Genomic DNA, 144,179 nt, shown 5'->3' with positions numbered 1-144,179 from the left:
ACAAATATGATAAAAGTATGAAATATTTGATATGATGTACAGTATTTCCTATTCAACAAACTGTATGAATAAGGCTTTAAATTACTTATATTTTTTCTAAATATTGTATAATAAATATATAAAATGACTAACTATAAGAGTTCACCTTCCTTATAACTGTAAAATACATATTTGTATATTTAGTGTTAGAGAAAATGTGCATATTTTCTAAAGGTCTCTCTTGTTCAAAACTTCTGCCCCCATTGCTGTGAATGTCTCACAGATCTCTAGCTTGGCTTCTTGAACTCGTTAGGAACTTGCCTTTCATCTCATATTAATTTTGTCCATCTATGACAAACAGAAAGTGTTTTTTGTTTAAAATCTATTAATTATTTTAGATTACTGGCTATAAATTGATCTCTGAATGTGCTACAGCGATGAAACCACTCTCTTGCTGCGTTACGATGTAAAGGTTCCAGGCATATGCGTTGTTGGTGGCTGTGACATAGGGTTCAGCCAGGAGTTGATGGACAGTCAGAAGAGCGAATGAAATGGTAGGAGGGACATCCCAGCTTCAAGTGGTGTCACATTTCACATCCTGCTTCACACAGGCAGAAGAGACATACTCCTGTGTCTGTGAATCAGGGCTACCGCTCAATGCAAGCCATTTCGATCTATGGTGTCCACATATCGATTTATAAGCGAAAATGTCAGTCAGAGCCGGTACCAGAACCACGCAGGTCCCCAAAACAGGGGTCTTTACATCTACATCCTGTGTTGTGTGCTTCTTCCATTTTTTTGTTTGTTGTACTTTTACCCCTTTTTCTCCCCAATTTCGTGGTATCCAATTGGTAGTTATAGTCTTGTCCCATCGCTGCAACTACCCTATGGACTCGGGAGAGGTGAAGGTCGAGAGCCATGCGTCCTCCGAAACACAACCCTGCCAAGCCGCACTGCTTCTTGACACACTGCTCGCTTAACCCGGAAGCCAGCTGCACCAATGTGTCGGAGGAAACACAGTCCAGCTAGCGAACGAGTCAGCTTGCAGGCGCCCAGGCCCGCCACAAGGAGTCGCTAGAGCGCAATGGGCCAAGGAAATCCCGGCCGGCCAAACCGTCCCCTAACCCGGACAACGCTTGGTCAATTGTGCGCCACCTCATGGGTCTCCCGGTCACGGCCGGCTGTGACACAATGTGCTTGTTCTTTTAACAGGTACAGCAGGAATGTCTACCAATGGCATGCCCATCTTTTTGTGAGAAATTACACTGGTCACTCAAAACATTTATAAAGTATTCATAAAGTATAAATAGCACTCACTTTAGATTAGGGACTGCAAAAATACTTTTTTTGCAGTCCCTTATTAATGTGGGAGTAATGATTAATAAATGGTGAACACACAATTTATAAATGCCTTATGAATGGTTTATTATGGACCCTTAAAATAAGTTAATTAATGAAAAACACATATATTAGAAGAAAATCACTGAATAAATGCCTTATAGATGACCATTGGCTTATATAATACCTTATAACAGACTAACTACATATTTCAAATTAGTACATTTTAAGTGTTCCCCCCTACCTACTTTAGATAAGTGTTTCAATATTAGACTGCATATATTTAAATAGAAGAAAACGGAGAGAGAGAAGGAGAGAGAGAGACTGCCAGTTCCTTAATGTTCTGGCAGTAGCCAATAGCTACATTAATGAAACTGGCAGTCTCTCTCCCTCACTCTCCGTTTTCTTCTATTGAATTCAATATAACTTATGTGTTTGTCAAAGAACGATGCCGGGACTAGTTTATGTGGATGCGGTTAGATTTCCAACGTTGTGCTTCGTTTGACAGTGCCGCGCGCGTATGCGTATCTTTCTGGCAAGAAGTGACCGGCTTTTCAGCGAATGGAATAGGCGGAAGATTGGCAGGACTTTCCAGCTTTCAGCGCAGTGGCTATGTAATGTAATCCGACACCAGAGTCACTTGTTACTACAGCTCATAAACTCACTCGCTGGGCAGAAGAGGCTGAGATTCAGAAGCGAATAAACTTTGATAAAACAATTAAAATACTCAGACAGTCCACAAATTGACCTTTATTATTTTATGATGACTTGTGTTTAGTAAAAAGCACTGTAAAAATGTCTAGTAGATGGCTATTGCCTTACCAATTTATTATAAAAGCCAATCTAACGATTTGTTACGCTATATTACAAGTAGCCTAGTGTCTAAATGTTCCAGCGAACCCCCCTACCCTAATTAGCCCACTATAGTAGGTATGAAATATATGTCATACAATATACAGCCAAAATATTAGGCATAACTGGCAGTAGTAGGCTACATGATCTGTGTCAGTGTGGGTGAGTGGGTCTGTCTCTGTTTTCTTCCTACCTCGACTGCACCACAGCAGATTACTGTCATTTCTCACAGACACTGACACAGCACTCGGACCAGCAGAACTAGAACTTTTAGCAAATAAGTCAGTTAATTTCACAAATTTAGCAGCGTTGGCCTCAAGAGCACTTTTTTGGTCTCACGAAATTTTTGCCACCACCCTTTCAGAAAACCAGGCTGGTCCATCTTGGTAGGGGAGCCCTCCGTTGCCCACTGGACAGCCAAAGGCTCAATATGGATGATTATGACAACAGAGAAATAGCGCAAAAGCCATTAAATAAACAGGCTCATGGGCCACAGGCCATGTCCATTATACATTTACATATAATTATTTTAGCCTACCCTAATAAAAGATGGTCCGGCCCTTCTGGGATTTGCCAGAATTGCCAGACGGCCAATTTGCCCATGTGTATATTCTTTGTATTGTTTCTCGGCACAGGAGGTTGGTGGCACCTTAATTGGGGAGGACAGGCTTGTGGTAATGGCTGGAGCGGAATAGGTGGAATAGAATCAAATACATCAAACACAAAGTTTGATGCCATTTCATTTGCTCCGTTCCAGCCATTATTATGAGCCGTCCTCCCCTCAGCAGCCTCCACTGTTTCTCTGATATAGTGATTTTATATATATTTATATTTAATGTATATTCATATTTCGTATATTCATTACTAACTGGATCACCTTACATTCAACAGACCTCTACAAACCTTTATCAAATTTCAATGCTACCCCTGAACAATATTGTCACGCCCTGGCTCTGGGGACACTGTTATGTTGAGCCAGGGTGTGTAGATCTATGTATTTCATTTCTATGTTGGCCAGTGTGGTTCTCAATCAGAGGCAACGAGTGTCAGCTGTGGCTGGTTGTCTCTGATTGGGAACCACATTTATACAGGCTGTTTGCCCACAGTGGTTGTGGGATCTTGTTGGTGTTGGTTTGTGTTTGACCATTGACTGTCACGTTATCGTTTTGTTGTTTTTGATCTTGTGATCATTATATAAATAAATATGTTCGCATTCAAACGCTGCGCCTTGGTCCTCCTCTCTTCCCGACGATCGTGACAAATATGAAACACGGAACCTCTATGGGAGCTGCTAAGTAATGATGCAGGGGAGAGGAGCCATGCTGAAGTGCCAAAATACTGATCAGAGCAGAACAGCCTAACTTGGGTTCAGGAGTAAAAAGTTGCTTAACAATTCACATAATAAGTTGCATGGACTCACTTTGTGTGCAATAATAGTGTTTAACATGATTTTTGAATGACTACCTCATCTCTGTACCCCACACATACAATTATCTGTAAGGTCCCTCAGTTGAGCAGTGAATTTCAAACACAGATTCAACCACAAAGACCAGGGAGGTTTTGGTAGATCTGAAGAATAAAAGCAGGCATTGAATATCCCTTTGAGCATGGTGAAGTTAGTAATTACAGTTTGGATGGTCCCTACAAAGATGCAGGTGTCCTTCCTAACTCAGTTGTTGGAGAGGAGAAAACTGCTCAGGGATTTCGCCATGAGGCAAATGGTGACTTTAAAACAGTTACAGAGTTTAATAATGGCTGTGATAGGCCCCGTGTAGCTCAGTTGGTAGAGCATGGCGTTTGCAACACCAAGTCACTCTGGATAAGAGCATCTGTTAAATGACTAAAATGTAATAGGAGCAAACTGAGGCTGAATCAACAACATTGTAGTTACTCCACAATACTGACCTAATTGACAGAGTGAAAAGAAGGAAGCCTGTACAGAATACAAATATTCCAAAACATGCATCAAGGCCCTAAAGTAAAACTGCAACAAAAGAAATGGCAAAGAAATAACATTTATGTCCTGAATACAAAGTGTTGTGGCAAATCCAACACAACACATCACTGAGTACCACTCTTCATATTTACAAGCATGGTCCCCTGTAGCTCAGTTGGTAGAGCATGGCGCTTGCAATGCCAGGGTTGTGGGTTCGTTTCCCACGGGGGGCCAGTATGAAAAATGTATGCACTCCCTAACTGTAAGTCGCTCGGGATAAAAATGACTAAAATGTAATGGTGGTGGCTGCATCATGTTATGGGTATGTTTGTCATCGGCAAGTACTAGGGAGTGTTTTATGGTAAAAAATAAATGAAATAGAGCTAAGCACAGGCAAAATCCTAGAGGAAAACATGGTTCAGTCTGCTTTCCAACAGACACTGGGAGACAAATTCACCTTTCAGCATGACAATAACCTAAAGCACAAGGCAACACTGGAGTTGCTTACCAAAATGACATAGAATGTTCCTGAGTGGCCTCATTACAGCTTTGACTTAAATCAGCTTGAAAATCTACGGCAACACTTGAAAATGGCTGTCTAGCAATGATCAACAACCAACTTGACAGAGCTTGAAGAATTTTTAAAAGAATAATGAGTGCAAAGCTCTTAAAGACTTCCCCAGAAAGACACACAGCTGTCATCGCTACCAAATGTGATTCTAACATGTATTGACTCAGGGGGTTGAATACTTATCTAATTAAGTGGGTTTTTTTTAAGTATTTTTTTATTTTTTACAAATGTTATTATTTTTCTTCCACTTTGACATTACAGTGTCACGAATGTCAGTGTAATGCGGTGGAAGAAGTCAGGCGCAGGACACAGAACTCGAAGAAATGTACTTTACTAAACGAAGTAAAGAACACAGAAAACCTCCACACAGGGAGGAACAAACCCGCTCACCAACGACACACGTAACAACAAACAATAACACACAAATTCCAAATGAGAGACAGGGGTAAATATAGGGAATACAATCAAACATAATGGGGAACAGGTGTAAACAATAAAGACTAAACTAGACAAACACCGAAACATCGATCGGCAGCAGCTAGTACTCCGGGGACGACGAACGCCGAAGCCTGCCCGAGCAAGGAGGAGGAGCAGCCTCGGGTCATGCTCCAACAGTCTACCCAGCACCCGACGTACCAGGGACACATGCTTGCTTCGTGTAGCGGAGTATATTAGAATGTCATCAATATACACCACTACACCCTGTCCATGCAAATCCCGGAAAATCTCGTCCACAAATGATTGGAAGACTGAAGGAGCATTCATTAAGCCGTATGGCATGACGAGGTACTCATAGTGACCCGAGGTGGTACTGAATGCTGTCTTCCACTCATCTCCTTCCCTAATGCGCACCAGGTTGTAAGCGCTCCTGAGATCCAGTTTTGTGAAGAATCGCGCCCCGTGTAATGACTCCATCATACTAGCAATCAGAGGGAGAGGATAGCTGTATTCAATTGTAATCTGATTGAGACCACGGTAATCAATACACGGGCGTAAACCCCCATCCTTCTTCTTCACAAAAAAGAAACTCGAGGACGCAGGGGAAGTGGACGGCCGTATGTATCCCTGTCTCAGAGATTCGGTGACGTATGTCTCCATAGCTGCCGTCTCCTCCTGAGACAGAGGATACACACCTACCTGGAGGTCTATCGCACAATCCCCCTGTCGATGAGGTGGTAATTGAGTCGCCTTCTTTTTACAGAAGGCGAGTGCCAAATCGGCATACTCAGGAGGAATGTGCATTGTGGGAATTTGGTTCGGACTTTCCACCGTCGTTGCCCCTACGGAAACACCTACACACCGCCCGACACACTGATCAGACCATCCCTTGAGAGCCCTCTGTTGCCATGAAATGTTGGGGTCATGAGATGTTAACCAGGGAAGCCCCAACACCACGGGAAACGCAGGAGAGTCAATCAAATACAACTGTATAATCTCCTCATGGCCCTTCTGCGTCTTCATCTTAAGTGGCGCTGTGACCTCCCTAATCAATCCCGACCCCAAAGGGCGGCTATCTAAGGCATGGATGGGGAAGGGCACATCAACTTGTACAATAGGGATCCCTAACTTATATGTGAACCGGCGATCGATAAAATTCCCAGCTGCGCCTGAATCTACTAGCGCCTTATGCTGGGAGTGAGAAGAAACCTCGGGAAACACAACTTTAATACACATATGTACAACAGAGAGCTCTGGGTGAGTTGGGTGCTTACTCACCTGGAATGACTCATCAGTGCGTTGCCTACTGCCTCGATTCCTAGGAGACCCTCCCCAGCACCGAACCGCAATGTGTCCTCTGCGGCCACAGTTGGTGCAGGGGACGGCCTCTCTCCTGGTCTCTCTCTTAGTCTCTCTAGCACCAGCACCCCCAAGCTCCATAGGGCTCGGCTCGGAAGTGCTGGGGGATGGAATGGACGGCCCCAACTCCGGACGGCCGCGGGTAGCCAACAGGGTATCTAGGCAAATCGACATGTCCACCAGCTGATCGAAACTTAGGTTGGTGTCCCTGCAGGCCAACTCTCGACAAACGTCCTCCCTTAGGCTGCACCTGTAGTGGTCGATGAGGGCCCTCTCATTCCATCCCGCATTGGCAGCCAGAGTCCGGAAGTCCAGTGCGAATTCCTGCACGCTCCTCTTCCCCTGTCTGAGGTGGAACAGACGCTCACCCGTCGCCTTCCCCTCTGGGGGATGATCGAACACCGCCCTGAAGCGGCGGGTGAACTCCGCATAGTTTACTGTAGCGGCGTCTATTCCCCCCCACTCGGTGTTGGCCCACTCCAGTGCCTTGCCGGACAGACAGGAGATGAGGGCGGACACGCTCTCGTATCCCGAGGGCGCCGGGTGGATGGTTGCCAGGTAGAGTTCCACTTGGAGCAGGAAACCCTGACACCCGGCCGCGGTGCCATCATAAGCCCTCGGGAGCGAGAGCCGAATCCCACTGGACTCCAGAGGTGAAGCGATGGGTATGGCTGATGGTGGTGGTATCGTTGGAGGAGGTGTGGGCAAACATCCTCTTTCCCATCGCCTCAAAGTGTTCATCACCCCTTCCATGGCGGTGCCAAGATCCTGGATCATAGCCGCCTGTTGTAAAACGCGCTCCTCCAGTGATCCCGTTGGCACCGCCGCTCCTGCTGACTCCATGTCGTGGTGTGTTATTCTGTCACGAATGTCAGTGTAATGCGGTGGAAGAAGTCAGGCGCAGGACACAGAACTCTAAGAAACGTACTTTACTAAACGAAGTAAAGAACACAGAAAACCTCCACACAGGGAGGAACAAACCTGCTCACCAACGACACATGTAACAACAAACAATAACACACAAATTCCAAATGAGAGACAGGGGTAAATATAGGGAATACAATCAAACATAATGGGGAACAGGTGTAAACAATAAAGACTAAACTAGACAAACACCGAAACATCGATCGGCAGTAGCTAGTACTCCGGGGACGACGAACGCCGAAGCCTGCCCGAGCAAGGAGGAGGAGCAGCCTCGTCTGAATCCGTGACATACAGAGTATCTTGTGTAGATCGTTGACACAAAATGACAATTAAATCAATTTTAATCCCACTTTGTAACACAACAAAATGTGGAAAAATAAAGGGCCGGAGGTCGGTGGCCCCCAAAGCAAAACTGCCCTCATGTCAGGCAGCTCCTAGACAGAGCTTGATACAGATGTAGTGACGATGGCCTTTTATTTAGCCTAGCCGTGGCAGAGCAGGAAAATAGCCATATTATCAGACTGTAGCAGTCACAATTTATGATATAATGAGGCAAGTCATGCAAACAACGACAGATCATAAGTGTGGACATGCAGAATGTTGTAAAGGCCTTTCCCCCCATGAAAAATGTATATAAAATGTGCTGTATTCATGTTTAAGGGTGATACTGTGTATGTTAGATTGTGACTGGTATCAGGCTAACATCTACTATAGGCAATAATGTAGTGGTAAAACAATAGGTGGGTAAACTCTGATCGCCGGTCATGGTGAAGAAAGTAACGCATTTGTCTGCAAAAGGTGGATAAACTGTTGGGCAACAAAAAAGGTGAGTAAACTGTGTTTACTTGCATTTACCCTCCACTACACCACTGACTGTAGGACTGATAAAGACTGTTATTTTCTATATTCTTGAGACTGTAACATGGTTTCCCCCTATATTTCAAACACGTGTAATTCACATTTTCAGAGATGTCTTCTACTCTGGAATTCATTCCTCCACAGTTCTTAGCTAATTGGCCTAATTACTTCATTAATTAGAAGGTGTCAAATTGAAGTCCTGTCAAACCAGCCACAGTGGGTGTGTATGAAATAGCCTATAGTTAAATAGCCATAGTGAATTATGGACATCAGCGGGAAAAGACCTTGACAAACTCTGAAATGCATCCAATTAAATCTGTAATTGGATCACTTAATTGACAGCTACATTACATATGAGAATGTGACCTTGTGACCTCAGACTTAGAATTTGACCTCCTTTATCTGCAGTGTTTGACAAGGTGAAACAGTTTGATTAAAGTCAATTTGTCTTTCTCCTTTACAGGTAATCATGCTCAAGCGGATTAAATTCATCAAGCATGACTACTGAGGTAAGTACATGTTCAATTGCAAGCACTTCATGTCAGTTCATAAATGAAGTGTAGTGACCATTATGGCTCTATGATCTCATGACAGGGAGTCCATCTTGAAGCCACAGTTAACACGCTGTGCCGAGGTCCTTGGAAACATTTTGGACAGAGAAAATGGTTCATATAGATTTTGACGATCAGAAACATCTGATCCTTCATAGAACACATAAACAAACCCAATTGTTGAGTCGCTGATCCTCTGGTTCCATAGATTACTTTCTATGAGGTAAATTTGGGAGAACTATCCATTTAAATAATCCATTTTATTTTGTATCCACTGAATGTTTTTCCCAGGACTACACAAGATGCCACTGAGCATCACAAGTAGACCTTGTAGTTTATATATATATATTTTTATTTGAATTACACTGAGACCTCTATTTTCTCACTAACAGGTCTGCCACCAGGCACACCAGCAGCAACCATCCTGTATCAGTTCCTTTCCTTCTGAGGCAGCTTCCTACACAGTCCTGGTGGGGGACTGACAGTCAGCCTTCCGCCCAGAAATTTCTGGGAGCAGGGCCAACTTTTCCTCCCTGGATCGACTCCATGGTAACGGTTCTGTTTCTTATCCGAGCTCTGCCTCAGGTCATGAAGATAAGTATGTATTCCATCCATGAATCATGGATCCCATGTGGATCACATGTGATCATTTTGTAATGACAATTATTACTTTTATGGACATATTTACATAACAGATTGTTTGGGCAATTACCATAAACCAGGTTTTTAGTTTAGCATGTTTACATGGTAAAAAGTATAATCTGATATGCCTAAATGTTCTTAGATTACAGTTGGATTACATGTTGGAAAAAAATCCCATGTGTATCCCAAATATCTTAACCCAAATGTACCACTAGATGGCACTGTTTACACTTTCTGCTTATACACCGGCTGGTTATCAGAATAACTCTGGATAATGCAAAGCAGAGGCCCCTGCTGGAAAGAGACAACATTACCTTTATATTACTTATTTTGCCCCTGAAAAGAAATTCAACAACTACTTTCTAAGTAAGAACTGGGATTGAAATCACAGAAGATCACTCACACAAACGCATGTGCATTGTGCACACACTTCAAGAAACACTTCAAGGCACTTTCAAACATTTTCTAGGGCTGATAGGTCAAACCATCATCAACTTTTATGGTACAGTATAGGCTACCTATTGTTGAAAGTTCAATATGGGGGGTAACATCAATTAAATTATGGACATATTCTCTAAAGAAATAGTGAGCAGATTATCAGGGCTATTACATTTTAATAACATTCTGTTAATTGAAATCCCGAAAATGACCTTCTGGAGCAAAAGGGAAAAAGCCAGCATGTCTAATAAATATCCCTGGGGTACATATACACTAGTACTTACACAGGGATTCAATCAGTGGGCTCAGATTAAAAAGGGAGCAACACATTTTTAATTGGGGCATTGTTCCCTGATATTATATCAGAACAATACTATTTTGTCGATGAAATAACACATCACTAAGGTACTGTAAAGGAGATGGCTTCTAAATGTTATTCTATATTAGGTCAAGGTCATAAGTTATCAATGGATATTATGAGAAGTTATTGAAAACAAACATATGTTATTTAATGGGCAATTATAATGCTGAATATTCAAGCCAGTTACACCAAGCACAACACACTGTAGTGGTCTGAGTCTTTCAAAAGTTCAATATTTCTAAGCCAGTTCATTTTGTGACTTGCTTCTTTGAACTGAGTACAGTATAGGCTATTGTTCACCTTCATGCTGACAACTGTTTAAAGTCCTCAGGACAGAGTGATTAATTATTTGTAAAATAATATTTCACATCAATCAAATGCATTTACTGCACTTTGACTGAATAAAGTTTGGCACAAAAGTTCAAACATTTCTGCTTTCCACCCTTTTTCATCTTTCCTTGCCTCTAGCTCCGAGAAAGAATGAAGCTCTTCATTAAGTATTCTTAAAATCAAGGATACATGAATATGACAGAATGTATTATAATGAGAGGCCATGTATTTTATCAAATCAAATGTCACATATGAGCCATAAAAGGATGTCACATAACAGTTGAGAATGTTATAATGTATTATACATTCACTATTGAATGTACATTTTAATGTATGTGCATATTTCTACAGGGCTAAATTAGTGTACCGGTCTAAATTAGGGTAAAATCTATGAGTTTAAGGGTTAAATCATCTCAGAAATTATGTGGTGCATCAAATATTATAATGTATTATTGTTTAACTTTCAATGATGATCAATGAATCAATAAACTTAATATACTGTATCATAGACTACTACTGAAGACAAGTAAAAGTCAACTAAATTCGTTTTATGCACATGCGAAAACACATGGCTGGAATCCTTGTCAGTAAATGGATCAAGATAATTTTGCTTAGCATTATCAAGTGGTCCTAAATTGCACGGCTGGTGTCAGTTAAATTCCATTCCATTAAATTAAAGATCCAATTCATTATATTTCTATAGGCCTATAAGAATTGATCAAGTACGCTATTTCACTGAATTACGCTATCATTTATTTCCAGAACTGACCGAAATTAAAATGCAATGGACCAAAACCCTATTTTGTTGCTTTAGCCTGGTAGTTGCTGCAACCATGGTCCCCCAAAAAGCAGGGGGAAAGACTGGAGTGGAGTTGACTGGAGAAACCCAAACTGGCTCAGTTTCAAACGCCTATTCAGATGGGATTTATCCACGCCAGGGCGATCAGGGGGATGAACCAGTAATTAAACCCCAAAAGCAATCATCCCCTTAGCCTTTTCAACGTCTTGTCACTGGTCAAAGATACTTTGCACATAAAGGAAAGTGCGGACAGTGAGACAGTTTAGAGCAATAATCTAGGCCCCTCAAACTCAAACCTGGACCTCGAAACCAGTTCCACTGCATCATCAATGACTTATTTAGACCTGGGACACCAGGTGTGTGCAATTAATTATCAGGTAGAACAGAAAACCAGCAAGCTCCGGACCTCTTAGGGTAAGAGTTGAGTACCTCTGATCTAGGCTGTGAGTAGATAACCAGCACGTCCTAAACTAGTTTTACGTCTATTTCTCCAATAAATTACACGTTTATGGACAAATACACATTGAAATGACAGGTAGCCTGTAAGCCTATAGCTACATTAAAATGACATTCTTGACAACAATTCTTGACAACAAGCAGTTTAGATTTGTAACGGATTTATTTTACCGTTATTCACGATTAATTTCCCTGGGATATGACAATATGTAATGTAACATCGTCAAAAACCAAAACGTGCACCCAGGGGGGCCCTAGGACCGAGTTTGGGAAACCCTGGTCAACTGAATAAAATGTGTCGGAAGATTTAGTCATTAGGCCTTTACAGTACGTTAAATAGATGTACATAATCTAACCTAAAGGAAAACACTATGAAAGTTGGATATGTCCTCGCCAGAAAAACCTTTTCAGAGTTGAGACCAGTGTGCCGCACAGTTTTCACCAACAGCTTTCCAGACTAAATAGGAAGTAGTCAGTAGCCTAACCCTTATCCGCATCCTCGGGGACCCCCTTAGTGTTTTCTCCCTCCGTTTGTTTTTCAAAGGCCAACAGGAAGCAGCAGGATCCCGTATGACCCCTGCATTGTTACAGAGCAGATATCACAGCCATTCAATGGAGCACATCTGTGTGCTGCTGATCTGGGGCTATGATCTGTGAGCTGCAGCCAACGCTATAGCGTTCATTCACAAATCCCTCTGACCCTCTAGCGTATAACCCTTTCTGAAGGGAAGATAAACCAAGTAGAAGATACATTTACCCGAATATTTTGGCTGGGCTAGGAGAGCTAGGATGGGAGTAACGGAAATGGGCATCAGGTAGGCCTAATAAAAATGGCTGGAGATGATTCAGTTAAAACAGGCTAGACTAGAATTATTGGACTCATTAGGCAATATTTTTCCAACTGTTTAGGCTATGTCATGATGCAGATTTTTTTTGATTGAGTTGAATAATTACATTTAATAATAATAGGCTATACAGAAAAGTGTTTTAGGAAAAGGTGCATATAGGTTGGTTGAACTGCGATGTTTTAAATATGAGCAATTCATTATAATTTAGACAAAAATACGAGTTGGCCTAAGACCAACTCCGTAAAGGGACGGATTGAACATTTGCAATCAATAGCCTACGCCTATTTCAAGGGCTAGTATTCACGTCTATGCACATTCGTTCATCTTTGAACTTCAGTTGCAATATTAGGTTATATAAGACAAGGTTATGCATGCAATTCCTAAATGCAATGACATTATTATAAGCTAACTAAATTACACAATAAAAGAATAGTCACCATTTCAGTAGGCTATCGAATCTGCATGAGCTTAATGTAAAATAAACATTACACCCTTGTTGTGGTTTATTAATTAGCTAAAGTTACTGCTCAAACGTGAGGTAAGTATTTTGACTTTTGACTGTAAATCCTCTGGAATGCGGATAAATAAAATACAGGCTCAACAAAACCCATCTGACATCTGCTTGGACCTCTGACAACTTCAAGCTGTCTTTTCGATTACAGGCTCCAACTTCACCAATGAGTTCTGGTAAATTTGCAAATACGCATTGCAGAACAGCGTAAATCATTTCAAATAACGTCAACACGTCTGCGGCAGTTTCAATTGGACCATGGCTGCAGTATTGCAAAAAAAAGTTTTTCAGCCATATGGAATTGGAATATCAACGTTTGCTTCGTCACATGTAGCCTATACGCACACCTCACTGCCCATGATAAAAGCAAAGCATGTTGTCCTTTAAGTGCTATAGGCATATTAATGTTGCATTTAATGTTTGGTGCAGGTGCACTTTGTTTTAGACCTTAACAATCAATATGACATCAATATGATATGCAAAAATAGGCACAATAACCTGTATCACGACAAAAATACCCTAAACAAAACGAATCACAAATGTATTGAGACACTAGGTCTACAAAAACAATAGGCCTATATTTTGCTGAATTCAATTTTTTTTGGGGGGGGATATAAATTATTCAAAAACCTTTTATCAGTTAATACAGCAGTATAACGCAAGGGTTTGACCATATTTCATAATAAACACATTATTTTTCTCCATCTGTTTTTGCTAGATCTATATGCAAAGGTTTTGTATTCCTGATGTATATATAACCCCGTAACCTCTACATCCATCTATTAGGACAATGACAAAGGGAAAGGGAAAATAGATCAGCTCAATCCAACTCAATATTCTCAAACAAAAGCCAGTTTTGGACATTTAATATTTTATAAGGAGCAGTCCAAAACATGGATTTTCTTATTAGTTGGGCTTACAATCACTCCCATCAAAACATGACAGCCTCAGGTCATCATTATCAATAGGCTATTCTCGTGCATTATTTTTGTACAGTAATCTTTTGCGAATCGTTGATAACATTTGGAGTAACTTCTGTCTTCTACACCCCCAACTATAGGCCAACATTAAACACAAAATAATGACTTCAGGCATACGGCCTATCACAACAATAGGCTACATCGAGATTTTTTTGGTGATGCCATAGGCAATGGCTATCAAAAATAGAAAATAACGATGTGCTCAATATGGCTGTACTACTATAACCTACTGCACACCTATAGTGCACCAATCTTGGAGCGCAAGATGCGCGCGTGTTGAACGGAGTTCATTTCGCTCAGCAATATGACGAAATGACTCACTTCGATTGTAGGCATATACGACAGTCAGAAAGGATATAGGCCCAGTGCGACTTTTGCAAATAATCATAAGATACAGTTATTTGGCCATAAAGGATTTTGGCTTGTCTTTAAAAAATTATAACAGACATTGCTGAAACAAAATGTGCATCCCACTTAAGAGAGAACGCATATGCCTATGTGGGCTAGCCTAAGCTATGCTACTCAGTAAAATATCTCTCCACAAACCATGAATGAGCATTTATGAGTATTCATTAGCCTATTGGCTGCATTTTACCGAAAGACTGGGCCTGAGGACATCACCCATAGGCTTAGGCCACTGAGAGAAGACTAGTCTTCTATTCTTCACTGCAACATGTGAAATCACAGCAGTTTGTTGCATCGCCAATATTTAAAGCGCCACTGTCCTTTTTAAGCGCAACCATATTTTGGTTCATGAATGGACTAAAGACCAAACAGATAGTCAGCATTCACTAGGGCAACAATCTTTAAGTAGAATTGCAGCCAATCAGTTACATTTTATGATAAAAACTACAGACTACATTACCCATGACCTATAGTGGTTAGTTCCTAATATTGGATAACCAGAGACCAACGACGGATGACTATTATGCACCATCTTTGATTAGGCAACTTTGACACAATAGGCGAATATGAAATTGCATTCCCATATAATTTGACTAAAAGGACTACTTCAAGTGCAATAGCCGAATAAACGAGGAGCCTAGCAAGTGAACCACCCATCGTGTGCCCCTAGCCGGGAAACATCATTGGGAACTTATTCGGTAATGTTGGGGACTGCTAAAGCATTTAGTGAGTGCTGGCTCATCCCTATATGTTTGGTAATCGTCGCCATTAATATGATGCAACTATTTTAAATTCGAAAAACATAGGCCTATTTGAGGTTTCACCCCCCTCCCCCATTTGGGGATACCCCTTTTCATGGGCATGCCTAGCGCGCATTGAACCGAGAAACCAACGAAATGTGGTGATTTCTCTATAGCCTTACTTTGGTTTTGATTATTTAAAAAACTACCTGGGATGGCTCACTGAATCGGAAATAGTGTCCTACTTGTTTATGGTTTTTTAATACTACAGCTTTGGGAATTGGGTGATGAGTAGAGGTGCTGTCAAGTGTAGAGTCATCGGTCATGTGATAACATTTCAGGAACTCTATTGGTCCAAGGAACGTGTCTTGGATAGCGGACTGCAACGTCACTGGGAGACTCGTAGCCTATTAAAAATAAGAACCAAAATCCATAGTGAAAGTATTTCAGGAGCAGTTAGCGCCTCTTTATCTACTCGTAGTTTAGTAGTTGAAGCATTAATATTGGATTGGTTCTGAAAGGGAACCACTACAACTCAGCGTTCTATAGGCTATGGTAGGCTACTTTCTCAACAAATATATCAATCATAGCCAGGCGGAGAAATACATTTTAAAGTATGTTTTTTCTTTGTGAAAAAGGCAAGAGGCGGATTTTCAGTACTCCCAAAACTAGATACTGAAAAAAACTGAAATCGTTTTTATTCCCTATTCCGTTTTATTGAAAAACGTAGTGGACGAGGAATAATCTAGAACCCTCATTAATCTATATATATATATACTTTTGTGTGGGAGAGCGAGAAAGGTGCAAGAATTGGACATTGAGTATTTCACTATGGAAGAAAATTATAATGGCAATAGAGAGCATCAAGATTCGGGCGAAGAGTCCAACAGAGCTATTCTTCCTCTTCTCCAAGCACCTGGGAACCAGCAACCGCACCGGACCACCAACTTTTATATTGATAATATTTTACGACCAGACTTTGGACGGAGGAAAGATGGGACTTTTCATTATGATGAGAATCCCCTCAATGGACGAGAGAATAGTCCTGTCCTTCCCCAAAAATCTGGGCATTTAGGTGGGACGGTGTCAGGGGAAGGAACTTCGAATTCTCGTTCAGTCAGTGAGCCCAAAAAAGCAGATATTGTTGCAGATACGCTTCTCAAGCCCGGAGGAGAAATTGGAGATCAGTGCCTGAGCTCCGACTCGGAAAGTTCTCAAGCCAATTCTGCACCTTCGTCGAAACCTATGCTCTGGCCAGCCTGGGTGTATTGTACAAGATATTCGGACCGACCATCATCAGGTAAAGTCTAGTATTTTTCGTGCCTTAGTATTTAGTAAGAATATGAATACCATTAGACATTGGATCGCTTGAGCGCAATATAAACTGACTCAGTGAACTAAATACGTCGAAATATTAACCTGAAACCACATCCTGCAGGCACATAATACAAACATTTAAAGTATCCCTTTGTGTAGCCTATTTTCAATGCTTTGTCCTGAACTTTTGGGAAATGTATAAAATAATATTTGAAAAAAAAAAATGCTTGCCAAATAGTGAATAATATTCCGAATGTATCCATAACTACAGAAGACCTCGATTACCCTAGGATATATATTAGGCTACTACAAGTCAATGTTATTTTTACTGTTAGCCTATTATAAGTCTATTATCACCATACAAATATTTGGCTAGTAATGCAATTATTATCAAGCTGACAATTCCAGTTGAATTATAAAGAGAGAAAAAAAGAAAAGGAAGAAGATAAAATAGAAGTAAATACTTTTTGGATAAAAAAAGGTTCTAAGTATTAAAAATATCGAAGTAGTAAAGTTTGTAAGTAACTTTTAAAGCAGTATTGAAACGTTTACGCCATTGTTCCTCAGTAGTCTTTGGAAAAATGTATAATTAGCATTTTTGTTTACAATGGGGCGAGGCAAAAAGTGTATTTCGTCCACATGCAATATGAGATTCGTGCAATCAGACTTTTAGAGTGCAAAGTTTGGAGGAAAAAACTGGACAGATATTAGGAATAAAAACGTGTGTCGCTACTTTTTACTTCTCTCCTCTGATATATTTAGCCTGTAGTTTTCATAATATTCTCAAACTATTCTCATATTAGGATATTAGGTCTAGGCCTAGCATAAACGCTTACTGCTGCAGGTTGTGATTATTAATGTCAATCTTCCATTATGGCCTATAGCCAAATGTTTGTTTTATTTGTATTTTTTTCTTCATATAATGTCGAAGTAAATAGCCTACACTTCAGAAGTGTATCAAAGTAACAATTATAGAAGTTGGGCATTTTAATTTAATTTCTAGTTAACATCGTTTAAACTTAGTACATTGTTATATTGGACTATCCATTCAGCTTTAGAAGCACTAACATAAAGTTAATAGTGATAATATCCCATTGTCGTATAACATGTAGTCTATAGGCCCTATATTATGCATAATGGAATGAATACATTAACTTCTCCGAACAATTCAAAGATAGTAGCCTAACAAAATAAAGTTTCATTAGGCTACTAAACAAAAAACGTTCCCACTGTGTTTTATGTTGGTATTAATAGGCGTGCATGTCACGACATAAAAGGAATAAAAACCTTCATTCCAGAAAACCGATGGTATTTTGCAGTACGAAAAAAATATGATATGATGGGCCAATTGATTATAATAATATTCAAACGCTATATTGTGAAGCCAATAAACGTGTAGCTGCGAATTGATCTCTTATTTGATGTAGAACTAGCCTACTCAAAAACAGCTGAGTTTCAATAAATGTTTACGATATTCATTACACATTTATGAAAATGCAAGCTTATAAATTTAGTTCCTATGGTAACAGTGAGAAAGGGGCGCCTACACTGCCTCCCTCTAACTCCACCCCAATCAACACCATCATCGTCTACTATGCACACAAAACCCCGCACCCTTTTAGAATAGGCTACTCTAAATTCTAATACAATTCAGGCCTATAGCTTATTGTGACTATATTGGAACTTTGGCTAATATTAAAACCAACACAATACTTATTCTACTAGCCTGCTACTAAAGGCCCATAGGACCTACTAGGCCTACTGCTACCCTACTACTAGGCCCATTCTTGCATGTTACTAGGTTCTGATGATCATCATATTAATTAGTCTGGCATTAGTGAACAAGTTATTGAGGACGTTGAAGGTCTACTTTTTTTTTGTTTCAAAGTCTGATCATTGAATGTATTCTAATCTACAGGGCCAAGATCTCGAAAACCAAAGAAGTCGACCACCGCCACGACAACAACGACGATGACACCAAGCAAGGATGACAAGCGTCCGAGAACGGCCTTCACAGCAGAACAGCTCCAGAGACTAAAAACGGAGTTTCAGACTAATCGGTACCTGACCGAACAGAGAAGACAAAGTCTGGCACAAGAACTCGGCCTCAACGAATCTCAAATTAAAATCTGGTTTCAAAACAAGAGGGCCAAAATAAAGAAGGCTACCGGAAATAAAAACTCTTTAGCCTTGCACCTAATGGCACAGGGACTTTACAATCATGCCACATCATCTAAGGATGAAAAATCAGACAGCGATTGAAGAAAAATATACAATGCAATAAATAACTTTAAAGGGCCAGTGTACATAATACCAGCAAATATTTAAACATGAATGAGACAGGATTTTGCTATATTCAGCCTATATACAGTATATAGGGGCTAAACCATTTTGTGTTATAACACTTTGCCATTTACTCCCTGGAACTTTAGAATGCTTCATCATCATTAAAGTGTTTTTTTTGTTTAGTTTTTTTATTGGTAGGCCTACTTGACTTTGTGGACACATTTAACCGAAATAATGCTGAAGTCCAAAGATTTTTTTCTGCTGCATTTTGCAAACTGTGAATTTAAATAGCCTAAATTGTGTTCATCTATGATTTTACATTTTTTATCACACTGTTTCGTTGTATTTTTATGTTTATGTTGAAAATATGTTTTCTGAGGGTTCCTTTGTTTTGTTTAAAAATACAGCCTTTCTGAGTTGATATGGAGGGAACCATACGCATTGAATTATGCATTTTTATATTCGAATTAAAGTTCTGCCTTAACTAGGCTATAGTTATCTCGTGAGCATTACATATTAATTATTTCATCAAAATAATTCAGCTTTGGGTAGGCCTAGACTACATGTAGGCTATTGATATGAGACTGAGATTTGATCAAAATAACTAATATATTCAATAGGCCTATAAGTTATAGAAATGAGTTGAGGCATAAAAGTAATGTAGCCTAACTTAACTTTCACTAAAAGGACCTCTGTTGAAATAGATAGCATATGGTAAGAAAAACAAAACAGTATTTTATAAACCTAAATATTTGTCTGGTATGCAAGCGCATAACACCAACTTTCTTGCAAGTCTTCCATTGGTTAACAATTTTATGATGCACCCCTAAGTTCAAGTCATGTGCGCTTAGCTCCTATCCAAGGGGTTTTAAAATTGGGAGGAGTTGTGGATGTCAACAATTGGAAATGAACGGATATCCATTTGAAATGACCATGGAAATGAAACCGTTTTGGGTCAGTTCCACTACCAACAAAATCCAATTTAACCCCGGCTCAAATCAGGATTTCAGTGCCAAGTGAGGCCTACGGACTATATGTCTTCATTTCAATCATTATAATCTCATGAAAAACTTCAGGGATGAAGTAACGTCAATGGGCGGCATATATTAGGTTTACTTCACAAATAATGTAGGCTATAGGTGCGGTAAAGAGGTCAATCGAACTCGACCAAAACACTGGAATTGCCATGAAAATGCGTGGGGGGAAGGGCCGTGGGGGAAAGATCCCGAGTCTCCTCATTTCCCCCCAGCAAAATTAGCCCACATTTAGGCTATTGTTTATATGTGTATTTCACACTATGTTGAGGTAAAACTCGGGAGTATAATGCTTGTATGGATGTCAACCCCAACACATGTTCATGTCATCGTTACCAATCAATTACATTACAGTTAAAAACGAATTTGACTACCACCACCGATTTCTGTACGCTATCTATGCTAACCAGTTTATACGAACAGGAGTTAGCATTTAGAAGTCACTTCTTCTAAACATGAAACTTCTACATGTTATGCAGCGAAAACAGCCAAATATATCAAAATCGGACTTAAGTAACCACATTGTGGGCCTGTTACAATACATGATGGATTTAAAGAATATCCACTTTGTTAGATCAGATTTGTTGAATGTGCGCCAATCTGATCAATGGAGCGTCTGCGTTCCATTGAATCCTTTACCGCATCTAGCTATATCAAATAGTCCATGCGTTCCATAGTACGAAATACATTTTATTATTTGCAAATAACATAGCATTCATATTTATAAACAATACTCATAGTCTAAGTGGTCATGTTTCTCGAAAAGAGGTTCTGGAATGTTTACATAACTTATTTATCTTGCAATACCTTCTTTTTGTGAATGAAACGTTTAGAGGCCTTTGCATGAAAGCTGCAATCTGTCACCTGTATATCATGTGAGACAAAAGTTGCTGTATCCATACCAAATTGTGGTCTTATGATGTGAATGATCTTTCATTGTCAATCTTAAAAGTGTGTGTAAATTAAAATCCAAACATAAAACACACTTTGCCTTAAAAGTTCTGTAAATGAACTTTTCTATGAGTACTGTGCTACAAAGAAATAACACATTACATGTTTATCAGGAATGGGCTATTGCCATTACAGATGGTATACAACGTGAATTTACAACATAATGTTGAAACATGTCTAAAGAAGGACAAGGTTTTTTTTTTTCTCCAGTATTCTTTGATATGAGACAAATGGAAATAATTTGTATCATAACTGTAGTTAACCATAAGCAAATAAACCACAAGAATACTATCACAATTTTAAATCCTTTATTTTATATTGTGCTTATAAACAATAAACAACATCAATAATCAATAATCAGTGCTCTAAAAATACAGGCTGACTAATAACCTGTTAATTCAGAAACACCCACTCTGGGAATCATTGCTGAGGCATAACTGTGATATGGCCAAGCCACATGTGTGTTGAAACAAGGTAATAACAATTTGCATAACAATTACTGGCCTGTCTTGAAGGTTAATGAGACCACAAGGAGAATTTCATCCTGCTAAACAGTACAGAACAAAATGTGGGCAATAGTGCAACTTCAAAATATTGTCCTCTAATAGGCAGTTGGTGAGTTTATGGAATACACTATGATGCAAGTTCATTTCCTTGATACAAGGCCTGCCCCATGCCTCTTTCTGGATGGGCGAGCTCTCAATAGACATATGTGGACTTGTTTTCTCATACAGAGTAAACTACATTGTGTAATTGGCTATTTGCAGGTGGTCCTCAGCTAAATAAACCTAAAGAAGAATACATTATTTAATGCATTAAAATGGTGATACTTTATTTTAGTCTGCAATTAAAGTGGTGTTTACATAGACATTACATAGGGGGCCAATATGAAAAATGTATGCACTCACTAATTGGAAGTCGCTCTGGATAAGAGCATCTGCTAAATGACTAAAATGTAAAATGTAAAATGCAAATGCTAGTAATGGCCTACTGTAATAGGCCTACTTGCAGAGTTCAATTACTTTAAAAAAGTTTCATTGTTCAAAATGAACTATGACCAGAATTCAATCGAACATGGTATATAGAGAAAGTATCTTGTGCCAGGAAAAGCATTTTCCCCCAATGACAATAGAAAAGATGACTGTTGGTTTCACCAGGCAAACAGTCTAAAATGTATTTACTAAATGCAAACTACTACTGAAATGTTGACCACAAAAAAAGTTACATATGAACTTCCACCAACGTGCACCATGATGTTATACACAGTCTAAGTGATATGCAGCATAGTATACCTCATTTTAGTTTAACAATTGAGTAGTGGTCGGGTGACCACTCCACAAGCCATAGCGAAGTCAAAATACAGGTTTCCATTTCTCAAGTCAACAGTGCACTATGCTGAATGTAAGTCACCTATACTTAGTCATGAATAGAGTTTAGGAGCCTAACATGAAGACCCAGCATCTCAAAAGCAAAATGTAGTAAAGTTGTACACATTATTTCTGTATCCCAGAAATTGATTAAATGTGCAAGAACTCTAAGGATCTCAAAGTGTTGTAGGAATCCCATGACAGCAATTTCACTCAGTATTTCACTCAGTTGCTATAAATAACATTTACCTTGAAATAATTTGCTCTGTCAAACATATCCACAACAGATAAAAGTGGGAATTAAAAGCTTATGGAAACATTAAAACTAGTAGGTTCAATAGAATACATATCCTCATTAATGAACCTTTTGAGACTTTTCTGCATTGTTTGGAAACAGATAAGTTAATAACCCAGAATGTTGAGAGCTATCCCATCACCAGTTTCTGCCTGTAACGGAGTCTCTTATCAACAACATCAATTTCCTCTCACATACATCAACCAAGTAAGGTTGACCAAATCCAGATCACAATGACACCTCTTCAATATGATCATAATACAGTATACTCATGTTAATTTCAAAACTGCCATACATAACCAATCAATTCAAACGCAATCAAATATGGCTGAACTTCAGTCACCAATACAGGTTACAACATTCTGCGGTCTCAGTATTACCTGATGCTCTTAAACATGTATAGAAAGCCACAAAAAAAACTGAAAAGGATCCAAACACAAAAGGGAGAGTTATCTGTGCGGACCATTTGCAGCATTGACCTGCTCCTCAATGCCACAGAACCTCATCTGCATTTCTATTCTTGCCCAGCTTGTATGTGGAAGTAACGCCCAACGGTCACTGACTTGATGAGCTCTCTGGGTTGAGAAAAGCTGGTGCCTCTCAGACGCTGAGCTGAGCAACTCGGTTGGTTCCTCAATGGAGTCTGTGGCTGGGAGACACAGATGAAGGTCAAAGCCCTCGGTCACAGCTGCAGGTGGCTCATTTCCTTTAACCCATCCATCACTTCTTCTACACATCGGAATTCAAAATGTCCCTAAAAAGGAATCTCATAAAAGTATGTACATTTCACAAAAGAAAAAGTCCATCCTCAATAAGCTTGTACCTCAACTCTCGATAACAGTGATGCATATCTTTTGAGCACCCCAAAAATATGAGGGGGCACAAATTACGCTAGCCCCTCCCCACCCCGGTCCTCACCCCAGTCCATAAAAATTGGAGAATTTAGCAATAAAAAAAATACCTGAAACAGATTTTTCCTGCAATCTAGAGCCATAATCATTCTGCTTAATTCTACAGATGTAGATGTTTGATCACTCTTTTGGTTGCAGAGAATTTTCCTGCACAGCAGTAAATGCAAAATTGTAGTGTATTTGAAGTTTAAAAAGGCTTCTAAAGTTTGTAATTTCCACTTCAAAAATGTCAGAATTGATTATGAAAAATGCATTAACCCCTACAAAAAAATGTCCATTAATTATAATCCACATAATTCACATTTCCTGTTACTGCCGGATTATTTTCCTGCTGTAGCAAACTGGCTCAAATTAAGATATGTCAAAAAGGTGTATTTTTCTGTATCCTCCTGACTGGTGGTTCAATTTCTTTGTAGAATTAAATATGCTTCTCTGCAAAAATGTGGGTAAAATATTGAAAGGAATGTGAGTCTTATTCAGTACATTTAGATATTGCTTGCTTTTCTAAAGTCTACCAACCTTGCCAGCAGGTATGCCAGCTAAGATAGTTAGACAAGCTAGCTATTCTAACTTGATTGATAGCCTGAAATGGCTTCTTGGTAGCTAGTTATGAGTTTGGGAACCTAGATGTTTTAGCTAAAGCCAACTTCATAAAATTGCTAGGTGGCTAGTAGTATTACAGAGAATAATTTGATTGCATTTTTCTCCCCAACAGGACAAATCTGAGGGGGCACGTGCCCCTGTGCCCCCTATTGGCATGACGCCTCTGTTTTTGAGCATTAAGAACACAAGTGGTCAAATCATTTCTGAATGAGATGGTCTTCTTGGACTATTGAAATTACATTTGAGAAATTGTTTATCATATAGTCCTTATTACCTGTGTGAGGGTTGCATTTCCTCAGAGAAACCCCCTCCAGGAGTCCACTCAGCATATTGCAAAGGAACTAACGTGTAGGAAATTTGCATTTAGTGGTCAAGTTTGTCCTGCCACTTTGAGCCCCTTGCCAACAGCACCTTGGTAACCCTTGATCTGTCATGAGGTTAAGCTCAAGCGCTATACATCCAGAGACCGCTAAACACACACAAAGAAAAACGGACACTTTCTTAAACCAGAATAAACTCCCAAAACACAATTTCTAGGAAATTGCAACAAGTTGAAGACTTTTGTTTTGGGAGATTGGGAACCTATATGCGCTAGCTAAAGCCAACTTCATAAAAGTGCTAGGTGGCTAGTAGTCTTAGAGAGAATACTTTTTCGAATTATTTTTTTCCTTTAACAGGACAAATCTGAGGGGGCACGTGCCCCTGTGCCTCCTATGGGCATGACGTTTCTGCTTTTGAGCATCAAGTACACAACAAGTAGTGTAGTCACGAGACTTTAAAAAAGGTCCACAGACAAAGAAATTAGTTATCATGAATTCACAAATCCCGTGCCATAAAATTTTGCCTCTTCCAATTGGCAGAGGCAAAGTGGTCTCAAAAAGAAAATACATATCAGAAAAGTATTAGATGCCTCGTGTGGCTCTCAAAACAAAACAAAAAGACCCATCCTGTCCCTTCCCCCACAGAGTTATTCATTCATAGTTTTTAAATGCTTCCTAGTCAAACTTGAATATGGAATGAAGAGCTAGGGCTTTGTGGCGGAAATATAATTAAGCTGGTGAAAGATGTATATGGTGAAGAATGGGGATGACATCAGGCCAATTTCACACTTGGCACTTGGATGGCCGGGCCCAAGCTAGGCTCTTGCCACGCAACACAGATCAAAGCACACTGCCACTCCCAAAAAGGCAAAAGAGGACTTAAGTATGCTAATCTCCAGGACAAATATATTTTAATCTTGTTAGAATACAAGTTAATGCCGCAGCTCAGTGACTGAACTTTATAGAGACGAAGGGAAATATTCACTTTCCCAACATTTCTGAATGAGATGGTCTTCCTGGACCATTAAAATTACATTTGAGAAATTGTACAAATAGTTTATCATATAGTCCTCATTACCTGGTGTGAGAGTTGCATTTCATCTGAGAAACCCCCTCAAGGAGCCCACTCAGAATACTGCAAAGGAACTAACATGCGTAAAAATGAGCATTTAGTGGTCCAGTTTGTCCTGCCACTTTGAGCCCCTTGCCAACAGCACCTTGGTAACCCTTGATCTGTCATGAAGTTAAGCTCAAGCCCTAGACATCCAGAGCCAGCTATACACACAAAGAAAAGCTGACACTTTCTTAAACCAGAATAAACTCCCAACACACCATTTCTAGTTGAAGACTTTTGTTTTGAAATAACTGGAAGTTCAGTATGGGGAAAATGCTGTAATTCCTGATGGTAATGAAAATGATATATTGTATCCTGTTTGTATTCAACTTGTCTGGTTCATAGGGTTTCATTTCAGTCACAGTGAAAATGTGTTGCATACAAAGCTTGACCCATGCATTGTTCTTTGTTCCTTAGCCAAAGGAGGTTTGAAATGTTTTTTTGAAAACTGACCCAAATATTTCCACAAAGTGTAGATACATTTTGTGTAAAACTGTCCAAAAACAATAAATAATTTCCCCCAAAATGAAAATATTTAGATCATAAACCCCCCAAAAAACTTGTGATTATTTGTCATTATTCGATGAAGTTGTGAGGGTCATTATATGAAAATGGAACAACATTGTCCATGAAGTTTTGCATTTTCCTGGCATATATAGCACAAAGAAATCTCATCTGGAGGAAGTGTTCAATCTGTAGGTGAATTTACAACCTGTGTGCTCTGAGATATGAGTGTTATCACAATTTGGATGATCATTTACTTGATTTAGGAACTTACAGACTCGTGTTATAGGGAGGTGGTCATATCAGGCCAATGTATAACTATCAAGGCTCTCATGTAGGTTTTTTCCCCCCACTGCAAACATTTTGTAACATTGCAAATTCACAGATAGAGGGAGATCCCTTTGGATACATGTTTCACATGTTCTGATCTAGAGCTGGGCAATATGGACAAAAATCCATCCATGAATTGCCTGAATTGATACAATAACAATAAATAGAATGATATGTTTATAACATTGTGCACCAGTTTATTTGTAACATTATTCTCTAAACTACTACTATTAGTTTGATTGTTGTAGGCATCAATTGTCCCACTAACAATCACCCATATTAGCAAACTTATTTCATTTCAAAACTTCACATTTCTCTAGTATAGGCTACTTATCGTAATGAATGATAAATCAGCAAAATGCCTGCGATAAGTGATTGTATGGTCGGTGTCGATAATTTTCGGTTTATCGTCCCAGGTCTATTCTGATCTATATCCTTAAAAATGGGTCATAACATCAAACGTATAGTTCAAACAAAGAAATACAAAAAAATACATCTAAAAATAAGATCAATCAACAGGGGTATTGTTGAAAAATAGTTGGATAAATTGTCATAACATTTGACATACTTCCCCATATTTCAGAGCACATAAAGGTTTAAAATGGAGATGACGGGACGTAAGGGGATTGCTCATTTCAAAATCAAGAATCAACTCCCTCCTCCAGGATACACGGTGCAATCAAATGCAACCTGCCATGCGGAAATCAACTATCTACAACGGTTGAATTCTGGACCAAGAACAGGTCTGTATAATCAACACATTTGGAATTCTATGACATTACAAACAACTCTTAAACTGATCAGCTGATGAAGGTGAAAGCAAAAAGAGGCAACATTGCTGATCCAGCTCATCTTGACATTGTCTGTAGGACGCCACGCCATCATTTTTGACATGGCTGCCTCCTCAGTCTCTCAAAGCTGAGTACAGCACATTCAAACTTTGCTTTTTATTTTTTACACCCATCTTATCATTATTTTAAGTGCCACTTCTTCCTCCTGCATGACACAGCATCAAGCTGGAAGTTAGGCCTACTAGGACTACCTAAAGAAACACACCTGACTTTCTATCTCATGATACAATTCCGTGTATCATTATTCCAGCATCTCAATTCAAAATAGAAAACTTTATTTAAAAGAATGCAACTTCATTGATACAATATCCTTTAAGCATTATATCTTCATTTGAAATATATCTCTAAACTGGTCCGATCACCCGCAGCAGAGACGCATGTAAAACTATAGTTCGTCACTCTGGAATTTGGTGCCTTTACAGTGATCTGAAAATGAAATATTGACAAAAATTAGTCCGCCATCTTCTCAGATGGCCTGCTGAAAATAACTATCAATATTTGCAGACATCCAGTAAGTGACACACAATTTACTACAATGACACTTGCAGAAAAACAAATTACATCATATTGACAAACATACGAGATAGGAGCGGTGGTTTCTATTCAGAAATTCTAAATAACTCATACTTCCATAGCACATTCAAACTATCGGCCTACGACCGATCTTGTTTAACAAAAATTACTATTTTGCTAATCTAATAGAGTATCAGTGTCATACAAGTCCACAACATCATCCTCCGAGACTCTATACCGGTTAAAAAACAAACTGTTAAAAATATCCTGTCTTCTGCTCAGAAATAGTACTTTGCCTGTTACGCTGCTCTGTTTCAGAACCCTCACTTAACAGGGTTGAAACAAAATGGCGGATCAAAGACGACAGTTACGTAAGGGGGAAATCATGACACTACAAATAGAGCTGTAATAAATGGTAGTTGTCTGGATGTATCCATTTTCATATTCTGTTTTAGGATGCATAATAAACAAAAGTGATCATGTTTGTATTCCCTGGTAGGTACACACGGTACTCATCTAAACATGTTTGTATTCCCTGGTAGGTACACACGGTACTCATCTAAACATGTTTGTATTCCCTGGTAGGTACACACGGTACTCATCTAAACATGTTTGTATTCCCTGGTAGGTACACACGGTACTCATCTAAACATGTTTGTATTCCCTGGTAGGTACACACGGTACTCATCTAAACATGTTTGGGGTAGCGCCATAAAAAAACTGCGATATTAAAATGTTACGATAACCAAATTGAGTATTTGCATGGCATCTGTACTCTATCCTTTACAAAGATACAGATACTATTTTATGAACAAATAATCACTGCAAGTCATTTAAATAAATTCATATAAAAAAGCTTATCAAAACCCAATGGTGTTATACATTTGGGTAATGATGTGAGTAATAACATAGTTCTAGTTAGTATCTATGCAGTAAGGGGAAAACAGGAGGCCTGGTGAGTGAGAAACAACAAAATGTCTGAAACCGTACCTGATACTTCATTGCATAACTTGTCAACCACATGGTCTGTCTCTTTGGCAAAAAGAGAGATGATATCATCTTCAAATTCCTCCACAATGCTTTCACACTGTAACAGAAGACAGGGGATAGGTTACCACACAACAGACCGCACCACCAGGTCCTCCGCACATGAGAGGTTCACAAGCATGTAGTTTCACACAATAATGGGCACGGAAGTGAGTGAGACTGCCATTTGTCCTCTCGCCATGCTGTTCAGCCATCTTGGATGACTCATGTAACATAGATAGGCAACACGATTCCAAGGTGGCGATTCCACACACGCATCTTTGCGCATCATAAGATTTCTTGCATGTGGTGCCTAACTTGATCTTAAATATGTGCAAATTTACATGCAAGACCTTAAGATAATTGTAAAGGAACAAAGGAAAATACGTTATCGTCTGCATTTTGGGTTAAAATAATGTACAGCCCTGGCACGTATCCAGACTGAAAAACTTCAACACTGAATGTTACACTGTAATAACTGTAAAAATATATATAATTATAATAATGACAATTAAAAATGCAAGCTCTAATACACATATTTCCAGATTTCTTGTTCTCATTTCAATTGTGTCTTTCTATATTACAGACTATGGTGCATGCAATATACCTTAACAAAAAAGGTCATAAGTAAAGTGGAAAAACTATATCAATGTACGGTTTAAAGTTACGGCCACAATTATCAAGAATGTAACTGGATTTTCAGATAATAATAGCTGTGATATCAACAACCAAGGCATTACATTGAATTCTGTGCTTTCAAAATTAAATTGGGTTAACCGAGGTGAAGCTTCAACATAAGAAGCAGTTTCCCTCTGCAACCAATATCTCTATTCACTTTTGAAAGACTTTAAGTATATGGACATGCAGAACATAGGAAATAACTTAGCTACTTCACATACTAATCTGAATGTTGAAGTATGAAAGCATGACCTATAGCATAACTGAAAAAATATATATATACATTAATATGTGAGTAAATTAATCAATTATTGCCAAACTAACCGCAAATTTTAGGGCATTGGATCCCTCTGGGCCATCAAACTTGAAATTATTAAAATCAGGAAAATCCCCGGCATCAGAACTTCTTGGAGCAAATCTTTTGTATTGCTTTTTCTTGGTGTCTGGGTCCACATGAAGAGCATAGTCACTCATGCTACCACAAACTCCATCCAGAAGCTCACTCAAGTTGGTCTCAGATCTAGCAAGAGGGACCTGGTGGATAAAAAGACACAAAAGTAGAAGGAAAAAATAAATAAATCAGGTTTTATATAAATTAAACTTAATTGAGTCCAGTTCTATGACGTTGCTTAGGATCCGTCTGGGTCATGTTGGTGACCCCTAACTACTATTCCTATCACACAAACAACCCTTACTTCCCCTATGATGGAACTATGACTTTTAACCTGTAGAAGTATACCCCTTCCCCTTGGAAACAGGACAAAACATGCAATAGTGTCTAGACAGGTCAAGGTGCACTATGCTCCCGCCCCCATGGCCTCCCCGGAAGGAGAGAGGGGAAAGGGTGACTGGGAGCAGTGAAAGGGCCGGGGAGGGGGGCTGAGTTAAGGAGCAGGGGGAGGCCTAAACAGCAGCCAAGTGCAGGGTAAACAGTTCAGTCTCATCCTTTGGTCTCTTTTGGTGGTTCATCTCCTCCACCCTCCAATGATCAAAGCAGGAAGTTCTCCTTGTCAATCCTGGTCAAAAGATGCTGGGCAAGGGGAAGGGGGGCATATTGCCGATGAACTGGATTTTGTGCAATGTAGATATATCCCTGACCCTATTGTCCCCTTTCAGCCTCAGTATGGACCCTTCCGGACCCACTGATTACATTACAGAAGCATTTCCCCCTCCTCCTTTATATTTATATCTGACTCTTAGTGACACAAAGGGGCTTCCGTGGCTCACCGCCATCTGCTCACAAAAAAGATAAAAAGGTCTCAGGGAACTGCCTGAACCCTGCCACATATTTCTCTCCTTTTTCAATGTAAGGGGCAGGAAGCTAATTGAATGTACAGAGAGATAAATAGTTAACATTGAGGATGGTCTATCAAAGAAAACAAAGGTTTGACGACTTCAACATTAACGTTGAACTGTTAACTAATAAGTTATTGCAAAACAAAAAACAAACAAAGTGGAATATCAAATGTGCACTGCATTCAACCATTACAGCAATTATTTGTCCAAAAATGCAAACATGCAATTTTGCTATTCTTAATTTCTATATATATATATATATATATATATATATATATATATATATATATTTTTTTACACCATTGGTCTATTTTATGAACATGTATGACGAGATCTTGACTTAGTTGGTAAGAAACATCTACCTTAAATGTAAAAAAATATATATAAAAAAATTAAAATAGAACAAAACGTCCAGCATTAAAAAGCCCAACCTCAAGCAGAATCCTTATCAAGCAATCCTGAAAATGTTGTGGAATTAAATTCCTTCCTTACCAGTCTGAGGGGTTTGAAAGGGACCCGTCAATCACATATTTCCTGAAGAATGAGGAGGGGACTAGGCAGGCCTGGCAGAGAAAAGGCTTCTCAGGGATGCTATTCTCCATTGAATTCCCATTGGAAAAACATCCATTATCGTAACACTGAGGAAAGGGGCTTTCAATTTCTTGTGAGAATAATAGGGACCAATGAAAACACAAATAAATAAAAACTAGAACCTATTAAATGCCACTATTTACAACAATGTGTAATGTTACTATAGTCTTCAGAAAAGCGATTGCCACAGTATGTACACTACCGTTCAAAAGTTTGGGGTCACTTAGAAATGTCCTTGTTTTCGAAAGAAAAGCAATTTTTTTGTCCATTAAAATAACATCCAATTGATCAGAAATACAGTGTAGACATTGTTAAATGTTGTAAATGGCTATTGTAGCTGGAAACGGCTGATTTTTTTATGGAATATCTACATAGGTGTACAGAGGCCCATTATCAGCAACCATCAGTCCTGTGTTCCAATGGCACATTGTGTTTGCTAATCCAAGTTTATCATTTTAAAAGGCTAATTGATCATTAGAAAACCCTTTTGCAATTATGTTAGCACAGCTGAAAACTGTTGTGCTGATTAAAGAAGCAATAAAACTGGCCTTCTTTAGACTAGTTGAGTATCTGGAGCATCAGCAATTGTGGGTTCAATTACAGGATCAAAATGTCCAGAAACAAATAACTTTCTTCTGAAACTCATCAGTCTATTCTTGTTCTGAGAAATGAAGGCTATTCCATGCGAGAAATTGCCAAGAAACTGAAGATCTCGTACAACGCTGTGTACTACTCCCTGTGTAAGGACATGAGGGATACAATTGTAGACCTGCACAAGGCTGGGATGGGCTACAGGTCAATAGGCAAGCAGCTTGGTGAGAAGGCAACAACTGTTGGCGCAATTATTAGAAAATGGAAGAAGTTCAAGATGACGGTCAATCACCCTCGGTCTGGGGCTCCATGCAAGATCTCACCTCGTGGGGCATCAATGATCATGAGGAAGGTGAGGGATCAGCCCAGAACTACACGGCAGGACCTGGTCAATGACCTGAAGAGAGCTGGGACCACAGTCTCAAAGAAAACCATTAGTAACACACTACGCCGTCATGGATTAAAATCCTGCAGCGCACACAAGGTCCCCCTGCTCAAGCCAGCGCATGTCCAGGCCTGTCTGAAGTTTGCCAATGACCATCTGGATGATCCAGAGGAGGAATGGGAGGTCATGTGGTCTAATGAGACAAAAATAGAGCTTTTTGGTCTAAACTCCACTCGGCGTGTTTGGAGGAAGAAGGATGCGTACAACCCCAAGAACAACATCCCAACCGTGAAGCATGGAGGTGGAAACATCATTCTTTGGGGATGCTTTTCTGCAAAGGGGACAGGACGACTGCACCATATTGAGGGGAGGTGTACCTATGATAAAAATTACAGACCTCTACATGCTTTGTAAGTAGGAAAACCTGCAAAATCAGCAGTGTATCAAATACTTGTTCTCCCCACTGTAGATATTCCTTTTTTTTTTTTTTTAATCAGCCATTTCCAGCTACAATAGCCATTTACAACATTAACAATGTCTACACTGTATTTCTGATCAATTTGATGTTATTTTAATGAACAAAAAAATTGCTTTTCTTTCGAAAACAAGGACATTTCTAAGTGATCCCAAACTTTTGAACGGTAGCATACCTTTATCATGACAATCTAGAAATGTAATTTAATTAAGAGTGACAGCAATGTTTTTCCATGGTCCAACCAGAATCATTAAAAGCTATTCATTGAGAATGAATACATTTAATAAAAACTCTATATATTTACAGAAAAAGGTAAGACAATAACTTCCATCAACTTATTAAGTTCAATGTCTTTGGCTTAATGATTCATTGTTGTAGTTTTAACATTGTGGTGTGAACCTTGCCTTCAGGGAGCCCCACTGGTTGCTGGAGAGCAAAGGAGATTTAAGACCAGCTAATCTCCTATGATGGAATCTAAGCTTGGACACCCCTCCCTCCTTGATTCAGACAGGGTCAAATGCCGGTGGGGTGGGGGAGGGTTTCTTGGATTTATGCTCAGAAGTCAAAACAAGCCATTGATTAGTGCAACAGGTAGGCCTACACTTCCATAGGGTAGTTGGTACAGAAGTTGATCAGCCATCACTGTCTGTTGGCCGTTTCACTTAAACGGCCAATCAGCAATTGAAACAATAACAAAGTGTTTTCCCCGCCTCTGTTTAAGTAAAAAGCTGAGGGATGGGGCTGGAGAAATGTAATCACTCAAATTCATAGACAAAGCTATGGATGCACGACCTGACCATCCATGATATCAAAATTATAGTTAACCATGTTGAGGATAAAGTGTTTGTTTAAATTTACTTTGTTTCTAAACATTGGAGTAAAACAAGCTTTTATTTGGGGTTCTGATAAGTTACGCCAGTTCAACTAAGCTCATGAGGCATTTTTATGTTATATTTTTCAAGAATCAAAATGGGTACATATCATTAATTTATAAGTCCAAAAATGGATGTAGCAACTGCTGATTGCCCCTTAAAGGTCAGTGTGCTTACTGTTCAGAGCACAGTAATACCAAACGACTTAAGTCAATACTTAACTCTTCTCTTGCGAAAATTCATTTTGATTCAGTAATTATCGTTGAGCTATATCATTGCATTCATACGCTCTCTGTGGTCCTCTGTAGCTCAGCTGGTAGAGCACGGCGCTTGTAACGCCAAGGTAGTGGGTTCGATCCCCGGGACCACCCATACACAAAAAAAAAATTATGCACGCATGACTGTAAGTCGCTTTGGATAAAAGCGTCTGCTAAATGGCATATTATATTATTATTATTACTCTCTCTCTACTAACAACAACAGGGGTAATGCTGAGGCACACCCCCACAACTTGAGGGCAAAAGGAATGGAATATGAACAAGACTCACAGGGGTATAGGAACTGTAATTAGCATTTATTTTCAAACTAATCCTCTTTTAGAAAACACTTAATGAGAGTCTGTGAATATGACATACACAGCTGATCCATAGATTGAGCATAATGAACAGGAAGGAATGAGACAATCTGATGTCCAAAATTATTCTCATGTGTCAAGAGAAGATCAAGACAACTCAAATGTTTAATACCTTGCCTATGGAATGTTTGATTACATTCAAACCAATATGGAATGAGAGAACTGGAGTTGTCATATTAGAAAATATCATAATCCCTTTTACTTGAAAGTTAACTTGAAATGGCTACGGGGGAGATGAAAACATAAATCAGCCTAGCTAAATAAACACCACGTTATTAGATATCAATTACCACCAAAAGGGGATTAACCCCTGAGATCAATAGGTGAGCTGACCAGCTAATGACAGTCCCTGGACACTAGGGATATGTCACGAACACTACAAGGCCTGACCTCTTCACATTACAACAATGCTTGGTTAGGAAAAGAGGAAAATACAGTTGTTTGAATTTCCCCTACGTTCCAGAGAATTAACCAATAAGCAAGCTTCTGATTTAGGAAATGTAGGTGAAACACTGTAATAAAGCAGTTACCAATGCTTACAACGACACAAACTGAAATTATATTACATCCTGATCTTACTTTTCTTATTTTCTTCAGCCGGGATATTTCACAATACACTCAATTCCATTTCTCAAGGTACGAGATCCAGGAAATCGAGCCTCGTACTTACCAGACTGATTACCGATGCGCAGCGAACATTCATGTAAGCTCACGAGATCAGGTTGCTTGCGAGGCTACAGGAAACCAGGAACTACTTTAAAACCACTAGGCCTAGCCTATGTTTTGTCAAGTATTTTAAGTATAAATATGCATCTATCCAATCTCTAAATTCAGAAAATATTATATTTCCAGGAAGTTCAATCAATAGCCGTATGTGTACCATGAGATGTTTCACTTCAGTGGAGTGCACTTTGGAAACAAGCTTTTACTGAGGTAGCTACCTTTCTATCAGTCAGGCTCCCATCAGGGTTGAGTTTGAACGCTCCCACATGGATGGTCTTCTTTGGATCAATCTGACTGATTGAATAATTGAGCTCATCAACAATAGCCCTGCATGCTAAAAGAAACAGATATTAGGTTAGTACAATATAGGTTAGGGATATATAGATCCATAGTATGCCCATAGGTAAAGAAAAGTAAAACTGCAATAAAATTAGTTAAAATGAAATAAGCTTGACAGACTGATGATTAACAGAATGACAGCAATATTGAGATACTACAGGGTGTACACTATAAAACACAATAAAATAAGGAATTATGTTTACAGAACTGTTGATAAGAAAACAGTATATAGATCAAAATATGATAACATGAAAACATTTTTTTACTAAAATGTTACTTTTACATTTAACAAAAGTCTTAATACTCACATAAGCATCAAAGGAAATGCAAAAACATGACTAGAGCCATGCAATACTATTTTGTATACTGAAATCACCTCATATGTCCACATTCCACACTCTCGATTCAGCTATCCATTACATTTTTTCAAGACCATTACAATTATTAAGTGTTACGATCAAGCAAAGCTCAATTCAATGAGTATATATGAAAACTGCCATACAAAAAGTGTAAAGCCTCATCTTTTTACAAGGTCCAAATAAAATGTATATAAATTATATCAACACCAAAGTAAATTAACCTATTAACCCTGAGAATTATACGTTAGATAGCATCCAGCCACTCTTTAATTCCAAATGGAGTCTTTGGTCGTTGTGTTTTTTTTTAAATCAGACCTACAAAATGGGGGTAATGCTTCACTGAAAATTGTACAGTATTCTCATGCCAGATGTCAGACTGTATGCCTGGAGGGCTTCTAACAGCTCATAAAATGTCATTGATGCTATGATGCACAGTAGGCTACACTAATGGCGTACTGTGCTGAGAGTTTGCATTGGTAGCTTGACAAGTGTTACATGGTCATGCAAGGATGACTCCAAGGTTTGGTAAGACTGTAGTGTTGGTGTCGCTGTAGAGTTCAAAGAAAGAAAATGGCAATATGATGAGCTGCCTTTCACCAAGTTTAATTTGGCTTTGTAAAACAAAATTATTAAAACTATGTAATAGCTGAAAAAGTTCAATTATGAAAGTTTTCCATAGTGCTCCTTTTTTATTTTTAGATAAAGAACATTGTAATTTGTCTCTGTCCTTCGTACCCTTTTGAAATTCAACATAAATATTTTCAAACTGCACAAAAAACACTTCAAAATAGTTTTACAAATAAAATGATTGTCCAGAATTGTACGGGAAAATTGTGTTTAGCAAAGGTAAAAAACTAAACGGTTGATAATCAAGAAAACCATCAAATCTAGAATAGGAAAATGCTGCCTTGGCAGGTCAAATGATATGAAACGAGATTACAAGACATTCGTTTGATTGAGGCAACTTTCACAAAAGTTTATATTTTATGACAATACTTGTTCACTATGCAAATCTATACTCTGCATTGGCTATAAACAAGTACTGCATTTCATGTACATCCTGAAAACCCCATATCTAATAGGTAGAAAAGGACTAAGTGGACAGATAAACATCCCAATTTACCTGAACAATACAGCACCTTGTCTTTTTTCCCTTCAGTCGTTTCGATTAAGATACTCATTGCCATCAAGGCAACTTTTATAATCCATGCTGCCATATTCGTAGCCTGAGGGAAAGAGACATGTGTCAAGCAGGCAAGCAAAGCCAATTCATTATACGAATACAAAAAAGGTATTTGCCATTCATCGCCTCCCACTATATAACAAGTAATATTCGGAAAATCAGGTTGGGAGGCAAATTACTGTAAATGTTGGATTACTAATTTATTTTTATTTATTTTTTAACAAATGTGTCTAGACATTTTTAAAAAAAGAATGTGTTGCGCTCCAAGAAGTTACACTCCATCTGTGAAGGGGTATAATGGTACAGAGATAGAGTGTAACTGGGTTTAACTTGGGCCACAAAACTGACTGCCTCTCCACAAGTGTGTCAGGGGTTGGCCACAAGTTGTGTCATGTTTAGACAAAATATTCAAAACAGAACTTAGTCTACAACTTCAAGCTGGTAAAAAGTAGGCTATTGAAAAACAGTGGCACCTGCAGAGAGTTGCCATGGATGTAAACAAACACTGAATATCAAATCAAATGTTATTTGTCACATGCGCCGAATACAACAGGTGTAGACATTACCGTGAAATGCTTACTTACAAGCCCTTAACCAAAAATGCAGTTAAGAAAATAGAGTTAAGAAAATATTTCAAATAAATAAATAAATAACACAATAAAATAACAATAATGAGGCTATACACAGGGGGTACCAGCAGTGTAAAAACAAATGGAGGATGTTGTCCTGGCACCACACTGCCAGGTCTCTGACCTCCTCCCTATAGGCGGTCTCATCGTTGTCGGTGATCAGGCCTACCACCGTTGTGTCGTCAGCAAACTTAATGATGGTGTTGGAGTCGTGCTTGGCCACTCAGTCGTGGGTGAACAGGGTGTACAGGAGGGGACTAAGCATGCACCCCTGAGGGGCCCCCATGTTGAGGATCAGGGTGGCAGATGTGTTGTTGCCTACCCTTACCACCTGGGGGCGGCCCGTCAGGAAGTCCAGGATCCAGTTGCAGAGGAATGGTGTTGAAGACTGAGCTGTAGTCAATGAACAGCATTATCACATAGGTGTTCCTTTTGTCCAGGTGGGAAAGGGCAGTGTGGAGTGCGATTGGGATTGCGTCATCTGTGGATCTGTTGGGGTGGTATGCGAATTGGAGTGGGTCTAGGGTTTCCGGGATGATGGTGTTGATGTGAGCCATGACCAGCCTTTCAAAGCACTTCATGGCTACCGACGTGAGTGCTACGGGGCGGTAGTCGTCATTTATGCAGGTTACCTTAGCTTTCTTGGGCACAGGGACTATGGTGGTCTGCTTGAAACATGTAGGTATTACAGACTCGGTCAGGGACAGGTTGAAAATGTCAGTTTAGACACTTGCCAGTTGGTCCGCGCATGCTCTGTGTACACGTCCTGGTAATCCATCTGGCCCCCGCGGCCTTGTGAATGTTGACCTGTTTAAAAGGTCTTGCTCACATCGGCTACGGACACATCTGCTGCAATAGCCCATCCGTTACAAAGACCAACGAGTTGTGCGTTCCCAGATACCGTTCTGCCCACAACTGTTGTACTGCGCCGTTATTTGCCTGAATGTGGCCCACCTGTTAGCTTGCACGATTCTTGACATTCTCCTTTGACCTCTCATCAACAAGCTGTTTTCGCCCACAGGATTGCCGCTGACTGCATGTGTTTTGTATGTCGCACCATTCTCGGTAAACCTTAGACACTGTCAAGCATGAAAAGCCCTGGAGGCCAGCCGTTTCTGAGATACTGGAACCAGCGCACCTGGCACAGACGATCATACCAAGCTCAAAGTCGCTTAGGTCCTTCGTTTTGCCCATTCTAACATTTATTCAAACAGTAACTGAATGCCCCGATGCCTGTCTGCCTGCTTTATACAGTGGGGAGAACAAGTATTTGATACACTGCCGATTTTGCATGTTTTCCTACTTACAAAGCATGTAGAGGTCTGTAAGTTTTATCATAGGTACACTTCAACTGTGAGAGACGGAATCTAAAACAAAAATCCAGAAAATCACATTGTATGATTTTTAAGTAATTAATTTGCATTTTATTGCATGACATAAGTATTTGATACATCAGAAAAGCAGAACTTAATATTTCGTACAGAAACCTTTGTTTGCAATTACAGAGATCATACGTTTCCTGTAGGTCTTGACCAGGTTTGCACACACTGCAGCAGGGATTTTGGCCCACTCCTCCATACAGACCTTCTCCAGATCCTTCAGGTTTCGGGGCTGTCGCTGGGCAATACAGACTTTCAGCTCCCTCCAAAGATTTTCTATTGGGTTCAGGTCTGGAGACTGGCTAGGCCACTCCAGGACCTTGAGATGCTTCTTACGGAGCCACTCCTTAGTTGCCCTGGCTGTGTGTTTCGGGTCGTTGTCATGCTGGAAGACCCAGCCACGACCCATCTTCAATGATCTTACTGAGGGAAGGAGGTTGTTGCCCAAGATCTTGCGATACATGGCCCCATCCTTCCTCCCCTCAATACGGTGCAGTCATCCTGTCCCCTTTGCAGAAAAGCATCCCCAAAGAATGATGTTTCCACCTCCATGCGTCACAGTTGGGATGGTGTTCTTGGGGTTGTACTCATCCTTCTTCTTCCTCCAAGCACGGCGAGTGGAGTTTAGACCAAAAAGCTATATTTCTGTCTCATCAGACCACATGACCTTTTCCCATTCCTCCTCTGGATCATCCAGATGGTCATTGTCAAACTTCAGACGGGCCTGGACATGCGCTGGCTTGAGCAGGGGGACCTTGCGTGCGCTGCAGGATTTTAATCCATGACGACGTAGTGGTTTTCTTTGAGACTGTGGTCCCAGCTCTCTTCAGGTCATTGACCAGGTCCTGCCGTGTAGTTCTGGGCTGATCCCTCACCTTCCTCATGATCATTGATGCCCCACGAGATGAGATCTTGCATGGAGCCCCAGACAGAGGGTGATTGACCGTCATCTTGAACTTCTTCAATTTTCTAATAATTGCGCCAACAGTTGTTGCCTTCTCACCAAGCTGCTTGCCTATTATCCTGTAGCCCATCCCAGCCTTGTGCAGGTCTACAATTTTATCCCTGATGTCCTTACACAGCTCTCTGGTCTTGGCCATTGTGGAGAGGTTGGAGTCTGTTTGATTGAGTGTGTGGACAGGTGTCTTTTATACAGGTAACGAGTTCAAACAGGTGCAGTTAATACAGGTAATGAGTGGAGAACAGGAGGGCTTCTTAAAGAAAAACTAACAGATCTGTGAGAGCCGGAATTCTTACTGGTTGGTAGGTGATCAAATACTTATGTCATGAAATAAAATGCAAATTAATTACTTAAAAATCATACAATGTGATTTTCTGGATTTTTGTTTTAGATTCCGTCTCTCACAGTTGAAGTGTACCTATGATAAAAATTACAGACCTCTACATGCTTTGTAAGTAGGAAAACCTGCAAAATCGGCAGTGTATCAAATACTTGTTCTCCCCACTGTATAGCAAGCCACAGCCATGTGACTCACTGTCTGTAGGAGCGAACCATTTCCGTGAACGGTGTGGTGTACCTAATAAAGTGTATATTCAGCCTGACATTCATGTGAGCATTACAATATGATTACAACCCAAAAGTAATATGAAATGCACTCATAACTTAGCTATGACAACAATATACTTAGACTACTTTGCGTTTGCGTTTGTCTGGGCTTGCCAGCCAGCAGACCTGCACAAAACATTGCACCCTGGGAGTTGAAATGCACTCTGGGAATTGTAGTATGCTGTGTAAATTCCACTGTATTTCTATGCCGATGTGTAGACTATTGCAATATAGAACCTTCAGAAATTAGCTTAAGTGTTTTTTGTTTGTTTTGTGACTAAACTATTCATTTAATATATTAAATTATTTAGCTGTATTGAATAATGAATCATAGGTCTAATGAATGTTATTTGACCCAATATTATGGCCATAGGTTAGCAAATTAAACCTGATATGTATCAAATTACATTTTGAAACAGTTTAGATGTAATTGTAAAATGATTTTGACTGCTCTGAGTCTCAGATATGGTTTTGCATAGGGGAAATCGAAGATATTCTTTAGTGTATATATATATATATTTTTTTAATAAATTGAATATTACATATTCTATTTGTTATTTTAGTTCTACCAGTTATCAACATGTTGTTCAATGTAATAAATAAAAAAATGAAGCCCAGTGGTTATTCTGTGACTTTAGGTAATCCGCTTTCTTTTTCTTTGCAGTGGTATCGTTTTGGTATTGAGTATCGTTTTGGCGAGTATCCTTTCGGTATCGAGTATCGTGATACTAAACCTGGTATCAGTATTGAAGTAAAAATTCTGGTATTGTGACAACACTACTCTCCGCCACATGGCAAAATGTGTAGAATTGTAGCAAACTTGCTTTAAACCTGCAACAATTTTTTGCCCGCACTACAAATGGCTATATCGGTCTGCTAAAACAGGACTAGTAAAGGCCCAGTGCACTAATGTAGTGGGAAAAAAATATTAGCACTTTTTAAACCCCTAAGGTCGATGTCCACACCCCAGCGGAAATCAAATTAGCATAATTTTAAAAATCCCCATAAAAATCTGTCAGTTTAAGCAATTTTTTTATTGGATCCGTCTCAATCCACCACATCCGCCTACGTAACACTTCTGCATCTGCGGTGAAAGGTGACAGAGCTAAAGTGGTGTTTGTCAGACCAAAAATCGGTCTTCTCCCAAAATCGTCTGTAGTGTCCGAACGGTTTGGCCTACAAACTACTATGACCAATGTTCCCTCAAATTTTTTTCACCACTAAGCAAATTTCAGGTCTGCTGAGCGCAAACTTGAACGTTGTGAAAATTCTGTGCATCTTCCAGCGCGCGTTTACTGTGAACACTGAGACTGTACCCGTTTTAAGTTACAGTTTTAACAGTGGCCAAGTAGGCTATTTTATCATAATGTAGGCCTACCAGAGTGGCCTACCATCATAAACAGCCAATGTGTGGTGTTCAATGTAGACCTACATTCCATGGGACTTTTGAAAAAATAACATGCAGGGCTTGACATTAACCTGTCTATCCACTTGTCCTTAAGACAAGGAGGTGACTGAAAAGGTTGTTGTGTTGTTTGATGCAAGAAACCACTTAACAAAATAAAATGCATTATTATTCACATACCATTATTACAGAGAATCAGACAAATTATGCTACCCTCTGGCTATTGGCTACTTGGCTTATTCAAGCCTGTCTCAAAATACAACACTGCCCCTTTAAGAAAAGAAAAAAAGCACTTTAACTGACTTGATTTAACTGACTTGATGCCACACCGGTCTGTGTAAAGTACGGACTGAGTAGTGCATCTCAATGCAATAGAATCATACTCTGTGTTCTGCCTACAACAAAATCTCTTGCATAGTTCGTTTTGTTTCGGTATGTTGCATTTAAAGTGGCTAATATTGCGTTGATTCGATCACAATTGCCACAGTAAAGGGAGACGTTGATAGTGTTAACAGGGAAAACTCTATAACAGTTGTCATCAACCTTTTCTGAGTTAAGATCACTTCGAGTCAAAATGCAAGCCGAGATCCACTGCTCAGATTTTTTTTTTTTTACATTACTTAAAAAACGTAAGACTATGCAACATTAACCACTTAAAAACAGTACTGTAGCAATGAGGTTTGTGCAGTAAGCTATAGGCCCAATACATTATCACCACATTTTGACTTTGCTTGAATTGCCCTGCTAATGCATTGTTGTTCTGCCATTTTTTTAAATTATATTTCAAAACTTGAGGTAGGCTGTATGATCACACCAGTAATAGATCTGTTGTTGTATTACTTGTGAAGCACAGCTGAGTGAGCATACATTTCAATAATTTGCTTTTTATTTTACTGGGTTGATGGTGCCTGCATCTGATGGTCAGTCTCAGTGGAGGGAGAGAGCAGCAGACTGAGGGTCCGCCTCTCAACATCCCTCCACTCTCCCTTTCCTCCACTGACACTGACCAAAAAGGGACACAGTCTTCCAGCTGATGGTGAAACTCGAGTCGCACTGCATTATTTCTGCCTCATGCACAAATTAATGTTGTTACTCCTATGAACAGAGAAAGTGAAATATTCCTCGATATTAAAAAAGACCCAAGCCGCTAATAATAATAAGAACGCAAGCCTATAAATACACTTTCATTACTGCTGTAGCGCTGAGTGGAAATAGGAAGAACGCGCATTTTATGGCTTATAATAGTGTTGAATACAAAGTATTGACAGAACTGAGTCAGAACTTAAACATGAACTCACTCATAAAAACAGCAGCTCTTCGCTGTATTCATTGACAGTCTCTCTCTAGCTATGGTTTTAAACGTTTTGAAATCTCAAAGTATCAACTTTGCCGTAGCTTTCTTTTATGCCTGCTACGTTACTGCAGACAAGGTAATCTGAGCCATCCGATTGGCCAGCGGAAGGCCTACAGTGCACTTGATTTGCTCTCCGGGCCCGCTTGGAAGGCAGAGTTTGTACCTTCAGACAAATGAAATGGTTGAAAATGGCAACAGTTGCCTACCCGGCTGCATCGCCAACAGCCCGAGACGAATAAAAAAAAATAGGAACACAAGGCTTTATAGTTGGGTTTTTTACAGAAATGTTTGGCAATCGACTAGGAAGGCCTTGGAGATCGACCAGTTGGTGACCACTGCTCTAGAAAGTTGAGTGAAGTTCAATCTCGTGCTTCTCTCTGTGGGCTAATATTTATTCTGCGCGGCAGTCTTGGGGCTACTGCACGCCCGCACAAGTGCGCAGCTTAGAGGGAACATTGATTATGACCCCTCTATGGAAAGATGAGACCCTCACGAACATAACAGTCTTCTCTTTTTGCGGTACAGCCGATCTGCCAACTTCTGTCTGTAGCGTCCGAACAGTTTGGGCTACACACTAATATGATCCATCTGTGTAAAGGTGATTCTCATGAACACGTATGTCAAAACATGGGTTTCTATGGGCTAACAGCAGTAAGGCCAAATAACATTTTTCATCAAATAAATTTTTTATATACACTACCGTTCAAAAGTTTGGGGTCACTTAGAAAATGTCCTTGTTTTTGAAAGAAAAGCAATTTCTTTGTCCATTAAAATAACATCAAATTGATCAGAAATACAGTGTAGACATTAATGTTGTAAATGGCTATTGTAGCTGGAAACGGCCGATTTTTTATGGAATATCTACATAGGTGTACAGAGGCCCATTATCAGCAACCATCAGTCCTATGTTCCAATGGCACGTTGTGTTTGCTAATCCAAGTTTATCATTTTAAAAGGCTAATTGATTATTAGAAAACCCTTTTGCAATTATGTTAGCACAGCTGCAAACTGTTGTGCTGATTAAAGAAGCAATAAAACTGGCCTTCTTTAGACTAGTTGAGTATCTGGAGCATCAGCAATTGTGGGTTTGATTACAGGATCAAAATCGCCAGGAACAAATAACTTTCTTATGAAACTCGTCAGTCTATTCTTGTTCTGAGAAATGAAGGCTTTTCCATGCAAGAAATGACCAAGAAACTGAAGATCTCGTACAACGCTGTGTACTACTCCCTTCACAGAACAGCGCAAACGGGCTCTAACCAGAATAGAAAGAGGAGTGGGAGGCCCCGTTGCACAACTGAGCAAGAGGACGAATACATTAGTGTCTAGTTTGAGAAACAGACGCCTCACAGGTCCTCAACTGGCAGCTTCATTAAATAGTACCCGCAAAACACCAGTCTCAACGTCAACAATGAAGAGGCGACTCTTATATCTCTCAGATATAGGACACACGCTTCAGAACAAACTTCGTTTTGATTTTTTTTTGGGGGGGGGACTATCTGTTGCTCCATGTAGTGAATCTGTTATTCAATGCATTTGTATGGGCTAATAGCAGTAAAGGCAAAAATATTTTTCATCAAATATTTTTTGGGGGATACTTCAAGGGGTCTTCAAATTCCAAATCAAATAGCAAAATGATCCTTGGTATGACCTTCTTAAAACAATTCCATATAGCTTAGTAGTAACCCCCTGGCTTAGACAGGGTTTAGACACTTATGGGTTCCAAGTTGAATGCACCAATTTGTAAGTCACTCTGGATAAGAGCGTCTGCTAAATGACTAAAATGTGCTGCAGCACCCTCAGCACCCCTACTTCCCGCGGCTGTGTATAACTGCAGGAAAGAAACATTTTTCAATTCAGCTGTCAAGAAGGGTGCCACTAAATAGTTTTGCTCATGGAGAAAGCAAGGTAGCGGTCGAAAGAGGCGATTGTGGCAGGAGAAACGCTATAGTCGCCTACTTGTTTGTATTGGTTGACTAGGCCCATTAGTTAAATCTATAGCCTCTTGTTAAAATGCATTGCAAAAAAAAAGGTTTAACAGATAAGATACAAAGCACTGTAAATTGGATGTATCACTGTATTCGTTTTTTTGTTAAATTAGGATCTCCATTAGCCAATGCCATGGCGACAGTTTGTCTTACTGGGGTCCAGTCAGCGCTTTGAAAGCGTCAAAATACGAAGCCTGCGTTGAATGCAGCATAGAGAGCCAACAAAGTTGTCGGGCAGCCTTTTTTCATGTAGCCTACGCAGGGTAAAAACATTATGAAGACAGAGCAAATGCTACCCTGACATTTTCTAACAATTCCATCAGTCAAGTAGCATAATAGGCTACTGGCTTGAAATAGATATTTGGCTAGACGTGAACTTACCTGTTTAAGTGAGAATGAAGAACAACTTTTCAGCAAGGTAGGCTATAGCGGTGAAGTCGGACTTCAGACGCGTGGGACAACGTTGTGGATTCTGATTGAACATAAAACAAACGGATAAAGTGAAGTTCGTGTTTTAATTTTCACCTGTTTTGAATGAAACATGATCATCTACATTAGCCTACTGTCAGTGGACAGTGTCAATTTACATGCTTGTTCCAGGCGTTGCCACGTTCAACCAGGAAACAACAATGACAGCTGAGTGAGCCAATGGTATTGTGTTAACTCAGCACATTATAGCCAATGATGAACGCTGCCTCGAGAATGAACACGCTGAGAACACCGGCGTGGAGTTGCTCTGAGGTGCGTTCCAGATCGACAAACAATCACATGCTTTTGAGCTAACTTTAAATTAATGCTTGTTCATGAGTGAGTCGTATGCTAGTGATGCGCGGGTTGACTCATAAACTGCAGTCCCCGCGGCTATCTGGCGTTAGTCATGAACCTAAACTTTAGGGCCTAACTGTATGCGCGCCAAATAGCCTAAACGACATGCCAATGGCAAAATAACGGGCAGAAAAAGTTAATGTCAATCCAAGGAGGCAAAAAGGACAATCTGAGTTTAATTCAATAAGAAAAAAGCTGCGAAAGGAGATTTGAAAATAAAGAGAAGGTAGGGCCAGAAAAGTAATGTTTAGGAAAGATTTGGTGAATTTGTAAAGGAGGATGATAGCAGTGATTGCTATGTAATGTGTGATGATTGTGAGAAGCTATACACATTCGACAGTCATAAGATGGGGACTTCATATAGGCCTAAGGCATGTCAAGGGAACTGTAGCCTACTGTCCAGATGGGTTAAATGGAAACTGAAATCTGGACACTGACTGTCATGTCTAACACCTCTCACATAGCCTTAAATAACTCCTGCAGAATTAAACATTTCTTTCAGTAAAATTATACACCAAATGTAGGCACAATTTTGACTCGGGAACAGGAGTGGAGAAATATGATTTATTTATTTCAGCATCTTGAGAGAATGGGAATGCATAGTTAGATTCCATCTGTAGTGGTGCTATCTTTATCAGCATCATAAAAGCTGATAGCTTTTCAACCACATAAAATATGCATCCAAGCTGAACTGAAATCTTATCAGAAACATGTTGGGTAGTTTTCACAGCATTCTATTTCCTTACAACAGGTCAAACTGATGTCATTTGGAAATGTTGCACATAAAATCTTTCCCGTTTTTTTGTTGTTGAGTTTTTGCATTTTCTCCCCGGTCCCTAAACGTCTTTGCTTCACAAAAGATGACAGAGAACTTTACCTATGTGAACTAGATTGAAGCATTCATTCTATACATTTATGACATTATTCTGGTAAGCAAGGGTTTATTTAGTCTTCCAGGGCAACATATAATGACATAAGAGAAGCTGCATGTAGGTCTACCTAATTATAGACAAGTTGACTAACAAATAGCCTACCAAAATGTTGGAAATTATAAGCAGAAACATATCTAAATCAGGCAAAAAAGAATCCTACACCCCCTGTCAATAAACATTTCTGCTGTCTTTGACTGTAGCCTATAGCGCATTTTCAATATTTGCGGGTTAGGGTCGGGTGCAGGCCTCAGATTTTCACTTCATCACATAGCCTATTAGGGCGGTTACAGGTGGGTTATTAGCAATTGCGGGCAGGTGCAGGTGAACAAACCTATAAGCGTCAAAAACTGCTTGTATCAGTATCATGGGTGACCTGCCTGACAATTTTTTTTGAGGAAACAGCTAACTTCCTACAATTCTACACATTTTGCCATGGGGCAAATATAAAAATGTTCAATTTTATATCTAATTTCATGCTATTCTACACATTTTGCAATGAGGCTGAGAGAACATTGCATTTTTAAAGCTAATTTCATGCAATTCTACACATATTGCCATGGGGCAGCCAGAAAAATGTGCAGTTCTATAGCTAATCTCATGCTATTCTACACATTTTGCAATGAGGCTTAGAGAATTTAGCATTTTTAAAGGTAATTTCATGCAATTATACATATTTTGCAATGGGGCAGAGTGAAAAATGTGCAGTTTTATAGCTAATCTCATGCTATTCTACACAGTTTGCAATGAGGCTGAGAGAATTTTGCAGTTTTAAAGCTAATTTCCTGCAATTCTACACATATTGCCATGGGGCAGAGAGAAAAATGTGCAGTTTTATAGCTAATCTTATGCTATTCTACACATTCTGCGGGCTGCGGGGGCCAAGCACCACAATAACAATAACACAATTTCAACAATGTGCTATAACTGTTTATTACATATCCTTATAAACTAATAATGAACAGTTTATAAACATATTATGAACCCTTTATCATTCATCCTACAGGAAATGGTCAATACCGTAACCCTACTTTATTGTATAATGACCATTAGGGTGCTGGTATGGAAAGGATTACCCTTTCACCCTAGTCCATTCTATTAGAAATTAACAATTAGTTATGTTAGCTTAATTGTGGTCCAGTGCTAAAGCAGATTTCACTGTGTTGATTTGGACATCATTGTTTTGCATTAATGGACAAAGTGATGATATCATGGTGCTCCTTTTCTATACATAAAAATGTTTTGTCTCTTAATTTTGGTGGTGACGTTGTGCCTCCAGCTAGTGACAGGTGGTCCCTTCACAGGGGAATTTGACCTGGTTTTCTCACCAGTAACTGCATATTATCCACAGATCACCTTCTCTTATAAAAGGGGAGTGTGTGTACATTGAGAAGTCTCAATAGAGATGAAACAACATGATAGAAATGGTAGAGCTGGTTCTTTATTCTGAAAGAGAATGGTATTATTACTCAATTATTAGTCGAAATAGACACTTTTGATATATTTATATCCATCAATGTGAAGCTTTCTAGAGAGCCCCCATAGAATGGATCTTGAATTGCAATCGGCATGTACTGTATATCATTTGTAAAAATGGCTGATAGTGATGCAATTCCGATAGTAAATTATTGTCTACTTGGTCTTCAGTAATGACTGATAGTGATATACTTATAGTAGGTCTTGCTCCCCAGAACTGTGCTGGTATGTCATATGAAGAGCTGAATGATGACCTTTATCACAATGGGCAGGAGGCCCAAACTAAGAGGTTGGATGAACTTTTCCCCCATCTGCAGCCGTCAGTGGTAAAGGTAAGCAGTTAGTTGAAAGGTTGCTTTTTGATGTCCCAGAGAGCTTCTGGATGAGAACAAGGTCAGAGTAAACACACAACACGATGTGTTATCTACTCCTGACAAATCAGCAAACAGGGATTACGTGACTGCGTTGACCAACAGCCATTGGGAAAACGTGCAACCAGCTTGGCAACACAGGAGAATGCCTGAACAGTTTTCATATGGATTTATAGTATTTTGGGGGGAAGTTCAAATCAAATCAAATCAAATCAAATCAAATTGTATTGGTCACATGCGCCGAATACAACAGGTGCAGACATTACAGTGAAATGCTTACTTACAGCCCCTAACCAACAGTGCATTTATTTTAAACAAAAAAGTAAGAATAAAACAACAACAAAAAAGTGTTGAGAAAAAAAGAGCAGAAGTAAAATAAAGTGACAGTAGGGAGGCTATATATACAGTAAAATAAAGTGACAGTAGGGAGGCTATATATACAGGGGGGTACCGTTGCATAGTCAATGTGCGGGGGGCACCGGCTAGTTGAGGTAGTTGAGGTAATATGTACATGTGGGTAGAGTTAAAGTGACTATGCATAAATACTTAACAGAGTAGCAGCAGCGTAAAAAGGATGGGGTGGGGGGGCAGTGCAAATAGTCCGGGTAGCCATGATTAGCTGTTCAGGAGTCTTATGGCTTGGGGGTAGAAGCTGTTGAGAAGTCTTTTGGACCTAGACTTGGCACTCCGGTACCGCTTGCCGTGCGGTAGCAGAGAGAACAGTCTATGACTAGGGGTGGCTGGAGTCTTTGACAATTTTGAGGGCCTTCCTCTGACACCGCCTGGTATAGAGGTCCTGGATGGCAGGGAGCTTTGCCCCAGTGATGTACTGGGCCGTACGCACTACCCTCTGTAGTGCCTTGCGGTCAGAGGCCAAGCAGTTGCCATACCAGGCGGTGATGCAACCAGTCAGGATGCTCTCGATGGTGCAGCTGTAGAATTTTTTGAGGATCTGAGGACCCATGCCAAATCTTTTTAGTCTCCTGAGGGGGAATAGGCTTTGTCGTGCCCTCTTCACGACTGTCTTGGTGTGTTTGGACCATGATAGTTCGTTGGTGATGTGGACACCAAGGAACTTGAAGCTCTCAACCTGTTCCACTACAGCCCCGTCGATGAGAATGGGGGCGTGCTCAGTCCTCTTTTTTTTCCTGTAGTCCACAATCATCTCCTTTGTCTTGGTCACGTTGAGGGAGAGGTTGTTGTCCTGGCACCACACGGCCAGATCTCTGACCTCCTCCCTATAGGCTGTCTCATCGTTGTCGGTGATCAGGCCTACCACTGTTGTGTCGTCGGCAAACTTAATGATGGTGTTGGAGTCGTGCCTGGCCATGCAGTCATGGGTGAACAGAGAGTACAGGAGGGGGACTGAGCACGCATCCCTGAGGGGCCCCCGTGTTGAGGATCAGTGTGGCAGATGTGTTGTTACCTACCCTTACCACCTGGGGGCGGCCCGTCAGGAAGTCCAGGATCCAGTTGCAGAGGGAGGTGTTTAGTCCCAGGATCCTTAGCTTAGTGATGAGCTTAGAGGGCACTATGGTGTTGAATGCTGAGCTGTAGTCAATGAATAGCATTCTCACGTAGGTGTTCCTCTTGTCCAGGTGGGAAAGGGCAGTGTGGAGTGCGATAGAGATTGCATCATCTGTGGATCTGTTGGGGCGGTATGCAAATTGGAGTGGGTCTAGGGTTTCTGGGATTATGCTGTTGATGTGAGCCATGACCAGTCTTTCAAAGCACTTCATGGCTACAGACGTCAGTGCTACGGGTCGGTAGTCATTTAGGCAGGTTATCTTAGAGTTCTTGGGCACGGGGACTATGGTGGTCTGCTTGAAACATGTTGGTATTACAGACTCAGTCAGGGACATGTTGAAAATGTCAGTGAAGACACTTGCCTGTTGGTCAGCACATGCTCGGAGTACACGTCCTGGTAATCCGTCTGGCCCTGCGGCCTTGTGAATGTTGACCTGCTTAAAAGTCTTACTCACATCGGCTACGGAGAGCGTGATCACATAGTCGTCCGGAACAGCTGGTGCTCTCATGCATGCTTCAGTGTTGCTTGCTTTGAAGCGAGCATAGAAGTGGTTTAGTTAGTGTACATCACTGGAGTTGAATTACAGCATAATGAACAGGGGTCAGTGGTGTTCCCCCTCTTCTAGCCATGGCCTAACTCCCGGCATATAGCCCACCTTCGGTCTTCATAGGACCCGAATAGGAACCCTTGGGGACACAAATTACTAGATGTCTACGTGAACTGGGGACTAAAGATGGGAAGATTCCGGAAAATGCTGAAGAATATTGAGATGCGAGGAGACCAAACTACACACACTGAAGGACAAAACGTCCAGGCCAGGGTGAAACCCATCATATATGTATTAACCCTAGATGACTGAAAAGGCGCGCTGTTTTGAAGCCACCGCACAGTTTTTTCTTATAGGCTAAAACAATAAAATTCTGAACACATTTCCGTTTGTTGGCAATCTCAATTCGTGCACATTTTTCTGAAAACTAAACTAAAATGTAAAAAGTTGATGAGGCAAACGATACGGAGTACTAAACCGCAAACCAATCAAAATTTGTTTAATCTTCATGTGACCTGGAGTTTGCCAATCATATTAGTCAAAACAGGATGTAAACAAACTAAGCGAAGAAGGAATGGACACTTTAAGTACTTTCAGGTAAGGCGTTTTAGGATCATATTGCATCATTTTAATATTGAAATATAATAGAAAAGTGATGTGTGTACAGTCTATGTAAGCAAGCCGTTAAATGCAATGTATTCAAGAGTGTGACCGAGGAGATACAGGAGGTCAGGGAAAGATGAGTGCCTCCCACACATGTCAAATGCCGACTTCCAGCTGCTGAGGAATTTGTCAGGGTTAGAGCACAATTTATTACATAATGTTACTGAATGTTATAAGTAGGTAACGTTATGTTTGTTTGCTATTAGTAATAGTTAGTTAATGGTAGGCAGTGGCACCCATATTGTGTAATGTAACCTTATATTCTATGTCAGAATGCTATTTTCTCTGTAGGCCTACATGTTAAATACATTGTCACATAACTTTTTATTCTTCAAGGTTCTCTGTATGTATGTGTGTCTGTGTCTGGATATTCCTGGAAGGTACGGCTTGTTGTTTCAAGGGCGAACCTGTAAGGTCCCAGGTCCCAGTTCCATGTGAAGGCTGGGGCTTTGGAGAACATGATCAGATAGTAGAGACAAAATCCACAATTTTGTAAGTAGTGTAAAATGTATAAACCTTCACTTGCCTTACCTATGGTTGACCAGACCAGACAGAAATTGAACAAGTAACATATCATTGAACAGAAGTTTGTGAACATAATTTTCCTATTTAAGAGCAGATCAACTTAGTCACTGTCATGTGATCAAGGCTACACTGAGATGTGAAGTTTGCACAGTTCACACAAAGACACATATCTGTACATGGTAGCTTGTTCGATTTGCAGGTACATCTCCCTTTTACACATTGAGTTTTCTTGCAGGAGCAGTGCACAAGCTCCAAGATGCCAACTGGGGCTGGAGGGAGTGTTATCCAGTCGATCACAAAGAAGTCTCCCTCAATCTTCCAGCCATGGGCCATTGGTGGGGGGATGTCTGGCTGGCTCTGCAGGCTTCTCCTGTGTATGGCTGCTTGGTAGTTTGTCCGTTGGATGTGTTTATGCAAGGAGTCTTTGTTTGGTTGTAGACTTCTGTCTGAGCGCTTTCTGTTCCTGAACATCTGACAACTTTCTTGATTTACATCCCTGCATTATTTTTGATCATACAGGTCACACGTGAAAGCTTCTATGGCTTCATACAGCTCTGGTGGCTGTTCCAAACTCTATGAAGATAGAGCAATGTTCATGGCTAGAGAGTAGTGTCTTTGCTGCCTTCACTTTGCCAATGCCATGCAGAGCGCTCACTGTGTCACAGCCGGAGAAGCAGTGGAGGCCGATCAGAGCATTACAGACTTCTTCACCCAGGTGGTCGTGTATCCTTTGGACATGTGTAGTGTGTGAGTTTGCCCCTTTCCCTGTGTGGAGTACAGGTTTTCTCCATCCTTACAGAAAGTGACTGCCAGTACAAACACATCAGTGTCGAGACTCTTGATCACTACATGTGTGCTATACTGTGAGGCATGCGCACAATGCAGTAATAGCCAGGTCACAGCCTCCTCTTGTATTGTGAACAGCGCTGGCAGTGGTAAGACCTCAGGATCCGTGCCGCTGCTGTTCATTCTGAGCGCATGGCACTCAGATCCATGTCCAACTATTAGGGTAATGTCCTCAATCAGATCTTTCCTGGACTTGGACCATCTCTCAAAGAGAAACTGTTACAGACGTTCTCTGTCAACGCCACACGACAAGAACTTGGAACATTGTTTGGGGGTTTTCTGGTCGTCCTAATATATTTTAGTCACCTGACACACGTCCTTCAGCATTGTCGATGCTCATTGTTTTGTATGTGTCTGGGACAAAATGCCCCACTTTAGATTTGCTGGCTTTGTCTGCAGTTATCAGGAACTTTAGTGCACTGTTGGCAAACATCCCAAATATATCTTGCTGTTTCGTAACTTGAACAAGTGCCATTGCATCCCACACCCAGGTTGAGCCATCAGGGATGCTTTCAACTGTGGCTGGTGGGTTTACTGATCCCTCTAGAAAGTACATTAATTTTGCTTTATCGGTTTTCACAAGGGAGCCATCCATGTTGGCAATTGCTGCAGGCAAGGGCCCCAGACTATTAGATGAGCATTTCACTGTTGATCTTTCTCACTGTGCCTACCACAATGAGCCTTGCAAAAAGATCTCGAGGAGCAGTGCCCGGGAGGAACAGTGCCCAAGACCATTCAATAAACCTATCAGCTGAGCTGATCCTGTCATGTGTCGAACAGCCATGGCTAATGAGGAATGCTTGGGCATGAGCCATCTCCCTTTCATTGTGAGGTTCATAACATCCTGGCAAGTTGATACAACCTTCTGACTCTCCTCCTCTAACATTCACACGTACATTGTAGTAGAGGGGTCTGTTGTCATGCCTGTCGTCCAGGCAATGAAATTGAAAAGCTTGTTTGGGACCAGATTTGAGGCAGAGAGATAGAGAGATGAGGACTGTCCATTCTAGTAGTAATGCTGCCACAGTTGTATAATGCTAGTTTAGTCATCCAGCTCCTAATCTGCAATGGTTTTTAACTTAGAAACTAGTCAAAGTAAGGGATATAACAGCTATTCAATATCTTTATTCTTTCTTTATTCATAATAAAATAAGTTTAGCAATTTACACTGCAGGATGAAGACATTACCCAACATATTTTTAAAAAGTGCAACTGTAAAACAAAATCAGGCTCCGGTACAACGCAACAGTAACACATGCAAATGTTTTAAAAAATTGTTTTTCCTGGTTAGGGGATACGCTATTAGTTGCTTTTTCCATGATGTAATGTACTAGAGTTCTGATTGGAACATCGAATAGCGGTGGCATTTAGCAGTACCGGGATTTTGCCTGACCAGACAGATAATTATAAGATATGTTTTTAGATAAATGTGCACAAACTAGAGGTGCCAACGAATTTTACAGGTCTTGTAGAAATGATTTACTGTCATATACAAAAAATCTGCTTTTTTGGCCTCGGCCCAACACCTAACAGAAATGCATTTATTAATGCCTACATTCATTTTTTTGACAAGTATATTTTATTACAGACACCTTAATGCACACTTTTACATTATATTAAGTGAACTGAACATGAAAATAAACATGATCCTTAAAGTAATTTTTTTGAAAGTCTATAACAAATAAATACTTAAATACATTTATTTGAAATACTGTAGAATTCCATTCATTCCTATGGAGGACTGCTCCTTCTGTGGAGTACCAATATGGCCTCCGGTGGCTTCAAAGCCTCGCATTGACCAGTACATAGCATCAGCAATCCAGGGTTTATACACATCATTGGGTGAAATCCACATAGATTACATCAAAATCAATGACTCTCAAGGTAATGAATTTCAAGTGAATCTTCTTTTCTTTTGTATCTCCAAAGATAACATTGCATTGGATTTTTATAGAAGGGAAGATTTCAGATCTATTCTAGTCCCGGGGGAGGGAGGGAGGGATGGAGGGGGGAAGGGGTTGGGGAGGGGGACGATCACATCTATTATTACTATCTAGCAGTTTATTTGTCAATCTGTGCACTGACTAACAAAGTTTGTCCTTCTTTGTTTGTCCTGACAGCTTGTTTGGCAGGAGCCGACGTTCCTCTGTCGTCCTTCTTGCTGCATTCTGCACTGACCTTGGGAGCTGTGGCCCTTTGGAGAGAGTGCTGCAAAGATTCACTGCCAATTACCAGTGACAGGTAATACAATGGCCTCTATCTACACTAAGACTAGATCTGATAAAGATCTTCACTGGATAAAAGAGTATCGACCTCTTTAGATGGATGTAATGAGGATAATTGTTGCTCCTCTCGCTTTGTTTTTACATTCTCATGAGACACTAGATTACCCCGCTGGTGTTGGAGTGATACCTCTCCAGTGTGGTCGATTTTCTGTTACTCGCATAGGATGTGGTGCAAGGACACTGTAGAAATCCCTCTCTCAAACCCTCTCTTGTTATCTACACCATGGATAAAGATGTGTCGCTTCCTATAACACCAAGATAAGATGTCCCTTTTTCATTCGCAGGACACTGCTGCAAAGTGTTGTAATGGTTTTTGAATCCTTGCATGCAACCAGATAATAAGTTATGACTTATATTATCACTTTATATTTAGCTAACAGTCCTGACCGTAGACTGTATCTTGACATACTGTAGAATTGAATCATATACAGTGTCTATGATATTACCCCTAGTTTGAGTGATACGTTTTTTTTATGAAACTGCCAACTCATGGTCACCAGTCCATCTTTAAAAATGATATTTTGTTACTCAAAGACGGACCTCTTTTAGTGACAGACACTAGAGTCCTGATAAACATGTACAGATCGCTTCTGCAGTGAGATCTACAGTATGGTCATGCTGCAGGCTCTATGCTAAGCTAATTTGCAATCATCTGTAGCAGGGAGCCACGTTGTTTGTGTCTGGAGTGGGGAACAAAAGGGCAGGGAGAGGGGGATTTTGGGGTGGGTGAGGGGGGTTGATCGTTCATCGAGGGAGGGGGTAGTAGGGAGATTGGTCGCTTTACAAATGTGACAGGCACATTGCTGTTGTTGATGCACTCTGTGATCTTTACTTTTAGGAATGCCATCCATTTTTACACTTCTGTTCATAAGTATTTCAAAAAGTGGGCTGACTGTTTTATCATTCACGTATCTGTTTAAATGAAACCCAGATGTGCCATTTTTTGTCTGAAAAACAGGGGCACCTCTCTGGATGTAGGCAGCTGAAATATAGTGTTAACTCATGATACAACCCCTCTTAAGAGGAGCCAAATGAAAATTGTATTTCTATTTTGTCATCACTTTTGACTTTATTTGACAGGTTTTTTTTATCAGTTGGAAGCACTTCAAGCCTACTGATTGAAGATGTCATCTGAAATCATCTTATTATATAGGGTGGTGGAATTAATCTTGACATTTAGTATCAGATAAATAATTGATGATTCGCAGTATTAAAGGAGATTGCCTGTCAGTTTTAATAATATGGTATGTTTTCGCTATGTATTCAAGCTACAATTCCGGACCTATTCCCATTGAACCAGGTTATTTCACAAATTGTGTTATTGATTTGAACCGTATTACCAGTAATTCTAGAGAATATTTTCTCCTCAGAAGCTGATTTCTGAAATTCTATGAGCATATAATTATTTGTCCATGTTTTTCTTACAGTATTTTAAGAATGGCTATTGGTGTGTGAAGCTGCAGGAACCCCTATGGCAGGGTTCCGCAGTAGGCTGGATCAAATTCAGCCCGCGGGAGATTTTATTTGGCCCCCCAAGTTTTCTGATCCCCAAATTGTTTAACTTTTTTAGTAAAACATTTTTTTGATGTTGGACATAAAAGACGGTAATATCACTAGGAAATCATCTAAAGTGATTTTAATTTAGGAAATCTATTCCCAAGTATTCCCACACGTAAATAGAGAGGCATAGTATGTAATTATGAAATATTATGTGATTGTATCCCTGTGATGAGTGATAGAAGGAGTCAGGCGCAGGAGGGTATTCACCGAATGCAGAGTTTATTCCGTCGTACATACATAGCGCTGGATAGCGACAAACGAAACAGGCACAGGGGAAATATCTACCCTGGCAATACAAGGTAACGGTAGCTCCAACATTAACAGGCACAGGGGAAATATCTACCCTGGCAATACAAGGTAACGGTAGCTCCAACATTAACAGGCACAGGGGAAATATCTACCCTGGCAATACAAGGTAACGGTAGCTCCAACAATAACAGGCACAGGGGAAATATCTACCCCGGCAATAACAAGGTACGAGTAGCTCCACCGAGCTACACTACTCTCACAAATATACAATCACCCACAAGGACAAGGGGGGCAGAGGGAACACTTATACACGGACTAATGAGGGGATACGAACCAGGTGTGTGTGACTGACAAGACAAGACAAATGGAATGATGAATAATGGGCAGCAGTGGCTATTAAGCCGGTGACGACGAACGCCGAAGCCTGGCCGAACAAGGAGGGGAGGCAGCCTCGGCGGAAGTCGTGACAATCCCAATATAATCAAGGTTTGAAATGACGCTGTTTTTGTCAAATACTTTCTCAGTTTGGGCTTCTTGCGATCATTTTGTACAAATTATTTATAACTATGTTCCGGTCCCCGACCATCCGCTCAAGAAATAATCAGGTTGCGGATTAATGTAATTGCCCTATGGGATGCCCTTACATTTTTATTTCAACCATGTTTATACAGTGGCAATGTTTGCCATCCTCTCTGAAGTTTTTTTTCTTCCAGGTAGCTTCTACCCAATTGACATGTCCTTGTGGGTGTAGTATGAGTTTGCTTTAGAAAAAGACAATTAAACCAAGTAATTTCCTTCTCTTATCCATGTTGATACATGGATTATATTAGATGACTTGGCAGTCGTCCATTGTGTGAGCACATGACATGAAATGAAATGTAATGTATGCTTTGCCTGTGATTTAGCATATTGTTCCTTGTTTTTAGGATTTTAATTAAATATCTGTTAGAGCTAGGAATATGCCCATTTGAAAACGTTCATGGGACTTAATTTAATAATACAGTTGTCTACCATAACCTTCTTAAACATGTGTACGGATATGATACGTTTCATTTCCATTCCATAGCCCCTTTAGTCATACTTTGAGTTTTCAGATGGTGTGTAAAAGAGGTAGTCTTGCAAAAGCAGAGTCAAGCAGAGGAGTAGCAGCATGGATGAACAGTCAACATCTTTATTCACTGTTGAATAATACTGTACACTCATCTACTGTGGCATATCTCCGTCTGTTGATGGCTACGTGTATGTCAAGTATTGAGATACATGTACAATATATGAGCATGTCAGGGTTGTTGGCTTTCTTCAGTGCTCCAGGTGATGTTCACTAAAAGGATGTCAGAATATTCAACTGTAGGCCTACAGTAATTGATCTTTACACCACTGCTGTACAAGGTATAGCTTCCACAGACAGTGACATGTTCATTATAATGTTTGCCAAAAACAAGCAAAATACAGTATACAGTTTCACAAAGAATGAATATGTTGCTCCACTCCGAAATGAAGCTTTGCGATGTATTTCGCTAGTTGCCCATTCTAAACAGCTGTGGTAGATGTATAATATCTGTCCCTCTGTCTACAGTTTGTGTCTACACTGATGGTCCACTGATGAGTCCTTATGATGAGTATTGTCCTGCTCCTGGGTTCAGTTCAGGGCTCGAATCCAATCACAGCTTTAATATACACACACAGCCGAGGGGCTTGTTCCGCGCGTCAGGCCAAAATATACCCCCGCTCCCTCAACCCTCGACGGGCTCAATTTAAGCATGGGCCTGTGTTCTCCTCCTACCTGCCCCGGGGTATTTTACATATCTGATGTCCTATGTGTTCCTCGACTTAATATGTATGATCTGAGTGTGATCGTAACGATGAGGAATAACGTTTATGCTGTTATTTCACCAGCCAACACAGCACACAGGCATAAACTATCTATTTGAAACGTGTTTTGGGAAGAGATTGTGTGGGATAGAGTTTAAAAGTGAACAAAGAATATGAAACCCCTAAAAATGGACGGAAAGGGACAACATTGAAAATATATTGGATTGTAATGTTGAGATATTTATTAAATATAATAAAAAAACAAAGCGCTTTCTCCCCAACACCTAGTTGGCACAGCTCTGTTACTAAACAGTGTTACATTCACAAACCTGTAATGTATAAAGACCATTTATACAATCAACATTTTAATCCCATGCCTCAGAGGACTGCAGGTCCTCGGCTTACCTCTGTCTCTCAGGTGAAATGGAAGATGTGTATGTAGGTCTATAGCTACTACAGCCCTTATGCTTTCCAGAGAGAGCGAGTGTTCTGTTCATTGTATCTATAAGGATCTCTTCCTCTCATTGGTGTGCCCTTGATGTCCTCACAAAGCAAACACAGGCCTGCTGTGGGTCCCCAGAGACACCCAGAGAGTAGCAGCTGCTCAATCTTTCTCCACACCAACATGGGCAGCATACACATGGGGTGGGGGGCGACGGATGAGGGGGTACTATTTAACGCTCCGCCATGGCTAAACACTGGTGGAGAATCGGTAAACATTGATAGGCATCCTTGCACAACTGGAAATGTTTGATATGAGCATCAGGGATTTTATTCTTTATTTCATTTAGAGGGCAAGGGGTTAGTTTTGCTGTGAAGGATGAAGGATGCACAGTCATGGGTTTAGCATTTCAAGGCGTACCCCAATGACGGAAACTAAAACGAGGTTCTAAAGAAAGTAGTTTTCCATGTATGTCTAAAAAGTGGTATGATCAAAGTTAGACAAATATGTAAATATATATTATTGAGCTATCCCTGGTTCAGTAAAGTTATTAATTACAACCTTATAAAGAGTCTAAACGGGCTGTGGGGCTCTAACGTCTAGCCCCCTCCAGCGTGCAGTAGGCTAGGCCGCATTTCTCTGGTATCAGGTGCCTCTGATTGACACATTGTTGGGCAAGCTTATTAATGCCAAAGGGGATGGAGAAAATTAGGTTCCAGTCTGTGTCACAGCCAGGATATGTATGCCAAGCCATGTCCAGGCATGTATATTTACACATATCAGGGATGAGGGGATACTTCCTCATTTTGAGTGTTTTATTCCCCCCATGAATGTGAGCGAAGCTGGTAATACATTGACTGTATGTTGATTCCAGAGTAGTGAAAGGAAGGCAAGACAGGCATTTATTGCTGTCTAATCAGATTGTGAAATTAATTATGCAGACAGCATCACGCTCAATTGCAGTTAATTTCTCTCTAAATCAATTAATTGTAATGCAAGCCAATTTCAAGATGTGAAAGATTTGAGAGCACTGCTCTAATAGAAACGGTGTTTCCACTCTGCCCATCCCACACCTCATCCCATAGAGTCCCATTGAACATTGTAAATGGATGATTAGCCATCAGGAGGGCATGCTTAGTTATCACATTTTCACAAGCAGCTCCTTCCTGCGTTGTTGTGGTTCTTTTAATGAAATCCTACTGTGGGTTGGAGCTGACCTTTTTAGAGGGGATGATTAAGACCATAATGGTGAGGTGCTCCTCCTGTCTGTCTGATGCATAGAGTGGATGATTAACTGAGTCTCTGTTAATGGGGACAAGGCTGGACACTGAAGGCTAGATTTGTTCAATCAGTGGAGGTGTATTATTCAATCACCATCGCAGATTACCTCCCTCACCTGTCTGCTGGAGGTACATTAAGATGAATAAGGGCCGTTCTGTTTGGTATTTTTTTGCATGTCAGATGATCAACTTTGCCTTTGTTCAAACAAACTGGTGGTCAATCAGAAATAATATATTTTATCAGTCAATTAATGCTCCTTTCTGATAAAGAAACACTGTAGTGATACATCTGAATCAGACTGTGTGTGAGCATTTGAGGGCAGTCTGCAAATATTACAGTATAGAAATAGCATGAGAATAATTGCAGTGGAGTCAACTGGTCACTGGATCACTGTATTCTAGTGTTGTCTCCCTTTGTGGAGCCTTACATACATTGATATCCTGCTGAGTGTGGTCCTGCACCCAAGGTGGAACAGAAGTAGAGATGTCACATCAGATCAGCAGAAGTGTTGCAATACGGCGCCTCATGTTCACTTCCCCTCTTTTTATATTTTCTGGCATTCAGAGTGCGAAGGTTCCCAGGACAGCATATGTTTGATCAGCAGATCCCAGCTCCACTCATGAATAGTAATGTCCCCCTCCCTGGCCAGGGTCCCATAGATTTTAGCCAGCCTGGGACTGGGGTTTTACCCACAGGGCCAGCCCCCATGCTCCGTGGGGACACTGGGGGGCCCCAGTTTCCTGCCGTGGAGACCCGTCAACGTCAAGCCCTGATGCATGGAGCCCCAGTCTGAGTGGGACTGGGTTGGCCAACCCCAGGCATTGTCTCCCCCTAGACACAGTAGCATGCACCCCCAGCCAGGCCTTGCCTTCTGTCCCACAGCACAGGATCATGGCAGAGGTACTGAATGACCAATAACTCTGTGTTATTCTCCTGTACTTTATGTTGTCAATACTTTATGTTGCTTACGTATTGATGTAGTAGTCATTGACACAAAGAAATGACACAACTGTGACAGATATGTAGGGCTCAGGGATCACCATATTGAGGTTATCAGTGGAGGTTCAAACTATTTAAAATTGCTACCTTCTGGATATTGTGCGTTAAGATAAATGTTTTCCGTCTTTACACTTGTTTTCGGTTTATTTCTCTGTTCAGATAAACCATTATTGAATCAAATGTAACAGTCTGTTTAAAATGTCATGGTGTCTTTGTATCACAGCTATAATAAATGCCTCATAGCTGGGTAAGAGCTATACTGCCCTCTAGTGCTGCCTTGAAACAAATGTGTTGTCTATGCTATTGTACTGAGAGAAATGTATTACAGTAGTAACATTTTAAAAGATCTGTAGATAAAGTACAACTTTTCATCTTGCCCACCACTGAAAGTTTAGCTATCTCCTTTACTAAATCTTGCTATCTCTGAATAAATGTTAGTATTGTACCCTGAAGGGTTGAGCTCACCACAACAACAGCAGCAGCATTTGTTTGCCTTGGCTTGAGGTGAAGGTGAGAGCCAGTTATGCTTAGGCTCCACCATGCAGACTCCCTCCTACCCTCCTGCCTGACAGGCTAGGCCCGTTGCCAGGCCAGACCATGGTCCTTGCCAGGGGAATGTCCATTACTGGGCAGCAGCCCTCCACCCACGCCATAGCCCTCTGCCAAGGCGCTAGCTGTCAGTGCCCAAAGTGCCAGAGTGGAATTGGGTTCAAAAAGTCAAGGAGGAGGAGTGCCTTTCCTCTTACCAACCTCAAGCGAGACTACCCATCTGTGCCAACCTCTGTGTCCCTTGAGAATAACATCTTTATATTTGTTTCTGTTCAGCGTGAAACTATGAATTGTAATGCAGTGATAGGTCACTCATAATAACCTTTATTTTTCATTATCTTACCAAATAACTGGATAAAGTAACAGATATTTAGGCCATAAGAAACCACATTTGTTTTTCTCAAGATATCTTTGTCAGCTAATAGCAAGGTAGACCCTGTACCTCTCATTCAAAGGTGTGAAGAAGAGGGCTTCTTCCTACAACGCAAACCGATGAGATATACAAGTATTCTCAGCACATAGACCCTACAGCTCAAGGTCAAGAGGATTCAATGAGAGCTTATCATTAGAGCCAATTATTAGGTTTGACAATGTGTTTGAAACAAATCAATAGCCCTGGTCAAAGCTCTTTCGGAGGGCTGGTCTTCCAATCAATCTCACTCAGTGCCAGACACATCTTTTCTTCTATTTTTGATGATGGATATTGATGCAACCCTTCTAGCCCATAGTAATCTGTTTAAATACATGTCTGTTTTCAGTCTGTGAAGGAAATGCATTCAGCACTATAACAGAATTATTCGCATTTTAGCTGGCATACTAGACTGTGTTTTTAGAGAGAAGGTTTTAGAAGAAGAGTTATTGAAGAGGATCACCTATATCAGCATCAAAGCCAGCACCACAGAGGGTGGAGGAGTTGGCACCTGAGAAGGGCTCTGGCACGGCAGTATGTCCCAGGCCAGCATGGCAGTGCCCTCTGGCATCATCATGGATATTATACAGGGCTCAATCCAACCCTGAGGCTTGCTGAGGGGGCCCCTCTCCCCAACCGTAGAGCACCTTAATTAATGCATTTAAAATGGTCCAAGCTAGATTAGATTAAATGAGGTATAGATGCTTCTACGGTAGTGTATCAGAGTAGGAGAAAGAGGAAAGGGATGGGCATTATGTTTAATGCAAACATTTTAGGTATGTAATCTGGGGATTTGCTCTTCCCAATCCTAACGATTGGAACAATTATCTCTCATAGGTGGGATAATTTTTTTCAGTTATCATATGCATGTTGAATTCATTCTTCGGTTCAATGCAATCATTCTCAAATGAGCCGCCACTCTTGTCAAATAGCCTGGAGAATAAAGGCTGCATGCTTTTTACTGGCAATGAAGAAAACACAGTGCCAGTCTTCAGATTGGTAGAGGTGGATGTCTGTGCACAGGGAAATATCTGTAGACAGCCAAATCAATGGGGTTTCCTTTGACATGAAGGTGTAGGCTTGCTGAAAGGCAGATCTGTGAGATGCTGCTACCTTGGGACATTGTTCTCCTGTCAGTCTTGGCAGCCTAACAATGTAATCTCTCTCTCCTCTCCTCTCTTCTTCTCCTCTCTCCTGAGGAGCAAATATCCTTCAGGTAAACAGCAATACATGTCACCCCCTGAAGATGTGCAATTAATATTTTGTGTGAGTGTGTATGTGTGTGCCATTATGGAGGCTTTGGATTGAGAGGCTTAGCTGCAGATAAGGGAAATACATTTTTCATCAGGAATAATATGATGCTTACAGAAAGCACAAAGCGTAGGTGAAAGAGGATGGGGAATTTGTCAAGTGTTGTCACTTCAGGATAATACTGCTTAGCGTTTGATCTGAGTAATCAAGGGGTGTGATGTCTAAGGATGGGGGATTAAACCAGTATTCACTGGGCTGATGGGAGCCGGTTGAATGCTGCCGTTTTACTGGGCTCAATGGAATTCGCAGGAATTTTGATCAGTCTGATTTTTGTTATGTCTCTGGATCTGTATGAGTGTTTCCAACAGATGGAATTATCAGTTTATCTTGAAGGTATGGACTGTAATGTTGAACACAACACATTAATCTAATCCTTTTTCATTGTATGATTCAAGATGATAACCTGTATAGAGGTTGAAAAGGATGTCCTCTGGGGTAGTCTACTATGAAAGGAAATGATCAATCTATTCCAATTACTTTCTATTCCAGCTTTTTTTGTTAAGATGCCTGTTGCTGTAGTTTGCTGTAAGCCTACTGCCCCTGCAGTGCCAACGATGAGTCTCACCTTTGCTCTTTCTCAAATTCATTATCTTAATATCTCTCTTGATGTTTTCAAATGGAGTCACTAACTTGTTGTATGGGTTCAGTGGTACAGTGTGACACGACGTGGTGTGGTGGGTGGATGCTTACATGGAGTCCTTTCTAATTTGTTTCTGCTCCAAGGGTTCTCATTAAGGATATGTGGTGGGAGGGCTCACAGTGAGAGGAAGAGAGGCCATGCAGCTTGAGAAGGTCACAAAGACAACAGCATGTTGGGATTACTGGTTGTACGGATGAGTCCCAAATGGCACCCGATTCCCTATTTACTGTAGTCCACTACTTTTAACCAGAGCACCTATAGGCCCTGGTTAGAAGTAGTGCACTATAAAGGGACTAAGCAAATGATAATGATGATAAAAAATGTAATGATAATGTGTTGCATTGCTCTTGTTAATACAATGTATGGTTGTCCTATTATGTGCATGTTTTGAATCTCCGTGCTTTCTGTACCTGCCTACTGTGACCACCTGATGGCAGAAAACACCACAACCACAGAGGGCCCTCTCCATGAGGTGAGGTGATAGTGGATTATTCACTGGTGTGAAAACATGGGATATTAATGTCCAGGGGATTTTGTACTAGCCTACTATAGCCTATCAGAACTTACAGGAGCAAGTGTAATTTGAATTGTTCATTTCACCTCTCTCAATGAGTGTCTCAACAAGTAATTAGAAAATGACCTACAAGAATGTGGATATTTTTTGGCCCTTCTCTTATCTCCCATGTATTGAAACATCACGAGACGCCAGAAGGGCAAACAAAATTGGTTGGCTCAGCACACTCGTAGCAGGTCATTGTTCAGGGGCGCGGCAGTGCCGGAGCTGGCCAGATGGGCCGCGGCCGCCCGGTGCCAAACAAACAGACGAGACTGAGGGAGGGAGTAAAGTAGTGATGAGCATTCCGAGTCTTTTCGGTGAGCGGGCTCATTTGGCTCCGTTTACTTAAAAGAGACGGCTCATTTGGCTCCCAAACGGCTTTTCATTCAAAATGCTTGAAAATTGACCTAGAACCATGAAAAAATTGCTAAGCTCAAATGTAAAGCTCAAAAGGTAGGCTACCATTATGTCAGATAGTGAAATGCGGCTTCAAATACATTTTTACCTGGCCAAATTATTAGATGGCTTGCAACAACAACAAAGAACATGCACTGAAAAAAATCTGCGTGGTCTAGATTGACGCGCTCTCCCCACTATTTATTGTTTCTGCAGTGAGGATTCACCCTCTTTAGATCATTATGTTGTAACTTATCTGCAGAACAACTTTGGTTTGAGCTCAAAAAGCAGTAGTAGCAGTATGCAAATCAGGGAGCCAAATGAACGTCTCTTTCACAGATGTGATTCGTTTTCCGACGTTCGCCAAAAAGAGCCGTTCGTTTGCCAACAAGCCATCACTAGAGCAAAGGGAGGGAGCAGCGGACATTCGCCCATCCGCTGTGTCAATTGAAGGGCTTTCTTTGTCAGCTGCTGATGTCCGACTGAAAAACGTGCTGATGTCAGTTGGACTCATTGAGGTAGGTCAAACCTGCTCTGCGCATCATGCTGTCAGCCTGTCTTTTCAATCGAGAAGGTTGATACGATCAGTGCAATTTACTGTGAAACAGGTTAACCCCTCTGATGAAAGATCTCTTTTTTGGGAAATAGATTCCCCTGACACCTTAAACACAGTCTATCTACAGACTCCATGAAAGCTGTGTGTGTGTGTTTGGTTTTACTATACTTGTCGCTGGTCACCACAAGGAAAAAGGCTATTTTAGGTTTAAGGGTTATGTTTAAGGTTAGGGTTACAGTTAGGGTTAGTGTTAGGTTAGGGTAAGGTTTAGGGTCAGGGAAAATACAATTTTGAATGGGAATCAATTGTTTGGTCCCCACAAGTGTGTGTGTAGGAGCAATTTTGTAATGTGTTGTGGAAATGTAATCTGTCTAGGGATGTTTTAACTTGTTTTGTACACTAGGGGCACTCTCGCATGGGGTTATAGGTCACTGGTCACATGTATATAGGTACAAAGCCCACTCGGCACACCACAGTCATTTCAATGTGGACAATTGGGTAATATTTGGTTGAGATGTTGATCAATGAGATTACAGCCTATATTCACACACTCAAAAAGACAGCCAAAAGTTTGTTGAATTCCCGATGTGTGATCATTATGCTTTCAACCATCTAAAAGCACATCCAATTTTCAATGGAAAACAATGTCTGGTTTTTGGTTTAGTTGTCACCTAAATGTGTTATCACTGCACTTTCAAGAATTTAAAAGCACTTCAAAATTCAAATCTGAATACAATGTCAGATATTTTGTTTATTTATGCAACAACTTAATGTGTTGTCACTGTGCGTCATCTAATAGCAGAACTAGGGCGGCAGGTAGCTTAGTGGTTAAGAGCGTTGTGCCAGTAACCGAGAGGTCGCTGGTTCTAATCCCCAAGCCGACTAGGTGAAAAATCTGTCGATGTGCCCTTGAGCAAGGCACTTAACCCTAATTGCTCCTGTAAGTCGCTCTGGATAAGAGCGTCTGCTAAATAACCAATTATTATTATTATTATTATTATAACTAAATGACCTGGATTGCAGTTGAGATTACATTAATAGCACATGGTGCAAGTGATCAATGCTTGAGATTCTGTGCAGATTATTACAGAAATTGTGAAGATTTCCACAGACCTGCGACTTTGATATCTTGAACATGCACTCTTTCTATGATTACAAGAAGTCAATTATAGTTACGTGACCTCAATGTGTCTATGCGATGTTTTACTAATTTTAAGGTTGAATAAATAATGTTACATTAGTTTGTAAGAGCCTTAACTTTAGGCTATTTACTGTATAAAAAAAAGTAATATTGAATTGTGTTTGGTTGACAACACAACCAAATAGCCTACATCTCCTTTAAATGTTATCCAGAGCGACTTACAAATTGGTGCATTCTACTGCTTGGATAGTTCCATTTTAGCTAATGGTTTAATCCTATTCTTTAACTTTTATTTTTGTTTGAGTTGGAGACTTACCGTATCCAACATACCGTATCATTTGTTAACTTGTTGACAAGTTAATAGGCTATTTACTGTATTGCAAAAGTGATATTGAATTGTGTTTAGTTATAAATGAAACCAAAAACCAACATTTGAAGGAGATGTAGCTTCTGCTTGGATAGTTCCATCTGTGCCACTGACTTAGTCAGATTTTAATCTCAGTTTGTCTACAAATTAATAATTGTTATGTTGGATTCACGTCTCCATTTCAACCAAAAATCACTTTAAATAAAGTTTGATTTGATTTAGTCCTATTCTTTTAAAACCAAAAGAGTCTAAACCTTGTCTATGCCTGGGCAGGGGGTTCTACTAAGCTATATGGAATTGTTTTAAGAAGGTCATACCAAGGATAATTTTGCTATTTGATTTAGAATTTCAAGACTGAAACAATTATTTGATGAACATTTATTTTTGGCCTTACTGCTATTAGCCAAACAAACACATTGATTAACAGATGCACTAGATGGAACAACAGACAGTCCCAAAAAATAAATCAAAAGGAAGTTTGTTCTGAAGTGTCTTTCCTATATCTGAGAGATATAAGAAAGATCAGGATTATTTTTTTTTTTTTTACTTTTTTTACATTACTTTTGGCACTAAACAGTCTCCATCACTGGAGGCTGCTGAGGGGAGGACGGCTCATAATAAGGGCTGGAATGGAGTCAATGGAATGGTATCAAACACATCAAACACGTGGTTTCTATGTGGTTGATACCATTCCATTGACTCCATTCCAGCCATTATTATGAGCCGTCCTCCCCACAGCAGCCTCCACTGGTCTCCATATATACTTCTGTAAATTTTTTCAACTGGTACCAGGGACCTTCAGACTAGTTTTATGAGGCATGTGGGCGTCCTAGAGCAAAACACCAACATGTATGTGTTTGTTGGGAGTCTCACCTTTCAACAGAGGGGTCATATTAGTGTAGCCCAAACTGTTTGGACGCTACAGAAGATTTTGTGAGAAGATCGATTTTTAGCGGGATGTCTCATGGTCTGACAAACATTGCTCTAGCTCTGTCACCTTTCACCGCAGATGCGGAAGTGCGACCATAGACAGATGCAGTGCATTGAGATGCATCCAATGCAAAAAGACATATCTCTAGTTTAAATTGACAGATATTTATAGGGATTATTTTATATCATGCTAATTAGATTTCAGCAGGGGCACGGACATCGACCTTAGGGGGTTAAATTAACTTAGATTTTTGTTTGAGATGGAGACGTACTGTACATCTAACATATAGATAACTTGTAGATATAATTTGGAATCAACCAAAGCTTTAAACCGTAGACCTACAGAGCATTCGGAAAGTATTCAGACCCCTTGACTTTTTCCACATTTTGTAACGTTACAGCCTTATTCTAAAATTGATAAAATAAAACATTTTCCTCATCAATCTACACACAATACCCCATAATGACAAAGCGAAACAGGTTTTTAGAAATGTTTGCAAATTTAAAATAAAAAACAAAAAGACCCTTTGCTATGAGACTCGAAAATTGAGCTCAGGTGCATTCTGTTTCCATTGATCATCCTTGAGATATTTCTACAACTTGATTGGAGTCCACCTGTGGTAAATTCAATTGATTGGACATGATTTGGAAAGGCACACACCTGTCTATATAAGGTCCCACAGTTGATAGTGCATGTCTGAGCAAAAACCAAGCCATGAGGTCGAAGGAATTGTCCATAGAGCTCCGAGACAGGATTGTGTCGAGGCACAGATCTGGCGAAGGGTACCAAAACATTTCTGCAGCATTGAAGGTCCCCTAGAACACAGTGGCTTCCATCTTTCTTAAATGGAAGAAGTTTTGGAACCACCAAGACTCTTCCTAGAGCTGTCCGCCCGGCCAAACTGAGCAATCGGGGGAGAAGGGCCTTGGTCAGGGACCAAGAACCCGATGGTCACTCTGACAGAGCTCCAGAGTTTCTCTGTGGAGATGGGAGAACCTTCCAGAAGGACAACCATTTCTGCAGCACTCCACCAATCAGGCCTTTATGGTAGAGTGGCCAGACGGAAGCTACTCCTCAGTAAAAGGCACATGACAGCTACTTGGAGTTTGCCAAAAGTCACCTAAAGGACTCTCAGACCATGAGAAACAAGATTCTCTGGTCTGATGAAACCAAGATTTAACTCTTTGGCCTAAATGCCAAGCGTCACGTCTGGAGGAAACCTGGCACCATCCCTACGGTGAAGCATGGTGGTGGCAGCATCATGATGTGGGGATGTTATTCAGCGGCAGGGACTGGGAGACTAGTCAGGATTGAGGGAAAGATGAACGGATCAAAGTACAGAGAGATCCTTGATGAAAACCTGCTCCAGAGCGCTCAGGACCTCACACTGGTGCGACGGTTCACCTTCCAACAGGACAACGACCCTAAGCACTCAGCCAAAACAACGCAGGAGTGGCTTCGGGACTAGTCTCTGAATGTCCTTGAGCGGCCCAGCCAGAGCCTGGACTTGAACCCGATCTAACATCTCTGGAGAGACATGAAAATAGCTGATGATATATGATTGATACAGTGTGGTGTTTACATTTAATTTGCTCGGTCCCGTGTGGCTCAGTTAGTAGAGCATGACACTTGCAACGCCAGGGTTGAGGGTTTGAGTTCCACAGGGTACCAGTACGAATGAAAATGTATGCACTCACTACTGTAAGTCTCTCTGGATAAGAGCGTCTGCTAAATGTAACAAATGTTAAACCTAACCTTTTGGAATTACTTTGACAGCAACAGTGAATCTTTTTAGTTTTTAAGTGGAGGATTCTCAACAATTAGTCTCATGATAGCACATTGGTAATAGTCATTGACAAATATTGTAGCTAAGCAGGGCTAGGCTTGGTTAAAACCCTGGACGGGAGACCAAAGGGACAGCTCCAAATACATACATTCTCCAGTAGGGGGTGCTGCCCAGCCAATTTTTTTTTTTTCTTATAGTAGATATAACATTGGAGATCTGATGCTATTTCAAAGGTATAAATTCAACCTATTTTATACAAGGTTTGTCTATGTTGAAAATTGGTTACCACGATGACATAATCCTGTTTTTGACATTTCACCCTCATAAAAACTGCCTAGACAGTTTTTGTACATTGATTACTTTTTGCAAATCCAATGTACAGTTGAAGTCGGAAGTTTACATACACTTAGGTTGGAGTCATTAAAACTTGTTTTTCAACCACTCCACAAATTTCTTGTTAACAAACTATAGTTTTGGCAAGTCGGTTAGGACATCTACTTTGTGCATGACACAAGTACTTTTTCAAACAACTGTTTACAGACAGATTATTTCATTTATAATTCACTGTATCACAATTCCAGTGGTTTACATACACTAAATTGACTGTGCCTTTAAACAGCTTGGAAAATTCCAGAAAATTATGTCATGGCTTTAGAAGCTTCTGATAGGCTAATTGACGTAATTTGAGTCAATTGGAGGTGTACATGTGGATGTATTTCAAGGCCTACCTTCAAACTCAGTGCCTCTTTGCTTGACATCAAGGGAAAATCAAAAGAAATCAGCCAAGACCTCAGAATTTTTTTTGTAGACCTCCACAAGTCTGGTTCATCCTTGTGAGCAATTTCCAAACGGCTGAAGGTACCACGTTCAACTATACAAAAAATAGTACGCAAGTATAAACACCATGGGACCACGCAGCCGTCATACCGCTCACGAAGGAGACGTGTTCTGTCTCCTAGAGATGAACGTACTTTGGTGTGAAAAGTGCAAATCAATCCCAGAACAACAGCAAAGGACCTTGTGAAGACGCTGGAGGAAACAGGTACAAAAGTATCTATATCCACAGTAAAACGAGTCCTATATCGACATAACCTGAAAGGCTGCACAGGAAGGAAGAAAACACTACTCCAAAACCTCCATAAAAAAGCCAGACTACGGTTTGCAACTGCACATGGGGACAAAGATCGTACTACTTGGAGGAATGTCCTCTGGTCTGATGAAACAAAAATAGAACTGTTCGGCCATAATGACCATTGTTATGTTTGGAGGAAAAAGAGGGTTGCTTGCAAGCCGAAGAACACCATCCCAACCGTGAAGTACGGGGGTGGCAGCATCATGCTGTGGGGGTGCTTTGCTGCAGCAGGGACTGGTGCACTTCACAAAATAGATGGCATCATGAGGAAGGAAAATTATGTGGATATATTGAAGCAACATCTCAAGACATCAGTCAGGAAGTTAAAGCTTGGTCACAATGACCCCAAGCATACTTCCAAAGTTGTGGCAAAATGGCTTAAGGACAACAAAGTCAAGGTATTGGAGTGGCCATCACAAAGCCTTGACCTCAAAACTATAGAAAATGTGTGGGCAGAACTGAAAAAGCGTGTGCGAGCAAGGAGGCCTACAAACCTGACTCAGTTACACGAGCTCTGTCAGGAGGAATGGTCCAAAATACCCAAAACGTTTGACCCAAGTTAAACAATTTAAAGGCAATGCTACCAAATACTAATTGAGTGTATGTAAACTTCTGACCCACTGGGAATGTGATGAAAGAAATAAAAGCTGAAATATATCATTCTCTCTACTATTACTCTGACATTTCACATTCTTAAAATAAAGTGGTGATCCTAACTGACCTAAGACAGGGAATTTTTGCTAGGATTAAATGTCAGGAATTGTGAAAAACTGAGTTTAAATGTATTTGGCTAAGGTGTATGTAAACTTCCGACTTCAACTGTATATACACTGCTCAAAAAAATTAAGGGAACACTTAAACAACACAATGTAACTCCAAGTCAATCAAACTTCTGTGAAATCAAACTGTCCACTTAGGAAGCAACACTGATTGACAATAAATTTCACATGCTGTTGTGCAAATGGAATAGACAACAGGTGGAAATGATAGGCAATTAGCAAGACACCCCCAATAAAGGACTGGTTTTGCAGGTGGTGACCACAGACCACTTCTCAGTTCCTATGCTTCCTGGCTGATGTTTTGGTCACTTTTGAATGCTGGCGGTGCTTTCACTCTAGTGGTAGCATGAGACGGAGTCTACAACCCACAGGTTTGCTGTGTCTGTCAGCGTAGTGTCCAGAGCATGGAGGCGCTACCAGGAGACAGGCCAGTACATCAGGAGACGTGGAGGAAGCTGTAGGAGGGCAACAACCCAGCAGCAGGACTGCTACCTCCGCCTTTGTGCAAGGAGGAGCAGGAGGAGCACTGCCAGAGCCCTGCAAAATAACTTCCAGCAGGCCACAAATGTGCATGTGTCTGCTCAAACGGTCAGAAACAGACTCCATGAGGGTGGTATGAGGGCCCAACGTCCACAGGTGGGGGTTGTGCTTACAGCCCAACACCGTGCAGAACGTTTGACATTTGCCAGAGAACACCAAGATTGGCAAATTCGCCACTGGCACCCTGTGCTCTTCACAGATGAAAGCAGGTTCACACTGAGCACATGTGACAGACGTGACAGAGTCTGGAGACGCCGTGGAGAACGTTCTGCTGCCTGCAACATCCTCCAGCATGACCGGTTTGGCTTGCATGACCACTACTGAGCCTCATTTTGACTTGTTTTAGGGACATTACATCAAAGTTGGAACAGCCTGTAGTGTGGTTTTCCACTTTAATTTTGAGGGTGACTCCAAATCCAGACCTCCATTGGTTGATTAAATTTGATTTCCATTGATAATTTTTGTGATTTTGTTGTCAGCACATTCAACTATGTAAAGAAAAAAGTATTTAATAAGATTATTTCATTCATTCAGATCTAGGATGTGTTATTTTAGTGTTCACTTAATTTTTTTGAGCAGTGTGTGTATGTATATACAGTGGGGAGAACAAGTATTTGATACACTGCCGATTTTGCAGGTTTTCCTACTTACAAAGCATGTAGAGGTCTGTAATTTTTATCATATGTACACTTCAACTGTGAGAGACGGAGAGTGTTTGATTGAGTGTGTGGACAATGTGTCTTTTATACAGGTAACGAGTTCAAACAGGTGTAGTTAATACAAGTAATGAGTGGAGAACAGGAGGGCTTCTTAAAGAAAAACAAACAGGTCTGTGAGAGCCGGAATTCTTACTGGTTGGTAGGTGATCAAATACTTATGTCATGCAATAAAATCCAAATGAATTACTTAAAAATCATACAATGTGATTTTCTGGATTTTTGTCTCTCACAGTTGATGTGTACCTATGATAAAAATGACAGACCTCTACATGCTTTGTAAGTAGGAAAACTGCAAAATCGGCAGTGTATCAAATACTTGTTCTCCCCACTGTGTGTATATATATATATATATATACAGTGGGGAAAAAAAGTATTTAGTCAGCCACCAATTGTGCATGTTCTCCCACTTAAAAAGATGAGAGAGGCCTGTAATTTTCATCATAGGTACACGTCAACTATGACAGACAAAATGAGAAAAAATTTTCCAGAAAATGACATTGTAGGATTTTTAATTAATTTATTTGCAAATTATGGTGGAAAATAAGTATTTGGTCAATAACAAAAGTTTCTCAATACTTTGTTATATACCCTTTGTTGGCAATGACACAGGTCAAACATTTTCTGTAAGTCTTCACAAGGTTTTCACACACTGTTGCTGGTATTTTGGCCCATTCCTCCATGCTGATCTCCTCTAGAGCAGTGATGTTTTGGGGGTGTCGCTGGGCAACACAGACTTTCAACTCCCTCCAAAGATTTTCTATGGGGTTGAGATCTGGAGACTGGCTAGGCCACTGCAGGACCTTGAAATGCTTCTTACGAAGCCACTCCTTCGTTGCCCGGGCGTTGTGTTTGGGATCATTGTCATGCTGAAAGACCCAGCCACGTTTCATCTTCAATGCCCTTGCTGATGGAAGGAGGTATTCACTCAAAATCTCACGATACATGGCCCCATTCATTCTTTCCTTTACACGGATCAGTCGTCCTGGTCCCTTTGCAGAAAAACAGCCCCAAAGCATGATGTTTCCACCCCCATGCTTCACAGTAGGTATGGTGTTCTTTGGATGCAACTCAGCATTCTTTGTCCTTTAAACACGACGAGTTGAGTTTTTACCAAAAAGTAATATTTTGGTTTCATCTGACCATATGACATTCTCCCAATCCTCTTCTGGATCATCCAAATGCACTCTAGCAAACTTCAGACGGGCCTGGACATGTACTGGCTTAAGCAGGGGGCACGTCTGGCACTGCAGGATTTGAGTCCCTGGCGGCGTAGTGTGTTACTGATGGTAGGCTTTGTTACTTTGGTCCCAGCTCTCTGCAGGTCATTCACTAGGTGCCCCCGTGTGGTTCTGGGATTTTTGCTCACCGTTCTTGTGATCATTTTGACCCCACGGGGTGAGATCTTGCGTGGAGCACCAGATCGAGGGAGATTATCAGTGGTCTTGTATGTCTTCCATTTCCTAATAATTGCTCCCACAGTTGATTTCTTCAAACCAAGCTGCTTACCTATTGCAGATTCAGTCTTCCCAGCCTGGTGCAGGTCTACAATTTTGTTTCTGGTGTCCTTTGAAAGCTCTTTCGTGTTGGCCATAGTGGAGTTTGGAGTGTGACTGTTTGAGGTTGTGGACAGGTGTCTTTTATACTGATAACAAGTTCAACCAGGTGCCATTAATACAGGTAACGAGTGGAGGACAGAGGATCCTCTTAAAGAAGAAGTTACAGGTCTGTGAGAGCCAGAAATCTTGCTTTTTTGTAGGTGACCAAATACTTATTTTCCACCATAATTTGCAAATAAATTCATAAAAAATCCTACAATGTGATTTTCTGGATATTTTTTCCTCAATTTGTCTTTCATAGTTGACGTGTACCTATGATGAAAATTACAGGCCTCTCTCATCTTTTTAAATGGGAGAACTTGCACAATTGGTGGCTGACTAAATACTTTTTTTCCCCACTGTATATATATATATATATGTGTGTGTGTGTGGTGTGTGTGTGTGTGTGTGTGTGTGTGTGTGTGTATATATATATATATATATATATATATATATATATATATATATATATATATATATTTATATTTGTGAGAAAAAATAAACATGTGGGGATTGGAAGTGATGCAGACAATTACATTGATGGAAGTTACAATCTATCTGCAATATTAAAGCTGATCTACCCCAAAAAATGTTTTACCTTTAAACAGGTCAACATTTACAAGACCGCAGGGCCAGACGGATTACCAGGACGTGTACTCCGAGCATGCACTGACCAACTGGCAAGTGTCTTCACTGACATTTTCAACCTGTCCCTGACCGAGTTTGTAATACCTACATGTTTCAAGCAGGCCACCATAGTCCCTGTGCCCAAGAACACCAAGGTAACCTGCCTAAATAACTACCGACCCGTAGCACTCACGTCTGTAGCCATGAAGTGTTTTGAAAGGCTGGTCATGGCTCACATCAACACCATCATCCCAGAAACCCTAGACCCACTCCAATTTGCATACCGCCCCAACAGATCCACAGATGACGCAATCTCTATTGCGCTCCACACTGCCCTTTCCCACCTGGACAAAAGGAACACCTACGTGAGAATGCTGTTCATTGACTACAGCTCAGCGTTCAACACCAAAGTGCCCTCAAAGCTCATCACTAAGCGAAGGACCCTGGGACTAAACACCTCCCTCTGTAACTGGATCCTGGACTTCCTGACGGGCCGCCCCCAGGTAGTAAGGGTAGGTAACAACACATCTGCCACGCTGATCCTCAACACGGGGGCCCCTCAGGGGTGCGTGCTCAGTCCCCTCCTGCACTCCCTGTTCACCCATGACTGCATGGCCAGGCACGACTCTAACACCATCATTAAGTTTGCCGACGACACAACAGTGGTAGGCCTGATCACCGACAACGATGAGACAGCCTATAGGGAGGAGGTCAGAGACCTGGCCGTGTGGTACCAGGATAACAACCTCTCCCTCAATGTGATCAAGACAAAAGAGATGATTGTGGACTACAGGAAAAAGAGGACTGAGCACGCCCGATTCTCATTGACAGGGCTGTAGTGGAACAGGTTGAGAGCTTCAAGTTCCTTGGTGTCCACATCACCAACAAACTATCATGGTCCAAACACACCAAGACAGTCGTGAAGAGGGCATGACAAAGCCTACTCCCCCTCAGGAGACTGAAAATATTTGGCATGGGTCCTCAGATCCTCAAAAAGTTCTACAGCTGCACCATCGAGAGCATCCTGACTGATTGCATCACCGCCTGGTATGGCAACTGCTCGGCCTCTGACCGCAAGGCACTACAGAGGGTAGTGCATACGGCCCAGTACATCACTGGGGCCAACCTTCCTGCCATCCAGGACCTCTATTCCAGGTGGTGTCAGAAGAAGGCCCTAAAAATTGTCAAAGACTCCATCCACCCTAGTCATAGACTGTTCTCTCTGCTACCGCATGTCAAGCTGTACCGGAGTGCCAAGTCTAGGTCCAAAAGGCTTCTTAACAGCTTATACCCCCAAGCCAGAAGACTCCTGAACAGCTAATCATGGCTACCCGGACTATTTGCATTGCAATTTGCATAACATATCCATCCAAGTGTGTGCAAAGCTGTCATCAATGCAAAGGGTGGCTACTTTGAAGAATCAAAAATCTGCCATGCTGATCCTCAACACGGGGGCCCCTCAGGGATGCGTGCTTAGTCCCCTCCTGTACTCCCTGTTCAGCATGACTCCAACACCATCACTAAGTTTGCCAACAACACAACGGTGGTAGGCCTGATCACCGACAACGATGTGACATTCTATAGGGAGGAGGTCAGAGACCTGGAAGTGTGGTGCCCAGACAACTACCTCTCCCTCAATGTGATCAAGACAAAGGAGATTATCGTGGACTACAGAAAAAGGAGGGCAGAGCACTCCCCCATTCTCATCGACGGGACTGTAGTGGAGCAGGTTGGGAGCTTCAAGTTCCTTGGTGTCCACATCACCAACAAACTATCATGGTCCAAACACACCAAGACAGTCGTGAAGAGGGCACGACAACGACTATATCCCCTCTGGAGACTGAAAGGATTTGGCATCGGTCCTCAGATCCTCAAACCGTTATACAGCTGCACCATCGAGAGGATCCTGACTGGTTGCATCACCGCCTGGTATGGCAACTGCTCGGCCTCTGACCGCAAGGCGCTACAGAGGGTAGTGCGTACGGCCCAGTACATCACTGGGGCCAAGCTTCCTGCCATCCAGGGCCTCTATACCAAGCGGTGTGAGAGAAGGCCCTAAAAATTGCCAAAGACTCCAGCCACCCTAGTCATAGACTGTTCTCTCTGCTACCGCACGACAAGCGGTACTGGAGCGCCAAGTCTAGGTCCAAAATGCTTCTTAACAGCTTCTACCCCCAAGCCATAAGACTGCAACAGCTAATCAAATGGCTACCTGGACTATTTGCATTGACCCAACCCCCTTTTTTTACGCTGCTGCTACTCGCTGTTTATTATCTATTATCTATGCATAGTCACTTTACCCCTACCTACATGTACATATTACCTCAATTACTTCGACTAACCTGTACCCCCGCACATTGACTCGGTACCGGTACCCTCTGTATATAGCCTTGCTATTTTTATTTTATTGTTGCTCTTTTCTTTTTTACTTTAGTTTATTTCGTAAATATTTTTCTTAACTCTTATTTTTCTTAAAACTGCATTGTTGGTTAAGGGCTTGTAAGTAAGCATTTCACGGTAAGTTGTATTCGGCGCATGTGACAAATACAATTTAATTTAATTAGTTATATGCAAAGTTGCTTTATGTTACTTGTCTTCTATATCTTCAATTCAGATCTACGTCTGGAAAGACAATTCTATGTGGACGCGTTATGAATTGTTCTCATCCTGTGCTAGTGGAGTTTCATAGGGAATTACCTCTACAGGAGCCAACGGGGCCTTCTTTCATGCCACAATGGACTTTACATTACTACTGGTAGGCCATAAACTTCTCAAGATAAAATGGCTCCTGAATAGAGCAGGTGGACAGGTGGTGAAAACATGTAGCTACTGGGGGTATTTTTATATAGTGTTTGCTTTTTATGAGATAATAGGCCTATTTATTTTTCAGTGACAATGCGCTCATGTAAGTTGGCCCAACACCTCCATAACACTCACAACAGAAATGCTCCCTGGATGATTTTATGTTTAGTGCATAGCACCACCTTGTGGGCAATGCTGCATGGTACTGAATGAAACAGAAAATACTGCTGGTTCACATTCTGAACAGAAAAAAAGTTTTATATGAAAAATGACACAGTTCTGCAAGAGAGAGGATTCAGTTGACACTTGTTTTCTCAGTTCTGGGAATACCAACGTTTTACTCTGTCTAAAGCCATACTCTGCTCAAACATCTAATATAATGCTGTACTCTATAAATGGAGAAATATAGTGACTTTAAAAGTTGTTTCTGTCGGTTAAAGAGGCAGACAGTGCAGTTAAAAACGTGATTTTCCTGTAAAAAAAAGAAGAAGATATTTCCACACTATGAGGTCAAAATAACACTGAATTTGTGAAAATTATGATAATGCTTTTTTGTGTAAGAGCTGTTTGAAAAAAAAAATCTGGAATTTCAACCTGTTCAGGTTGGATGGGGTTTTTGGCCCAGATCACGGCATCACCATCTGATCTGATTATTCTGACCAATGACCATTCATCTTTTATTTGCATATGTATCCTCTTACTTTGAAGAAAAATATATTTGGAGTTATTTTCATGAAATAAACACACACAGTGATTTATTAGACATATAGTGATGATTTACAAATACAATTAAAAAGATGGCATGGGAGCTTTAAGGAAATGTCTGCCCCTATTTTTGCAAAGCATGTTGGAGGTCGGGGTTGATGAGAATAGACTGAGCAATTATTGATTAAGTTGTGTGATTCAGTTCTTAACATGACATCTGTTTGACCAACTGCCAAGTGTTTCAAAAGGGAGCAGTATTATTGTGAGTATCCTAATTACCATGACTGGTTAGGGAATGTAGCCAAGGCTAGCACTCTATGCCAGCGTTTTTTCTTCACTTCGTGACCTGACCAATTTAAGAAAATAGAGTCAACCTGTTACCTGATGCATTCTCTCATTCATTCATGAATTGCCTTTATTCATTCAGAATATCTGAGCCATTTTGAAGCACCAATGAAATAACTGAGAATATGATAATATCAGTAGATCAGATGATAGGTGGTTCATGTCCACCAGAGGCTCCAGTTGCTCCATGGTTTGATTTAGAACCAGCAGGCACAGAAATCTTTCTGATAGTGCCAAATAATTCTGAGGGGACAGAAGTTGAGCTATGCATTTAGAAATACAGATTTTTAAACAATGCTTCATCTGAAAGGTATTTGTCCAAATTAGCCTACTGTACATTTACATTTTAGTCATTTAGCAGACGCTCTTATCCAGAGCGACTTACATTATCTTTTTATTTATTTTTCATACTGGCCCCCCATGGGAATTGAACCCACAACCCTGGCGTTGCAAACGCCATGCTCTACATCCCTGCCGGCCATTCCCTCCCCTACCCTGGACGACGCTGGGCCAATTGTGCGCCGCCCCATGGGTCTCCCGGTCGTGGCCGACTACGACAGAGCCTGGAGTCAAACCAGGATCTCTAGTGGCACAGCTAGCACTGCGATGCAGTGCCTTAGACCACTGCGCCACTCGGGAGACCATTATACCAAAGATTTACAAAGTTGTATTGCACTTTTTGAATTAGACTAATCGTTTTCAGTAGGCTTTGCATTTATGCATTTACAGAGATAAAGGCACTTATTTCATAGGATAACTAATTTCACTGTTGCTGAACCATGTATCGTCGATTTTGGAAAACGAAATGTGAGAATGTATTTGTTCAGGTTGACATACAGGCTACATGTACACAAATATAATTTATTGAGGCAATACTATATGTTCATCCAATAAAATATAAGTCAGTTCACATTTGCACATAACATTAAACAATCATCAACAGTTTTTTTCTGTTTATAAATAAAGTCTTCACAGATTGTTCACACTATTCTAGACGAATAAATTCGAATGGTTCATCATAGGAGGAATACATAAGAGAATAAATACGAATATAAATATATGGCTCCAGTGCCCAAAAGTATTTCCATCTTTAAGCGCATTCATATGAGTCTTTGAAATGGTCTCAACTTTGTGACATTCCAAGAGGATGAAAGGAGTTTCTGTCCAGCAGCAATGTCCCTATGTGGTATAGAATGTCTGAGTACCAGTGTATTCCATCTCTCTGAGGGATTTCCTCGCGCTCTTTGACTAGACCTGTCAAAGACATCAACGCGTGACCCAACCGGACTGGGGCAAAGGCCCAGTGCGCCCATTTGTGGTCCTCGATTACCGCGTAACAGCTCGCCAAAACATGGTCAACTATGATGGTTCCTTGTGAAGTCACTGGGGCATAAGATCCCTCGTATTCTTCCACGTAAATCCTTTCCACAGTGACTGCCTTTAGGTGGTCTAGTGCCTCGTCCACGACAAACACCTGTTGCCCAGGTTTTACATTACTGGCAAACACTGCAGTCATATCGCCATCCGTAACGTTATTGTTGACGAAGACAAGGTGCGCCGGCGTCAGTCTTAACTTTCTGTTGGGCTTCTCCGTTTCAAAAACATAAAATTCTCGACTTGTTATTGGATCTCGGTCGATGAACATGAGGAAATCGCTAGACACAATATGTCCTTCTTTGTCTGCTGCTAACACTTTGTCGCCCACCTCCAGTTCTTTTACCAGCTTGCTCCGACCATCCTCGAGAAGAACTGAAGCGGATCCTGGGAAGCAGCCACCCGATTTTGCAGCAACTGAATTTTCTAGAGAAGAGCAGAAAATAAATAGAATTATATAATACAGATTTTGGACCAAGTCACTATTGCCATATACAATTCTAAATGTAAACTGAATGACCTGGGCAAATATAGGACCTACTGCTCTAACAAATGGTGTATAGCATTTGATAGGCTATATTGCAACATGAGTCACAGGCATTGTCTTATAACTTTGTAATAACAAGGCAAATACATAGGCCTAACGAACACAAACACCAATGAATAAATGGTTTGCTTGACATAGCTACGTACGTAATAAACAGTTCATGAACGGTTTTGGAAATAATGTTGACATTTTTTGGACAACATTTGAAATGTACATAAAACGTATTATTATTGTTTGTTTCTTCGTTGTTTACCTGCTTTCACAGAACAATGAATATGGCCTTTGGATTCATAATTGACCCAGTCGAATCCCGCCTCCACCGCGAGCCTGGATAACATTCCATATTTGTTTTTATCTCTGTCAGAGGTGGTGATATCCACAGCCCTTCCTTCATAGTGTAAAGATTCTTCGAAATGGTGTCCATCCTCGTCCCAGCCTTCTGTCACGCGCAGCTTCACTCCCGGCCACTGATTCATGACTGAAATAGCCAAAGAGTTCAGTTTGTCCTTACATCTCTGAAAATGAGACAAAGATAATTGAGATATCAGGAGACACGAGGGGTTAATAGAAATGTTTCTCTCACACACACACACACACACTCAATATCGGTCTATAGCATGTACAAGACAGGGGGCAAGACAGAGCCTTATTTGTCGTATGTAGAACCGTCTGTTGATTTAATGTACATTTTTCGATTTGAAAGCCTCGGCCTTTGAGGTCAGAAAAACATGTCACAACTTTTTGTGCTTCTTATCATATGTGTGTAGCTCAGTTGGTAGAGTATGGCGCTTGCAACGCCAGGGTTGTGGGTTCGTTTCCCACGGGGGGCCAGTATGAAAATATATGCACTCACTAACTGTAAGTTGCTCTGGATAAAAGCGTCTGCTAAATGACTAAAAATGTTTGTTTTTTTTAAATATATGTAGAGGTTGCAAAACTTTCATTGCACGCTTGAACGTGCATCAAATGCAACTGACCTCCCCAGAGACCCTGCGGCTGTCACTGGTCAAATTAAAACACACAAATCCCAAGCCACTTTCAATCGATATCTGAGTGGTAGTAAAAAGTAGGCTATTGTTCAGTTAGACTTTACCAAGTCATAATTAGAGTAACAAGTTGTGTCTATATAGGGCTTGGGCTCCTGCCTCCGAACTATGCAAATTAAGCATAGATCCATAGGCAATACATTTCGTAACGGTTTAGGATAATTACAAACGACATCTAAAATCAGTTGACCCATCTATACATCAGAGTGAAGTTTAAATATCAGAGTCGAATTCTTCTCTCTCTCTCTCTCTTTCTGCGTCTCTCTCTCTCTGTGTGTGTGTGTGTGTGTGTGTGTGTGTGTGTGTGTGTGTGTGTGTGTGTGTGTGTGTGTGTGTGTGTGTGTGAGTGAGAGAGAGCGAGAGAGAAAGAAAGAGACAGAGATGGACAGACCGATAGACAGAGGCAGAGATGTAGGCTATTGTTAATGCCTATTGTTATGGGTCCAACCGAAAGGATCACTTGTTAGTGATAGCTCAGAGACTTACTGAACGACTGAGAGGGGGGGTAGTCTATAGTACAAGTGTATCATAGCCTAACAACCCATTTAATGAGTTGTAGCAGTCCTGCGCAGGGCATCCATAACGACGTCTTCATTTTCATGCTCGGATAAGCCCAACTGGAGACATAAAGTGCAGAACTGTCCATAGACAAAAATAGTCCGATATGGTGCATAGATAGTGTTTGAAATTGCTTAAAATATATTAGAGCCTACATAGGTTTGCATAGTAACCATAAATGTCATTCATAGATGTTTAACAACTGTCACTTCAAATTGAGCTGTCATTCATTATTCTCGTGCCAAATGATCACTCAGGACTCACAAGATGCATCTTCATGCGCTTCCTCACTATTTCACTATATGTCTTACTATCCCTACCTGTGTCATAAGTCTGTCAGCATTAGTGTTTTCCTCATCTTTGAAAATAATGTCAGGATTGTAGTTTGGTGTCAGGTCTTTAAATCTTTCAGAGTTCCTTGTGATCTTCCCTTCGTATTTGCCACTGGCCCCAAGGGTCTTCTCTGCCACGTTGGGAATGAACTGCTTGTAAGCCAAAGGTTTCAGTTTTTTCGGTTGTCTTCGTTTTCCATATCCCCTGCCAGGACCACAGGCGAAGCCAGCGGATACTAGAAACAGGCAGATGAAGCCCACAAGCGCAATTCTTATAGACATCAGCATCACGTCCATTGGATTAATTGTCTTTAGGTTCCTGTAGTGTAGTCTGGCAATATCCCCTCGCTTATCTCGGAGTATCTCACTCTACCCTGTATCCGTGTCCTCGTTTCTCTCTCTCTACTCTAGAAAGAGGATATCAAACGACCCTCTACTAAAGCAGGTGTCGTAATGACAGTTATATTGTATGTCGCTGCCCTCAGAGCACATTGGAGCTATGCTGCTGCTTCAGAAATCGGTGTTCGACGGTGGATAGCGGTAGCCTAGACTCCGGTCCAGACGCGTGAATGAATTGGCTTTATTCTGTCCTAGTGCTCTAAATTAAGATAGCTCATCAATGTATGTGAAGTAAAGAACCTGATTGGCTCCACCTGATAAACCGTTTTTGATCCATGCTATTCAAATAGCAGGTTTGACCGTGTCAATAGGCCACTTAACATTCATTCCTGATTTAATGACACTTTTTTGTATTATTATGAGATACACTTGGATTATATGAATATTGAAAGAAATGATTGGGGGGTGGGAGGCTCGAACAGAGCATGGGGGGGGGGGGCTCAAGCCCATAAATTATTTAAAACAAAATATTACTAGTATTATTTTTTTAAATTATGCCCAGCTCACGAATCCCCTTGATGATGTGATGCCTGAGGAAATTATCTCTTCTGCCTAATGGTAAGTCTGCCACTGTGGTCTGGATAGTCATTTCGATGCAGGTTAGTTGCACAGAGAACTAAGGAGGATGTGAAGTGAGGGAGACAGTCGTCAAATGTAGTGCATTATATAGGGACTAGGGTGCCATTTGGGACACAAACGGGATGTCCCTCAATGGGGATTAACATATAGGAGAGTTTATTGCAATCTCAGAGTTTCTCTCTCTGCTGCTGGATTTCTGTGCCTATCACCACCAGTCTTCCAATGGAAGCATCTGTAGGGCCAGCTGAACTTTAATGGTCAGCAACTGCCCTTCCACCAACAATAGCTACTAATTCCAGTGTGACAGTAGAACAAGTGAATGGGATTTCTGTGATCAGATGTATGTGGTTGACATTTCAGAAGGTTTCTTGCTACCAAGTTGAATTGTGTAAATGTTTTTGCCCCTTGTCCCATTGCTGACGTTTGCTTGGTCCTGGTTTGCACTGGTCCAATGAAATTACATTGAACCAACGTAAAATAGACGTTGAATTGACGTCTGTGCCCAGTGGGATGTGTTCATGACTTTAGTACAAAATGTGGTTTAGCAAGGTGAATACATATTAATACCAGAGTAGTAGTGGGGGGAGCGGTGTGTGGGGGGGAGGGCCTTCCAAATGAGACCCCCCTTTTGAAGGCCCTCGGATCAATACCCCCCCACCCCACCCCACCCAAAAAAGTATGTTGTTTTTAAATTAGTATTATATTTAGGAACTCAGTCGTGGTCTCAACTTACTGTTGTGAGTTAGAATAGTAGACTACACAAGGTGCAATTTCGAAATTTGGTTGTGCATCAGCAGTTTTACTCTTGTTATGTCAGTCACTGATAGTCAGTCAATTAGCCAATGCATGTCTGCTAACATTTTTTACATTGCTAAATTAGTTTAGCGGCCAGCTATCTAAACTTGTTATCATGGTCGAATTACAGGCCCCATTGATTTTGTAAGTCAGTCTCACTCAGATATCATATTAAAAACTGAAAACATTTCTCTCCGCCCCATGGCAAAATGAGTAGAATTGCATGAAATTTGTTATAAAATTGCTCAATCTTCTCTCCACTAGTGTTGCATGGTATACCGAAACTTCGGTACTTTTTCGATACTAGAACATGAAAAACGGTTTGGTACTAGAATTTGTTACTTTCTGTACTTCTGTCAAATGTGTCTCACGTCATATATGGATTGAGAGGATCAAGTCTATTAAATTGCCCATCCCTGGTATAGCTATTAGCGGTGCACGCTAGTAGCGTTTCAATCGGTGACGTCACTAGCTCTGAGACCTTGAATTAGTTGTTTCCCTGGCTTTGCAAGAGCCGCGGCTTTTCTGGAGCGATAGTGATGCTTCGAGGGTGACTGTTGTCGATGTGTTCACAGGGTCCCTAGGTCGAGCTCAGGATGGGGCGAGGAGAGGGATGGAAACAACACTGTTACAATAGGAAAATGTTTACAATTACAGTTATAAACTGTTTTAACAGTAGAAAACTGCTTTAAAACTGCAAAACTTTATCTCAGCCTCATTGCAAAATGTGTAGAATAGCATGAGATTAGCATAAAAATAAAATTATTTAAGCTAGGGTTAAGGAAGAGGGGTGAGACTTGACTAGGTGAGGGTTGAGGTCTGAGGAGGAATGACAAAATTACTAAAAGCTAAATAACCTTTAGAACGGTGTTGTACCTGGACAGATTATCCAAAGTATGTTTGTAGAAATACATTATATTGCCAAAAGTATGTGGACATCTGCTCATCGAACATCTCATTGCAAAATCATGGGCATTAATATGAAGTTGGCCCCGCCTTTGCTGCTATAACAGCCTCCACTCTTCTGGGAAGGCTTTCCAACAGATGTTGGAACATTGCTGCGGGACTTGCTTCCATTCAGCCACAAGAGCATTAGTGAGGTTGGGCATTGATGTTGGGTGATTAGGCCTGGCTCGCAGTCGGCGTTCCAATTAATTCCAAAGGTGTTCGATTGGGTTTGAGGTCAGGGCTCTGTGTAGGCCAGTCAAGTTCTTCCACACTGATCTCGGCAAACCATTTCTGTATGGACCTCTCTTTGTGCACGGGGGCATTGTCATGCTGAAACAGGAAAGGGCCTTCCCCAAACTGTTGCCACAAAGTTGGAAGTACAGAATCGTCTAGAATGTAATTGTATGCTGTAGCGTTAAGATTTCCCTTCACTGGATCTAAGGGGCCTAGCCCGAACCATGAAAATCAGCTCCAGACCATTATTCCTTCTCCACCAATCCTCCACCAAACTTTACAGTTGGCACTATGCATTCAGGCAGGTAGCGTTCTACTGGCTTCCACCAAACCCAGATTTGTCAGTCGGATTCATCACTCCAGACAATGCGTTTCCACTGCTCCAGAGTCCAATGGTGGCGAACTTTACACCACTCCAGCCGACGCTTGGCATTGCGCATGGTGATTTTCGGCTTGTGTGCAGCAGCTCGGCCATGGAAACCCATTTCATGAAGCTCCCGACGAACAGTTATTGTGCTGGCGTTGCTTCCAAAGGCAGTTTGGAACTTGGTAGTGAGTGTTGTAACCGAGGACAGACGATTGTTACGCGCTACACGCTTCAGCACACCGGGGCATCTCTAGCAAGGCAGAAATTTGACGAACTGACTTGTTGCAAAGGTGGCATCCTATGACTGTGTGACGTTGAAAGTCACTGAGCTCTTCAGTATGAGCCATTCTACTGTCAATGTTTGTCTATGGAGATTGCATGGCTGTGTGCACCTGCCAGCAACGGGTGTGACTGAAATAGCCATATCCACTAATTGGAAGGGGAGTCCACCGTATGTGGACGCAATTATTTTTTTGTGGCGCAGCACCACAGCTAAATGAATGTAGTAGAAACACTGACAGGTAGGCCTACATATGTTAATTAATAGGAAAAAATTATCCAATAGCAGAAAAGCTTTGCATTACCGAAACACGCTGTATATAACAAGCTGTAATATCTCAGTAGGCCACCTCTCAATTATATGGTGTTTATGTTTTATTAATTTGGGAAGGACATCATTTGAGGCATTAAGAGGCAGAACTCAGGAATGAATTGTTAAAATGTTCAGATTAAAATCAACATTAATCCTAATCCTGATCCTCAAACTATGTTAAGAGTCTTAGAAGGACTCGAATTCTCAATCCGTAATATTTTCAAATGAGGACACTCTCTTTAGTATACTGGTGGTGGTACATAAAAACACATGGGACAAAGGTCAAAGAAAATAAAATAAATGTAAGAATTTAGTGTAAGGATCTCAAGTATTCTAGGTTGGATTCTGCCTATGAAATCAATAGAATGGTTTGTAACCTTTCCCTTATACCATGACATCAGACTTACACAGACAGCTTTCTTGGTCATTCGAGCTCAAAAACCTACCATGTCTACCTTGAATTAGTATTTTAGCATGAGGTAAGCCATACTGCATTCTCTTTGCCACTGTTGGCACTCTTAAAAAACAGATGACATCACCCCCCAATGCTCAGACAGAATACTACTCTCGATTAAAGATGGATAAATAAATAAAAGAGAGGCCAATTTGCAGATTGAACATTTCTTGAGTAAGTGTGTGATTTAAAGACTGTTTGCTGCAGAGCCAGACTTCAACTCAAGTCCCAGGGTACCTCAGGACACAGTATTCTGTCAACCCACCAATTAAGTTTAGCTTCATATAACAAAACAGAATATTACAAACACAAGAAAATATATAATCCCTATTTGCATATTGCTCTAAAGACTGGATTACATTTTCAATGTGACCACGGGCCAGTAGAAAAATGTTTAATATGAATAACTGTGATAGTAGTCCCCTGTAGCTCAGTTGGTAGAGCATGGCGCTTGCAACGCCAGGGTTGTGGGTTCGTTTCCCACGGGGGGCCAGTATGAAAATGTATGCACTCACTAACTGTAAGTCGCTCTGGATAAGAGCGTCTGCTAAATGACTAAAATGTAATTGTCATACTGTAGGTCTACTACAGTAGGTTTGTCTGTACTGTAGTTGGTTTGTTGGCAGAAGAGACATACAAATACCCACTTAGATGTGGGCTCTCCATAGCTGGCCTTGTACAAAGCTGCTCCAACTGGGTGAAAATACCATTCAGGAACAGACTACAACCCAAATGGAACTACTATATAATCGTCCAGTCCTGTAAACAGTGCACTGCTTATCCAACAAACCCTGTTGTGGATTTACAAATGTGACATACCTGTGTATGCAGTGCTCCTTTCCATTGCTGCTGGTCACATGTATCCATCATGGACCAGGATGAAAATGAACACCTCCAGTTTAACAGAATGAATGCCCACCATGTAGCAACACACAGAACAATGATGTTCAACAGCCACAACAAACCGTGAAATTAAAAAAGTAGGCCTATCCTTGAAATTCCATGGTAATTTATCAGCGATCAACCAACCACATTTTGAAACTACTCCATGCTTTCTTTTAGTTAAGGGTAGAATTCCACAGTGTCCGTAACCCTTATTAGCAGGTCAAAAATGTTAAGCTGTTTCCATGTTGTTTTTTTCCTTCCTTCACTTACCATAATCCTGTATCCAAATGAAAGTGCAAGTGCACAATAACCTAAATACATTCTTCTTCATTAGTAGATTGACACCAGCATCTCCAGCCTCAAACATCTAATCAACCATTTCTCCATATCTAGTTGACTATTGTCTCTAATTTGCACATAAGTGCTAAATTACCCACAGGGAGACAGAAAGGTTAAGCTGTTGCAAACATGTCAAGTCTTTTTCCTAGGCAATAAAGAGGATTAGAGTCATTTGTGTCAACTGGAAATCCCAGACGTTCTTTTCAATTAGCGGAACAACATGTGAGCGAATGGTCTTCCGGAGGTCAGTCTACATCTGTTCTAAATGGCACCTTATTCCATAGTAGAGCACTATAAAATGGGTGCCATTTGGGATCCAACCTGTGTCTGATGTGATGTCTGGGGTGGCCCATGGTGTCCATTATTTCACAATCTCATTACTTAGCAGGATAACAATATTAATCCAAATTAATGGTAACCTCTGAGTGACACACCATTGTGCTTGTTTTTTAGGCGTTATTCACTTACAGGTAGGGTAATTTTGGACATTGCTTTGTACGGTGTTATTTGTAAAGAGATCCTTACCACTCATGTCTCAATAGTCCTTAGTTGTTCCGGATGCAGATCAACTGCTTCCATACCCTCTATTCCTTTCTCATTTCATCCTCATGTTGTCCTTTTACGAGCAAGTGAATCTTCAGAACCATTCGTCCAAGCCAACTGCAGTTAAGGAGACACTGGGGTACTATTTTCATAAATCAAAACTTGGGTCTGTGGTTAGATCGAACAGTCTATTGCTATAGCAACCACTCTTTGCCGGGGATAAAAGTGGCTGGCAATTCCACAAGGTGAAGGAAAATACCATTGTGAGGTGGGAAGGATAGACAGAATCAATAAAGCCAAGAATAATGAAGATTAACTGTGAAGATGAACCTTCCTCTGAAAGATGTCTCCCACCTGAACCACAGACACGGCAAAGAGAAAAGTGTATGTTCAGTTGGCCTATACGAATGTATGAAACGTGTTCAGTGTTCAAGATTTTTTTGTTGCAGTGTATTGCTTATCACTGTCAATATCAAAATATTAATCGTTCAGATTTAGCACCACTTAGACCTACTTCCGCCCCCATCCAAAAGTATACAAAATCATTGAAAAGGCCCTACTAAGATTGACAAGAACCATAATGATGAGCAACCTATTAAAATGGGCCCATGTTGACACAAGTTCCTCACACTCACACACCCAAAACACACAACCACAGGATTTTTGCTCAGCTATAGTATAGCAAGTATTCCACACCTCATTCCTCTGTTGAGTCTTGTCTCATGTTCTAGAGCAGGAGCCAGCACAGTGTGAAGAAATATAACACTTCCACCAAAGTAAAACAATTTAGACCAGAAAAACCCTTCAGCAAACCATTTCTCCTTTCTGACTGACACCTGTGGTCATGGCCCTTCCATGACGTAATGGTAGATGTATTGTATGAGAAACGTATTGTGCTAGCCGCATGTTGCGGTTCTCTTTAACAAGTGATGTATTATGCTCGGTTCCTTGTCTTTTAGGAAGAATAGAAATAGGAGGAAAGTGAAGATTGTTATAATAAATCCTCCACACAAAGCTCATTCACGGGGACATTTTCCTTTCGCTTTACAGTAGATAACTAGTTAAGTCGGTCACATTCTCTAGTGCTGAAGGGGAGAAAAGGTCACCATAGGTTCCAGATTGTTCTTGATAAGCCTTTTGCAACAGTTACAAGCTAATTAAGGCAATCATTTTGCAAATCCACAACACGGTTTGTTGGATAAGCAATGTACTTGCATTTGGAAAAATATTTAACAACTTACTGGTAAATGTGATAACCACATAGGTTGATTACTTATTTAGTGTAGATGCTAACGTTAAGGAAACATCTGAGTTAACTGTTGGAAATTGAATATCACTAGAAATGTGGTCGAAATTGTGTTTGTGTAGAGTTTTCTAACATGGAGCTAGAGTATAAAATGACTCTAATCCTCTTTTACAATGCAAGCAACTACTAGGCAATGTCATTACGAGAAAAAAAACAACGCCATTTTACAAACATTCAGATTACAAATGTTATCCTGTTTCGGTCAAAACCCTTTTCTCATCAGCGGGACTTTAGGGTCCTTGACTTTAGGGTCCTTTAAATGGCCCATTAGAGAGAACAACATGCAATGAACGACTAACAAAATAGGATTTTATGGGCAATGTGTACAGGAATTAGTGGTAATTCTTGCCACAAATGAGATTAATTTCTATTTCATAATATTTTTCCCAGCCACCATTCAATGGATCAGCATATGAACCTCACAACCTTTCACGTTGACATCACCACAAACATTCAGCAACCGGTGTTAAAATCGATAAGTTCTACGAACAAAGCGTCAATTGAATCATATTTGTATAGAAAAAAAAAGATGTGGTGTGAGGTGCCTTTGCTACACTTCAGCAGCAAACATGCCTCACTAGATATGTGCATAATGATTGTTTGGTTTGAAGGTAGTATTGGGCATCTTTCAGGCCTGAGTGCCATAAGGCTCTGTGAAATATAAAACAAAATGGCAAATCTATAACTCCTCAGGCTGTAATAGGTGCTGCCACATCTTGTGATATGTGGAGCTTTCTTTCATCTTAACCACATACAGATTTATTGAAAATCCATCTTTAAGACGAGTTTGACAATTTTTGCCTGTCTTTTTTTGGTATTTTTTGGTGCGGTCCGGACTGGCCTTGATTTCATCGTCCGGACCGGACCAAATCTGAACCAATCATAGACGTCTATGTTTCGTTCAGATCTGGTCCGGTCCGGACCGGCCTTGATTTCAACGTCCACAGACGTCCGGTCCGGACCGGCCTATATTTGACCCAATCATAGACTACTATAATTGGTTCAGATTTGGTCCGGTCCAGACCTGCCTTGATTTGGACCAAACATAGACGTCTATGATTGGTTCAGATTTGATCCGGTCCAGACTGGATCAAATCTGAACCAATCATAGACAAACCCTACTCATTCAAGGGTTTTTCTTTATTTTTTACATTGTAGAATAATAGTGAAGACATCAACACTATGAAATAACACACATGGAATCATGTAGTAACCAAAAAAGTGTTAAACAAATCAAAATATATTTGAGATTCTTCAAATAGCCAATCTTTGCCTTGATGACAGCTTTGCACACTCTTGGCATTCTCTCAACCAGCTTCATGAGGTAGTCACCTGGAATGCATTTCAATTAACAGGTGTGCCTTTTTAAAAGTTAATTTGTGGAATTTCTTTCCTTCTATGATAAACAATGTATTTTCTAGATAAAGACGGTGATACAACATTGAAAAAGACCCACCACTGACCAAATGTCTCTTTGTTTTCCAGTCTAACAGGAGTGCATCCCTCAGACCATTATGTGCATCGACATCCTGTGCCAGTGTGATCCGGTTGTGGAGACTACAGCAGATCGAGTCTTTGGATGAACAGGTCAGTAACCCAAATATGATACAATAGTGTAAAGCACTGAATTTGTAGATGCATCGACATTTTGACTTTATGTCCCGTTTTCCCCATGTTTTAGACATGAGGCATGACATGCAGAACATCAGGCTCACCCCACGAGAAGCAGTGTATGATCAATGCCACCCTCAGCAAGGAGATCTGCTGAAAGTGATGTCTCTCCCATCCGTAGATGCTCTCTCTCTCTCTCGCTCTCGCTCTCGCTCTCGCTCTCGCTCTCGCTCTCGCTCTCGCTCTCGCTCTCTCGCTCTCTCTCTCGTTAAGCAGTCCAGATGATTTTTGTAGGGTGTGACCTATCCAACTCTACTTTCTTCTTATTTAGAGTTCAATGATAACATTGAAGTTCCAGGCACAAGGGATGATGCCGGCATAGCAGGCAGCCTTTTGCTTAGATTTTGCTTTGTTGTTGGCAGTTAAGTTGAAATATTGTCAGTTAAATTTTAATAATGTCAGTTAATCATTCCACTTAAACTGGCTGGTTAGTTGGCTAACAAACATACTGTGCAGATATATCTACAAATTCATCTGGCTAATTGATAGTTTGAGGAGGAGCAACATAATGCTGTGCTGTTACATGTGTAAATGACCTGGTATAACAGCAAAATGAGCTAAAAGCTACTTTAATCATTGCAGTATTGCAAATGCTCAGGCAGCTGCCATTTTCCGTTGGGAAAAAAAAAAATCCCAACACAACGAACAGGGTAAGAAATAATTTAAACATCACATACTGTATATCAATTCCCACTGTGCCCATGATAAAATGCAATGTGAATTGTGTTGTACTACTGAATGAAACTGTGAGGAAATGCACTCAGGCCAGCCTTTGTGATTGAACTTACGTTAACTATATTACTTTAGTTGGCTTCTTTGAGCAAAACTTGTATGTAAAATAACCTATTCTGGGAGCCGTGTGTGTGAACTATGTGGAATATTTTTGGACCATTGGCTTCCCTGAAAATAGGTACTGACAGGATGAGAACGCTGATTCAGTGCCCTCCAAAATAAACTGAATGGAATAAAACCTCAAGGTAAGAAAAGAAACTGATTTGTGTGCATAAACTATTTACAAGATATTTACAGATGTTCACTCTTGCAGTGCCAACTTTGGGAGCATGCGGTCCTTGAAAAACTCCTCTAGTCCAGCAATATGAGTCTGCCAGAGGTCATCACGCTGGATGGGGATGGTGATGGAGGCTTTGGTAGTCAACACAACCAAGAAGCAAGTGTCCCTTCCAGTGATGTGGAGCTGCCTTGGACCTGGTTCCAGTAAAGATGGTCTTCACGGAGGCGGTAAGACCCTCCCTCCTCCTGGATATAGAAATCATTCGACTTCACTGCCTCCTCAATGGTAAGGTCCCTTGCACCATAGGGACACTTAACCTCAACCAGTAGTGCTCACCAGACAATCCGGTGAGGCAACCAGGATCCCAGATCCTGTGACCCAAAGCCCTGACTCCTGCACATCCATCCCTGTAGCCATTTTGAATGCCTTGATACCCTCCTCTTCGTTATCTGTGCCCCACTTACAGACAACACCCCATTCAACAACTGTGATCTGAGGACCCTTTTTAGCAGTGATGGAGTAATGCACTTGGCCCTAACCACTGCTCCAAAATTGCTGGCCGTCAACATCCCTCTCCTCATGGTGTGCCAGTTGGGGTTGGTACGCTGTCCAACTGTTGCCTGCCGTATAGCTTCCTGCTGCTACACCGACAGCACCATGCCAGCCAGGATGCCTGCATGCCCCAGGTGCCCTTGTTTTTTTAACAATGTCCGGTTCAGACAGGGATGAAAGTGAGGGTAGCGGTTGTTCTGGCTCAGGTTCAAGGAGCCATGCCATTCTACTGAACCTGCCCCGGATATGGTTTCTTAGCCACTGAAGATCCTCCTTTGTGGGCTCTCGGGACAGGGTTGTAGTCTTCGGCTGGGTACATGTCCTCCACTGACTGCACCTGGTTGGGCACGGCTGTCTTCCTTCACTCGCATTCCACATCCGTACAGCCGATATAGTGAACCGCAAAAATAGCCAATGCAGCCACATGGCTACACTTATGAACTCCACGGGGGTATTTGCATGTGGTAGCAAGAATCCCCTGGTCACCTATAGAGACCTGCCAAGAGGAAGGATGTGAAGTGCCACATGCCTTTCAACGCATGACTTTGAAATGCATTTGTTGTAAGAAATGTGCTATATACTGTAAATAAAGTTAGATTTGATTGATGACATTATAGCTATAGAATATTTAATCAACTGTAATTTTCACATGAGGACAAGTGAAGTTTTTCCATTATCACTTGACATATCAATCATATCGTGGGAAGGATCATATAAATCAAGACTGTGTGAATGAATGTACCACCCCGAATGAATAACTACTGTGCCTTTGAAGATGTGTCTCTGGTCATGAAACTACAATACAGGCTGGATGTCTAAACAAAGTCAATTCTGAAGATTTTTTGATTCATTCTCCTCATTGACAACATTCTAGAACTGAGTTATTACTCATCTAAGTCTGGTATCCGGGGTAATCTGGTTAATGATTATATAATTGATTAACTGTCTCTTTCCTTGTAGAATGTTGACAGCAGTATAGAACACATTATATTGCTAAGATGCTCAAACTTAACTTAATAGCTACACTCACCCACACAGGATAAACGTTATCCCTCATGCTGGCCCTGACCAAACCGGTAAATTGCCCCGCACTATAGCTGCACTTCTCCACATGGCTAGACTTCTAGTGGTCTTCTCCCCTTTTAATGCTCTTATGCTCATCCTTGAAAAAGGCCTTAAGGTCTGAAATAGATACCAAAGTTGACATACTGTACAAACAATTATCCAGGCGAAGTAAAATAAAATGATTTTTTAATCTACTGCTCTGCTAACTAGATAACTAAAGTGGAGTCAGTGGCTAGCTAAAACAGGGAAAAGCGACGGAGGAATTTCATGGATTGGACAAGGGTCTCTGATCGCGCTGGTGAACGGTAGCTGATGCCGCTTTCAAAACAACTAGGAACTGGGAACTCGGAAATCTCAGTCTTCCGACTTCAGTGCATTCAAAACAACTGGGAATTCCCAAAAAAACGAGCTCTGACTGGGAAAAATTGATTTGAACGGTCATCCAACTCGGAATTCCACCTTGGGATCTCGGGCCTCTTTCTAGAGCTCCGACTTTCTGACCTACAGATCACTGACGTCATGATTTGACCTCGTATTTTTCCGAGTTCCCAGTTGTTTTGAACACGGCATGACAGTGTTGGCTAGAGATGACATGCAGGAGCTTCCTGCAGGAATTTGTAGTCTTGCTGAGGACTTCCTGTTGCTAATTAGCATTTTTGAGAGAAAATTGAGGCAAATATATTGATCAAAACGTCACACCAGGGTAAGCCAACACGAAACACAGACCTTATATGAAGTATTTCTAAAATCCCAGACGCAAAAATTAATGGGGAAAAAACGATTGGAACGATTACCGGGTTTTACCGCTAGGTTTTATGGGTCAATTTTCACGACAAAGAGTGTTGAAGCATGAGGCTCAATTTCTCCGCAGTTTTGGTCCCGTGGCTACAGCGTAAACGAACCCGTGCACATGCACAGATACTGTGTGTGACTGTGTGAGAGCAGTCTTCCATCTCGCTCATCTCTATATCTACGGTGCTGCTCGTGGCAACGTCATTTCGCTGAGTCTAGCTACCTTCAAGATCGAGATCTAATCAACAGTATTGCTGGTACTGATTCACTCAATACCTTTGGCTTGTTTGTTTACTTTGAAGGTAGACTGCATGTGGCACTATGGGAATCAGAGCACAATAATCTTGAAAAAGTATGAACAAATGTTTTCTTATTACTGGTAAAACAAAAAGCAAAGGATAATGCCATCATTTTCTATCCATTATAGAAACCAAGACTCCATCAGATGGAGTGAGAAACCTACATGTACAAACCATATATTGTGTTCCCTACAGGTTATAGAAAAGAGCAGAACTCTCTCTCTATAGGTTATGGAAGATTTGCTCTTTTAGTATTTCTCTAATAGGTTTCACACAAAATAGTCCAAATTGGTGAAGTGAAATGAAAAAAATAACTTGTTTCAAAAAATTAAAAAAAATTAATAACGGAAAAGTGGTGCGTGCATATGTATTCACCACCCTTTGCTATGAAGCCCCTAAAAAAGATCTGGTGCAACCAATTACCTTCAGAAGTCACATAATTAGTTAAATAAAGTCCACCTGTGTGCAATCTAAGTGTCACATGATCTGTCACTTGATCTCAGTGTATATATACACCTGTTCTGAAGGCCCCAGAGTCTGCAACACCACTAAACAAGGGGCACCACCAAGCAAGCGGCACCATGAAGACCAAGGAGCTCTCCAAACAGGTCAGTGACAAAGTTGTGGAGAAGTACAGATCAGGGTTGGGTTATAAAAAAAGATCAGAAACTTTGAACATCCCACGGAGCACCATTAAATCCATTATTAAAAAATGGAAAGAATATGGCACCACAACAAACCTGCCAAGAGAGGGCAGCCCACCAAAACTCACAGACCAGGCAAGGAGGGCATTAATCAGAGATGCAACAAAGAGACCAAAGATAACCCTAAAGAAGCTGCAAAGCTCCACAGCGGAGATTGGAGTATCTGTCCATAGGACCACTTTAAGCCGTACACTCCACAGAGCTGGGCTTTACGGAAGAGTGGCAAGAAAAAAGCCATTGCTTAAATAAAAAAATAAGCAAACACGTTTGGTCTTCACCAAAAGCCATGTGGGAGACTCCCCAAACATATGGAAGAAGGTACTCTGGTCAGATGAGACTAAAATTGAGGTTTTTGGCAATCAAGGAAAACACTATGTCTGGTGCAAACCAACACCTCTCATCACCGCGAGAACACCATCCGTGAAGCATGGTGTTGGCAGCATCATGCTGTGGGGATGTTTTTCATCGGCAGGGACTGGGAAACTGGTCAGAATTGAAGGAATGATGGATGGCACTAAATACCGGGACATTCTTGAGGGAAACCTGTTTCAGTCTTCCAGAGATTTGAGACTGGGACGAAGGTTCACCTTCCAGCAGGACAATGACCCTAAGCATACTGCTAAAGCAACACTTGAGTGGTTTAAGGGGAAACATTTAAAGGTCTTGGAATGGCCTAGTCAAAGCCCAGACCTCAATCCAATTGAGAATCTATGGTAAGACTTAAAGATTGCTGTACACCAGCGGAACCCATCCATCTTGAAGGAGTTGGAGTGTTGAAAGTGAAAGTGTTGTGGTCAGATGAGACCAAAATCGAGCTCTTTGGCATCAACTCAACTCGCCGTGTTTGGAGGAGAAGGAATGCTGCCTATGACCCCAAGAACACCATCCCCACCGTCAAACATGGAGGTGGAAACATTATGCTAAGGGGGCAGGACAACTTCACCGCATCAAAGGGACGATGGACGGGGCCATGTACCGTCAAATCTTGGGTGATAACCTCCTTCCCTCAGCCAGGGCATTGAAAATGGGTCGTGGATGGGTATTCCAGCATGACAATGACCCAAAACACACGGCCAAGGCAACAAAGGAGTGGCTCAAGAAGAAGCACATTAAGGTCCTGGAGTGGCCTAGCCAGTCTCCAGACCTTAATCCCATAGAAGATCTGTGGAGGGAGCTGAAGGTTCGAGTTGCCAAACGTCAGCCTCGAAACCTTAATGACTTGGAGAAAATCTGCAAAGAGGAGTGGAACAAAATCCCTCCTGAGATGTGTGCAAACCTGGTGGCCAACTACAAGAAACGTCTGACCTCTGTGATTGCCAACAAGGGTTTTGCCACCAAGTACTAAGTCATGTTCTGCAGAGGGGTCAAATATTTATTTCCCTCATTAAAATGCAAATCAATTTATAACATTTTTGTCATGCGTTTTTCTGGATTTTTTTGTTGTTATTCTGTCTCTCACTGTTCAAATAAACCTACCATTAGAATTATAGACTGATTATGTCTTTGTCAGTGGGCAAACGTACATAATCAGCAGGGGATCAAATACTTTTTTCCCCTCACTGTATGTTTGTATGTATGTATGTATGTATATTTGTGAGAAAAAAAACATATGGGGGATTGGAAGTGCTGCAGACAATTACATTGATGGAAGTTACAATCTAACTGAAATTTTAAAGCTGATCTTTAAAAAAAGACACGGCCGTTGGAACCCAAAATCTCAAATTTGGACTCCAGAAAAAAGGACACGTTTCCACTGGTCTAATGTCCATTGCTTGTGTTTCTTTGCCCAAGCAGGTCTCTTCTTATTGGTGTCCTTTAGTAGTGGTTTCTTTGCAGCAATTCGACCATGAAGGCCTGATTCACACAGTCTCCTCTGAACAGTTGATGTTGAGATGTGTCTGTTACTTGAACTCTGTGAAGCATTTATTTGGGTTGCAATTTCTGAGGCTGGTAACTCTAATGAACTCTGCGTCTTCCATTCCTGTGTCGGTCCTCATGAGAGCCAGTTTAATCATAGCGCTTGATTGTTTTTGCGACTGCACTGGAAGAAACTTTCAAAGTTCTTGAAATGTTCTGTATTGACTGACCTTCATGTCTTAAAGTAATGATGGACTGTCATTTCTCTTTGCCTATTTGAGCTGTTCTTGCCATAATATGGACTTGGTCTTTTACCAAATAGGGCTATATTCTGTATACCCCCCCTACCTTGTCACAACACAACTGATTGGCTCAAATGCATAAAGAAGGAAATCAATTCCACAAATTAACTTTTATGAAGGCACACCTGTTAATTGAAATGCATTCCAGGTGACTACCTCATGAAGCTGGTTGAGAGAATGCCAAGAGTGTGCAAAGCTGTCATCAAGGCAAAGGGTGGCTTTTTGAAGAATCTGAAATATAAAATATATGTTGATTTGTTTTACACTTTTTTTTGGATACTACATGATTCCATATCTGTTATTTCATAGTTTTGATGTCTTCACAGAAAATAGTAAAGTAGGTGTTATAAAACGTTTGACCGGTAGTGTATGTAAATGAAATACTGTAGTATTTACTATAGTTTTTAAAAATGTAGTGTTTTTGCGGACTGTGGTGTTTTTGCTGAAATTTCTGTAGTATTTACTGCAGTGTTTTTTGTGTGGATAATACGGTAGTATTTACTATAGTATTCTACAGTATACTAGAACATTCAATACTAAGTAATACACATGATCGAAGGATACTACAGTGCATAGTATAGTAGTCTACAGTTTACTACAGAATTATATAGTAAAACTATATCGTTTTTTTATGGGTTTTTTTATGGGTTGCTATAACTTTTTGTGAGTCACTCTTCCTCAATTGTAAAACTATTTATCTTAGGAGCCCTTTGTGTACTTGGCAGACCATAAAGAAGCTACGGCCAGCAATTATTAAAATATACAGACGTAGGATCTTAATTTGACCTATATTGTCACAGCAAAATAATCCTGCAGCAACAGGATTTGAATGTTTAGTTCAGCATGTTGCTTGATTGATGGTTAGGCTATTAGCTGGCCAAAAGTAGGCTACATGAAAAGTGCAATACTGTTAATATAACTTGTGTGTTATGTGGGGTTTCACTAAATTTATGTAAATCACGATGCTGTACCATTACATTTTTTTATGAAAAAGTCAAGACCACTTGGAATAGAGAGCAGCAAGGTCCACCTTAAAGTATGAGTGGGCCTATGGTTGTTCTTGATATTTTTTTATTTTAATTGCAAGAGAGAACCATACATAGAATGTCCATTTAATCAGACATAGTACTGTATTACAGACATCGTATTTCCTTTTTAATGGATTGTAATGATTACCCACTATAAGCAGCTCAAGGACATCACAGACAACTGACGTGGTATATCATTAATTTGAAGTGCCTCATAACGTTGCACATAGTAGACCATCAAACTCACACGCCCATGTATGTCTCTCTGCAATTAGCTGGTCTGAGACAGGGGGTCGCTCAACAGTCACCTTGCTATAGGACAGGTAACTCAAATGAACTCGTAGAAAAAATACCATAGAAGTTTTAAGAGTGACTATAAATCTGACATGAGCTAGTATGTTCTCAGTACTGCACACAAGATACTTGTACTAAGTCCACATAAAACATTAGTATTTTGTGTTGATAGGCTATTTAATTGAGACATGTTGAAAAGGAGATACTATAATCCTTATCTTGGAGCTTTTTCAGACTGTCAGGTTTTTACAGGTTTCTTGCTTGATTTACTATTGACAATAAGCTGAAGCGGACTGGCAAACAACAGTGTGTGATGTGTGAAAGCATGACAGAGTGGTAGGCACAAAGTGAGAAGAGAATTAAGGAAGTGTGAAAGTGTGCCTATGAAGCCATTGGAGTAAACCGAGTAATTGATTCCTGTGTGCAGAATGAAAAACTGCTTGAGTTTAAATACAGTGATTTTATTCCTTATACTGTACATCAGGAATAAAGTACCTCACATTCTTCAAAGTAACAAAATTGGTTGCTAATGCAATATTTCATAACATGGAGGAAAATAGATGGAAAATCCATTATAAAATGATACAGCGGCAAAAAAACGTATTTAATTGTAAAATATTGATCTAGGTTTTATGACATATTAACCTCCCAGGAATGGGTGTTAATAGATTTTGAAACAACCACTAATAGCACATAAAACATTTATGGTTGTGAGCATTTCATGTGTTAAAATAAATTATTTATTTTTTCATAGGCTTGGACAAATACGGGAGCTGTTGGTTGCTGTAATGGTTGATGATTGATGATTGAATGTCTCAGATACAATGTTCCTAGGAGCTATATTGATTGTTCATTGTCTTGGGGAAGGAACAGGTTCCAGTTTCTATTACTTTGAGGGAAAGGATCATATATTGAGAGAAAATTAGATTTATATTACCACACTCAGTAAAAACATTGGTAAAACTTCTGGTCGGTATGCCACACGATACTCTTTTTCATGGTCCTTCAAGGCGGATATGGATCATTATCATGTTAACATGATGCCCCCAGGCAACATCCATGCCTACATTTGATGTAAGATATGTTAGTGTGACTCCGGAGTTGCTTTTGCTATGGAGCTCAAAGGCGGGAAAAGTCTTCGGAAGAGGAAGTGATGTATAGCTTTCTCAGCCTATTCATGAGCTGGTAAAGTTTATGGCCAAATGTGAAAAATGGGTTAGTGTAGTTCAGCAGAATGGTTACTCACTTGGACCTCATGCTATTGAAAAAAACAGTCAAGGTCTACAGTAATGGAGTCTTTTGAGAAAGACTCTCATGAAAAGTTTGCACCTATGGGAATTTAGCGCCATTGCATCATTCATTGGCATTGGTTGTTTTCTGAGAGTGAGCCTGCCAGCTACACCGCATACCCCCGCTGTCTGCCTCCGCTGCCAGCCAGTGCCCATGTACACAATGCCAGTTTAATTAATGACACCACTAAAAGGTTTGGCCCACTAAAGTTTGCATCTTGTTTAATATCCTAAGTGCCTATGCAACTCTCGCAATCTCCCAAAGGTACAATATGAAGAGGGATCAATCAATACTAGCTTGGCCTAAACCTCCATGCCACCACCTACAGCATTAGCAGCAGCTCCTCCCCTCTCCCAAATAAGTTAAAAGATATCACCTAGTTCTTACCCAAAGTCTGAGACATATAGACAATTACAATGACAGCACCAGTGTGAGAGAATGACAATTTGCAACAATTTGGTTGAGGTTACTCATGAAGCCGCTGATACAATGTTCACACTTAAGGGATCACATGCTTTACAATCCTATATCTGGTATATAACAATGTACATGGTATGTGAAATGTAATGCAATGCACAGTGTCACAATGTGAAATGATATTCCTTTAAGCTGGAGAGGTTATTGCTTCGACCCCATTTGCTTTCCCCAGTGCAGTCTGTCAGGCTTAATTGGAAGTCCTGTTACAAGACTCTAATCTGACTCTGCTGCTCATTGGAAGTAATTCATTCAAGGCAGTGTCTATAAAAAGCCTATAACTCTCACTCCAGTCTCATCTTCTCCTTCATGCGCTCTCTCTCTTTCCTGAACACTGAATGAAGAGGGTATTATGAATTGGTTAACACAAACCTTTATTCACAAATTGTTGAATGGGAAAAAAAACACTGAAAAATCATTTGTATTATAATAAACCCACCATTTTCACTTGGTTTATTTAATGATGCAGGCCTAGACAATATTTTAGATGAGTGTGTTGCTGAGGTATTTACTTATATCTCTTTAGATTCATAGATGGGTTCTTTCCAGTGAAATCTATTTCTAAGGTATAATCATTGGAAAGGCAATGTAATAAATATACAGTAGGTCTGAGTTGCTTGCAGCCCACTGTTTTAGCCAACCAAGGTAATCAGGAGTAGTTATTTTTTACAAGAGGTCTAAGATCTTTTTTTCACACAGTAAATGCAGTCCAATCAGTCCCTCTCCCACTAATGCAGCACCAGGCCTGACTTATTTATAAGACTGTGGGTGACTGAGGATGGCAGAATCGATTATTCAGACTGACTCTGACTCTACATTCTTATGAGCTGTTATTTAATAACTAGAGATAAAAATAGACATATAACCTTCCTTGAGGAGCTGAGGGAGGAAACGAAGGAGTGGACTTTTTAAGGTTCGGTGGGGGGGGGTCATCATTTTCTTTGTTCATCTATTATTGATTTTCAAGAAGAAAATTATGCTGAGTGTGGATAACAAGGAAAGTTACAGTGAGCTCCAAAAGTGACACATTGATTGTAAATAATAATGGAATGCTTCTAAACAATTCTACATTAATGTGGATGCTACCATGATTACGGATAGTTCTGAATTTATCGTGAATAATGATGAGAGAGAAAGTTATAAAAGGCATAAATATCATCCCTCCCCCCAAAAATATAACTTTCCCTGTTATTGTAATGGTGAGAGGTTAGCATGTCTTGGGGGTATGATATTTGTGCGTCTGTAACTTTCACACTCATCCTTATTCACGATTCATTCAGGACTATCCGTAATCATGGTAGCATCCACATTCATGTAGAAGTGTTTAGAAACATATTCTATGCTTATTTACAATAAAAGTGACTGTAAAATAACACTACGTTATTAACTTAACTTTTGATTACTTTAATACACATATAAGTGCATTTGTCCCAATACTCTAAAATAGGGGGACTGTGTACAAAAAGTGCTGTAATTTCTAAACTGTTCACCCGATATCAATGAAAATATCCTCAAATTAAAGCTGACAGTCTGCACTTTAACCTCATAGTCATTGTATAATAATCAAATACAAAATGCTGGAGTACAGAGCCAAAATAAAATAAATATTGTCACTGTCCCAATACGTTTGGTGTTCATTGTATAGAGACAGTACATATTGGTGAGAAGTAATGATAATTTTCCAGAGAGGGCAAGGATGTATTTGGGCTAAACAATTTTTCTAGTGGCAAAATACACCCCCTTCCTGTTTGCTCCTGTTAATCAGACAAGGTAGACAAATAAATGCATGTAAAAAAATAAATAAGGCAAATGAAGGTTATGCAAATGATTAACATTGAAGTGAAGAGTAAACGAATAAGGTTTCATCTTCTATTATTTCACTGTTATTTCACAGAATGTGCCCTGTTTTTATAAATGAGGTATAGATGGGTTAGCTGACAACGTCACGAAAACGATGCTTATGCTTCAATGGGGCAGAATTCCATGAGTTATTGTGATTCTGGATAGCCAGATAGCTACCAACAATGACAAGAAACTGTCATGTCGGGAATCTTAAGTGACTCGTTTCAGCTAGTTTAATCTTGTTCTTGGTACCATGTCTTGTTTTGACTGATTTCATGTCAATGCTAATATGGTTAAAATTCGCTAGCTAACTAACCAACAACTGTAATTATGTATTTGAGGGACAACAAGTGCCCATTGTTCAAATGTATTTATGTTTTCAATAAACATTGAAGACGAAATATAGTTTACATGTTGTCAACAATCTAAGCCAAACCCATTTGTTCTGCCCCAATAGTTTGTGCACGCGTCGGTTTTGTTGCTAAACAATCAACCTTTCTACAGCATATCATTGGTTATTCCCCCAGCATTAAAAAAAATATATGGGGGCGAGGTTGCGCCAACTGATAGACTGGCCGTCGTAACTAAACATCAAAGAAGAAGAGCAGTAGCTAACCGGATGTTACGTCAAATCCACAAAAACCCAAGGCTGCTGACATTTTTCTGGAGCAAAGCAGCATTTTCTAGAATAACCCTAACTGGAAAACGATTATAAATCAGCACTGGAAACTTATTAGGCTATAAAAGAAAACTGGGACGGCTGAAGAGGAAGGTAATTTGACCTCGTCTTTTGTTTTACAAGTGACACATTACTTTGAGTTTGATTGCTGGGCATCACCATCATCACAAAAACAGTAACGTTAGCTACAGTAGCTTGCTGGCCTGTTAGTTAGCATTACCTACCTAGCCAGAATGATCAATTCGACAGCAACGCAAGTTACAGCAACATTTAGATGTTGGCTAGAACACTCAGTATGGTCTTTCGCGTTGGTATTATTAGTGTTGAGTTGCTAGCTAATGTTTCATGCTAGGAGGCACAGTCAGGACGGCGAACAAAACTGGGGGTGTATTCATTACGTCTTGCAGCGGAAACCGTTTACCGTAAGAACCAAACGGAAACAGAGATAGCGGAACGAAACAGAATTTGTCCAATAGAAACTCGTCTTCGTTGCCAAACGGAAACAGTTTGGAATAAACGTTTTCTGTTGTAAAATGTTTTGTAACAGACGAAACGTTTTACAACTATTGGCGTAATGAATACACCCCTGGCTATGCTATCGAGCTAACTTTAGCATAGTGAGCAGCACAAACGCATTAGCTAGATATGGTGGAAAGAGAAAAAGATGAGACTGTACCAAGTTATATAACGTTACATTTATTTTGAAGTGAAAAAATAGCTACATAACTAAACACTGTAAACAGTAGCTAGCTAGCTGACATATACATGGCTAGCAGGCGCAGCACAACGCGTCATTTCCCACTGCTAGTAAATGTTAGGTAGTTCAGTCCTGGAGCTTCAGTATACGGACTATTGTAACTTTCCCCCCAGTGGTTGACTCGGGGGGTTGTCAATCAGGCCTGTTTATTGTGAAGTTGTACCAGGGGTTAAACTTAACACTGCGCCGCCAGAATGTCAACTCTTTGGATGATAAAGCGTTGACCTTATGGCACCGTAACCATCCAGCTGTCACTCAGACATACGAATTAGTTACCAGACAACTGCCAGTCCAGTCTCTGGAGGATAAAGTAATTGGAGTCCTAGATTAGCCCATATTCATGGTGCTTCTGTACTTCCATTGTGTCATCTTGGATATTTTGTTCCCTGAATCCTGGGGAAATAATTGACCATTTGCATAGTTTGTATAAGATTAGCTGAGCTTTTCTCAACTCCATGATGTACTTCACATCCAGTAAGGGGTGCGTGGGTAAAATCACTGAGCAAGCCAAGCCAGTAAAAAAGCCATACTAGAACCTATGTTGTGATAATTGCATTGTTTGCTTAATAACCCATTCCTTCATACACCACCATGATATACAATAAGGCAGTGACAACAAAAAGACAACAGTCACACAGTGGCAGAATAAATTCAACTACACATACGTTTGTTTCATCACAAAACCGGAGAGCAACATCTGTCCGGTGAAGTCCACAAAGCAAACATTGCATACAAACAGTTATATCACTTGCAGCATGGTCAAGCAAGTTAATGTTTTCGACAGTTTACTAAACAACTACTGATTTAGAACCACAGTTACCGCAAGTCAGCACAAAGACAACAGGAGCACTGCCTCTGCTATTCCAGCACCATTTCAAATTAAACATTTAAACATCATCAAATCAACAAGGCTATATATGCTTAGTTTAATAACCGAAAACAAACTTAAAGATACCCAAATTTAGTCCAATCAATGATGCTAAATGTCATGTGGCTGTCCATGGTACTGGTGTGTGTGTCTGTGCGTGCTTGCATGCATGCAAGTAAAACCACAAATGTTGACTCACCCTACTTGTAGACTAGTTGAACGCCAATGCCATCCTCCTCTCTTTCATGTTGGCAAAACGGTCTATGGCTCTGTCATACAGTACACTTTCAGTTTTTGTTGTCATAGGCTACCTAGCTAAAATGCTTGCTAGCCTGACTTCCTTGCATGGGCTAGCTAGTTAGTTAATGTGAGCCTGCTAGGCTACATATTGAACTTAAATCGTCTCAGGCCAGTGGCACAACATACTAATTTATGGTTAGATTAGAATCTCCGTCATAATCATTGGCCTGTATAGAGAATTAAGTCAAAACCAGAAGTCCAAATGCCCATCTCCAGGCCAAATGCTTGCTGGCATTAATCAAACGCTACGGTGGCAACATGTTATACTCATTTGGTCCAGACAGCGTCAGGTACATGGGCTACACATACTGAGACAGAGGGGCGCTGTTTCCCTAGCTCAGATGATTTCTCCGGTGAGATTCAGCCACTTCCGAATTGTGAAAACACAGAGAGATGAAAGATAATGATCTTATAATTGTAATGTATTTATTGGTCAAGTATTTGGGGAAATCTGGCTTCCATTGGCAACCATGAATACACACCACTGATCACATCAATGGAGTTGAGCGGAGACAACTAGATCGAGTCGCTGTCAGTTGTAACAAAAAAAAAAAAAAACATCTGACACCCTTACCGTGTACCTCTGTTTTTCCACTATAGCTGCGTGCTTTTCTTTGATTTCTGAAATTATTACTTTTACTAAAACATTTTCAAACCGCTGATGCAAATGTCAAATGCAACCACTGACTGTTTCCTCTTATGAACTGACAGTGACTCAATGTAGTCGGAGGTACACTCCGTCCACAGTCGTCTCAACCCAACTCCACCGAGATGTACATATTGTGGAGTTGAGAAACCCAACTAGTTTAAGATGTGCAGTCCTGCATATTCTACTTTACTGTTTTCTCTTTACACAGGTTGAAAAGTTCGAAAAAGTTCTACAAAACCATGGTGGAATATTATCACATTTTAGGAGTCCAAAGAAATGCATCTCAGGAAGACATTAAAAAAGCGTAAGTATCCTTGTCAAGTGCTGCATACAGTGCCTTCAGGAATTATTCACACCCCTTGACTTTTTACACATTTTGTTGTGTTACAGCCTGAATTTAAAATGGATTAAATTGAGATTTTGTATCACTGGTATACACACAATACCCCATCATGTCAAAAAAAAAATGTCAAAGTGGAATTATGTTTTTAGACATTTGTGCAAATTAATTAAAAATGAAAAGCTAAAATGTCTTGAGTCAATAAGTATTCAACCCCTTTGTTATGGCAAGCCTAAAAAAAGCCAAAAAATGTGCTTAACAAGTCACATAATAAGTTGCATGGACTCACACTGTGTGCAAAACTAGTCTTTAACATGATTTTTAAATGACTACCTCATCTCTATACCCCACACATACATAAATGACAGAGTGAAAAGAAGGAAGCCTGTACAGAATAAAAATATTCAAAAACATGCGTCCTGTTTGCAATAAGGCACTAAAGTAAAACTGCAAAAAATGTGGCAAAGAAATCAACTTTATGTCCTGAATCAAAGCGTTATGTTTGGGGCAAATCCAACACAACACATTATGAGTACCACTCTTCATATTTTCAAGCATGGTGGTGGCTGCATCATGTTATGGGTATGCTTGTCATCGGCAATGACTAGGGATTCTTTTTTTAAATAAACGGAATAGAGCTAAGCACAGGCAGAATTCTAGAGGAAAACCTGGTTCAGTATGCTTTCCAACAGACACTGGGAAACATTCACCTTTCACCAGGACAGTAACCTAAAACACAAGGCCAAATATACACTGGAGTTGCTTACCAAGCAGACGTTGAATGTTCCTGAGTGGCCTAGATAAAATTTGGACTTAAATCAGCTTGAAAATCAATGGCAAGAATTGAAAATGGCTGTCTAGCAATGATCAACAACCAACTTGACAGAGCTTGAAGAATTGTAAAAATAATAATGTGCAAATATTGTACAATACAGGTTTGCAAAGCTCTTAGACTTACCCAGAAAGACTCACAGCTGTAATTGCTGCCAAATGTGATTAGAACATGTGTGAATACTTATGTAAATGAGATACTGCTGTATTTCATTTTCAATACATTTTGCTAAAATGTCTAAACATGTTTTCCCTTTGTCATTATTGGGTATTGTGTGTAGATGGGTGAGAGAATCAATTTAATATTTTTTTTATTCAGGCTGTAACACAGCAAAATGTGGAATAAGCCAAGGGGTATGAATACTTTCTGAAGGCACTGTATGTATTCCAATAGATCAGGGAGGGTCAACTTTGATCTGAACTCATCATGAGGGGCTGCAGTGGTTTGTGGGTCTGTGTACCCACGTCCATACCCACACATGCAGTCAGAGGGGTCCCTAAGGGATATTTTGTTGGGGGCCCCATTTTAGCGTCCCCCCTCTTGACAGCGGAGAGAGCAAATGTACGTTTGAATTAATGCCTTGGGGCGTAGAGAAAATGTTGCAAGTTTGATGCAATTCGAGACATTTTCCATGGGGCAGAGAAAATATTGTGCTTTTTTTATAACTCATTTCCTGCGATTCTACACATTTTTCCCTGACTCATGCCATGTTAATATGATATCTGAGTGCGAGCAACAAAATCAATGGGGGCCCACCGGTCCATCATTTGATCATGATTACTACAGGTTTAGATAGCTGGCTAGATTAATTTACCAATCTAAATCATTTTAGCTGACATGGGCTAATTGAGTTGCCTGGCTACCCAAACTCCTTGCTCCGGCCAAACGCTACACCACTGTTAGTTTCTTCTCCACAATGAGTCTGGATCTGAGTGCCTCCCCGACAATTTCTAGAACTCAAACACATTCTAACCATTCTGGTTTGTCCCAGAAACCGATGGGTTGGGCCAGAGCCAGAACACACTTGGGTAAAGCGGCATTTTGAAAATTCATCATTGGCTTTGATACTCTGATTGGATAGAGATGATCCAATTGCTGATTACTTTTTTTTTGTATCACACCCCTCATTTTGACCTCACCATAAACAACTTCAACAATGGCAGTCTCAGACTGAAGTACAGTTTGTAGTGGAAGAATTCAGTTTGAGTCGTCAGGCAACTAATTGAGTGACTGACATAACAAGAGAAACCGCTGATGCACAACCACATTTGGAAATTGCATACTACTATTCTATTCTATTTTTATTTTTCATAAATGTTTTGGGAAATTGATCCGTGGGCATAGAAGAGGAGGGCGGCTCACAAGGCCGCCAGTTGCCCATCCCTGCAATAGATAGACTGGCACTAGATGTAGATGTAGGCCTTTCTGATATTTTAAATGTGTGATCTATACTGAGATAATGAAACGTTTGTATGAAACAGGCCCCTTGAGTTGCTGTTTAATGTATTTATCGTCTTTTAGGTACAGAAAATTGGCACTAAAATGGCATCCAGATAAAAACCCAGAAAATAAGGAAGAGGCAGAGAAAAAGTTCAAAGAACTTTCTGAGGCCTATGAAGTTCTGTCAGATGGTAAGTCATACATTTTGAAAGGTGTTTGAAGTCGTGAGAACACAGTATTTATGATACACTGAACAAAAATATGAACACAACATGTAAAGTGTTGGTCCCATGTTTCATGAGCTGAAATAAAAGATCCAAGAAATTTTCCATACGCACAAAAAGCTTATTTCTCTCATATTTTGTGCACAAATTTGTTTACCTCCCTGTTAGTGAGCATTTCTCCTTTGCCAAGATAATCCATCCACCTGACAGGTGTGGCATATCAAGAAGATGATTAAACAGCATGATCATTACACAGGTGCACCTTGTGCTGGGGACAATAAAAAGCCACTCTAAAATGTGCAGTTTTGTCATAGAACACAATACCACAGATGTCTCAAGTTGAGGGAGCGTGCAATTGACATGCTGACTGCAAGAATGTCCACCAGAGCTGTTGCCAGTGAATTTCATGTTAATTTCTCTGCCATAAGCCGTCTCCAACGCGGTTTTAGAGCATTTGGCAGTACATCCAAACAGCCTCACAACCGCAGACCACGTATAACCACGCCAGCGTCATGTGGGCTAGCGGTTTGCTGATGTCAACGTTGTAAACAGAGTGCCACATGGTGGCGGTGTGGTTAGGGTATGGGCAGGCATAAGCTACGGACAACGAACGCAATTGCATTTTATCGATGGCAATTTGAATGCACAGCGAAACCGTGACGAGATCCTGAGGCCCATTGTCGTGCCATTCTGCTGTCATCACCTCATGTTTCAGCATGATAATGCACGGCCCCATGTTGCAAGGATCTGTACACAATTCCTGGAAGCTGAAAATGTCCCAGTTCTTCCATGGCCTGCATACTCACCAGACATGTCACCCATTGAGCATGTTTGGTATGCTCTGGATCGATGTGTTCCAGATCACGGCAATATCCAGCAACTTCGCACAGCCATTGAAGAGGAGTTTGACAACATTCCACAGGCCACAACCAACAGCCTGATCAACTCTATGCAAAGGAGATGTTTCACTGCATGAGGCAAATGGTGGTCACACCAGATACTGACTGGTTTTCTGATCCACGCTCCTATTTTTATTTTTTTAAAGGTACACTATATATACAAAAGTATGTGGACACCCCTTCAAATGAGTGGATTTGGCTATTTCAGCCACACCCGTTGCTGACAGGTGTATAAAATTGAGCACACAGCCATGCAATCTCCATAGACATACATTGGCAGTAGAATGGCCTTGCTGAAGAACTCTGTGACTTTCAATGTGGCCCTGCTAGAGCTGCCCCGGTCAACTGTAAGTGCTGTTATTGTGAAGTGGAAATGGCTTGGAGCAACAACGGCTCAGCCGCGAAGTGGTATGCCACACAAGCCCACAGAACAGGACCGCCAAGTGCTGAAGCACGTAGCATCTAAAAATCGTCTGTCCTCGGTTGCAACACTCACTACCCAGTTCCAAACTGACTCTGGAAGCAACGTCAGCACAAGAACTGTTCGTTGGAAGCTTCATGAAATGGGTTTCCATGGCCAAGCAGCCACACACAAGCCTAAGATCACCATGCGCAATGCCAAGCGTCGGCTGAAGTGGTGGAAACACGTTCTTTGGAGTGATGAATCACGCTTCCCCCTGGCAGTCCGACGGACAATTCTGGGTTTGGCGGATGCCAGGAGAATGCTACCTGCCCCAATGCATAATGCCAACTGTAAAGTTTGGTAGAGGAGGAATAATGGTTGGGGGCTGTTTTTCATGGTTTGGGCTAGGCCTCTTAGTTTCAGTGAAGGGAAAACTTAACGCTACTGCATACAATGACATTTGTGGCAACACTTTGGGGAAGGCCGTTTCCTGTTTTAGCGAGGTCCATACAGAAATGGTTTGTCGAGATCGGTGTGGAAGAACTTGACTGGCCTGCACAGAGCCCTTACCTCAACCCCATCAAACATCTTTGGGATGAATTGGAATGCAGACTGCGAGCCAGGTCTAATCGCCCAACATCAGTGCCCGACCTCACTAATGCTCTTGTGGCTGAATGGAAGCAAGTCCCTGCAGCAATGTTCCAACATCTAGTGGAAAGCCTTCCCAGAAGAGTGGAGGCTGTTTATAGCAGCAAAGGGTGGACCAACTCCATATTAATGCTCATGATTTTGGAATGAGATGTTGTCCACATACTGTTGGTCATGTAGTGTATCTGTGACCAACAGATGCATACAGTGGGGGAAAAAAGTATTTAGTCAGCCACCAATTGTGCAAGTTCTCCCACTTAAAAAGATGAGAGGCCTGTAATTTTCATCATAGGTACACGTCAACTATGACAGACAAATTGCTAAATGACTAAAATGTAATATGTTTAGGAGGGAGCAACATTCTGACTGTGGCAGATGTGATATGAACTGACTTATCTCTCTGACAGAGAAGCATTTTTTTTTTACACATAATTTACAACTTATTTTAGTTGGCACAAAACTACCTCAATACTTCCATTCATTTGTATGGGATACCTTTAGACAAGTCCTGTGACACTTGTGGTCATATTAGTTTGTAAGCCAAACCGTTTGGATAATACAGACGTTTTCGTGAGAAGACCGACTTTCGGGATGTCTACTGGTCCAGAAAATCACATTGTAGGATTTTTAATGAATTTATTTGCAAATTATGGTGGAAAAAAAGTATTTGGTCACCTACAAACAAGCAAGATTTCTGGCTCTCACAGACCTGTAACTTCTTCTTTAAGAAGAAGTTACCTGTATTAATGGCACCTGTTTGAACTTGTTATCAGTATAAAAGACACCTGTCCACAACCTCAAACAGTCACACTCCAAACTCCACTATGGCCAAGACCAAAGAGCTGTCAAAGGACACCAGAAACAAAATTGTAGACCTGCACCAGGCTGGGAAGACTGAATCTGCAATAGGTAAGCAGCTTGGTTTGAAGAAATCAACTGTGGGAGCAATTATTAGGAAATGGAAGACATACAAGACCACTGATAATCTCCCTCGATCTGGGGCTCCACGCAAGATCTCACCCCGTGGGGTCAAAATGATCACAAGAACGGTGAGCAAAAATCCCAGAACCACACGTGGGGACCTAGTGAATGACCTGCAGAGAGCTGGGACCAAAGTAACAAAGCCTACCATCAGTAACACACAACAAAGCCTACCATCAGTAACAGGGACTCAAATCCTGCAGTGCCAGACGTGTCCCCCTGCTTAAGCCAGTACATGTCCAGGCCCGTCTGAAGTTTGCTAGAGTGCATTTGGATGATCCAGAAGAGGATTGGGAGAATGTCATATGGTCAGATGAAACCAAAATAGAACTTTTTGGTAAAAACTCAACTCGTCGTGTTTGGAGAACAAAGAATGCTGAGTTGCATCCAAAGAACACCATACCTACTGTGAAGCATGGGGGTAGAAACATCATGCTTTGGGGCTGTTTTTCTGCAAAGGGACCAGGATGACTGATCCGTGTAAAGGAAAGAATGAATGGGGCCATGTATCGTGAGATTTTGAGTGAAAACCTCCTTCCATCAGCAAGGGCATTGAAGATGAAACGTGGCTGGGTCTTTCAGCATGACGATGATCCCAAACACACCGCCCGGGCAACGAAGGAGTGGCTTCATAAGAAGCATTTCAAGGTCCTGGAGTGGCCTAGCCAGTCTCCAGATCTCAACCCCATAGAAAATCTTTGGAGGGAGTTGAAAGTCTGTGTTGGCCAGCGACAGCCCCAAAACATCACTGCTCTAGAGGAGATCTGCATGGAGGAATGGGCCAAAATACCAGCAACAGTGTGTGAAAACCTTGTGAAGACTTACAGAAAACGTTTGACCTGTGTCATTGCCAACAAAGGGTATATAACAAAGTATTGAGAAACTTTTATTATTGACCAAATACTTATTTTCCACCATAATTTGCAAATAAATTCATAAAAAATCCTACAATGTGATTTTCTGGATTTTTTTTCTTCTCATTTTGTCTGTCATAGTTGACGTGTACCTGTGATGAAAATTACAGGCCTCTCTCATCTTTTTAAGTGGGAGAACTTGCACAATTGGTGGCTGACTAAATCATTTTTTCCCCACTGTATCTGTATTCCCCTTAATGTGAAATCCATAGATTAGGGCCTAATTAATGTATTTCAATTGACAGATTTCCTTATATGAACTGTAACTCAGTAAAATCTTTGAAATGTTGCCTTTTTTATTTTTGTTCAGTATATATGAATACTGCACTGATATCTGCATCCATGACATGTAAGGTCCATCTAACTGAAATATATATATATATATATATATATATATATATATATTATTTTTTGTCAAGTAAGCTGTTTGTTCACATACCATAGCAGCACCCACAACAGTTATGCAATAGTTGAACTATGTGTTAATGCAATGTGAGTAGTTTGCTCCTGTAAGTCGCTCTGGATAAGAGCGTCTGCTAAATGACTAAAATGTAAATGTAGTTGAGGTTGAAAAAGACTGCATTTGATTCCCTTTGAAATTCCCCTTTAATAATCCCATAAGGGATGTACGCTGATCTGCAGGTACTTACCCAGAGTGATTTCCACCTGAACCCTTGGCAAGCATCGAGTGTTCTTCCACTTGTTATCATGCTGTTTGAGTCATTTCACTGTATGTTTTGATGGGAGTTGATGTTTTCATATTCTGTTGTAGCCAACAAGAGGAACATGTATGATCGCTATGGTAAAGAAGGCCTAACAACAAACATCGGAGTAGGTGGTAAGTCGTTTCTTTATTAGGCTCTTGGCGGATTTCACAAATGTATACAATTATTTTGTGGAAGTGTTAGTTTATAAATCTGTAATAAACAATCATAACACTAACCATATTCATCCTTCGTGTTTTCATTTAGGTGGACATTACCACAATGGTGATCACTTCAACGAAGGGTTCACGTTCCGCAATCCAGAAGACGTCTTCAGGGAATTCTTTGGGGGTCGAGATCCTTTTGCTGATTTCTTTGGTGAGCATTTCTGAGGATTGTTTTTTGAGGATTGGTAATACATTGACAACAACATATATATTTGTACAGCTTTTAAAGAGAGAGCTGCAGACGGAAGAGCGGGACAATCAGTAGGAAATAGGCGAGCAAAGAGAAGGAAGGACGGAGAGGAAAGTGGGAGCCAGTCATCCTTTATGAGGACCATGTTGGGTTGGTTACTATAGACTCAGAAGGCTTATCCCAGCAACTGATAATATGAATAATTTAGTTCAGTGCATCTACTAGATTGGAGTTTTACAGTTAGTAAATTGCATTACATTCACTTTCAATTATTAGGAGGTGAAGGTTGGGTGCTTATTTTTGTCCTGCTTACAGTGCCTTCAGAAATTATTCACACCCCTTGACTGTTTCCACCACATTTTGTTGTGTTACAGCCTGAATTTAAAATGGATTAAATTGAGATTTTGTGTCACTGGCCTACACACAATACCCGATATTGTCAAAGTGGAATGATGTTTTTAGAATCTTTTACAAATTAATTAAAAATAAAAAGCTGAAATGTCTGGAGTCAATACGTATTCAACCCCTTTGTTATGGCAAGCCTAAATAAGTTCAGGAGTAAAAATGTGCTTAACAAGTCACATAAGTTGCATGGACTCACACTGTGCAATACTAGTGTTTAACATGATTTTTGAATGACTACCTTCCAATGCCTCGCAAAGAAGGGCACCTATTGGTAGCTGACATTGAATATCCCTTTGAGCATGGTGAAGTTATTAATTACACTTTGGATGGTGTATCAATACACCCAGTCACTACAAAGATACAGGCATCCTTCCTAACTCAGTTGCCGGAGAGGAAGAAAACCGCTCAGGGATTTCACCATGAGGCCAATGGTGACTTTATAACAGTTAGAGTTTAATGGCTGTGATAGGAGAAATCTGAGGATGGATCAACAACATTATAGTTACTCCACAATACTAACCTAAATGACAGAGTGAAAAGATGGAAGCCTGTACATAATACAAATATTCCAAAACAGGCATCCTGTTTTCAATAAGGCACAAAGTAAAACTGCAAAAAATGTGGCAAAGAAATGAAGTCTTATGTTTGGGGTAAATACAACACATCAGTGAGTACCATTCTTCATATTTTGAAGCATGGTGGTGGCTGCATCATGTTATGGGTGTGCTTGTCATCGGCAATGACTAAGGAGTTTTTTGGGATAAAAAGAAACAGAATAGAGCTAAGCACATGCAAAGTCCTAGAGTGGTCCTCTGTAGCTCAGCTGGTAGAGCACGGCGCTTGTAACGCCAAGGTAGTGGGTTCGATCCCCGGGACCACCCATACACAAAAAATGTATGCACGCATGACTGTAAGTCGCTTTGGATAAAAGCGTCTGCTAAATGGCTTATTATATTATAGGAAAACCTGGTTCAGTCTGCTTTCCAACAGATACTGGGAGACAAATTCACGTTTCAGCAGGAAAATAACCTTAAAGACAAGGCCAAATATACACTGGAGTTTCTTACGAAGAAGACAGTGAATGTGGCCGAGTTAAAAATATTGTGCAATTCAGGCTCTTAGAGATTTACCCAGAAAGACTCGGCTGTAATCGCTGCAAAAGGTGATTCTAACATGTATTGACTCAGGGGTGTGAATACTTGTATAAATCAGATATTTCTGTATTTCATTTTCAATACATTTGCAGAAAATCCTAAAAACATGTTTTCACTGTCATTATGGGGTATTGTGTGTAGATGGGTGAGAAAAAATATCAATTGAATCCATTTTGAATTCCGGCTTTAACACAACAAAATGTAGAATAAGTCAAGGGGTATGAATACATTCTGAAGGCAATGTGTATTTGTCCTTTGTCCTGAAATGGAAATGTGTTTTTTGCATATCCCAACCCCCCCTGAGACCCTCAGAAATTAGGTTCAGGGTCAGCAATTAGCAACGTCAACCCTGGCGCAATTGGGGTTAAGTGCCTTGGGCCTTTTCACCTTGTTGGCTCAAGGATTCGAACTAGCGACCTACCTGCCGACCTATAGCTGAAGGCTTGCAGGCTATTTCTCATTGTTTATAGCTTGAGTTGTCCCCCAGAAACTGAAGTCTCTTCTCTTTTTCTCTTATTTTCTTCTCCTGCAGGAGGGGATCCGTTTGGGGATGAGTTTTTTGGTGGAGGGCGGAGTCACCACAGGGGGGTGAGCAGGAGTCGGACGGGGGGTCCCTTCTTCGGGGGATTCGGTGGCTTCCCACCCTTCGGTGCAGGCTTTACAGCATTTGAACCAGGTCAGGAAACACTGGTCCCACTTTAAAAAATGAATCCCAAAGAAACAAACCTTTAATTGATATGTTATTACCAGTTCACATTGTAATTTCTTGGGAAATACCTGGACCTGTCTGTACTGTAAAAAACTGTGTAGGGGCGAGTCGGGTATGTTAAGCCATTTTTTTACATTCAGTATCACTACATCAAGAAATATTGTATTATTTCTAACAAAGATATCTACATAGATATCTACATATATTTCCCTGGAAATATCAGAATTCATGTAAACATAACAGTTTTGAAAACCATAAGAAAAGTGGTCTCTTGGCACAACTTATGGGGTAAATTGAGCATAGGGCCACATTTCTAACACAATCCCAGTGATAAGGCCTTGCATTACGCCCATGGGAAGAAAACACTTCAATTGTGGCCTAGAGGGCGGCGAACCCAACTGAAGAAGGCATTTTTCATCACTTGAACTTGACTAATCACACGAATACGAGGTGTCTTCAAAATACTATGCATAAAACGGACCAAATGTAATTATCATTTGTATGGGGGATATTGATTAGCCATTGGCTCAACTTGGCCCTGGCCAACGTATTAGCCCACACAGCTACAAGGATGCACTTTCATACTAGATTTTACTTATAGAGACCCCAACTGATGTGTAAAACAGTCTTAAAATGATCTACTTTGGTTTAGATACAAGCATAATGAAACCTATAACACAATACATTCATTTGACTTCTGTTTTTTGGACCTAACTTGCTTACCACCCTTTCCATGTGTTTTCTTCCTTCACAGACTCTTCCTAAATACCTTCTTGAAGACATCTTACTAAATATTTGGTCACATGATTAATTTTGTGTATGGTTTCCTAGAAACAAGGGGTAGCTCAAATAATTATTTGGCACAACTTACCCCACTCTCCCCTACAGCTATCTATCCAGAGCATTTAGAGGATGTATTTTTTGATGCATTTAGATGTGTTTGTTATGGATTCATGAGTGAATGCCATCTCTCTGTTCTCTGACAGGCTTTACCTCTTTCGGACACATGGGTCAGATGGGTCAGATGGGTCACATGGGTCACATGGGTCAGATGGGTCACATGGGTCAGATGGGTCAACTGGGAGGAGGAGGCGGCGGCCACGGCGGCTTCACCGCTTTCTCCACCTCCTTTGGCGGCGGGGGTGGGGGTGGCGGGATGGGCAACTTCCGCTCTGTATCAACCTCCACCAAATTCATCAACGGCAGGAAAATCACGACAAAAAGGTACTTTTAGATTAGTAGCTCGCTAACCACACAGTGAAGTTGATCTTTTTTTGCAACTAGTTATCTACTGTTCTATTAGGCTAAATAGAATCTGATGATAAAGTGTATCCTTTACCATTGGTTCTTTTAGAAGTACATTTTAGTGTTCCTTTTCTAAATCAATGCATCTTAAATTCCCCATACTTTAGAATTGTGGAGAATGGACAGGAACGAGTAGAGGTGGAAGAAGACGGACAGTTAAGATCACTAACCGTCAATGGTAAGGAACAACTACTGCGACTGGATAACAAGTAATCTCCTGGAGCATTACCAGCACAAACTTGAGCTTAAAAAACAATGTTATACCATTGTTTGGATGTATGTCATTTTGTTTAGTTTTTCCCTTGTTAGCGTTTGTAGTTCAAGGTGTCCATTAGGAAAATAAAATGTTCTATGCATTTTGTTAATGTATTTATGAATTGGAGCTGTCAACAGTTTGGCTCAGGATGGTGTGTTTTACTTGCGTTTGGGACCATGGTGTAAGTAAGATAGGACCAGAACTTTTGTTTGTACTGTCTTTCTGTATGCACTTCTTTGCTCTATTGCAGTCTCTCCATGGGCTCATTGCGTTTGATAGTGTTTTGGACAAGGAACGCATTGTGCATTTAGATAAAGCATGACTTGGCTTTTTCGTCTGGACATTAATATGAGTGTTGAACTGGAAAACTTAACCCTTGCTTTAAAACCCTGTTTACGACCTGATTGCTTGTCTAACATTTGTTAGTAACATTTATTTTGTAAATGCTGGTAGAAAGTGTTAATATGCTATTTTATTTGTTCTAATACGAGTGTTTTTTTTTTTTGTTCATTTCAGCATGTATGCCAATAAATGTTATTCAGTCTTAATGTTATTATTGCATAACCATGCACAAATTAATGATTCATTATATAAATTATATATGAATATAAGGAATTTTGTGTACTTTGTAAAACAATTTAAAATCAATAAATATGAATTTCATCCTTTTTTGAGGATGGGACGAACAGTCTTGGGTGGCGTGGTGTGCGGTTTCTTTTAACAGAACAAGCAATTCATCGTCATGAGTTGCTAAATGCTGCTTTAATTACAGAGGATAGGTCCCTCTGTGTGAGTGCATGCGATTGTACTAACTGCATGGATGTGTTTTCTAACTTCTAGATATCTTTCTACATGTGTTCCATTTTTCCTATCTTTAGTATTTTGCTTGAAATGGCTTAGTCTTGTCATTTGCTTATCTTTATGGTGTGAAGGCATAATCAGTGGAGGATATTATTGCCATGTGCATGATATCAATGGGTCAGCTGAGTCCATAATAAAGTAGCATGAGAGCTACTAGGACCATAATCAATTTATTGTAGTTTGGGTAAAGGCAACTTGAAAAAGTTGCATGCATCTATTGATTTGCATCATTCACATTTATTTCTGTGAGATGATCAAGTCCCCATTTTCTATTTTTCACTCCAGGCCAGCCCTAGCTTTTTGGGGGCCCAAACGAGATTTGGTTTAGGGGCCCCCCACCTTGTGGGGGAAAATGTTTTAGTGGTCCCCCTGTTGACGGCGGAGAGAATTATACTTTTTTGATTTAAGTACATTTCCTGTAATCCTACGCATTTTGTCATGGGGTGTAGAGAAAATGTGTTTTTAAAGCAAATTCTCTGCAATTCTACACATTTTGCTGTGTGGCGCAGAGACAATGTTGCAGTTTTAAAGATCATTTTCTACAATTCTACACATTTTGCCATGGGGTGGAGATATTTTTAAATAATTTTTTGGGTGTGCAAATTTCCTGCAATTCTACACATTTTGCTGTGACTTATGCCATGTTCATATGATATCTGATTGAGAGTGACTAACACAGTCAATGGGGTCCCCCTGGAGGTCAGGGCCCCTGGGCACATGTCCTGGGTGTGCCTGGTCAGTAATTCGGCCATGAATACTACAAGGGGTAGATAGCTGGCTAGACTAGTTTACCAATAAAATGTGTTTTAGCTGACATGGGCAAATTGAGTGACTGTGAGTAACATTACAAGAGAAAAACTGCTGATGCACTACCAAATTTCAAAATTGCACCTTGTGTATTCTAGTATTCTAACTCACAACAGTCAGTTCCTAAATGCTTATGCCCAGTGCCGGCCCTGGGGATTATTCTTTACTGGGAAATGTTTAGCATTGTTGCAGGTAGAAAGATGCAATATAGAACAACAGACTGATCTCTTTCTAACACACACGATACGGCATGTATCGCTCTCCTGTGTTTCCATGCCCCAAAATGTCCCAAAATAATGCAGCCTATTGAATAAGCCACAACTTTCATTCACGATACGGCCTGTTCAAGATTTTGCAAGATCTCCGCCTCTGTTCCCTTTTTTTTTATGCATCTTTCAATTAACTGTTCAGTTCAACATTATCCATCGGATGGTTGCACCTGTTTAGGTTAATTCATTTACATGTCTGTCCCGATCCATGCATGGAAATCCAATGGAAGGTTTCCTATTGAAGACAGTATGTACTGTAGGAGGTAACTGGTACTTACAACACCCCCATTCCTCTCTCCAGGGGCAAAGCCTAATGCCGCAGTCCAACAGGAGGAGTGCAGACAAACTGCACACTCCTCTAGTGCACACGCCTCCCGGTCCCCTGTTCCCCGTCCTCCTCATCATCATCATGTAAAGACTTCCTCCCAGACTTCCTCCCACAGTCCCACTCCAGACAGAGAGGAGGGGTGGAAAAACAGAGAGGAGGGAAGGAGCCCCGCTTCAGGTTAGAACCCATTTTAATACATGATCCCCAAACATTCCCATAATAGTACAGTGGGCTATTGTTTTACACGTTTCATTGATTGTCATGGAGAATGTGTAGGCATTCAATTATCAAACAAAGTGGAATAATGTGTTATTGTTTTCATACTGTAGTTCTGGGCCTGTGTTCACAAATATGTATATATTGTTAATTCCATTCCTTACTTAGATTTGTGTGTATTGGGTATATGTTGTGAAATTGTTAGATATTACTGCACTGTCGGAGCTAGAAGCACAAGCATTTCGCTACACCCGCAATAACATCTGCTAAACACGTGTATGTGACAAATACAATTTGATTTCATTTGAATAAGACAAGGAGAGACCTGATCCTAGATCAGCACTACTCTGAGACGCTTTGTGAATACGGGCCCTGGACTCATTGGATTGACACTCAAATAATCGGTTATTTTTTATGTATTTCTCTCCAGGACACAGTGAAAACAAGAGGAAGAAACCCATGCCCGAGCCCACAGAGGATGCCAAAAAGAGAAAAACATAATGGTTTCACTACACACATCATTTTCTTGCCCTCCTAGTCAGCTACAGAAACATGTCATTGATACACCCTTAACAATTAATATTGTTTTAAAGGACACTTAAATATGGGGTGCTCAAAGCTCTTTATTAAGCATGCACACATACTGTAAATGTATAATCCTGACTTACTTTTCTAGTATATATCCTATCTTATGACCTACGAAAATACCAAGAGCAAAGATCCCTATGTGGGGTGCATCTGACCAAAAGATTCAGAAAACCATGCCAATTACAATTGAAATGAATTTAAATCATGACACTTGTCTTTCCTTACATACTGTAATGTGCATTACTAAAGGAACACTATGTCAATTAGTTTAAGTGCAATATTGAATGGGTGATATGCAGGGGTCAAATTGTCAAAAGTTTACAGGGGGATGGTAGTTGCGGGCGGAATGTGTATTAATAATAGTCCAAGTCAAGGAGGATGCACTAAGTCTTCGTTTGTTAACAATGGTGATACCATACCCCGACATTCCTCCTTAATCCGACCCCTGGTTTTGTGTACAGTGCATTTAGTAGGAAACAGCCCATGATAGTATATCTGATGTATGTTACTTCCTGGCTGCCAGTGCCCTCAGCAGAGGGTTCCATTTGCTCTGGCAGGGGAGGTGCTTGTCCCTGTAGTCCTGGAACAGCTGAGGACCGTCGTCCTCTTCCGCCTCCAAACTGATGTCCATCTTCTGAACGATCAGCTTCAGAAGGTTGTGCTGCTTCTCAATAATATTAGACATTTCCTTCAACCTAGAGAATGAATAGATTATCTATTTGAATAGTCTCAAAAAGAGTGTAGAATTGAAGTGCTTAATAAAACATTTAAATAATACTCATACATTTTTTAATACTTAAATACAGATAAACAAATTAATGTTAATACTTGTAGTGTATTGCTCTGCTATTGTATTTAAATAAGGTCAAACAAACAACTGGTGTGAACTAAGTCCTTACCTGTACTTCTGTTTACTGATTTCCTGTTCCATAGGTGTAGATGGATGGGAGGTGAGGTTGAGAGTGGTTCTCTCATGCGCCATATCCAGCATTGAAAATAACATTTCTCTCTGTTAAAGGAGATTCAAACTATTCATGACTATGTCGTTTACCAAGCACCTCCCATAACAAATACTAACAGTGTCTTATGATGGGCTTGGACAACCTCCATGTCTCCATGAATATTTCCATGTGGAATATTAGTTGATTAAACAATCCTTTAAACTAAGTGATTCAAAAATGATATATATAGATCATCAATATATAAACTAAAGAAAGTCCTGTATTAAATAATTTAAAGTCCTTTGAGAAGATCTCAAAATATTTATGTTCTTTAGTTTGAAAGCGCTTCAATTTTATACAAACATTCAAATGACAGTTAGCAACATATTCTTGAAAAAAATGACCACTTGTAGAAGGGACACACCTTTCTGCCACAGGCTCTGTTAGGGTACTCTGTGAGCGAGGTCTGGTCAACCCTCTTCATTAACCAGTACGGCATCTTCTCTTCCAGACTAGTGTGAAGCTCAATCTGTTGAATAATGGTTTATAATATACAGTCCCGTGAAAAAGTATTTGCCCCTTTCTGATTTTCTCTATTTTTGTGGCAGGACTTGAAACGAGCAGTCCACAAATGTCGCTGAGTTAAAGCAGTTCTGCATGCAAGAGTGGGCCAAAATTCCTCCACAGCGATGTGAGAGACTGATCAACAACTACAGGAAGCATTTGGTTGCAGTCATTGCAGCTAAAGGTGGCACAACCAGTTATTGAGTGTAACAGGGCAATTACTTTTTCACACAGGGGAATTGGGTGTTGCATAACTTTGTTAATTAAATAAATAAAATAAGTATCAATTTTTGTTATTTGTAAATTCAGGTTCCCTTTATCTAATATTAGGTTTTGGTTGAAGATCTGATAACATTCACTATAAAATATGCAAAAATAGAGAAAATCAGAAAGGGGGAAAATACTCTTTCACGGCTCTGTATGCCTTATTTTAAAATCCTGGCAGTCAATCACTAGTAAAGATTTTGAAAATGCTTTATGAGTTTGAAAAAGGACGACAAAGAAGTATAACACACCTGCATTCCAATTTGCTTCAGCTCAGCATTCGCCTGTACCTCTGCTATGTCACCAACAGCCAAGCCAATCTGTCACACAAAATGTAGTCATGTAGTTGCAATGAAGCATCAGTAGTTTATAAAGGGAGTATAGGTATATGGCTTAATGTAGGGTTTTAGGACTTACCATTAGGTTCATGAGGAGAATGGGCACAGCAAACGTGAACATAACAAAAATGCTGTAGGTCAAATAAGGGAATGGCAGGATCCCTCCCAGAAATGGCTTCAGGACATTTTCTTGGTAGTTGAGTTCTCCAACCATCATGACAAATGTTTGCATGATTACTAGCAGTATGCTAGCTCTATTTTCTAAAAGTTTCTGGGAACAACAATGCATAAAGTCATGTAATTGTAGGAATGCATTATACAAATACAAGTTATCTGCCATTTTAAACAGATTTTCACAGAAGAAGAAACAATTCACAGACACAATACAATGTTCTTCACATAGAGATAAAACATTGTTATATCTATATGGTCCTGTAAACATACATGGTCTAGCATCAGGGCATAGAAGGCCAAGGCAAACGCCAGCAGCAGGAAGAAAAAGAGTACAATGATGCTTATAAGAGTTTTTGCAATCTCTAAAAACATCACCACGTAGATCCCAACACGTTCAAACCTGTGGACCAAGAGCAATTGTATTTGTTAAAATTGCTTTTGTTGATCAAAAAATGTATTTAATCAATTTATATAAATAAATGTTTCTTCAAAGATGGGTCTCAGTAAACCTACACTATTTTATGGCAAAAATAACTTTCAGTCTCCATACCGTTGGAAATAGAGGAGAACATTGATCCAGGATAGAAGAACTGCCACTACACCAGCCTCCCAATGCCATGTGTCCTTCGAGTCCATCAGGAAAGGGATCACAAACAACAGAGAACTGACGGCAGCACCCCAGTCCAATGCATTGGTCACATCACAGAAGTACTTTGAACCCTTGAATAGAAACAAATCACATGAAAACTTATTTTTCAATATTGTAGCAAATTCCAAGTGGTAGCACTGACTGGGACTCAAACCCCGGTCCAGCAACTGTCAACCCAACACCTTAGCCGTTACGCCAAAAGATCCAAACCCCTTGATGAGGTTGCCAGGTGTTGGGTTAACGTTGCTACAATATATTTGAAATCATGTTGAATCACACTACCAGATAAATCACATATCATGGATTAGGGCTACAGTATTTAGAACAGCTTTAGATTTCCATGATTACCTGCTGAACTATCTGCACCAGCTCCTTGCCAACTGCGCACAGACTCATGGCAAGAAGCAAGAACATGCATGTGGTGATTATGTAGCATTGCTGTGAAGATGGAGAAGTTATTATTGAACTGGGTGTGTGAGTCAAAGACATACACTTGAAAATAAGTCTAATATCTTGTTGTGGATGTAATCAGATCTCAAACTGCACCTTGTCAAATGATGTGGTCACAATGCTAACGGATGATGATGATGATGATGATGATGATGTGGTGGTATTGGTGACATTGGTGTTGAGGATAGGCTTCAGAGTATGAATGATGTGTGTCAGTGGACAGAGACCAAGTGAGTAGAAGGCCAGATTGAGCAGGTGCACTTTTATACCATAGGCATTCCTAAACAGATAAAATAAACTATTTGGTGAGTATTCGTAGGTGACTATGCATTAATATATTTTGTATATGACCTACTATATTCGGTAGCTTGGCATACATGACCTTTAATTTGATGTTGCCAATATTTACAGTGTTGGAGACAGTAGTATGATAACGTTAATGCATAATATACAGGTATATGCAGTCTAGCAGTCACTCACCATTTCATTTCCAGATACTTCTTGCAGACAGGATGGGTCAAAAGCTCTATGCGATTAAATTTCACCATGTACTAGTAAAAAAGCAATATAAACACTTTGACAACATGTCAGATAATTATGTTTTCGTTTCCTTTATCCAGCAATGTTGTGTTGTGGGAATGACAAGTACACCAATGACCTGTTCTTAATATTGCACTGTTTTGTTTTAAAATGTTAGTTGGGGTAACTTCATTGCCCTTAACTCTGGAGAAAAATACCATGTTTGAAAACTGTGAAGTTCAGTCTACAGTATTACAGTGGGCACTCACGTTCAGAGCAGTGAGAGGCTTGAAGTCGTAGCTTTTGTCTGCTTTTGCAAGCTTAATGACATGCATGGGAGCTTGTAGCCATCTGAAAGTGTACTCGATCTGTTGTATAAAACATTTATTACATTATATTACATTACAACACATCCTCTAACTGGAAAGTTTTTTAGAATTTGATTAAGCAATAATGAATCTGAGTTTTAAATAAGTAATATCAGATACAGAATAGAGAGAACAGACTTACAGAGTAGTTGTTACTATTTATGTCATCATCTGACTCCTTCATACAAGTGTCCAAAAGATGCTGTGGAGAAACATTGCACCATTGACTGGGAAATGGGAGAGTTTTGTATCCATTTCCTTTATGATAGTTTCCTTAATGCATAGTTTGTTGGATACAACTAACCTTGAATGACTCTGGCAGGAACTCTATCATGTCCATGACAACGCATCGCTTAGTTGACTTCAGTTCGAACAATAGCATAGCCTCAGCACATCTGAAACAAATAGGTTATATTGTACATGTCAACATGACATTGTCATGCAATCCAACTGAATAGCAATCATCAAACACATCACTGTACTGTCAAAGCATCATAACAGCACATACTGTAAGTAGTTAAGAGATAAAGTATCCACTGTATCTTACAACACTGGACCAACCTCTCATTGTGGATGACAGCGATGGCAGCGTCTTTCCTGCCGTTGAGAACAGCTTCGTGGAGGAAGGAGGCATCACTCTTGTTGAGCATTATCTGGGCCCCCCTGTCCAGGAGCAGTGTCACTGCAGCCGCATGGCCCTCCCTGGCAGCCAGATGTAACGCTGTGTTCTGCACCAAAAGTAAAACATAGCACTTTGAAATTAGAACAGAGGATTGTATATAACTGCAACAATAACCTTTAGATTGACTTTTTTAGAAAGAAGAATGATATCTATATGTGGAAGACTTCCTCTGTATTTCAACATAGACATCATACTCCCTCAAGCAAAGGAAACAGGAGAAAGAGCAGGATGACAGGGTAAGGGAATGTGGAAAATGAGAGAAACCAAACCCTGTCTTCATCTGTTTTGTCCAGCAGTTTGATATTTGATCCCAGGAGTATGATCATGGTCTGGGTATATCCCTCTGCTGCAGCGTGATGTAGACATGTCCAACCTTTATAATCACTGCAATGGCATACAGTAAACATTCATTACTACTGCAGCTAATTCAAAATGGAAAACGTAGTAAAAAGATAGAGACCCTGGTTTTCACTCAACAGACCGTAGTGTAATTGAGGGTAATAATGGTGTGTGTGTGTGTGTGTGTGTGTGTGTGTAGCAGGTCTGAAGTACTGTACCTGTGGAACAGAGCTCCTTTCCGCAGCAGCAGGTCCACCACTTTAACATGGCCGCCACGGGAGGCCAGGTGGAGGGGAGTCATCCCCCTCTCATCTCCCTCATTCAGCAGCCTGGTGCTGGTCATGCTCTCCAGGAGTCTGTGGCAGGTGTTTATCCTCCCATACCTGGAATAGAAAAGAATGCTCATGAAAAAGTTATCAAAGACAAATATTCTATAATATATATAACATAATATATATAATTGCCTTTTATTGCCTTAAAGGGGCAATCAGCAGTTGCTACATAAATTTTTGGACTTATAAATTAATGATATGTAGCCATTGATTCTTGAAGAATATAACTTATAAATGCCTCATGAGCTTAGTTCAACTGTCGTACCCCATCAGAACCCAAAATGTAAGCTTGTTTTACTCCAATGTTTGTAAACAAAGAAAATGTAAACAAACACTATACATGGTTACAACTATAATTTTGATATCATAGATGGTCAATCCTTGCATCCATACCTCTGTCTATGAATTTGAGAGCGATTACATTCCTCCAGCCCCATCCCTCAGGGGATGGGGAGAACGCTTTGTTATTGTTTCTACTGCTGATTGCTGCTTTAAAGATAAGTCAACTGGTCAGTCATGTATTAAAGGTTTAGAGGGTTGAATTTATTCAGAAGTAACTCACTCGGCTGCAAAATGCAGTGCAGATTTCTTGTGCTTAGACTTCTGGTCCAGTGAGACTTTCAGTCTGAGCATGTTCTTCACTGACTCTGGGATGCCCAGTCTGCAGGCATAGTGCATTGGAGTACAACCCTCATTGTCCTCCGCATCCAGGAGCTCTCTCACACTGCTGCACTGTGTAGGAACAGACGATATGAGAACTTTGTCATCTCAGGAGTTTAACAAACAAAGTGTAAACTGCCCTCTAGATCGAACAATGATTTGTAAATAGTGATTGTTTGATTCTACATGTTACAAGAAAATACATGGTCTCATTATTTTATCTTCAATACAAAGCCTAACAGTGTTGGATTTGTTTAAACTTCTCTACACTAGGTGGCATTAATGCACTACATCTTCCTACAAGATCCCCACAAGAATAAAACAAATATGAGCTCATCTTTGTAATATTGAGAATTTATGACTTTTAAAAAATGTACATGGACCTTAGGGTCCTTTTGGAGGCTTCATCATTGTTATTAAAAGTTCTGTCAGGTAGATGAATTATAGAATATTACCTTTAAGAATTCTGGAGAAAGGTTTTTCAGACCTTTAGGCTGCAAGATGGCAAGGTGAAGGAAATTGCAGCCATGTTTGTCTTTTATTTTCAAATTAGCCTCTAAAATAGGAGATAATGAACATGATTATGACAAACCATACAATAGTGTCAACTAAATGTGAGAGACATAAATGTACGCCTTTCTTTGAGAAACTTACCATGTGTAAGAAAAAGGCTCACTGTTTTCCATGCACTGCAACTTGTTGCCAAAAGCAGTGGGGTATGTCCCTTACAGTCAATGGAGTTAATGTCTGCGCCCTGTCAAATAAGAAATATGAATATGATAAGATTGTGAAACACCGGAAATATTCATGCTGTTCTCTTTAAGCTGGTTCTTTTCATGTTCTGTTTACCTTTGAAATGAGGTATTCAGCCAATTCCACATGGTCAAATATTGTTGTCCTGTTGGTGAAAAACATGATAAAAAAGTAAGAAAGCAGGATATAATTTGTACCCCAAAATATTGTCCAATGAAAATGCATACGGTGTACACTATAGTATCTTACTTATGCAGTGGGGTTTGGCAAGCTCCATCTGTGATATTGATGACATCACAGACTCTATCATCTGCTGATAGCATCAGTTTGACGGCCTCGGTTGCTCCCTGGGTGCAGGCAAAGTGGAGGGCTGTGGATTTGTCACACTGTAAAGCGAAACACAAAGACATGACAGATAATAGCTAATAATGTAAGCATACTGTGTCCATAATAAGTATATAGGTTGTATGTTGGGAGCTTTTGGGAAAGAGCACAGTTAGAAAGATATGGCATATAGAAGCAAACCGGATGGACATCATGAAAATGATCGGAGAGGTTGAGAGTAGAAGAAGTTCAGGAGCAAAAAAATAAATAAATATATATATATATATATATATATATATATATATATAATATAATTATTGTAAAATTAACTCTGTCCATAAGGTGTAGATAGTAAGTATAGACCGGAAGTAGAGGCCTGGGCATTGTTGTTCACTAATTTACTCCAAGTAGGGAAAGGATGGTGGGGTTGAAAAGTAATAAAGGGGAGTATATATATATATATATAAAAAAACATGGGGGATTGGAAGTGATGCAGACAATTACATTGATAGAAGATACAATCTATCTGCAATATTAAGCTGATCCATTCCCCCCACCCCCCAAAAAAAAAACAAAAAAAAAAACGACATGACAGATAATTGACTCGCCTAGTTAAATAAAGGTTAAATAAAAATATTATAAATTACAATGAATCAGACCAATTTGAAATGATGTCAGGATATTACAGATTACAGATTAGATTTAGTGGTCATCTTCCAATGTCTCGTGGGAGTAACATGAACTGATAATGTACTAATTATGGGTGGATGCTTATGGATGCATAATAACCTATAGTCCCCCGTGTAGCTCAGTTGGTAGAGCATGGCGTTTGCAACGCCAGGGTTGTGGGTTCGTTTCCCACAGGGGACCAGTATGAAAAAGAAATGTATGCACTCACTAACTGTAAGTCGCTCTGGATAAGAGCGTCTGCTAAAATGACTAAAATGTAAAAAAATGTACTTCCTGTACCACATTGTAATAACCTCAGTTCTAAGAACCTTTCAAATGAATGCCTGTGATATTTACATTGTTTTCTGTTGGAAGAAAATGATCATTAAGGTTTCTAATTTGTCTTATTACACTTCGAAATATATGCTTTTGTCTATGGTTCTGAGAAAGAACCAAAGTTATTTTTATGTTAGATGTTGAAATCCAGATACATGAATATACGTTATATGATATTTGTAGGTGCAGTTTGAATGATTATTTACATATTAAAAGCTTCTTAACTTCATCATCACCAGCTGACATACCTGTTGTTGGTCGATTTTTGCTCCCTGTTCTATGCAGAGCTTGATCATCTCCAGGTTGCCTCCACGGACGGCCAGATGAAGAGGAGTACTGAATGATTTGTCCACATAGTTGATGTGCGTTTCAATTGAGTAACCCATCTCCTCACCTTCAGCAGAGAAAATTAGTGAGTAAGAATTATGTGATGAATATCGTTTCATTACCAAAATATAAAACATTATGTTCAGTAGGAGGGACATTGGGGCTCGGAGACATATGTTTCTTATTTACCTTTCTGAAGAACCACCTGCATTGATTTTTTTGCCCCTGCAAAGGCTGCTGCGTGAATGGGATAATGCCCCAGCTTGTTCTGTTGACATAGTCTGGCTCCGTATTTAAACTGAGAACAGCAGGGGAAATTAGTGCCGTTGGTAGGAGTTACATTACAAAAGCACTAATGTAGGACACCAATAATGAACAATTAATCACACATGTCTCCTTGTTCAAACATGGAAGATCACACAATTTGAAAATTATACAGTGGCCATATATTCAATATTCACACACAAGTAGACGGAGAGCTTCATGGTTATCAACACAGCAGGCCAACATTACAGGTGTGTTTCCCAGGTCTCCCTCCAGGTTGGCATCAGTGTTGCTGTGAGACAGTAACAGCTGTGGAAAAACACAATTACATATAATATTGTATCATATACATCAGACTTTTCTTCTTACATTTTAGTCATTTAACAGACACTCTGATCCAGAGTGACTTACAGGAGCAATTAGGGTTAAGTTCCTTGCTCAAGGGCACAATGACAGATGTTTCACCTTGTCGGTCCTGGGATTCAAACCAGCAACCTTGCGGTGACTGGCCCAACGCTCTAATCACTAGGCTAACTGCCACCCCTAATATTATATAATATATGTTAGACTGAATAAATAATAGTATCCTACATAGAGGTGAGCTAGCTAGAAGTCTAGAAGTATAATAGAGTTGTATTAAAGAATAGAGGTGTGTTATAATTGCGGTGTACTAGAGTAGAGGTGACGGTAGGGGACGGACCTCAATGAGAGAGTTCTGCCCGAGGCTGACAGCCAGGTGTAGGGGAGACATGAGGCTGAGGTTAAGGATGTTCGGGTTGGCTCCCAGGTCCAGCAGGCAAGCACAGCTCTCTCTCTGGGTCCTCTGCACAGCCCAGTGCAATGCAGTGTTGCCCTCCTCATCACTGGCACTCAGTTCTTCACCAAGGTCACAGATAGAGAATTTTTTTTTTTCAATACATCAATACCATATTTTTTTTACATTTTAGTCATTTAGCAGACACTCTTATCCAGAGCGACTTACAGTTAGTGAGTGCATACATTATTATTATAAAAAAATAAAAAAATCATACTGGCCCCCCGTGGGAATCGAACCCACAACCCTGGCATTGCAAACGCCATGCTCTACCAACTGAGCTACATCCCTGCCGGCCATTCCCTCCCCTACCCTGGATGACGCTGGGCCAATTGTGCACCGCCCCATGGGTCTCCCGGTCGCAGCCGGCTACGACAGAGCCTGGTTTCGAACCAGGATCTCTAGTGGCACAGTTAGCACTGCGTTGCAGTGCCTTAGACCACTGCGCCATATGATTGATAAAACTTTTTTAAAAAGATTTATGGAACAATATGGCACAAAAAAATATGATGTTTCAAGGAAGATATTCCCTATGACCCGTGTTACCACTGCATAAAGAAATACATAGTTTCAAGTTGTATTAATATAATAATAATATTAACATAAATACATAAGTAAATACGTAAGTCTTACCATCTGGACCAGTCAACTGCACAATGAGCTGTATGGTGCTAATGTGCCCGTGTGAGGTAGCATAGTGCAGAGGGCTGGCATTGGCATAGTCACGGACCCCTAGGTGGGCTGAGTGCTTTTTCAATGCTGCCGAGTCACCTTGTAGAGCCCACTGTGGCAACATCAGAACAGTACTGTATTATGATCTGGTCTACACTACCACATCTACAGACTGAATTCTTAGTCAGATTATTCATTTGAAAGCTAACTTTGAATCTGCTCCAAACCCAGAATAAAATATATGTTTAATCAAAAATGTACAGTACAATAAATATTTCGATATTTTTGAAATGATAGCCTTCATATTCTAGTAATAAATTACGGTATAAAATGTACATTGCCTATAACTGAGATGTCGGTATTTTACTTACTTCAAATATTTTGGCAGAAATCTCTGTAGCATCATCTCCGTACATCACAGACTGGTAGGTCTTGTCCTGCATCAGGCCTGTCTTTAAGGTGCTCGTCAAGCTTTTCTATTCATGTCCACATTTCCACAAGGACTTGAACATTTCATGTAGTTTGGTTTGTGACAGAATGTGTAGATTAATAGTATGTTCTACAATGGGTAAGAGCAGATCATTTCAATTCCAACATACATATTAATATCTGTAGTAAATACCTGTCAATGTATAAGCACTGAGTGTACATTAAAAAACATCCAGCATTGCAAAAAAAAACACATCCAGCAGGCTGCAGAACCTGCTGTAAAATATCATATTATGTTTATTTATTTTATTTTATTATACCAATGATCCCAACCAATAAGATATAATACCTGATGTTCTTACCTTTATGCTCTCTGGGTGTGAGATGAGCTTTCTAGTGTCTGCTGGTATTAGAGAGGGGGTTTATATAGAGACATTTGGCAAACAGATTGAATGACATTGCCTCTTGTTTGGTCAGACTTTGGACTGTCACTGGAGAGGGTTATTATCCTAATGTAAATGCATCTGGCCCATTTTGAGTTAATTGGAAAAACAGTCCTTCCTGAAAAACAACATTAGTTGAAAATAAGGGGTAACTTTGTTATTTAGTGTAAACCTATGAGATTCACAGGCTCATTACAGCACTATGGTCCTATGATTTTCCAGTAGTAAACACAAATAAATTAAATTATTCTCTCTTTGTTCCTAATTGTGTAATGACCACAATGGAATGGTCCTATTCACTTGTGTTTTCCAATCATCTTATAATTTCATACCATTACCATAAAGAATGATTAAAACCAATAAATGACATTGTTTTCTATCACAGCTGATATTCAATCTAACTGTTACATGGATTTTAGAAATGTGCTAATTTAGCTCTGTGATCCTAGTTGTTCCAAAACTTTACATTTAGCGGGGGGTTTTTAAACGTTCACAATGCTTGCTGTTACACAAAGTATGCTGTTTAAAAAAACACAACTCTTTTGTCATTTATTGACTTTAGCTTTAATGAACTATTTTATTCTATTATAGTTGCACTGGTTGGTGCGACTATAGTATGCATTGGTTGAAGCTCAGTGTTAAATTAAAATCTAGCTAGTAGAAGGCTAGCAGCTGTAGCTAGCTAGAAAACAGTTGCAAACCATAGTCTGGCTTTTTTATGGCGGTTTTGGAGCAGTGGCTTCTTCTTTGCTGAGCGGCCTTTCAGGTTATGTCGATATAGGACTCGTTTTACTGTATATCGATACTTTTGTACCTGTTTCCTCCAGCATCTTCAAAAGGTCCTTTGCTGTTGTTCTGGGATTGATTTGCACTTTTCACACCAACGTACGTTCATCTCTAGGAGACAGAACGCGTCTCCTTCCTGAGCGGTATGATGGCTGCGTGGTCCCATGGTGTTTATACTTGCGTACTATTGTTTGTACAGATGAACGTTGTAGCTTCAGGCGTTTGGAAATTGCTCCCAAGGATGAACCAGACTTGTGGAGGTCTACAACTCTTTTTCTGAGGTCTTGGCTGTTTCTTTTGATTTTTCCATGATGTCAAGCAAAGAGGCACTGAGTTTGAAGGTAGGGCTTGAAATACATCCACAGGTACACCTCCAATTGACTGAAATTATATCAATTAGCCTATCAGAAGCTTCTAAAGTCATGACATCATTTTCTGTAAATTTCAAATCTGTTTAAAGGCACAGTAAACTTCTGACCCACTGGAATTGTGATACAGTGAATTATAAGTGAAATAATCTGTCAGTAAACAATTGTTGAAAAAATTACTTGTGTCATTGACAAAACTATAGTTTGTTAACAAGAAATTTGTGGAGTGGTTGAAAAACGAGTTTAGTATATGTAAACTTCCGACTTCAACTGTAGGTATATTTTGCTATGGAAGGTTTTTCATATGGCTGAAGTCATCTGTGTAAACTGATGACCTGGACACTTGCGTGTAATCAGAGCACAAACAAATAAGCTAGCGAACATTCTTGGCTGCTATTATAGTCAGTTAGATACACCAAACTTTGGGAACTTTGGGAAAACTGCCACACTGCTAATTTATAATGCATGCACACACCAGAACAGATGTGTGGCTGTTAGAAGATCCAGAGAAAATTCTATCAGTGGCGGTCGGTGCTGTTTAAGATGAGGGAGGACAATTTTCTTTTTTTTATGAGCATGGTCTTATTTCTATTACAGCATATTGGATGACTGTCATTCATATTCCATTCACCCAGCTCAATGTATCATTGATAGGTTTAGGCTACTGCATGAAACTCTAATTTTCCCTATACCCATCATGATGTTGATACAACCTAGCCTACGAATGAAAGTTTACAACTTAGGTGCACAGGTCGAGAGAAATTAAAGTTATCAAGGTGACAGACAGTGACACATTCAATACCGCCTTGCACACTTTTGCATGCACTCTAGCTGATCTAGGTTGTAATCATTAGTCGAACAGTTGCAAAAGAGAGTTTCAAATGGACACATTCAGGTATGTTTATCCCCGTTTCGTTCCGTTTGCTTCCATTTAAGAAATGTTTTTCAACAGAATCGATGGAATGAATACACCGCTGATCACAGCAAACACATACAGTGGGGAAAAAAAGTATTTAGTCAGCCACCAATTGTGCAAGTTCTCCCACTTAAAAAGATGAGAGAGGCCTGGAATTTTCATCATAGGTACACGTCAACTATGAACACCATACCTACTGTGAAGCATGGGGCCGGAAACATCATGCTTTGGGGCTGTTTTTCTGCAAAGGGACCAGGACGACTGATCCGTGTAAAGGAAAGAATGAATGGGGCCATGTATCGTGAGATTTTGAGTGAAAACCTCCTTCCATCAGCAAGGGCATTGAAGATGAAACGTGGCTGGGTCTTTCAGCATGACAATGATCCCAAACACACCGCCCGGGCAACGAAGGAGTGGCTTCGTAAGAAGCATTTCAAGGTCCTGGAGTGGCCTAGCCAGTCTCCAGATCTCAACCCCATAGAAAATCTTTGGAGGGAGTTGAAAGTCTGTGTTGCCCAGCGACAGCCCCAAAACATCACTGCTCTAAAGGAGATCTGCATGGAGGAATGGGCCAAAATACCAGCAACAGTGTGTGAAAACCTTGTGAAGACTTACAGAAAACGTTTGACCTGTGTCATTGCCAACAAAGGGTATATAACAAAGTATTGAGAAACTTTTGTTATTGACCAAATACTTATTTTCCACCATAATTTGCAAATAAATTCATAAAAAATCCTACAATGTGATTTTCTGGATATTTTTTTCTCATTTTGTCTGTCATAGTTGACGTGTACCTATTATGAAAATTACAGGCCTCTCTCATCTTTTTAAGTGGGAGAACTTGCACAATTGGTGGCTGACTAAATACTTTTTTCCCCACTGTAACTAGCAGCCACATACAGTATAAACCACATGATCACTTTGCTCGTTGCATATATAATTCCTTCTCACATCTACGCTCTCTCCTCCTCTCACCTTTTCCCCTTGCTTGTGGACTTCAGTGCACAACACAACAGCTGTCTGTGACCAGGCGGAAAAACCTTTCCAAGCCAAACTTTCATACCATAACAGCTAACCGTTACACACAGCCTACATCGTTTTCACCATATTAACGTCATAGTCAACATAGCTACTAGAACTAATGTGTTAGTAAACCCACTACAATCATCTAGTACAGTGTACAGCAAGCAGTTTAGCAGTTATACCGGCAGGCCCTGGTGGCAATACATTCATAAAACCAAAAGCTTAACTTGACTTGGAAGAGTTTCAGTGTTGGATAGCCATAGCCAGCTAGCTAACATAGTATCCCTCTCTGTTTGAACCGGGTGTTTGAGTAGACTAAACTGGTTAGCTGCATTTGCTAGCTAAGTAAGTGAAAGTGAAAGTAAAAAAAGTATACATTGTAGAATAGTAGTGAAGACATCAAAACTATGAAATAACACATATGGAATCATGTAGTAACCAAAAAAGGGTTAAACAAATAAACATATATTTTATATTTGAGATTCTTCAAATAGCCACCCTTTGCCTTGATGACAGCTTTGCACACTCTTGGCATTCTCTCAACCGGCTTCATGAGGTAGTCACCTGGAATACATTTCAGTTAACAGGTGTGCCTTCTTTAAAGTTAATTTATGGAATTTCTTTCCTTCTTAATGTGTTTGAGCCAATCAGTTGTGTTGTGACAAGGTAGGGGGGTATACAGAAGATAGCCCTATTTGGTAAAAGACCAAGTCCATATTAAGGCAAAAACTGCTCAAATAAGCAAAGAGAAATGACAGTCCATCATTACTTTAAGACATGAAGGTCAGTCAATATGGAACATTTCAAGAACTCTGAAAGTTTCTTCAAGTGCAGTCGCAAAAACCATCAAGCGCTATGATGAAACTGGTTCTCATGAGGACCGCCACAGGAATGGAAGATCCAGAGTTGTGCTTTGAATTCTAAATAAATCACAGACAGTGTCACCAGCAAAGCACCCCCACACCATAACACCTCCTCCTCCATGCTTTTGCCTCTTGGGCAAATTTAGTCGGCGCTCATTGTGGGTGTCTTTTGTTCCAGTTGTTGTTGCTAGTCAACTTTCAGTGGACACCCCCATGAGTGTCTTTCAGAACCCCTCCTAAAATCCCACTGGTTTTGTTTTGGTTGTTGGTCAGTGACTCTTTCTTAGTTCCCTCTTCTGTTTGAGCGACATTTTTGATTTTCTTCCTGGGGAACGTAACAAAATGGGGGCTCGTCCGGGATCTTGTTTCCCATGAGTATGGTAGTCTCCTACTCTGAAGAGCTGCTGTGCACAGATATGAGTGTTCCAAATACACTTTTGGGTAGAGCTTCTGTCAATGACATCCACCTTGATGGGTTATAAGATTGGTGGAATAATTCTGAAAGTTACATAAACACACAGGCTAATAAAATAAAAAGCCATGGACTTCAAGTTGGAAGCATTTGTGGAAAGCTCTACATGGGAGATGCTAGATAAATGTACAAAGGCGACTCACTTCAAAGCATTATGACGTCAAGGTGGCATCTGGCGATCCAAAAGCAGTAGTCAGAGTTGATCGGTACTGCTTCTGTAGAGGAAGGTTGATGAAAAGGGTAGTAAGGTGAGTCCTGTAGATGTGCAACTGTGAGAGTTAGAACTAAAGGCAAAGTTGGAGAAACAGAAATTAGAGCTTTAGCACAAGGAACGAGAATGTGAGGAAAGATTGGATCAACAGAAATTAGAGCTTGAGCACAAGGAAAGGGAAAGAGAACGTGAGGAGAGATTGGAGCAACAGAAATTAGAGTTGGAGCACAGGGAAAGACGAGATGAACGTGCAGCCGAAGAATGAGAACGTGCAGCCAGACTACAACAAGAACAAGAAGAATGTGCGCATGCCATTCGATTAAAAGAGATGGAGCTGGAAGCGTAACAAAGGGAGATAGATCTAGAAGCACTCCAAATCCAGTCAGGCCATCCTGCACCCTCAACAGAGTTCGATCTTGGGCGGAACAGCCAACTTGTACAGCCTTTCAACGAATAGGAGGTGGATGTATATTTTGCTCTGTTTGAGCGGATTGTCACATCCCTAGAATGGCCGCAAGATATTTGGTCACTGCTCCGCCAAAGTGTTCTTGTGAGAAAAGCTCAGAAAGTGTACGCCGCTTTATCTCTTGACCAGAGTTCAGATTATGACACTGTTAAAGCTGCTTTCCTTCGGTCTTACGAATTGGTCCCAGAAGCATACAGACAACAGTTCCATAAATTACGAAAGAGAGAATCACAAAGCCATGTTGAATTCGCAAGGGAACAAGCTTGTCTTTTTGATCGGTGGTGTGGTTCTCAAGAGGTCAAGGACCTTGAGGATTTAAAGACTTTAATACTTCTCGAGCAGTTCAAGAATTGCCTTCACGAAAGGGTTGCTACCTACATTTATGAGCACAAGGATCTCACTCTTGAGAAAGCTGCAGTTCTTGCAGATCAGTTTGTGTTGACACATAAAACTACCTTCACAAACAAAGCACCCAGTAGTTATCCTTACGCGAAAAGCAATCCAGAGAAGTCACCTCTTACTGCGAGGTTTCAGTCTATTTTTACAGTGCCCAAAGATAAAGAAAAGCAGAAAGAGGGTTTTTCATATCCGCCAGTTTGTCATTACTGCCGTGAGAAACGACAGATTGTCTCTCAGTGTCCTAAGTTGAAACAAAAAAATTAGAGAGAGAAAAAGCAATTTCTTCTTGTGGGAGCACTCCAGCCTGTTAAGTCTCTGGGTGGGACTGGTGTATCTCCTAAACAAGATTTTGGATCAGATACAGTGCATTCGGAAAGTATTCAGACCCCCTCCCTTTTTCCACATTTAGTTACGTTACAGCCATATTCTAAAATGGATTAAATAAATGTTTTTCTTCATCAATCTGCACACAAACAGGTTTTTATAAATTTTTGCAAATGTATAAAAAAATTAAAAGACAGAAATACCTTATTTACACAAGTATTCAGAACCTTTGCTATGATATTCGAAATTGAGCTCAGGTGCATCCCGTTTTCATTGACCATCCTTGAGATGTTTCTAACTCTTGATTGGAGTCCACCTGTGGTAAATTCAATTGATTGGACATGATTTGGAAAGGCACACACCTGTCTATATAAAGTCCCACAGTTGACAGTGCATGTCAGAGCAAAAACCAAGCCATGAGGTCAAAGGAATTGTCCGTAGAGCTCCAAGACAGTGCTGTGTTGAGGTACGGATCTGGGGAAGGGTACCAAAAAGGTTCTGCAGCATTGAAGGTCCCCAAGACCACAGTGGCCTCCATCATTCATAAATGGAAGAAGTTTGGAACCACCAAGACTCTTCCTAGAGCTGGCCGCCCGGCCAAACTGAGCAATCGGGGGAGAAGGGCCTTGGTCAGAGAGGTGACCAAGAACCCGATGGTCACTCTGACAAAGCTCCAGAGTTCCTCTGTGAAGATGGGAGAACCTTCCAGAAGGACAACCATCTCTGCAGCACTCCACCAATCAGGCCTTTATGGTAGAGTCGCCAGATGGAAGCCACTCCTCAGTAAAAGGCACGACAGCCCACTTGGAGTTTGCCAAAAGGCACCTAAAGGACTCTCAGACCATGAGAAACAACATTCTCTGGTCTGATGAAACCAAGATTGTGCCCCGTGTAGCTCAGTTGGTAGAGCATGGCGTTTGCAACGCCAGGGTTGTGGGTTCGATTCCCACGGGGGGCCAGTATGAAACATGTATGCACTCACCAACTGTAAGTCGCTCTGGATAAGAGCGTCTGCTAAATGACAACAAAAAAAAGAAAAAAAGAAAAAAAAGATTGAACTCTTTGGCCTGAATGCTGAGCGTCAAATCTGGAGGAAACCTGGCACCATCCCTACGGTGAAGCATGGTGGTGGCAGCATCATGCTGGGGGGATGTTTTTCAGCTGCAGGGACTGGGAGACTAGTCAGGATTGAGGGAAAGATGAACGGAGCAAAGTACAGAGAGATCCTTGATGAAAACCTGCTCCAGAGCGCTCAGGACCTCAGACTGGGGCGAAGGTCCAACAGGACAATGACCCTAAGCACACAGCCAAGACAATGCAGGAGTGGCTTCGGGACAAGTCTCTGAATGTTTTTGAGTGGCCCAGCCAGAGCCTGGACTTGAACCCGATCAAACATCTCTGGAGAGACCTGAAAGTAGCTGTGCAGCGATGCTCCCCATCCAACCTGACAGAGCTTGAGAGGATGTGCAGAGAAGAATGGGAGAAACTCCCCAAATACAGCTTGTAGCGTCATACCCAAGAAGTCTCGAGGCTGTAATTACTGCCAAAGGTGCTTCAACAAAGTACTGAGTAAAGGGTGTGAATACTTAAGTAAATGTCATATTTCCGTTTTTCTTTTATGTATACATTTGCAAAAATGTCTAAAAACCAGTTTTTGCTTTGTCATTATGGGGTATTGTGTGTAGATTGATGAGGGGGAAAAAACTATTTAATCAATTTTAGAATAAGGCTGTAACGGAACACATTTTGGAAAAAGTCAAAGCGTCTGAATACTTTCCGAATGCACTGTATGTGTGAACCCTTTGTTTCAGACGGGTTTGTGTCTCTGCAGAGTGGCGATGCTGTTAAGCAGCCAGTGAAGATACTGCGAGACACTGGGTCAGCCCAGTCCTTCATTTTGGAGGATGTTTTGCCTTTGTCTGACACTTCAGCAACTGGTTACAGTGTGTTAGTACAAAGCATGGAGATGGGTTGCATGGAAGTTCCTTTGTATAATGTAGAACTCGAGTCTGATCGCATTTCTGGTTCCGTTGTCGTTGGAGTGAGGCCTAGCCTACCGGTGAAGGGGATCTTATTCATTTTGGGAAACGATTTGGATGGAGGGAAGGGCGTGCAAAATCCTGTCGTTTGTAAGGAACCCAGAGTAGAGGAACCTGATGGGTTATCAGAAAAGTACCCTAAAGTGTTCCCAGCGTGTGCCGTTACACATGCTATGTCTAAGAAAGTTGCCGGGAGCAAGTTTAGTGTTGAGGAGGATGTCAACAATCCCACCATGGTCGATCTGTCCGAGACGTTTATGGGTGATCCTGATTTCGCTAAATCTCCTGAGTTAACCTCTCCTTTGAAAACCCCAAAGGTGAGCGAGTTTGTAGGACTTCTGAAGGAAGAGAGGGTCCCTACAGTTTACACTTTGATGTCTAGGAAGCATCTGATTGTGGAACAGAGTAAAGAGGTTTCCCTCTCCCCTCTTTTTGCTGAGATACGTCCAGAGGAGGAGTTTGGTTAAGTATGTGTGGGTTACTTTGACAGAGATGGTGTTCTAATCAGGTAATGGCGTTCTCGCACCACTTCTGGGCAAGACGATTGGCCCAGTGTATCTCAAATTGTAGCTCCAGTTACGCTTCGACAAGAGATACTGAGGTTGGCTCACGATGGTAGTATGGCAGGCCATCTTGGGGTCAACAAGACGTATGACCGTATCTTGCATATCTTCTGGCCTGGTCTGAAACAGGATGTCGTGTCTTACTGTAAATCCTGTAATGTTTGCCAGTGGATGGGTAAACAGAACCAAGCTGTACCGGTTGCACCTTTGCAGCCTATTCCTGCTTTTGACGAACCTTTCAGCAGGGTTGTGGTGGACTGTGTTGGTACTTTGCCCAAAGCCAAGAGTGGTAACCAGTTTCTCTTAACCATAATGTGTGCTGCCACTCGTTTCCCTGAGGCCATTCCACTGAGGAAAATCACGGCTCCCAGTATTGTTAAGGTCCTGGTGAAATTATTTTCAAGGTTTGGACTTCCGCATGTAGTGTAATCGGACCAATATTCAAATTTCATGTCAACGGTCTTCCAGCAAGTGCTACAACAGTTGGGTGTAACCCATTGCCACTCTAGTGCCTACAGCCCAGAGTCTCAAGGTGCTCTTGAGAGATTTAATTAGACTTTTAAGTCTATGTTGAGAACTTACAGCTTTGAGTTTGAGAAAGACTGGGATGAAGGGGTCCCTCTAATGCTGTTTGAAGCGCGGGAGGTTGTTCAGGAATCTCTCGGTTTTAGTCCGAATGAACTTGTGTTTGAACATCCTGTGCGTAGTAATTTGAGTGCTGAGAGAGAGGTTGTTGCAGGGTGACACCTTAAAAGCAGGAACAAATCTGTTGGAGCACGTTAGCACTTTTCGATACAGATTGCTCCACACCTGTGAGTTTGCCAGTGAGAATCTGGAGAGGATGCAAACGAAAATGAAAGTTTGGTACGATCGAAGGCCCAAGTCCTGGTTTTGTTGCCCGTTCTGGAGTCAACATTGCAGACTTACTTTTCATGCTCTTACTGCATAGTGAAAAAAATTGGTAATCTGGATTACATCATCACCACAACGGAGCACTGGAGAAAAACCTGGCTGTGTCATGTCAACATGTTGAAACCATACTTCACCCGCTACGATCGGGGGGCAAAGTCGGTGGAAACCGGTAGTGATCTGCCTTTGGCCACTGCTGTCACCATTGACTATAGTCTTCCTTAAGAGTAAGAGGAAAGCCCAATACACCCTGTGCCGGTTGGACGGTTGAGTAACTAGAGATTCTAGAAAACCTTGATGTCTTTTTGGCACACATTGTCACTCCTGATGGTTTGTTTTCCTACCTTCGTCTCCCGTCCAGGTTACAAAATGATGGAGCTGTCAGGAGGCTTTTGAGAAGACAAAGACCCTTTTGGTCTCTGCACCGGTGCTAGCTGCTCCGGATTTCCGTCATCAATTTGCTTTGTACACCGATGCCAGCGATGTAGCTTGTGCTCCTACAGAAAGAGGATAACAATGTTGAGCACTCTGTGGGGTACTTTTCAAAGAGATTGGCCTCAAATCAAAAACACTGCTCTACTATTGAGAAGGAGATGCTCGCTTTGGTACTGACTCTTCAGCACTTCGAGGTTTATGTATCGGTCTCTACCCATCTGGTGGTCTATACCGATCATAACCATCTCGTTTTCCTGCAAAAGACGAGCTCCATGAATCGCCAACTCTTCGCTGGAGTCTTATATTGCAGGAGTTTCCTCTAGAAATCAGACATGTGTGTGGTAAGGACAACTTGGTTGCTGATTGTCTCTCAAGGGTAGGCAGTCAATAAGTTTTGTGTTTTGCATTTAGCCAGTGTGTTGCCCTGGCTCACAATTTATTTTGACTGCACGATTTGCCATTTTGGAGTATTGTTTTGGTTGGGCTCGTTCCAAGGGGACCAGAGTTATAGAAGCATATGTGATTTTTTTCTAAACTTGTGAGTTTTAGGCAACTATAGAAATAAAAAAATTAAAATGATAATAATATATATATATAAAAAAATGTGTGTTTCGTCTTATATTTAATTGTTGACAGCCAGTATACACCATGTTTATATTGGAGAAGGCGTCGCATAAGTAGCGACGCATTTAAGTTGGTTATGTTGTGCAATGGAAGTTGTTTTCTGTTGGTAGTAAGCAAACTTGTCCAACAAAAATATAGGATATATTTGTTGTCTTAATGGGTAAGGTGTTACAGGCTTTGGTTTTTCCATTTATGTTTTGAGGTTGGACTTTAGCACGTACAGCTCGTTAGCACGTAGGGCGCACCGATTGGTGTCACCTCGGTAGTCAGTATGTGTTACACCTGTGCTGGTTGCCATCTCGTTAGTGGGAAGGCGTTTCACCTGTGCTGGCCCAGGAGCCACTGCTCCAGTTGTCTTGTTTGATGTGGAAGGTTAACACTTTTAGTTGGTTCTCCCTATTTGTAGTTCTAGACAAACAATCCTTTATCTGATTTCCCTGATTTAGTTTTGCTCCACCTTCTTGGTTTGCTTCGTGTCTTTAAGTTTGGTGTGGGTTTTTCATTTGTTTGCCTCTTCTTGGGCAAATTTAGTGTGCACTCACGTTGGGTGTCTTTTAGGTCCAGTTTGTTGTTGCAAGTCAACTTTCAGAGGACACCCATATGAGTGTCTTTCAGAACCCCTCCTAA

The 144,179-nt window shown here is 40.6% G+C and overlaps 5 protein-coding genes and 1 long non-coding RNA gene across 6 annotated transcripts; 3 read left to right on the top strand and 3 right to left on the bottom strand.

The window, feature by feature from the left end:
* Positions 1-15,777: 15,777 nt before the first annotated feature.
* On the top strand, positions 15,778-20,469 carry LOC121580946 (homeobox protein engrailed-2b-like). The gene is made up of 2 exons (XM_041896169.1): positions 15,778-16,616; positions 18,552-20,469. The coding sequence occupies exons 1-2, from the start codon at positions 16,148-16,150 to the stop codon at positions 18,893-18,895; spliced, it is 813 nt and encodes a 270-aa protein (XP_041752103.1). The 5' UTR covers positions 15,778-16,147; the 3' UTR covers positions 18,896-20,469.
* Positions 20,470-27,453: 6,984 nt separating this feature from the next.
* Positions 27,454-45,794, bottom strand: LOC121580947 (protein canopy-1). Its single transcript, XM_041896170.2, has 6 exons — positions 45,568-45,794; positions 36,805-36,907; positions 35,202-35,317; positions 29,741-29,950; positions 28,703-28,799; positions 27,454-27,625 (listed from the first exon to the last, which is right to left on the bottom strand). Exons 2-6 carry the CDS (start codon positions 36,896-36,898, stop codon positions 27,585-27,587), a joined length of 558 nt encoding a protein of 185 aa, XP_041752104.1. The 5' UTR covers positions 36,899-36,907; positions 45,568-45,794; the 3' UTR covers positions 27,454-27,584.
* Positions 45,795-65,221: 19,427 nt separating this feature from the next.
* Positions 65,222-94,749, top strand: LOC123492381. The gene is made up of 4 exons (XR_006661757.1): positions 65,222-65,903; positions 92,194-92,295; positions 92,390-93,356; positions 93,425-94,749. It is a non-coding gene; the product is annotated as an uncharacterized LOC123492381 (long non-coding RNA).
* LOC121580948 (tiggy-winkle hedgehog protein-like) lies at positions 80,287-83,610 on the bottom strand. The gene is made up of 3 exons (XM_041896173.2): positions 83,256-83,610; positions 81,585-81,846; positions 80,287-81,210 (listed from the first exon to the last, which is right to left on the bottom strand). The coding sequence occupies exons 1-3, from the start codon at positions 83,562-83,564 to the stop codon at positions 80,534-80,536; spliced, it is 1,248 nt and encodes a 415-aa protein (XP_041752107.2). The 5' UTR covers positions 83,565-83,610; the 3' UTR covers positions 80,287-80,533.
* Positions 94,750-104,500: 9,751 nt separating the features above from the next.
* On the top strand, positions 104,501-122,266 carry LOC121580950 (dnaJ homolog subfamily B member 6). The gene is made up of 10 exons (XM_041896175.2): positions 104,501-104,662; positions 107,352-107,447; positions 109,837-109,946; positions 114,597-114,662; positions 114,796-114,906; positions 117,037-117,180; positions 118,200-118,437; positions 118,626-118,696; positions 121,013-121,216; positions 121,686-122,266. Exons 2-10 carry the CDS (start codon positions 107,383-107,385, stop codon positions 121,754-121,756), a joined length of 1,080 nt encoding a protein of 359 aa, XP_041752109.1. The 5' UTR covers positions 104,501-104,662; positions 107,352-107,382; the 3' UTR covers positions 121,757-122,266.
* An 18-nt stretch (positions 122,267-122,284) lies between these two features.
* Positions 122,285-132,836, bottom strand: LOC121580949 (transient receptor potential cation channel subfamily A member 1-like). The gene is made up of 27 exons (XM_041896174.2): positions 132,654-132,836; positions 132,244-132,394; positions 131,497-131,672; positions 130,998-131,105; positions 130,722-130,830; positions 130,454-130,599; positions 129,126-129,262; positions 128,973-129,021; positions 128,778-128,877; positions 128,579-128,679; positions 128,026-128,195; positions 127,350-127,514; positions 127,062-127,176; positions 126,672-126,838; positions 126,415-126,505; positions 126,253-126,312; positions 126,012-126,110; positions 125,704-125,774; positions 125,320-125,503; positions 125,122-125,211; positions 124,675-124,844; positions 124,391-124,524; positions 124,030-124,202; positions 123,864-123,932; positions 123,209-123,313; positions 122,743-122,852; positions 122,285-122,538 (listed from the first exon to the last, which is right to left on the bottom strand). Exons 1-27 carry the CDS (start codon positions 132,723-132,725, stop codon positions 122,349-122,351), a joined length of 3,312 nt encoding a protein of 1,103 aa, XP_041752108.1. The 5' UTR covers positions 132,726-132,836; the 3' UTR covers positions 122,285-122,348.
* Between the last annotated feature and the right edge of the window lie 11,343 nt (positions 132,837-144,179).

Source organism: Coregonus clupeaformis, chromosome 14 (genome assembly GCF_020615455.1).
Source record: "Coregonus clupeaformis isolate EN_2021a chromosome 14, ASM2061545v1, whole genome shotgun sequence".
Taxonomy (NCBI): Eukaryota; Metazoa; Chordata; class Actinopteri; order Salmoniformes; family Salmonidae; genus Coregonus; species Coregonus clupeaformis.
The sequence above is the reverse complement of the archived record's forward strand: the minus strand, read 5'-3'. Positions and strand labels throughout refer to the sequence as shown.

Excerpts from the sequence above, each read along its gene's own strand:
- LOC121580947 (XM_041896170.2), bottom strand. The coding sequence starts at position 36,898 with ATGGCAGCATGGATTATAAAAGTTGCCTTGATGGCAATGAGTATCTTA. Across the intron at positions 35,318-36,804 it reads CAAGGTGCTGTATTGTTCAG|CATGCAGGGCTATTGTTGAT; the intron begins GTAAATTGGGAT and ends TGTTTCTTTTAG. Across the intron at positions 27,626-28,702 it reads GTTATGCAATGAAGTATCAG|ATCACTGTAAAGGCACCAAA; the intron begins GTACGGTTTCAG and ends TTTCATTTTCAG.
- LOC121580950 (XM_041896175.2), top strand. The coding sequence starts at position 107,383 with ATGGTGGAATATTATCACATTTTAGGAGTCCAAAGAAATGCATCTCAG. Across the intron at positions 114,663-114,795 it reads AACAAACATCGGAGTAGGTG|GTGGACATTACCACAATGGT; the intron begins GTAAGTCGTTTC and ends GTTTTCATTTAG. Across the intron at positions 117,181-118,199 it reads CTTTACAGCATTTGAACCAG|GCTTTACCTCTTTCGGACAC; the intron begins GTCAGGAAACAC and ends GTTCTCTGACAG.
- LOC121580949 (XM_041896174.2), bottom strand. The coding sequence starts at position 132,725 with ATGCAGGACAAGACCTACCAGTCTGTGATGTACGGAGATGATGCTACA. Across the intron at positions 127,515-128,025 it reads GCACTGCATTTTGCAGCCGA|GTATGGGAGGATAAACACCT; the intron begins GTGAGTTACTTC and ends TTTCTATTCCAG. Across the intron at positions 124,203-124,390 it reads CCTGATGCTAGACCATGTAT|CTAGCATACTGCTAGTAATC; the intron begins GTTTACAGGACC and ends TAGAAAATAGAG.
- LOC121580948 (XM_041896173.2), bottom strand. The coding sequence starts at position 83,564 with ATGGACGTGATGCTGATGTCTATAAGAATTGCGCTTGTGGGCTTCATC. Across the intron at positions 81,847-83,255 it reads CTGACAGACTTATGACACAG|AGATGTAAGGACAAACTGAA; the intron begins GTAGGGATAGTA and ends TCTCATTTTCAG. Across the intron at positions 81,211-81,584 it reads TCATTGTTCTGTGAAAGCAG|AAAATTCAGTTGCTGCAAAA; the intron begins GTAAACAACGAA and ends GCTCTTCTCTAG.
- LOC121580946 (XM_041896169.1), top strand. The coding sequence starts at position 16,148 with ATGGAAGAAAATTATAATGGCAATAGAGAGCATCAAGATTCGGGCGAA. Across the intron at positions 16,617-18,551 it reads TTCGGACCGACCATCATCAG|GGCCAAGATCTCGAAAACCA; the intron begins GTAAAGTCTAGT and ends TCTAATCTACAG.